Source organism: Pipistrellus hanaki (assembly GCF_964339955.1).
Source record: "Pipistrellus hanaki genome assembly, chromosome: 21".
Lineage (NCBI taxonomy): Eukaryota > Metazoa > Chordata > Mammalia > Chiroptera > Vespertilionidae > Pipistrellus > Pipistrellus hanaki.
The window spans coordinates 7,588,993-7,717,958 of record NC_140523.1 but is presented as its reverse complement, the minus strand read 5'-3'; the positions used below and the strand labels follow the sequence as shown (position 1 = coordinate 7,717,958).

The window sequence follows — 128,966 nt, the reverse complement described above, 5'->3', positions numbered from 1 at the left end:
CCCCTCCTCCTCCTCCTCCTCCCCCCTCCTCCTTCTTTTCTTCCCCCTCCTCTTCCCCCTCCTCCCCCTCTTCCCCTCCTCCTCCTCCTCCTCCTCCCCCTTCTCCTCCTCCTCCTCCTTCTCCTTCTCCTCTTCCCCCTCTTTCCCCTCCTCCCCCAGCTGCTCCGGACCCTGGGCCATGGGGAGCCACGCCCCGGCTCAGCGCCTGCATCTCTCTCTTTATTTATTTATTTATTTATTTATTATTGATTATGGTGTCACATCATTGTCCTCATCCCCCCCATTCCCATCCCAAACCCCTCCCCACGTACGCCCCCACCCCCACCCCGTTGTCCGTGGCCGCTGGCCAGGCCCACAGGCACGCACACAAGTCCTTTGGTTGATCTCTCCCCTGGCCCCCACCCTCCCCTGCCTTCCCGCTGAGGTTTGAGAGTCTGCTCGCGGCTTCCCTGTCTCCGGGTCTGCGTTCGTTCATCCATGTATGTTGTCCATTATTTCCTCTACATGCATGAGATCATGTGATACAAGGAATTCCCTTGTAAGGACAGAAACTGAGACACGCCATCATGGTTATGCTGGAGGCCAATGAGTCAGTCTGTAGTGAGTTCCCTTCTGGGCCAACAGTTCTTCTGAGTCCCCATTTCTTTTTTAAAATTTTATTTCTTTTTTTAATATATTTTAATTGATTTTTTAACAGAGAGGAAGAGAGAGGGATAGAGAGTTAGAAACATCGATGAGATAGAGGCAGAGGCGGTTGGGGCGGCCAGGCCAGCAGGGAGGTCAGTTAGGGGCCACCAGGCAGGCAGGGGAGGGCAGTTAGGGGGGGACCAGGCTGGCAGGGGAGGGCAATTAGAGGCGACCAGGCAGGCGGGGGAGGGCAGTTAGGGCCACCAGGCAGGCAGGGGAGGGCAGTTAGGGGCAACCAGTCCAGGACAGGAGGGCAGTTAGAGGCGACCAGTCCAGGAGGGGAGGGCAGACCAGGCCAGCAGGGAAGGGCCGTTAGGGGTGATGAGGCAGGCAGGTAGGGGAGGGCAGTTAGGGACGATCAGGCAGGCAGGGGAACAATTAGGGACGATCAGGCAGGCAGGGGAGGGCAGTTAGGGGTGATGAGGCAGGCCGGCAGGGGAGGGCAGTTAGGGGCGATCAGGCGGGCAGGGGAGCAGTTAGGAGCCAGCGGTCCCGGATTGTGAGAGGGATGTCTGAGAGCACGGGGTGTGGGCCATCCCCCGAGGGGTGCTGCAGCGGAGAGGGTGCAGACCAGGCTGAGGGACACCCCCTCCCGCGCACGAATGCCATGCCCTGGGCCTCCAGTGGATTCACAGTTCTTCACCCCTCTGGCCTCGTGCGCCCTCCTTCGGTGCCCCTCTCCCTCGGAAGCCAGAGCCGAAGCCGAGAGCTGGGCTGCGGGCCGGGGACCGGAGCCATCACCACGGAGTGAATCCCCAGGCGCACTGGGGTGTGGTTCTGACTGTGCTTCCTCGGGGCTCCGTCCTCAGGCCAGACGGGACCGGACGGAGAGGGAGGGTGGATGCTGGCCCAGGAGGGGCCTCGCCAGCCGGCAGCAGTGCATGGCAGAGGGAGGAGAAACACTGAGCTCCCCGGTCTCCCCAATTCGGAGGCTGCACTGGGCCCCGGAGCGCCCCCTTGTCCGGGGGCCCAGGACAGACAGGGGGCCTGGAGGGAGGAGGGACGCAGGGAACCCCCTCCAGGGAAGAACTGCTTAGAAACCTGCCGTTTTGGCCGAAACCGGTGTGGCTCAGTGGATAGAGCGTCGGCCTGCAGACTGAAAGGTCCCGGGTTCGATTCCGGTCAAGGGCATGGATGGGCGTGCAGGAGGCAGCTGATGGATGATTCTCTCTCATTGATGTTTCTAACTCTCTATCCCTCTCCCTTCCTCTCTGTAAACAATCAATAAAATATATATTTTAAATGCTTAAAAAAAAAGAAAGAAAGAAAGAAAGAAACCTGCCATTTTGGGGGGTGGGGGCGGGTTTAGCCCCCACCCAGGGCGGCCTGCGGCTCAGTGGGCAGGCAGCGTGGGAAGAAGGCCGGGCGGGCAGGCGGGGACCCTCTGCAGGGGGGAGAGGGGGGGTCCCCACCCGGCCAGGGGTGGGGGGCAGAGCGGGTGTGGTCTGGGAGTGTCGGGGTCCATCCCTCGGTCACCCCCAGGCAGGGAGAACCCCAGGTGGCAGCGTCAGCAGCGATTCTAGTAAGGGGAGCTGACAGGCCACACCCAGGAGCAGCCACACCCGGGACCAGCCCTGCAGACCCACCCCGCCCATACCCCCAGCCCAGCAGGCGATGGCGGAAGGCGGAAGGGAGACCCCCTGCCTCCGGGTCCAGGCCGGGTGCTTACTGCTTCTGAGCCTCCGAACCCACAGCCCCCACCAGCCTCCCCAGCCTCCCCCAGCCGCCCCCAGCCTCCTCCTGTATCCCCCATCCTCTCCCTGCCTCCCCCAGTCTCCCCCTGCCTCCCCATCCTCTCCCTGCCTCCCCCCGCCTCCTCCTGCCTCCCCCCCGCCTCCTCCTGAGGACACCAGGAGGCTCCTCTCCGCTGCCATGGCCTCTCCTCACCACCAGGGGGCAGTGGTGCCACGTGTCAGTGAGAGTAAACCCCTGAACCCCTGGGTATCAGGCGGGCCAGCGCCCTCCTGCTGATGACAGATGGGGAAACTGAGGCCAGGCTCCGGCTCCTCTCACCTCCCGTCCCCCTCCCGCTCCCACGTGGAACGCTGGGTTTCAGGGAATCTGGGGACGCCAGGGGCCCGTGCTGAGCTGAGGGCCTCGCAGACTCAGAGCCCTGGCGCCCCCCACAGGGCGGTCTGACATTAAACTGGGACGAGAAGCAGGGGTGGGGGGTCCCCTCCCAGGCCGGCGCCTCCCTGACAAGGTCGGCCTCTGCCCTCACGGAGCCCGTCCGTCTGTCTGCCTCTGGGGTCACACCCCTGGAGAGGTCGGGGTGCCCTGTGCCCCCCTTTTCCCGGGCCCCTGGGGGCACAGCCCGCGGTGCTGGGCGCCAGGACAGAGGCCACAGACCCCTCATGGCCACGTGCACGGTCCCTGCACCCGCCTGATTATGTGTCCGTCATTTCACTTTTCTTTTTTAATATATTTTATTGATTTTTTACAGAGATAAAGAGAGGGATAGAGTCAGAAACAGCGATGAGAGAGAAACATCCATCAGCTGCCTCCTGCACACCCCCCACTGGGGATGAGCCCGCAACCAAGGTCCATGCCCTTGACCAGAATCGAACCCGGGACCCTTCAGTCCGCAGGCCTACGCTCTATCCACTGAGCCACACCGGTTTCGGCATCATCTCACCTTTTATCCAATCCCAGGGGCCCCCTAGCTCCGCCTGCTCCCGCCTCCCTGGTCCGTCCCCCATGGACTTCCTGTCACCCGCCCGTGTCCCTCCTCTGAGGGCGACGTGTGAGCACAGAGGGAACCCCATTCTCCGGAGCCTCATCCCCACCCATGGGGGCCCTGCTTCCCGGCAACTGTCCACAGACACTCACAGAAACTCTATAGGTTTCCATGTTTTTTTTAAATAATTTTTTATTGATTTTTTTACCCAGGACCCTTCTGTCTGCAGGCCGACGCTCTACCCACTGAGCCACACCGGTTAGGGGCTCAACCAGAATTTTAGAAGCAAGTGGAGTCCAACTCCCTCCACTGGACTTCCACCTCCCTCTGTTCAGGCCCTAAGAGTGCCCCCACCCTCACCCCGAGAGTGCCCCCCGCCCCGGGAGCGCCCCCCCCGGGGGGGGCAGTCAGTCCTGAGAGCCGGCTCAGCACCAGGGAGCAGAGGGGGGACCCTGGGTGGGGGGTGGGGTTCACGCCTTCGCTCACACCAGGGAGGCAGCCAGCGGTCACCCTGATCCCATTTCACAGCTGAAGGCCCGGCCTGGGGAGGAATGGGGGGGCGGGGGGGGCACGGTGACTCAGCGCCAACAGGTTGAGGGGTGCGGCTGCTGCTGAGTCACCGCTGGGGGACCTGGGCCTGCACTGGCCTGGGCCGTCCCTCTGTCCTTCCCTCCGTCCTTCCCTCCCTCCCTCCATCCCTTCGAGGGGACAGCACCACGGGCCTCCCCGGCTCTCCCCCGTTGCTGGCCCTGGCCCGGGTCCGAGCCTGTGCTGGGGGGTCTCCACCCCCCAGACCCCGCTGCTGGAAGGGTCCCGTCCGGGGAGTGAGCGCTCGCAGCAGAGGAGGGGACGGGAGTGTGGGGGGGGGACTGAGGCTTCTGGTCGCTGGCAAGGGGCCTGGGACAGCAGGGGCCCCTCGGCGGTTCCCCCGCCACCCCCACGGGTCCCCCGACGGGTGCTGGCCGGGCACAGGGGTGCAGGCGGGTCGTGGTGGGAGGTCCCTGCCCGCCAGGGGCCTCCTCCAGCCGCTCTGCCCGGCCCCAGGGCGCACAGGGGCGGGTGGGGAGGGCTGGCTTCCCAGAGGGCACCGGGGGCAGGTGGGGTCCCGGGGGGCTCCCTTTGGGCAGGGCAGGGCACCGCGGGCAGAGGGCACCGGGGGCAGGTGGGGTCCCGGGGGGCTCCCATTGGGCAGGGCAGGGCACCGCGGGCAGAGGGCACCGGGGGCAGGTGGGGTCCCGGGGGCTCCCTTTGGGCAGGACAGGGCACCGCGGGCAGAGGGCACCGGGGGCAGGTGGGGTCCCGGGAGGTCTCGGGCAGGACAGGGCACCGCGGGCAGAGGGCACCGGGGGCAGGTGGCGCTGGGCGACGGGCTTACCCGCCTGCACCGCCCGTGGCTCCCCGGGGACTCCCCCAGGCCCTGCCGCCCCCAGGCTCCCACCAGACCCGCACCTGGCGCCGGCCTGCAAAGCAGGGGACCCCCCCCCCCCCACAGCACCCAGCTCTGCAGGCCTGGCGTGTCCGCAGGCTGTGGCGTGTCTAGAGGCTGTGACTGTGTGCTCACAGGGGATGACTGTGTGCTCACAGGGGCTGACTGTGTGCTCACAGGGGCTGAGTGCTCACAGGGGCTGACTGTATGCTCACAGGGGCTGACTGACTGTGTGCTCACGGGGCTGACTGTGTGCTCACAGGGCTGACTGCGTGTGCACAGGGGCTGACTGACTGTATACTCACAGGGGCTGACTGACTGTGTGCTCACAGGGCTGTGTGCTCCGGGGCTGACTGTGCTCATGAGGCTGACTGCATGTTCACAGGGGCTGACTGCGTGCTCACAGGGGCTGACTGACTATGTGCTCACAGGGGCTGACTGACTGTGTGCTCACAGGGGCTGACTGTGTGCTCACAGGGGCTGACTGACTGTGTGCTCACAGGGGCTGACTGACTGTGTGCTCACAGGGGCTGACTGTGTGCTCACAGGGGCTGACTGTGTGCTCACAGGGGCTGACAATCAGCTCCTGTGAGCACGCAGTCAGCCCCTGTGAGCACACAGCCCCAGGAGCACACAGTCATCCCTGGGAGCACACAGTCAGCCCTCCCTGCAGCACCTCTGCTCTCCAGCCCCAGGCCCTGGCATGGCAGGAGGAGAAAGATGGCCAGGATGCTGGCGCAGACACGGCCATGTGGAGTCAGCAGGCCTGGGTGTCGCCTCTGACCAAGGACGACTGAGCTCACCGAGACACCAAACGGGAGACTGGCGCCCGGCCCAGCGCCCACACCCTGGGCTGTGAGCATGGTGGCTGCTCCGTCCTCCCACTCTGCCGGGCGTCCCCGTGCCCCGGAGCCCGATGCTGACTCACGGGGCCGCCCGATGGCAGGGGACACCCCTCCCGGGAGCTCACTGTCCCAGGCCTGGCAGGGCTCCCCACCAGCCCCACCCCCACCCCGTGTGGGGAACCGTGGGCTGAGCGAGGGCCTGGGCCCCGTGACTCACTGCCTCCCGCCTCCCAGCCCCGGAGGCCCTTCCTCCGGGAGCGAGGCCGCCCCTCCCTGGACCGCCGGCCTCGCTGGAGAAACGGTGGTGGGCCCATTTGGCGGATTGGAAGACTGAGGCCGGCAGAGGCTGAGGAGCCTGCCGGGCACTGCACAGCCGACTTGGCCCTGGAAGGTGAAATAGAGAAGGGCTGGAGACCGGGATGGCAGGACAGGCTTTATTGAAGAGAAGAGTACCGCTGCCGGCTGCTTCCAGAGTGAGGGCTGGGGTCCATGTACTTTTAAACGGAGGAAAGAGAGGGGGCGGGGCTTAGGGCACTCAGCACACGCTGATTGGTGGTTTCATGGAAGGCCTATGATTAGGGACCTAGGGGCTTAGAAATTGGGGTTTAGGGTGTTTGGCAGGTGCTGATGGGTGGTTCAGTGCTCCGGAATGTCTGGATGCAGGTAGAGTTTACATCTGTCCATCAACTGGAGGAAGGGAGGATCTATCATTCCAGGCTTCTGGTAATATTAAAAAAAAAAAATAAATTTGAGAGCCGAAGCCGGTTTGGCTCAGTGGTAGAGCGTCGGTCTGTGGACTGAAGGGTCCCCGGTTCGGTTCTCTTCCTCTCTGTGAAAAAAATCAATAAAAATATATTTTTAAAAAAAGAGTATAAATACCAGTGGGCCTAACAGTGGGAGGAGCCATGGAGTAAGTGAGCCAAAAACAGGTAGTATTTTCCATGCTGGATGAGGGGTGCAGCAGCACGATTTCCCCAAGAGACTGGTGGTGACGTCTCGAAAGCGGTCCTGTTGAGTCACTTGGGACATAAAGGTGGTCCTGAGGCTGCCATCCCTGTCTCCGGCACTTTTTTTTTTTTAAACATATTTTATTGATTTTGTACATAGAGGAAGGGAGATAGATAGTTAGAAACATCGATGAGAGTCATCGATCAGCTGCCTCTTGCACGCCCCCTACTGGGGATGTGCCCGCAACCAAGGTACATGCCCTTGGCTGGAATCGAACCCGGGTCCCTTCAGTCCCCAAGCCGACCCTCTATCCACTGAGCCAAACCGGTTTCGGCTCCGACACTCTTTATTTCATCCTTCAGGCGCCACAGCAGACCCCTGGCCTCCGGGTGCAGCAGAGCCCGGGCCGGCAGGACGCTCGGGGTGGGCCTGGGCGCAGTTTCCCCATCTGTACAAGAGGGCGTCTCTGTGGTGCCACCCGGGCGAGGCGGAACTACATTTCCCAGAATGCTCTGCGCTGTGGACTTCCGGTAAAAGCGGTCCAGACCTAGTGGGAGCCCTGGGAGGCTGCCACAGGCCCTCGCTGCTCTGGGGGCTCAGCTCCCGTGTACCCCACCTTCCCGGCACCCCTTCAGCTGCTCCGACTCCTAGGTCTAGGCCGGGTCCGCCTCCTGGGGCTCGCCTGCACGTGCCCACCGGGCGGGAAAAGTGAGTGTCCCGCCCCGTGGACCCTCAGTCCTGGGGAGACAGCATCGTTGGCCCCTGGTCCCAGGACACGCTCAGCGTTTTTCCGTTCTCACTCTCCCCCACTTTCTTCCCGGCTCCCCTCCCCACGGCCTGCTCCGTGGAATTCGGAGCCCAGCACAGATGCGAGAGACAGCCTTACAGAGGCTGCTCAACCAGCCCCACGTGTCAAGGTCAACCCTCTGCAAGACAGACAGACAGACAGGGGAACAGACAGACGATGTATTCATAGTTAGATAATGGATAGACAGACAGATGATGGAGATAAATAGATAGATAGATAGATAGATAGATGAATAATAGAAGACTGAATGATTAAATAGAATGATGGTGGATGATAGATGGATGGATGGATGGATGGATGGATGGATGGATGATGGATGAATGATGATGGATGGATGGATGGATGATGGATGGGTGATGGATGGATAGATGGATGGATGGATGATGGATGGGTGATGAATGGATGATGGATAGATGGATGGATGATGGATAGATGGATGGATGGGTGATAGATGGATGATGGTTGATGGATAGATGGATGGATGGGTGATGGATTGATAGATGGATAGATGGATGGATGATGGATGATGGATGGATGGATGATGGATAGATGGATGGATAGGTGATACATGAATGATGGATGGGTGATGCATGGATGGATGATGGATGGAAGGATGGATGGATGATGGATGGATGACAGATTGAAGGATGGATGGATGATGGATAGATGGATGGATCGGTGATAGATGGATGATGGCGGATGGATGGATGGATGGGTGATGGAGAGATGGATGGATGGATGGAAGGATGGATGGATGATGGATAGATGGATGGATGGGTGATAGATGGATGATGGCGGATGGATGGATGGACGGGTGATGAATGGGTGATGGATAGATGGATGGGTAATGGATGGATGATGGATGGATGATGGATGATGGAGGATGGATGGATGCATATGGACAGACATCAGGGGGTAACTGTGTCTGCCTCCGAGTTCTGAGCGTTCCATGAGGTGTGCGTGTGCACAGTGCTTGGCGCAGAGGAAGTGGTCAGCACGCACTGCATGTTATTGTTGTTACACGGATCGCTCACGTGACCACACACCGAGAGCAGAACTCACCACGGGGCAGTGGTTCTCTGGCGGAGTGTGGGCCGGAGGGACACGGGGAGCCCGCTGGGGCGCAGGCCACGTTCTGTGTTGACGGCGTGGTAGTTGCACGCTGTGTGCATACACAAGCTTCACTGACCTGTACTCACCGACGTGCACGTTGCACTGCCACACGATACAATCTGATAGAATATCCACTCTCCCCATGTGACGGGAGAACAGGGAAACCTACCAAAACCCCTCTCCCCCAAGAGGCTGCCGCCTCCTGTGCTGTCTTTGAACCTCAGTCCCCACATCTGTGAAATGGGTACGCCCGGCCAGACGTCAGGGAACGGGGCCCATGACCCCTCACCCCCAAATCCTCTGGATCTCTGTTTCAAAAACAAACAAAGAAAAAGAGGCAGCTACAGAGAACACCTATTAAGAATCATGATGATGGCCCAGCCGGTGTGGCTCAGTGGTTGAGCGTGGACCTCTGAACCAGGAGGTCCAGGTTCGATCCCCGCTCAGGGCACATGCCCAGGTTGCGGGCTCGATACCCAGTGAGGGGGCGTGCAGGAGGCAGCCGATCCGTGATTCTCTCATCGTGAATGTTTCTCTCTCTCTCTCCCTTCCTCTCTGAAATCAATAAAAACATATTTCTTTTTAAAAAAATACTCATGCCAAACCGGTGTGGCTCAGAGGATAGAGCATCAGCCTGCGGACTGAAAGGTCCCAGGTTCGATTCCGGTCAAGGGCATGTACCTTGGTTGCCGGCACATCCCCAATAGGGGGTGTGCAAGAGGCAGCTGATGGATGTTTCTAACTCTCTATCCCTCTCTCTTCCTCTCTGTAAAGAATCAATAAAAAATTAAAAAAAAAAAAAATATATATATATATATATTTTATTGATGTTTCACAGAGAGGAAAGGAGAGGGATAGAGAGCTAGAAACATCGATGAGAGAGACACATCGACCAGCTGCCTCCTGCACACCCCCCACTGGGGATGTGCCTGCAACCAAGGTCCATGCCCTTGACCGGAATCGAACCTGGGATCTTTCAGTCCGCAGGCCGATTCTCTATCCACTGATGCAAACTGGTTTTGGCAATAAAATATATATTTTTTAAAAATACTCAGGATGCAAAGGTCAGGGCGCCCTTTGGGGTGCCTGCTTCCGGTATCTCCAGGGACAAGGACCTGGGGGTGTCCCCACAGAAACAGCTGGGAAGGCACGTCAGGGAGGCTGCGGGAGAGACCAGGGTGCCACGGGGACGGCCAGGGAAGTGTGTGCCCGGACCCGGCCTCCCCCGCCCCCGAGGACGGACAACAACGCCCACGACCTGAAGCCGAGGCCTGTCGGGCACCGCGGGCTGAGGGCACCGCCTGATAACGAGATAGACCGCTTGGCCAGATGGTGATGATCTCTGAACGCACAGTAACCCGGCCACTCCGTGTCTGTCCTATAGAATAAAAAGCTCATATGCACATGGTCCCCTTGACCAGGAGTCCGACCAGCAGGCAGGCCGGCCAACCGCCCGTGTCCCCTCCCCCTGGCCAGGCTGGCCTGACCCCACCCATGCACGAATTCATGCACCGGACCTCTAACATATACATACACACGCAGAGTGGCCAGGTTATTATGTTATTATGATCTCTGAATGCATAAAAATCTGGCTACGCTATATATATATATATATATATATATATATATATATATATATATATATATATATATATATATCTGAGACTGGTTTGGCTTAGTGGATAGAGCATCGGCCTGCAGACTGAAGTGTCCTGGGTTTGATTCCGGTCAAGGGCATTCATCTTGGTTGCAGGCACGTCCCCAGTAGGGGGTGTGCAAGAGGCGGCTGGATGATGATTCTCTCTCAATGTTTCTAACTCTCTATCCCTCTCTCTTCCTCTCTGTAAAGAATCAATAAAATATATTTAAAAAAATAATCTGGCCACTCAATATTTATTTATATATATATATATGGATATATGGGGATATATATATATATATATATATATATATATATATATATGGATATATGGATATATATGGATATTAAAGGCCCGGTGGATGAATTCGTGCATGGGTGGGGTCCAGCCAGCCTGGCCAGGGGGAGGGGACACGGGCGCTTGGCCGGCCTGCCTGCTGGTTGGACTCCTGGTCGAGGGGACCATTTGCATATTAGCCTTTTATTCTATAGGACAGACACCGAGTGGCCAGACGATCAGGCGTCCAGAGATCACCCTCACCTGGCCACTCAGTGTAGGACACAGCCCCTGAATGCGAGACACACATGTGTGAAGGGACTGGGTGTGTGTTTTTAATCATTTGCATGTTCGCCTTTTTTTTTTTTTTTTTTTTTTTTCCCTGTAACGAACCAAAAATAACTCCAGGAATGTTCGCAGGAGAGCTGCCTGGCTGTCAGAGCGGCGACGCTGTCCCCTCCGAGGGGAGGGCCGATGGTGCTCCGCATCCTGGCGTCCTGAACCCCAGCAAAGGGGGGGGGGCTCGCTGGGGGCCTGTCACTGTCCCCCATCTCCCCCCCCCCCCATGCCTGCCTCCGACTCTGATGAGCAGCGGAGAGCGGGCCTGAGGGCCGGACGCAGGGAGAGGGAGCCGAGCCGGGAGGGGGGAGAGAAAAAGTAAAAGCGCCATTAGACCCCGTTGCCGTGGCAACGGCACAGCGAAGCGATTTGGCGGTTAACTCCTGGGAGAAAAGGCAGGGCCCGAATTGGTGTGAAGTTACTGCCTCGATTTGGATGAGTAGGCACTTAACCTCTCCCTCCCCACCCCCGAGGCGGCATGGGGGCCTTCCCAGCCAGCTCTGAGGATGCCCTCGCTGCTGGAGGGGGTGCTGCGGGGGGGTACCCCCAAACAGCTCTTCCAACCACCCGGGGCAGCCCCTGGGGATGGCTGGCTGGAAGGCGGGGGGGCCTCCATGCTGAGCTCCAGGCCAGTCTCCCCAGCTGGACAGCCTATTCTTTTTAAAAATATATATATTTTTATTGATATTTTACAGAAGGAAGGGAGAGGGCTAGAGAATTAGAAACATTGATGAGAGAGAAACATCCATCAGCCGCCTCCTGCACGCCCCCCACTGGGGATGTGCCCGCAACCAAGGTACATGCCCTTGACCGGAATAGAACCCGGGACCCTTCCATTCACAGGCCAATGCTCTAGCCACTGAGCAACACTGGCCAGGGCTTTAAAATATTTTTTTTCTTGATTTTTTCTAGAGAGAATGGGAGAGAGAAATGTCAAAGAGAGAATCATGGATCGGCTGCCTCATGCACGCCCCACACTGGGGATGGAGGCCGCAACCCGGGCATGTGCCCTGAGTGGGAATCGAACCCAGGACCTCCAGGTTCCTAGGTGGATGCTCAGCCACGGAGCCACACCGGCGGGCCTAGGCCTGTTATGTTTATTCTGTACTTGCCCTTACGTGGTGGCGTGTTGGCAAAACTTCGCTTTAAAATGGTTCTTTTAAAAGATAAATCATGAGCTGAAACCGGTGTGGCTCAGTGGATAGAGAGTCAGTCTGCGGACCAAAGGTTCCCGGGTTCGATTCCGGTCAGGGGCATGTACATTGGTTTTGGGCACATCCCCAGTGGGGGGTGTGCAAGAGGCAGCTGGTTGATGTTTCTCTCTCATCGATGTTTCTAACTAACTATCCCTCTCCCTTCCTCTCTTTGAAAAAATCAATAAAATATATTAAAAGATAAATCATGAACTCCTTCCGAAGTGAGAGAAGGTCACATTCCTTAAAGAGACATCCTCAGGGAAAGACACCGATGCAGGCAGAGTTGGGTGGGGGGAGAGGAAGGAGGCACATTTGCAAGGAGCACCAGCAGTGTTGCCATGGCAGCGAGTTGGGCAGTTCTGATCTGCATGGAGGGGCGGTTGGAGGTTCCCCGTGTGGCTGTGTCCGTGTGGGCACCCCTTGCGGGCAGGAAATGGGGGTGTCAACGTGAGGTCTGAGCAGCCGTGAGCGGGAAATGAGAGCAACTCGGACACTCAGAAGGTCCCGCCTCCTGCCTCCCGCCCCCCTGAGCCGGAATGCAGGGGGGGGGGCACGGCCCTGCACCCATTTCACAGATGAGGAGGGGGAGGCTGTGAGAGTCAAGGTGAAGCAGCCGAGGTCACGAGGTTTGGGGGCAGAGTCAGGACAAGAAGGTGGGCTCTCCGCCAATAACGGTGTGGTTCAGTGGGTAGAGCGTCGGCTTGGGGACTGAAGGGGCCTGGGTTCGATTCCGGTCAAGGGCATGTGCATTGGTTGCGGACACATCCCCGGTGGGGGGTGTGCAGGAGGCAGCTGGTCGATGTTTCTCTCTCATTGATGTTTCTGGCTCTCTATCCCTCTCTCTTCCTCTCTGTGAAAAATCAATTATATATATATATATATATATATATATATATATATATATATATATATTTGAAATAAATAAAATAAGCTGAAACCGGTTTGCCTCAATGGATAGAGCCTTGGCTTGGGGACTGAAGGGGCCTGGGTTCGATTCCGGTCAAGGCATGTACCTTGGTTGCAGGCACATCCCCAGTGGGGGCCGTGCAAGAGGCAGCTGATGGATGTTTCTCTCTCATCGATGTTTCTAGCTCTCTATCTCCCTTCCTCTCTGTGAAAAATCAATAAAATATATATATTTTTAAAAATCAATAAAATATAGCCAAAACCGGTTTGGCTCAGTGGTAGAGCGTCCGTCTGCAGACTGAAGGGTCCCAGGTTCGATTCCGGTCAAGGGCGTGTGCATTGGTTGCGGGCACATCCCCAGTAGGGGGTGTGCGGGAGGCAGCTGATCGATGATTCTCTCTCATCGACGTTTCTAACTCTCTATCCCTCTCTCCTCCTCTCTGTAAAAAATCAATAAAATATATATTTTTAAAAAATCAATAAAATGAAAATGAGAGTATGTGAGCTGCAGTGCTGTGGCCGGGCTGGGGCTCCCCCTACAGGCTTGTCACCACCTGCGGGCGCCTGCTTCTCCCCCCAGCCTCGGACCCCCAGGCGCGAGCCGAGGTTTGCCGACCACTGGGCTGGGGCATCCTGGAAAGAGATTTATTACGAGGCTACCCGCCTTGTTCCCGTCGCTGGTAACAGGAAGTGCCCTCACCCGGCCCGGACGGCTCAGTGGTTGAACGCTGACCCATGAGCCAAGAGGTCACTGGTTCGATGCCTGGTCAGGGCACATGCCTGGGCTGCGGGCTCAGACCGCAGTGTGATCATCGTTGATGTTTCTATCTCTCTATCCCTCTCCCTTTCTCTCTCTCTCTCTAAAGATCAATAAAAAATAATATATTTTAAAAATAAATCCCCACCCTTTTAAAAAATATTTTTATTGATTTCAGAGAGGAAGGGAGAGAGAGAGAGGGGAAGAAAAAAAAAAAACAATGAGAGAGAATCATGGATCGGCTGCTTCCTGCACGCCCCCTACTGGGGACTTGCCTGCAACTCAGGCCTGTGCCCTTGACCAGGAATCGAACCTAGGACCTTTCAGTCCACAGGCCAACACTCTACCCACTGAGCCAAACCATCTAGGGCTGTGGTCGGGAAACTGCGGCTCTCGAGTCACATGCGGCTCTTTGGCCCCTTGAGTGTGGCTCTTCCACAAAATACAACGGCCTGGGCGAGTCTATTTGGAAGAAGTGGCATCAGATGAAGTTTACATTTACCTTTCAGTCCGCAGGCCGACGCTCTATTCACTGAGCCAAACCGGTTTTGGCAAGTCAAGATTTTTTTTTTTTTAAATATATTTTATTGATTTTGTACAGAGAGGAAGGGAGAGAGATAGAGAGTTAGAAACATCGATGAGAGAGAGTCATCGATCAGCTGCCCCTTGCACACCCCCTACTGGGGATATGCCCGCAACCAAGGTACATGCCCTTGACCGGAATCGAACCCGGGACCCTTCAGTCCCCAAGCCGACGCTCTATCCATTGAGCCAAACCGGTCTCGGCGGCAAGTCAAGATTTTTTTTTAAAAAAAGAAATATTCGGGACTGTCCCGCCAAAAGCGGAACGCCTGGTCACAGACTATGCCCGTGGCACGCGAGACCTGCGCGCGCGCGCGCGCGCGCGCGCGTGCGTGTTGTATAGGTGTGCGCATGCGCGTTTGCGCGTGCACGTGCGCGCTCGCCCTGCCGGGAAGAGGGGCCTCGGGTTCGGATTCGGGCTCGATCCTGGAAGAAGGTCTTCGCCAGGCCCCCTCCTATGCAGAGGACATGTGTGTGTGCGCGCACGCGAGCGAGAGCGTGCGTGTTGTGCACGTGTGTGCGGGCGTGCTTGCGCAAGCATGTGCGCGAACACGCTCCCAGGAAGAGGAGCCTGGATTCGGATTCGGGCTCGGTGCTGGAATATGGTCTACGCCAGGCCCCCCTCCCCATGCAGACCCCGGAGGGGAGCCGGCGCCCCCGTGTCCCGGCGCAGCGCGGCCTCTGCGGCAGACGGCGGAGCGGAGCGCGCCCCGGCCGCGGGCAGCCCTCCCGGGGCGGTGCGGCACGCACACGCCGCCGTGACGTCCTCGCATCAGCGCCCTGGAACTGTGTAGGCGAGGGCGAGCTAAAAATAAGAGCGGAAAATCTATCATTTAGGTATCGCTCTGCCAGCGCGGCTATTTGAAGGCTCCCATGGTCCCCAGCGCCGGCGGCGTTGGAAGCCCGCCCTCGGGCTCCGGGGGGCACTGGCAGAGAACGCCAGATCTCGGGGCGCTGGTCATGGTGGCAACATCCCCAAAATAAAGGCACGCCCCCCTCCCTCCCCTTCCCGTTCCCGTCTCGCCCCCCTGATCGGTCCTGTGCCGCAGGGGAAGCCAGAAGCCACCGGAGCGGCCGGATGCCGACCTGGATGTGACCAGCCCTGGATCCGCAAAGACTAATAGTGAAGGCACTTGCATGGCGCCTCCCAGCACCCTCCTCCGTCCCCCTGGGATCGGAGCCGCACACAGGAGGGGGCCTCTGGGGGGCAGGAGCAAAGGGTCAAGAGAGCGCGGGCTGCGGGATGGCGAGCCTTCGGGGGATGCCTGCCGCGAGGTTAACCAACATGGATCCGATCTGCTTGTGAAGCCCCGGAGGGGGGAGGGAGGCCGAGGGCGGGGTGCGCAGGCTTTGCGTTGGCGCGAGTGTGTCCGGGAGCGGGAGGAGGCGCCGAGGTACGGGCTGCGTGGCTCTGCGCCTCGCGGGCTGCGTGCGTGTGTCCCTGTCCCCGCGCCGCGGAGCCGGGCGCTTCGAGGGACCGCGCGTCACCTGACTCCGCCTGCCCCTCGGCTCCCCGCTCCCTCCGTCCGCCAGGTGCCAGGGGGCAGCAGGCTGGTGCGGCGCCCCGGGGCCCTGCGGAGCGGCATGGTACCCCTGGATCGCAGAGGCCGTGGAGCGGCGCCAGATCCCGGAGTGTAAGCATTTGGGGGGCGGGGGAGGGGCGCGCCAGAAGGAGCCAGCGAGCCAGCGAGGAGCGCCGGGGAGAGGCAGCGCGCCGCGGGCACGGACCAGGGGGGCTGCGCGCGCGGGGAAGATGTGATCGCCTGGGGGGGTCTGGCTGGTCCTCCGGAGCACCATGCAGAAAGGGATCCGGCTCAACGATGGCCACGTCGCGTCCCTGGGGCTGCTGGCGCGCAAGGACGGCTCGCGCAGGGGCTACCTGAGCAAGCGCAGCGCGGACAACGCAAAATGGCAAACCAAGTGGTTCGCGCTGCTGCACAACCTGCTCTTCTACTTCGAAAGCGACTCCAGCCCCAGGCCCTCCGGCCTCTACCTGCTGGAGGGCTGCGCCTGCGAGCGCGCGCCCTCGCCCAAGCCCGCGCTCGCCGCCAAGGAGCCGCCGGAGAAACAGGTGAGGCCGCACCTGCCCTGCCGGCGCGGGGGAGGAGGGGGAGGAGGAGGGAGGGATCGGGGCCTTCCACCGGGCCCCGCAGGACCCAAACTTTGGTCCCGGGGCGCAGAGCGGGCAGGGGGCGCGGCTGCACTTCACCCGCCACTTCTGGGGGAGGCAGGACGGAGGGATGGCGGCGCCGGGGAGCTGGGAAGGAGACGGGGTCCGGGGTCCGGGGGGGCATGACGGTGATGGGAAATGTGAACCCACATCCGGCCCAAAATGGTGCTCCCGGAGAGGAGCGCCCGCCTGTCTGCCCGGACCCGGAGGCGCGGTGGCGGGGAAGGGAACCGGGGACGCTCGGAGCGCCGCGTCCCTGCCTCCCCGCAGCGGCCGGGAGGAGCGGGGGCGCCTTCGCGGGCTCTGCCAAGTTCGGGGATGCAGCGCGCGGGGGCCGGTTGGGCGCCATCGCGTGGTGACGGGCTCCCCGCCGGTCCGGGTCCCCGCAGCACGGCCAAGGGGTCCAGGCACGGGGCTGCGGCGGAGGGGAGGCCGCGGGCTGGACGAGTGGGGGCGCCCTCCTCCCGGCCCCCCGCCCCCACCCCTGCGTCTCCACCTCCGCCGCCGCCAGTGGCCGCCACCGCCGCCGCAGTCCCGGCGCCAGGGCTGCGCTCACGCGTTCGCTGAGCTGCCAGGCGACGGGCCTGGCCTGGATCTGCGGGGCGGGCCGGTGGGGGTGGGGGTGGGGGTGCGGGCACCTGCAGGCGGGAGCGGGGACCCCCAGACGGGGGGAGAGCAGTTTAGGCGCCGGGCGCGCCCTCCTGCCGCCAGGATGGACCCCGACAAGACGGGCGGGAAGGGGCCTGAGGGGTCCCAGGAGCCCCGCCAGCTGGTCACTACCCAGGGAGCACCCCCAGCACACACACACAGGGCACCACTTGCCCAGGTCATGCCAGGTGTTGGGGCTGCCTCAGCGTTGCCAGCGACTCTCAGAAGCCCTGGCTCCATCCAGACCCGGGGTGGGGGCGGGGCGGGGGCTGAGCTGGCCGAGATAAAGCATTGCTGACTCTGCCTCTCCGCCCCTGCCCTCAACCTGGGGGGTGGGGGGGCTGGGGAATGGGGACAGGGATATTTTGGGGGGATGGGGGATGGGGACAGGGATATGTGAGGGGGGCTGGGGGATGGGGACAGGGATATGTGAGGGGGGCTGGGGGCTGGGGACAGGGATATGTGAGGGGGGCTGGGGGATGGGGACAGGGATATGTGAGGGGGGCTGGGGGCTGGGGACAGGGATATGTGAGGGGGGCTGGGGGATGGGGACAGGGATATTTTGGGGGGGTTGGGGGATGGGGCCGGTAGGGGCTCCCTGATGCCAGAGCAGAGCCAGAGCACTAGGGTCTAGAGGCCCCTAGAGGAGAGCCAGACCCAGGCCCGGCCTGAGACCCATGACCTGCCCCTCCCCCGGCCTCCGAGCCTTCCAGAACACAGCCACCCCTTGCCAGCCAAAGCCCCCCACCTCTGGGAGACACAGGTGGCCGGAGGCCCCAGCGGGAACCCACCTGGGGCCTCAGCCCCTGCTCAGAGCAGAGCTGGCCTCCCCGGGGGGCAGGGGGAGAGGGCGGAGAAAGCTAACTTCCTGTGGGGCTCAGCCTCTAGGAAGCCAGGGGCAGGCCTGAGCCTGCGGCTCAGCTCTGCCACTTCCTGGCTGTGTGACCTCAGGGAGCACACGAAACCTCTCTGAGACTCCGTGTGTGATCCCCAAAATGGGGGTCACCACACCTAGCATTCTGGGGGGAGGGGGTGTGAACACAATTAAACAACACGTATGAACATACACTCGTGACGCATCTGAGCTGGATCTAGATCCATCTCAGTTGGGTCTGAATTATATCCCCCTGGACAGGGAATAAAGGCCTAGCACAAAATGTAAACGCCGGAAGGTCCCTCAGACACCATACACCCCTCCTCCCATTTTTTAATATATGGTATCTGAGGGACCTTTCGGCAGGAAGTGGGTTGGGGATGGAGCACATAGTAGGTGCGCAGGAAGTGGGTCAGGGATGGAGCACGTAGTAGGTGCGCAGGAAGTGGGTCAGGGATGGAGCACGTAGTAGGTGCGCAGGAAGTGGAAGGGAGAGGGATAGATAGCTAGAAACGTCGATGAGAGAGCAACATCGACCAGGTGCCTCTTGCATACCCCCTACTGGGGATGTGCCCACAACCAAGGTACATGCCCTTGACTGGAATCGAATCCAGGACTTTTCAGTCCGAAGACCGATGCTCTATCAACTGAGCCAAACCGGTTTCGGCTGCATTTTACGTCTTAAGAGCCAACTGGGCTCAGAGGTCTGAGACTCCCAGGCCTCATGTAGCCAGACTGGCACCGCCAGGCTCTGGTGCCCACTGGCGGCTGCAAGGCCCCTCCCTGGCCTGGGCCCTGTTCCCTCAGTGCCGACCCCCCTCTCCTCTGCGCCCTACAGCCACATCCTGGAGGCAGAGGCCCCTGAACTTGAGAGTTTGGGTTCAGCTTCCCTACTGGTTGACCCTTGAGATCCCTTGCCTTGCCTTTGGCATGGAGTTACCCCAAACTGGCTTTTCTCACCCTCACTGCCAGCTCCCTGGAAAAAATCTTCCAGCCCCAGCTTCTAGCGGGGGGCAGAGGGGACCCCAGCACTCACCCCCAACCAGGAGGGGTCACCATGTGGACCCCAGGCTGCCCCTGATTCATGCTGGACAGAAGGGACAGGGACAGCTCCCTCACCAGAGCGTGGGCAGTGCTGTGGGTGGGGGTTCTGGAAGCTGGGGGACCCACAGTGCCTGCTGGGTGTGCACCCACTGGGTGCCTTTCCCTGAGGCAGGAAGTAGCTCAATTCCCTGGTGGATTCCGATCTACAACTGCCCTGAGGCTGTGTGTGAGTGTGCCTGGTTTACGGAGGGGGGTGGCAGTGGCTGAGATGTATGCTCTGGGTTTTACACACACACACACACACACACACATACACACACACACACACTCTAGAGGCCCAGTGCACGAATTCGTGCACCTGTGGGGTCCCTCAGCCTGGCCTGTGAGATCAGGCCGAAACCGGTTCTCCGACATCCCCTGAGGGGTCCCAGATTGCCAGAGGGCTCAGGCCAGGCCGAGAGACCCCACTGGTGCACAGTCAGGGCCGGGGAGGGAGGCTGGAGGCTGGCCAGCCAGGGAGGGACCAAGCGAGGGCTCCAGGGTGTGTCCAGCCCGCCTCGCCCAGTCCTAATCAGCCGGACCCCAGCAGCAAGCTAACATACTGGTCGGAGCATCTGCCCCCTGGTGGTCAGTACATGTCATAGTGAGCGATTGATCGGCCTTAGCATATCATTAGCATAGTATGCTTTGAGGGGTTGAATGGCTGACCGGATGACTGAACACGTAGCATATTACGCTTTTATTATACAGGATTTTTGTTGATTTCAGAGAAGAAGGGAGAGGGAGAGATAGAAACCTCAACGGTCGGCTGCCTCCTGCACGCCCCTTGATGGGAATCGAACCCGAGACACTTCAGTCCGCAGGCCAACAACACTCTATCCACTGAGCCACACCAGCTAGGGCCATTCTCTGGCTTTCTGACCCCCCCACATCCAGCCTCTAGGCCACAGAGGTAAAGGCCAACCCCAATGTAGGGGAAGAGGTTGAGCTATGAGCAACACAGCATGGAAACGCCAGCCCCGAAGGCCTGTGGCCCCCAGGACTAACCATATGGGGTGCCCCTCTCCCACCCCCTAAGGTTGCTTGAGATGAAATCAGATTGCATTGTGCAGCTTGGTTCATGTTACCTTAACATGGACAAGAAAGGCCAGGTCCCCGCCCCTCTGCTCCCCCTCCCCCCCGCCTAAACTCTCACACGGGTGTGACTACCATTGGGGGGCCACCTGGCCACACCTGCACTGGGCCCTGTGGGTCACGTGACCAGGAACCCTGAGCCTTGTGATCAAAGTGCTCCCAGGGAGGGGGGCCTAGGGGATCCCTCTCAGCAATGGTCATGTGCTGGGAGCTGTCCCTCCACCCAGCCGCCCATTCAGACGCTCGTATCCGTGGAGTACCCCTCCAAGCGCATAGGACCACCAGAGGCTCCCACAGCCCTTAGAAATGAAGCAAAGCCGGAAGTAGAGCCTAAGCGCCCCGCCCCCATGGGTCCTAGACCCCGCCCCACATGCCCGACCCCGCCCCTAATTGGTCTTGGCCCCGCCCACACACCTGATCCTGCCCCTACTTAGCCTTGGCCCCGCCCACACACCTGGTCCCGTTGCTACTTGGCCCTGGCCCCGCCCCCACTTGGCCCTAGCCCCGCCCACACACCTGGCCACACACACACACACACCTGATCCTGCCCCTACATGGCATTGGCCCCGCCCACACACCTAGCCCTGGCCCCGCCCACACATTTGGCCCGCCCCCTACTCGGCTCTGGTCCCGCCCACACCTGGTCCCGCCCCGTCCGGCCTAGGCCCCGCCCCCAGCCCACAGACTGACCAGGTTCCCGCTCTGCTGGCCTTCGCCTCAAGCCACCTCCCTGCTGCTCTAGGTACCTTCCTCCCTGCGCTCGCTCACCGGTGGGGGGTCCTCACGCGGATGCGGGTCGTCTGCAGGAGCTGGCACGCGTCCTAGACTGAGGCAACTCAGGGTCCTCGAGGGACCGAGGCCTGAGGGGGCACAGAGTCGCTCTGTGTGAGGGGGTCCGAGCAGTCCTTCCAGGAGGGGGGCTGTGTCTCGGCAGGACGCGCCCTAAGGGAGCGGGTGGGACCCTGGTCACAGCGCTGGTGGCGGTGGCGGCGAGCGCGCGTAGCAGGGCCTGGAGAGGTCTCGAGCCCCCTCTCACGAGGTGTCAGGGTCTCGCGAGATCCGAGTTGGGCAGTGTGAGGGCGGGAAAAGCTCATTCCCCTCTCTCCCTGGTCAGGTGAGCAGACTCGGTCACGTGAGCAGACTCACGCAGAGGCAGGTGCAGACCACGTGCTGCGGCCTGGCCTGTCAATCAGAGCATCCTGCTTCTGACTGCAGCGTGGACAAGGGGTCCAGGGGCACATTCTCTATTAGCTTTAAAGAGCCACCTCCCGCCCTGGCTGGTGTGGCCCAGTGGATAGAGCCCTGGCCTGCGGACTGAAGAGTCCGGGTTCGATTCCGGTCAAGGGCATGGACCTTGGTTGCGGTCACATCCCCAGTGCAGGGTGTACAAGAGGCAGCTGATGGATGTTTCTCTCTCATCGATGTTTCTGACTCTCTATCCCTCTCCCTTCCTCTCAGTAAAAAAATCCATAAAATATATTTTTTTTAAAAACAAAAAAAATTTAAGACATAAAAAGTAAAATAAAAAGTCACCTGCGCCCAAACTCTATGTGCCCTTCAGCCCTGTCTTGTTAGTAGAGCGCTTCAAAAACCAGACCCAACATCCCTGGTCCCGGGACACACAACTCATTGTCCCTGTTGGCCCATTTCTGAGATGGCAAAACTGAGGCCCAGAGATGTTCCCGTCCCTTGTTCACAGTTACAGAGCCCGCAGGTGAACCCCGGCTGCCTGACTGCTCCCTGCACGAGTTTGGTTTAATTATCTTTTTATTGATGTCAGAGAGGAAGGGAGAGGGAGGGAGAGAGAAACATTCATGATGGAGGAGAATCATGGATCAGCTGGCTCCTGCAACCCACCCCCTTACTGGGGATCGAGTCTGCAATCCAGGCTTGTGCCCTTGACCGGGAATCGAACCCGGGACCCTTCCGTCCGCAGGCCGATGCTCTACCCACTGAGCCACACCGGCCAGGGCCAACACCTGAGCTTTTGGCCACATAGAGACATGGGCTGGGGTAAGCAGTGTGAGTTTATCGTTCTCTGCCAAGATACCCAGAGGGGAGCAGGGAGAGAAACACGGCGAACAGGCGGGAAAACACGTCGCCGTGACTTCTGCCAGGTGGCCGCTGTGCCTGCTGGGGTCCCACGGGCGTTCGGGAACAGGCGCCGAGGCGTCCACGGCCCCCGGTCCTGATGCCCAGGCCCCGTGGGAGCCGGGAGCCGGTGCCCGCGCGCAAGCAGCCGAGAACAGAGCTCGGCCCCCAGTGTTTATGTGGGAGCCGTGCCCGCGGGCTGGGCAGGGGCCCAGAACGCTGCCAACGCCCAGGCTCCTCCGGGAGGGCCGCCGTCGTGCAGGGAGCAGCTGGGAGCCCTGGCCGCCCCCGCTGCCCGGCCCCCACTCAGAGCGGGCCCTGCACTCCCCGCCCCCCCCCCCAATGCACAGCCTCTGCTCCCCGCTCATCCTGCCGCCTCCTGCAAAGCTCCCTGGGCCTGTTTCCCCATCCGTGAGATGGGGGCCGTGAGCGGGCCTGCCTGCAGCCCTGTCCTGAGGAGTCACCAGTGGCTCTACCCACTGAGCAACACTGTCTCAGCACAATGCACACAGTAGGTCTTCTCGAGAAACGCCAGCTGGCAGGCACACAGTCAGCTTCCACCTTATGACCGGGTCCTCCTCAGGGAAGCGGCAGCTCATCTGGGCCTCTGGCAGGTGACTCACGCAGGCTGGTGCTCTATCCACTGAGCCACACTGGCCAGGGCAAAACATCTATACTTATAAAAGGGTAATATGCTAATTAGACCAGACATGCAAGGAGGACCCGCATGGATGACCCCTTAAACATAATATATATTAAACATAACATACACACACACACACACACACAATATATATATATATATATATATATATATATATATATATATATATATATATATATATATATATATATTTAAGGCCCTGGATATAAAGGGAGATTGGCACGTGGTGTGTGTGTGTTTGTTTTAAATATATATATATATTTTATTATTAAAATATATATTTTATAGATTTTTTCAGAGAGGAAGAGAGAGAAAGAGAGAGTTAGAAACATTTTTTTTGAGAGAGAGACATCGGTCAGCTGCCTCTTGCACACCCCCCACTGGGGATGTGCCTGCAACCAAGGTCCATGCCCTTGACCGGAATCGAATCTGAGATCTTTCAGTTTGCAGGCCGACGCTCTATCCACTGAGCCACACCGGTTTCGGCTTAAATATATTTTTTACTGACTTCTGACAGGAAGGGAAAGAGAGAGAGAAAAAAAAAACATCCATGATGAGAGAGAATCATGGATCGGCTGCCTCCCGCATGTATGCCCCTGACTGGGGGTCAAGCCCACAACCTGGGCACGTGCCCTGACCGGGAATCAAACCCGTGACCTCTTGCTTCCTGGGTAGAGACTCACCTGCTGAGATACACCTGGCTGGGCCTTTAAATATTTCTTATTGATGTCAGAGAGGAAGAGAGAGGGGGAGAGAGAAACATCAATGATGAGAGAGAATCATGGATCAGCTGCCTCCTGCATGCCCAGCACTGGGGATCGAGCCTACAACCCGGGCCTGTGCCAATCCAAGATTCTCTCTCATCCTGGATGTTTCTTTCTCCCTCTCCTTCTCCCTTCTTATGAAATCAATAAAAACATTTATTTTTTAATTGATTTTTTTATAGAGAGGAAGGGAGAAGGATAGAGAGTCAGAAACACCGATGAGAGAGAAACATCGATCAGCTGCCTCCTGCACCCCTCCCCCCCCCACTGGGGATGTGCCCGCAACCAAGGTACATGCCCTTGACTGGAATCGAACCCAGAACCCTTCAGTCCGCAGGCCGAAGCTCTATCCACTGGGCCACACCGGTTAGGGCAGTGAAAATATTTTTTTTAAAGACTCGATCTCACTAATCTGGCAAAGCGCAGGCAGAACCAATATTCCCTCTGAAGAGAGCGAGATAATTGTTTTCAACAAGGTGCCTCCGAGCAGCGTTTTCAATGTTTTCCGAATTGGAAAATCCAGCACAGACCTGGACATAAAAAGCCGCTCAAAATTAATTTTAGAAGCGCGAGCGAGTGGCATCTCCTGCTTCTGCACGCGGAAGCGGAGGGAAGGGCAGACTGCCAGAGCATTGGCAGGAGGGAGGGGGCGGCAGGCTGTGAGCGGGATGACAGAGGGGGCAGATGTGGGCGAGGGGCCAGCCCAGCGTGACATCGGGGGTCTGGGGCTGTCAGTACACATGAACTGAAGGAACGGGAGCCCGGTCAGAGCTGCTTAAGCGACAGCAAGGACTGGCGCTCGCGCTCTCTCTCTCTCTCTCTCTCTAAATATATTTTATTGATTTTTTTTACAGAGAGGAAGAGAGAGGGACAGAGAGTTAGAAACATCGATGAGAGAGAAACGTGCATCAGCTGCCTCTTGCACACCCGCCACTAGGGATGTGCCCGCAACCAAGGCACATGCCCTTGACCGGAATTGAACCTGGGACCTTTCAGTCTGCAGGCCGACACTCTATCCACTGAGCCACACCGGTTGCGGCTGGACTGGCTCTCTTGGAATCCGAGTCTCTGAGGCCTGGACAGCAAGCTGCTGCCCCTCCCCGCCCCCGCTCCAGCTCCCTGGCGCCCAGCCCTCTTCCCCCGCCTCCCACCCCAACCGAGTGCAGACCCCGAGCCTCCCCTGCCCACAGCCTCCTTCCCCTTTCACACCCCAAGGCCACGTCCGGGGCCTTGCCGGGCGGTGGGTGCCCGGGAAAGTGTGTCCTCCCGGCTCCTCTCTCTGCCGTCTCGCTGTGTGGCCTTAAGCAGGTGGCTCACCCTCTCTGAGCCTCAGACCGTCACGCCGGTTCCTGTTGGGGAAGGTGGGAATGCACCGACCCCGGGAGACGAGCGTGAGAGAGGGGGGAGCATCTGGGGACCCCTCTGCGGCCCTGTGTTCTCCCTGCTTCCGTCTCGAGGGGGAGGGGCGCCCAGCGGACCCCCCCAACTCAGCGGGGGACGTTTCATGCTGCAGCCCCAGTTATCTGTTTCCCAGGAAACAAGTGAGGGACAGTGACTGCAGCAACGCACACGCTTACACGTACACGCACGCACACGCACACGCACACGCACCCCGGCTGCCACTCAGACTGACCGTTAACAGGAATGCAGTGAATGTCAGCAGGAGCCACCTCGGCCTGCTGCTCCCTGCCGCCCGGACACCCAGGGGACACCCAGTAAGGGGGACCAGGATGGCCCTCTCTGACCCACAGCCCTGCCATGACCTCTTCCGGAAGGATGGGCGGGCTTGAGGGTCCCGCCCTGCCCCCCCACTGCCTGCCTGACTCCTCTGGTTTCTCCAGGGGCCCCCACAGGCTGCCCCCAGCACCTGGCCGGCCACCCCATCTGCCATTTCCCTCCCGGCTAAAAGGCTGGCCCCTTGGCCCCATTCTTTTTCTTTTCTTTTTTCTTTCTTTCTTTTTCTTTTCTTTTTTTTTTTTTTTTTTTTGGCAAGCCCTTATTTATTCATAAAAGCTGCCGTTCACCGGGGCCTCTCCTGTCTCGCAGCCACAGTGCCCTTGATTCAGATGCCAGCGTGGTGAGGGCCAGGCGGCAGCCAAGACGGGGAGACAAGCATTATTCCAGCCGGGTGTTCCATCTCCCTCTTTTTTTAATCTCAGAGGCCCACTCCATGCTGGCAATTCTATAGGACTGTCGTCCGAACGAACTGAAGGTAGAAATTAAAGTTGAGCTGACCCCTAAGCGGGGAGGGGAGTAGAAGGAGGGGCTTGTAAGAAGGAGGACTCTGTAGGACAGCCTACAGAGTTCCCCTTGCCTTCCTCTGACCTTGCTCATCACCGCTCCTCAGAGGTCACAATCACACCAGGGCAGAAACCATCTGAGCGGGAAGATTTGCATCTTTGAGCTCTGTGTTCTGTCCAGGGCAGGGGTCTTCAAACTACGGCCCGCGGGCCACATGCGGCCCGCAGAGGAGTCTGATCCGGCCCTCCAGGTTTTTTGGGCAGTGAGCGCAGCCGAGGTGTTACAGTAGGGATTAGTAGTTCATATAGTCCGGCCCTCCAGCTCTCTGAGGGACTGTGATCTGGCCCCCACTTTAAAAAGTTTGAGGACCCCTGCACTACAGATTCTGCGTCTCAGATCGCCTCCTGTTTTCCAGCTCACATTTGCATTCATCCGGGTCTCCCTCTCTTCCTGGTGCATTAAATTCCCTGGCTGCCGTCCCCGCCTTGCCTTCCATCCTGCCCACCCCCATCGCTCAGCGTCTGTGTGTGCAAATTAGCTTCCATCTTTGTTTGGTTAATTTGCATACCACTCCTGATTGGCTGGTGGGTGTGGCGGAGGAACGGTCAATTTTACATGTTTGTCTATTATTAGGTAAGACTAGAGAGGCCTGCTGCCTGGATTCATGCACCAGTGGGGTCCCTCAGCCTGGCTTGCAGAATCAGGCCCAAAAGGGCTGTCTGACATCCCCTGAGGAGTCCCAGATTGTGAGAGGGTGCAGGCCAGCCGAGGGTCCACACCAGTGCATGATCGGGGCTGGGGAGGGACACAGGAGTTGGCCAGCCAGGGAGGAACTGCAGGAGGGCTCTAGGGCGTGTCTGGCCTGTCTCCCTCATTCCCAATCAGCTGGACCCCAGCAGCAAGCTCACACATATCAGTTGAAGTGTCTGGCCCCTCGTGGTCAATGCATGTCATAGCAACTGGTCAACCAGTCGGCTGTCTGCCCCCTGGTGGTCAGCGCACGTCATAGCAAGTGGTTGAGCAGCCTTAGCATATCATTAGCATATTATGCTTTGATTGGTTGAACAGACCACCAGGCACTTAGCACATTAGGCTTTTATTATATAGGATGTTATTTATTTTAAAGTATCTTTTTATTGATCTTAGAGAGGATGGGAGAGGGAGAGAATCAATGATGAGAGAGAATCATGGATCGGCTGCCTCCTGCACGCCCCACACTGGGGACAAAGCCTGCTCCCCAGGCCCGCGTCCCCTCAGCCGCGGATAAGGAGCCCATGCCCAGCTGGGGTGGCAGCGAGTGCTCTGCCAACGGCTAGCGGGGCAGGCGCCGTGGCTCCGCGGACGCCCCGGTAACCAGGGATCTCGCCCTGTGCAGCACTATTTCACCGTGAACTTCAGCCACGAGAACCAGAAGGCCTTGGAGCTGCGGACCGAGGATGCCAAGGACTGTGACGAGTGGGTGGCGGCCATCGCTCACGCCAGGTGCGTCTCCCCCAGCCCCGGGGTCCGGGCACGGGCGGCTGAACCCTGAGCCTATGGGCCCGACCGGGCAAACTCACACCTTAGGACGAGGGAAGGAGGCAGTGGAGGAGAGGAGGGGCGATGGGAGCTTGACAGAGACAAGTTTGGGCATCAGAAGGTACGTGAGATTCGCCCTGGCCCGTGTAGCTCAGTGGATAGAGCATCGGCTTGGGGACTGATGGGTCCCAGGTTCGATTCCGGTCAAGGGCATGGAACTTGGTTGCAGGCTCCTCCCCACCTGGACCCTGGTCGGGGCATGTGCAGGAGGCAACCCATGGATGTGTCTCTCTCACATCAATGTTTCTCTCTGTCTCTCCCTCTCTCTTCCACTCTCTCTCTCTCTAAAAAAAAAAAAGAAGAAGAAGAAGAAGGTACATGAGGTTGGGCACTGGCCTGGTACCCCATCCTAAGCAGTCTTTATTTATTTACTTTTATTAATTTCAGGGAGATGAAGGGAGAGGGAGAGAGAAGCATCCATGAGGAGGGAGAATCATCCATCAGCTGCCTCCTGCACGCCCTCTATTGGGGATGTTCCTGCAACCAAGGTACATGCCCTTGACTGGGACTTGAACCCAGGACCCTTCGGTCTGCAGGCCGGCGCTCTATCCACTGAGCCACACCGGCCAGGGCCAGCAGGGTTGTTCTGAGAATCACGTGACATCGTGTATGCGAAGGGGCTCGGGAGATGACAGCGTTCTCATTCGTCACACATTCTGATCATCAGGATGGGAACAATTGGACTTCCCGCCCCTCTTCCCCCCCCCCCCCCAAAAAAAAAAAACAAACAGACATCAGTCTGGCCCTGGCCGGTGTGGGTCAGTGGATAGAGCGTTGGGCCTGTGGACCTAAGGGTCCCGGGTCCGATTCCGGTCAAGGTCACGTACCTCGGTTGCAGGCTCCTCCCCGGCCCAGGCCCTGGTCGGGGCGTGTGCAGAGGGCCAGCCCATCCATGTGTCTCTCTCACATCAATGTTTCTCTCTCTCTCTCTCTCTCTCTTTCTAAAACCAATGGCGAAATATCCTCGGGTGAGGATAAGGGAAAAAGAAAGAAAAGTATAAAAAAAATATGTCTCAGTTTGGCGGATGCTATGGTAGCGGAAGTCGAGGGTGTTTCTGGGACACCCCACCCAGTCAGGGCGGGGGGCGAGGGCAGGGCAGGTTCTGGGGACCCAGAGCTAAGCTAGGAAAGAGGACGGAGCTGGTCCAGGGAAGGGGGTTGCCGGGGGAGGGGGGGGGCTGTGCAGACGATGCTCCCGACAGAAGCCCTGTCTGTGCAAAGGCCCTGTGGTGCCTGGGGTGGGGCCGTGGGAGGAAGCAGAGGTCCGAGCGCAGGGAAGGGGCTGGGCGAGCATAGCAGCCTGGGGGGGGGGGGGCCAGCCCCGTGCCCGGGCGGCGGGACCCTCTCCCGAGGGCCGCGGAGGGAGCCCAGGGGCGGAGCGGGCCGTGCCTGACCGCCGCGGCCGCCTTTGCCCGCAGCTACCGGACGCTGGCCACGGAGCACGAGGCGCTGATGCAGAAGTACCTGCACCTGCTGCAGATCGTGGAGACCGAGAAGACGGTGGCCACGCAGCTGCGCAGGCAGATCGAGGACGGGGAGGTGGAGATCGAGCGGCTGAAGGCAGAGGTGACTGCCGGCCGGGATCGGGGAGGGGCCGGAAGGGCCATGGGACGGGGCGGCTCCACCGCAGCTCCGCCAGCCTCCACCCCCGAGACCAGGGATGCTGGCCGAATGGGAGGGTCCTTGGGGTCGGATGTGGATTCAGATCCCACTTCTGCCACCTACGCCTGCAACCTGGAGCGGACCCCTAACCTCTGGGTGCCCCCCCTTCTTTTTCTTTTAACTCATTCGTGTTTATTTCAGAGAGGAGGGGCGAGGGGGAGAGAGAGAAGCGTCCACGATGAGAGAGAATCCCGGACCGGCTGCCTCCTGCACGCCCCACGCTGGGGATCGAGCCCGCAACCCGGGCCTGTGCCCTGACCGGGAATGCAGCCGTGACCTTCTGGTTCGTAGGTCAGCGCTCCACCGCTGAGCCGCGCCCCCGGCCGGCACCTGTGCCTCCCCTTCTCATGGGCTTTCTTACATCTACCCCTCAGGGCTGCGAGGTTACGTCTGGGTAGATTCCGGTTCTGGGATGGCACCCCCATGGAGTAGGCCTTCCGCGTTACCAGCCTAAGACTCCGGGGATGGGCGCCGCTTGGATTTTGGGCCTGCCGGCACCCAATTGCAATGCCCTTGTCACCCCCACACACCCAGACCTGGGGAACCCACCCGGGCTCAGAGGTCCCCTCCTGGGGACTCCCTGCCCTGCCCCTCCCTGCCTGACACATAGTAGGTGCTCAATAAGGACGTTGGACACATGGCACTCAGTAAGGCCATTGGGCACATAGTAGGCGCTCAGTAAGGCCATTGGGCACATAGTAGGCGCTCAGTAGGGGCGCCGGGCACACAGTAGGCACTCAGTAGGGGCGCCGGGCACACAGTAGGCGCTCAGTAGGGGCGCCGGGCACACAGTAGGCGCTCAGTAGGGGCGCCGGGCCCACAGTAGGCGCTCAGTAGGGGCGCCGGGCACACAGTAGGCGCTCAGTAGGGGCGCCGGGCACACAGTAGGCGCTCAGTAGGGGCGCCGGGCACACAGGCGCTCAGTAGGGGTGCCGGGCACACAGTAGGTGCTCAGTAGGGGCGCCGGGCACACAGGAGGCGCTCAGTAGGGGCGCCGGGCACACAGTAGGTCTCAATAGGGGCATTGGGCACATAGTAGGTGCTCAATAAGGGTGTTGGGCACATAGTAGGTGCTCCGTAAGGGAGTCAGGCTCTGTGGTGGGCACTGGAGAAGCAGAGGTCTGACTGTGGGTCACAGAGCGCCTTTGGCACAAGCATGGAGCTCAGGGGACCCCGCTCCGGAAGTGAGTCATTTCGAGGCGACGTGGGTGTGGGCTGGTGCTGCTTCTGCCCTAAATCAGGGTTCCGGGGTCGGACGTGGGGGTTTGGAGGGCAGAGAAGGGGTGGGTGCAGGGGCGGTTGTGAGCGTGTGTGGCAGCGGAAGCCCATTTGTGGGAATTTTTAAAAATATATATATATATTATTGATTTTTTTTACCGAGAGGAAGGGAGAGGGATAGAGAGCCAGAAACATCGATCGGCTGCCTCCTGCACACCTCCTAGTGGGATGTGCCCATAACCCAGGCACACGCCCTGACCGGAATCGAACCTGGGACCTCCTACTCCACAGGCCGATGCTCTATCCACTGAGCCACACCAGTTAGGGCGGGAAATCCTTTTTTTTTTTTTTTAAGTTTTTATTGATTCCAGAGAGGGAGGGAGAGGGAGAGAAAGAGGAACATCCATAATGCGAGAGAATTAGCTGCCTCCCGCACAACCCGGGCCTGTGCCCTGACCGGGAATCGAACCGTGACCTCCTGGCTCCTCAACCACGGAGCCGCCCGGCCCGGTCCATTTGTGGGAATTTGGGGAGCAATGTTTCCAATAAAGTGCCTCACCTTCCGGGGCAGAGATTTTTTTTATTTTATTGATTTTTTTACAGAGAAAAAGCGACAGAGTTAGAAACATCGATGAGAGAGAATCATCAACCAGCTGCCTCTTGCACACCCCCTGCTGGGCTTGTGCCCGCAACCAAGGTACATGCCCTTGGCCGGAATCTAACCTGGGACCCTTCAGTCTGCAGGCCGACGCTCTATCCACTGAGCCACACTGGTTTCGGCCAGAGATTTTTTTTTTCAAGGAGACTGTGCAGGGCTGACTGTCCCAGCTCTAGGGCCACCCCCGCTCTCTGCCTCTCGCCCACACACACACCCCGCAGGGCGCAGGGCACCTGTCCGCTCTGGCCCGGCTCCGGGACCCGGAGGCACAGAGCCCGGGGCCCAGGACGTGGCCGCCAGGTGGCGGGAGGCACTGAGAAGCCGGGGAGTGGCAGGCGGCCCTGTAACCAAGACAAGGTCCTACCCGGTCAGAGCTGGGAGGGGGCCGCCACTGGGGGCCACAGGTCACCATCAGCACTGGAGGCCGGGCCCAGACCTGGCTCCCCCGGCTCAGACCCCCTGCCAGTTACCTCTCCCCCAGGAAGTCGGTGGATTAAAGGGTGCACATTAGGCCAGCGTGTCTCCGTAGTTAAACATTGACCTAGGAACCAGGAGGTCAGGGTTCGATTCCCGGTCAGGGCACATGGCCCGGGTTGCGGGCTCCATCCCCAGTGTGGGACGTGCAGGAGGCAGCCAATCCGTGATTCTCTCTTCATCATTGATGTTTCTCTCTCCCTCTCCCTTCCTCTTGAAATAGATAAAAAATATATATTTTAAAAAAGAAAGCCAGTCTTCGGGGTGGGAAGCAGGGGGGGACAAGTAGGCAATTGAGTCACCAGGTTCACACCATCCCTTCTGCTCAAATTCCTCCTGTGCCAGAGCCACTCGTCGGGCTCCTATCTGCCCTGCAAAACCTCTTCTGGAAAGCCCTTCCCATTTCCGCGGGGGCAGCCAGAGCCGGGCGCTCGCTGGTGAGCTGGCTGTGAGGTCAGCAGGGCAGCTCTCGATGCCAAGCGAGCAAACCAGGGTTCAAAGCCGGCCCACCCACCTCCGAGGGGTCTGCCAGGGCGAGAGCAAGGCTGGCATCCTGTGGCCCAGCCCCCCTCCCCTCCTTGCTCCCCGCTCTGCAGAGCTCTGCCCGCCCCCCTCATGCTTAACTACGGCTCCGGGGCCGCCTGCGTTGCTAAGCATGGAGTGGGGCGCCTGGCCTAATTGTACCTATTTTTCTCTGGTCCTGCTGTGTGGATGTCCTAGAATGCCTCTCCCTTAGGGACTGCACCGATTTTAAATACATTCGCACGCACGCACGCACGCACATATGTACATACACACACATACACACACAGGTCGCCCAATTAAAGGGAGAAGGATACCAGGTACAAATCCCAAACTTTGTGAAGAAAGCAGGCCAGCAGCCCAGCCAGCGTGGCGCAGTGGTTGAGTGTTGACCTCTGAACCAGGAGGTCAGGGTTCGATTCCCGGTCAGGGCATAGGCCCGGGTTGCGGGCTCCATCCCCAGTGTGGGGCGTGCAGGAGGCAGCCGGTCGATGATTCTCTCTCATCATGGATGTTTCTCTCTCCCGCTCCCTTCCTCTCTCTGAAATCAATAAAAACACATATTTTAAAAAATACATTTTATTGATTTTTTACAGAGAGGAAGAGAGAGGGATAGAGAGTTAGAAATATCGATGAGAAAGAATCATCGATCAGCTGCCTCCTGCACACCCCCCCACTGGGGATGTGCCCGCCACCAATGTGCATGCCCTTGAACAGAACTGAACCCGGGACCCTTCAGTCCGCAGGCCGACGCTCTATCCACTGAGCCAAACCGTTTTCGGCATAAAAATATTTTTTAATGTATTTTTATTGATCTCAGAGAGGAAGGGAGAGGGGAGAGAGAGGAACATCCATGAGAGAGAATCATGGATCGGCTGCCTCCTGCACCCCCCTTGAGTCCGCAGGCCAACGCTCTACCCACTGAGCCACACTGGCTAGGGGCCGTGGTTGGCAAACCATGGCTTGTGAGCCACATGGGGCTCTTTGACCCCTTGAGTGTGGCTCTTCCACAAAACACCAGGGCCTGGGCCAGTCTATTTTGAAGAAGTGGCGTTAGAAGACGTTTAAGTTTAAAAAAGTGTGGCTCTCCAAAGAAATGTCTATCGTTGTCCTATTGATATTTGGCTCTGTGGACGAATGAGTTTGCCGACTCCTGGGTCAGGGCAATAAAAACATATTTTTTTAAAAAACCGGCTAAGACGGCAAACTTTATGTTGCAGACATCTGACCCCCCCACCCCCCCCAAAAAAAAAAAAAAAAACCCCAGGCATTGCCTGGCCGGTTTGGCTCAATGGATAGAGTGTCGGCCTGTGGACTGAAAGGACCCGGGTTCGATTCTGGTCATGGGCTTGACCCCCAGTGGGGAGCATGCAGGAGACAGCCGATCCAGGATTCTCTCTCATCATGGATATTTCTCTTTCCCTCTCCTAAATCAATAAAATAATTTTTTAAAAAAATATTACATTAAGCCAAAACCGGTTTGGCTCAGTGGATAGAGTGTCGGTCTGCGGACTGAAAGGTCCCGGGTTCGATTCCGGTCAAGGGCATGTACCTTGGTTGCGGGCGCATCTCCGGTAGGGGGCGTGCAAGAGGCAGCTGATGAGTGTTTCTCTCTCATTGATGTTTCTAGCTCTCTGTCCCTCTCCCTTCCTCTGTGAAAAATCAATAAAATATATTTTTTAAAAATATTACATTAAAAACAGCAGCAGCAGCAGCAGCAGCAGCAGAAAACCCAAGCGTCAAGGCAGCCATGATAGAGGCACGGAGGCAGGTTCAGGCCCGGCTCACTCCCAGGGCACAGGGACAGGGACAGGGAGGCGAAGGGCATTGCCAAGGTCACTCAGAGCTGGAGCCCAGCGGCCTGGGACCCAGGGGGGCAGGTCCCCCAGACGCGGGCCCAGGCTGGTGTCTGGCTCAGCGACCACCCCACACACCCATGACCCTCGGGGCGGCTGACCCGTGTGTCTGTCTCAGATCGCGTCCCTGCTCAAGGACACGGAGCGGATCCAGTCCACCCAGACCGCCGCCGCCCCCAGCGACGAGGACAGCGACATCAAGAAGATTAAGAAGGTCCGCACCCCGCACCCCGCCCCGCCGGGAGTCCAGGGCGCCAGGAGGCTCAGAGGCACCCAGCGCCTCGCCCCGACCTTGCACTCCCCAGCCCTGGTCCCCGCCCCCCCCCAGGTCCCCGCCCCCCCTGGCCCCCGCTCATCCTTGTCCCCGCTCACCCTGGTCCCCCCTCACCCAGGACCCCGCTCACCCTAGTCCCCCCTCACCCTGGTCCCCCCTCACCCAGGACCCTGCTCACCCTGGTCCCCGCTCACCCAGGTCCCCGTTCACTGCGGTCCCTGCCCCCCCCCCCCGGTCCCCGCCCCCCCTGGTCTCCGCCCCCCCTGGTCCCCACTCGCCCTGGTCCCCTCTCATCCTGGTCCCCGTCCCCCCTGGTCCCTGTCCCCCCTGGTCCCCCCTCACCCAGGACCCTGCTCACCCTGGTCCCTGCCCCCCCTGGTCCCCGCTCACCCTGGTCCCTCCGTCCCCCCTAGTCCCCCTCAGAGGCACCCAGTGGTCCCCGCCCCCCTGGTCCCTCCGCCCCAGCGCCTGCCCTCCCTGCAGCCCTGGTCCCCGCGCCCATTGGCACGGGCAGGCAGCTCGGCAGTCCCGCCCTGGGGGTGGGGGGGCTCCCAGTCCGCCCCAGCCGGACCCCCCCCCCCCAGCACTGAGGCCCCGCCCCGCTCCCAGGTGCAGAGCTTCCTGCGCGGCTGGCTGTGCCGCCGCAAGTGGAAGACGGTCATCCAGGACTACATCCGGTCGCCGCACGCCGACAGCATGCGCAAGCGCAACCAGCTGGTGTTCAGCATGCTGGAGGCCGAGGCCGAGTACGTGCAGCAGCTGCACATCCTGGTCAACAACTTCCTGCGGCCGCTGCGCATGGCCGCCAGCTCCAAGCGGCCGCCCATCACGCACGACGACGTCAGCAGCATCTTCCTCAACAGGTGGGCGCCCCGCCCCCCGCAGGGGCGCCCCATGGGGGGACCGCACCCGCACCCGCGCCAGGCCCCCCGGGACCCCGGCCTGCAGCCGGTCCGCCCGTGGAGAGGTGGGTGCAGAGGAGGAAACCGAGGCCCAGGAGGAAGGCCGGTGCCCAGGTCACATGGAGGAAGCCACACCCCCCACCCCACCCCCAAACCACGTGTTTTGGGGGGGCAGGAGGGCAAAGGGTCCGGCCCTCACAATGTGCCTCTAAGGCACATGTGTCAAACACAAGGCCCGCGGGCCAAATCCAGCCCGCCAGGCCTTGCAATGTGGCCCGCACCGCGCTGTCATCACTGCACTCCGCTGTCAGTTTATGACATTGTCAGTTTATGACTGTTCAGTAAACCATTCGGCCCGCGATTTAGGCTGGATTTTAGATTTTGGCCCCTTCTCTGATTGAGTTCGACACCCCTACTCTAAGGGCTGGTTCTGAGCACAGCCCCCCCGCCGCCCCCCATGAGGGGACACGGGTTGATGTTTGGGGACTTTTTAAAAATATATATATTTTATTGATTTTTTTTTTTTACAGAGAGGAAGGGAGAGGGATAGAGAGTCAGAAACATCGATGAGAGAGAATCATCCATCAGCTGCCTCCTGCACATCCCCTACTGGGGATGTGCCCACAACCAAGGTCTATGCCCTTGACCGGAATCAAACCCGGGACCTTTCAGTTCGCAGGCCGACGCTCTGTCCACTGAGCCACACCGGTTTTGGCATGGGGACTTTTTAAAAATAAATATTTTTTATTGGTTTCACAGAGAGGGAGAGAGAGAAACATCAGCATGGATCGGCTGCCTCCTGCACGCCCCACACTGGGGATCGAGCCCGCCACCCGGGCCTGTGCCCTGACCTGGTTCCTAGGCCCACACTCAACCGCTGAGCCACACGGCCGGGCCCCTCTGTGGCTGCAGCCACCACACCTGATGTCCTTCCTGTGTCCTTCCTGTCCGGTCCCCACGGGCCTGTGATGGGGCTGTGGGCAGGGACACGTCATGGAGGCAGGCGCACAACACAGGGGCTGCCCGCCCACGGACCCGGGACCCCCCCAGCTCCCGGGAAAGGCCAGGCTGTGAGCATGTGAGACCTTGTGGGCCAGCGGGTCTCCCTCAAAACTGACCCCTGGCTGGGCCCCTCAGGCCAACAGAGGTCATTACAATGGTCAAGGGTTTGGGTGCAGTCTCTGATCTGGGCACAGACAAGAACCCACCAACGAATGCATCCATTGGGGGGACAACAAATCAATGTTTCTCTCTCCCCCAAATCAGTCCATTAAAACGAAAAAACTGCCCTGGCCAGTGTTGCTCAGTGGCTAGAGCGTCGGCCTGCAGACGCAAGGGCCCCAGGTTTCCATTCCGGTCAAGGGCACGTTTCTTGATGGCAGGCTCTTCCCTGGCCCCCGGGCCCTGGTTGGGGCGCATGCAGGAGGCAACCTATTGTTTTGTTTCTCTCCCATCGATGTTTCTCTCTGTCTCTCCCTCTCCCTCCCACACTCCCTCAAAATCAATGGGGAAATGTCCTCGCGGGAGGATGAACCACAAAACCTCGCCCTGACCTGCTGGTAACAACCGGGTTCGACCCCGGTTCTATCCTGGGGTGGTCCCAGCCGCTATTCTGCCTCAGCCCCTCGGGGGGCTTCCTTCCCGGGCGGGTGACCCCAATGCTCTGGTGTCACCTCTGGAGATTCCTAGCCCTTTTTCATCGGGGGCCCCCCCGTATTCCTTCCGCTCTGCCCCCCCCACCCACAAACTACAGTCCGTGGGACCCAGGGGGTTTTCCCAGCAGGTCTCCCTGAGAAAGGGGTTTGCTGCTGGAGTCTCCCTGGGACCCCCAAGCCGTGTACACCTCGGGGGGGGGAGGGGGGGCACCCCAAGGCAGAGCTCCCCCTTTCCCTTCCAGCGAGACCATCATGTTCCTGCACCAGATCTTCTACCAGGGCCTGAAGGCACGGATCTCCAACTGGCCCACGCTGGTCCTGGGTGAGTCCCGCCCCCCACCTGCAGGGCCCCCCCTCCAGGCCAGGGCACGTCCTGGGGACACCAAGCGACCCCTGAGGGAGCCCGGGAGGACAGACATGGATGGAGCTGCTACTGGAGGAGGTGACATAGCCTTCGTTCTTTAGTTCTTTATCCGCTTCTCCCATCCAGCTAAATAAAGAGCGAATATGCAAATGGCCCTCACTCCCTCACGCCTTCATGCCATAAGGGCTCTGGGGAGAGAGGGATGGGGACCAGCCAGGCACAAATAAGCTCTGGAGAGAGGAATGGGGGCCAGGCAGGCACAAATGAGCTCTGGAGAGAGGAATGGGGACCAGCCAGGCACAAATGAGCTCTGGAGAGAGGAATGGGGCCAGCCAGGCACAAATGAGCTCTGGAGAGAGAGGAATGGGACCAGCCAGGCACAAATGAGCTCTGGAGAGAGGAATGGGACCATCCAGGCACAAATGAGCTCTGGAGAGAGGGATGGGGACCTGTCAGGCACAAATGAGCTCTGGAGAGAGGAATGGGGACCAGCCAGGCACACATGAGCTCTGGAGAGAGGAATGGGGACCATCCAGGCACAAATGAGCTCTGGAGAGAGAGGAATGGGGACCATCCAGGCACAAATGAGCTCTGGAGAGAGAGGAATGGGGACCAGCCAGGCACAAATGAGCTGTGGCCCGGGAGAGGGACAAGCCGCCTACCCACGGGCCCCTGCGGGTGCGGCTGACCTAAGGGAGGGAATCCTGGGTCCCGGGTGCGGAGAGAGGCCAAGGCAGTTAGGGACAATCAGGCCAGCAGGGGAGCAGTTAGGGGCAATCAGGCTGGCAGGCAGAGGGGTTAGGGGCCATCAGGCAGGCGAGCAGTTAGGAGCCAGCGGTCCCGGAGTGTGAGAGGCAGTCAGACATCCCGCAAGGGGTCCTGGATTGGAGAGGGTGCAGGCCGCGCTGAGGGACCCCCCTCCCATGCATGAATTCCATGCACCGGGCCTCTAGTTTATAAATAATGTCCGTGTACCCATGGGCGAAAACTCGGGAATCCTCAAAACAGGAGGAGACGTTTAAAAAGGCCCCCTGCCGCTCTGCCTCCCCGGGACCCCGCTGTAAACACGGGGTTTGCCCCCAGCATGGCTGTTTTCTCCCGGTTTGTGTGCTTGCGAACACACTGCATGTAGATTTCGGGTCTCGCCGCGGGTGTTTGTAACGGGTCTGCGTGCTGCTGGAGGAGGGGGGGCTCAGCACAGCACCCCCTGGCTCCTAACTGCTCGCCCGCCTGCCTGCCTACCCCTGTCCTCCAGGGCACGTGTCAGACTTGACAGGGCCCGGCTCTCAAAACCCGGTGTGGCTCAGTGGTTAGAGCATCGGCCCGTGCACTGAAGGGCCTCGGGTTCGATTCCGGTCACGGGGATGTGCCTCTGTGGTCAGGGCGGGTACGGGAGGCAACTAGTCGATGTGTCTCTCTCTCTGTGTCTGTCTCCTTCCCTTCCACGGTCTCTTAAGTATCATCCTTCGGGGGAGGATTAACAAAATATACCTGAGGTTCTGATGGGACCCCACGTCCCCTCCCAAGGCAGGGGCTCTCTGGGGAGGGCCTGGCACCTGTCTGTCTCCGCCGGGAGGCGCCCTGCTGCCCTCCCATCCCCTGCCGACCCCGCCGACCCCGCTGACCCCATTGACCCTGCCGACCCCATTGACCCTGCCGACCCCGCCGACCCCGCTGACCCCGTGGACTCTGCCAACCCCATTGACCCCGCCCACCAGCCCTGCTGACCCTGCCAACCCCGCTGACCCCACTGACCCTGCCGACCCCATTGACCCCGCTGACCCCGCCGACCCCGCTGACCCCGTGGACTCTGCCGACCCCATTCACCCTGCCGACCCCGCTGACCCCGCCGACCCCGCTGACCCCGTGGATTCTGCCGACCCCATTGACCCTGCCGACCCCGCTGACCCCGCCGACCCCATTGACCCCGCTGACCCCGTGGACTCTGCCAACCCCACTGACCCCGCCCACCAGCCCTGCTGACCCCGCCGACCCCATTGACCCGCTGACCCCGCGGCCCCCGCCCGCAGCCGACCTGTTCGACATCCTGCTGCCGATGCTGAACATCTACCAGGAGTTCGTGCGCAACCACCAGTACAGCCTGCAGATCCTGGCGCACTGCAAGCAGAACCGCGACTTCGACAAGCTGCTCAAGCACTACGAGGCCCAGCCCGACTGCGAGGAGCGCACGCTGGAGACCTTCCTCACCTACCCCATGTTCCAGGTGCGTCCGCCCCCCCCCATCCCCGTGCCCCTCCCCTCCCCTCCCCCGCCCAGACCTTCCTCACCTCCCCCATGTTCCAGGTGCGTCCGCCCCCCCCACCTCCCCCTCACCCTGCCCCCCAGCCCCGGTCCCCGTGCTCCTCACCTACCCCATGTTCCAGGTGCGTCCGCCCCCCCCCATCCCCGTGCCCCTCCCCTCCCCTCCCCCGCCCAGACCTTCCTCACCTCCCCCATGTTCCAGGTGCGTCCGCCCTCCCCCACCTCCCCCTCACCCTGACCCCCAACCCCGGTCCCCGTGCTCCTCACCTACCCCATGTTCCAGGTGCGTCCACCCCCCCCACCTCCCCCTCACCCTGCCCCCCAACCCCGGTCCCTGTGCTCCTCACTTACCCCATGTTCCAGGTGCGTCCACCCCCCCCCATCCCCGTGCCCCTCCCCTCCCCTCCCCCGCCCAGACCTTCCTCACTTACCCCATGTTCCAGGTGCGTCCACCCCCCCCACCCCCCTCCCCTCCCCTCCCCTCCCCCGCCCAGACCTTCCTCACCTCCCCCATGTTCCAGGTCCCAGAGCGTCCTCACCGCCCCCCTTACTCTCCCCCGCCCCAGTGCGTCCCCACCTCCCCCCGTCCCAGGTGGGCCCCGGCCTCCGCCACGAGGGAGCCAGCCCGCCATGCCGGGCTCCTGAGGGCCCCGCAGCCACAGGGAGAGGCCGGCCCGCCGTGCCTGCCGGGGCTGGAGAAGGGGGGCCGGGGCTGCCCCGCAGGCAGGCGCAGGGGGAAGGGGCTCTGCTCCTCCTGGTCCCCAGGCCCTGCCCCTGCACGGGTCCTCCTCGGAGCCGAGGGCGCCCTCCCCAAAGCCGCTCTGTCCCTCCCCTCCCCGCCCTCCCCATCCCGCCCCCAGATCCCCAGGTACATCCTGACGCTGCACGAGCTGCTGGCGCACACGCCCTACGAGCACGTGGAGCGCAACAGCCTGGACTACGCCAAGTCCAAGCTGGAGGAGCTGTCCCGGTGAGCGCCGCCCCGGTGCCCCTGCCCCCGCCCGGTGCCCCTCCTCCGCCCGGTGCCCCTCCTCCGCCCGGTGCCCCTCCTCCGCCCGGTGCCCCTGCCCCCGCCCGGTGCCCCTGCCCCCGCCCGGTGCCCCTCCTCCGCCCGGTGCCCCTCCTCCGCCCGGTGCCCCTCCTCCCGCCGGTGCCTCTCCTCCGCCCGGTGCCCCTCCTCCGCCCGGTGCCCCTCCTCCGCCCGGTGCCCCTCCTCCCGCCGGTGCCTCTCCTCCGCCCGGTGCCCCTGCCCCCGCCCGGTGCCCCTCCCCCGCCCGGTGCCCCTCCTCCGCCCGGTGCCCCTCCCCCGCCCGGTGCCCCTCCTCCGCCCGGTGCCCCTCCTCCGCCCGGTGCCCCTCCTCCGCCCGGTGCCCCTGCCCCGCCCGGTGCCCCTCCTCCGCCCGGTGCCCCTCCCCCGCCCGGTGCCCCTCCTCCGCCCGGTGCCCCTCCTCCCGCCGGTGCCCCTCCTCCCGCCCGGTGCCCCTCCCCCCGCCCGGTGCCCCTCCTCCGCCCGGTGCCCCTCCCCCGCCCGGTGCCCCTCCTCCGCCCGGTGCCCCTCCTCCGCCCGGTGCCCCTGCCCCCGCCCGGTGCCCCTCCTCCGCCCGGTGCCCCTCCCCCGCCCGGTGCCCCTCCTCCGCCCGGTGCCCCTCCTCCGCCCGGTGCCCCTCCCCCGCCCGGTGCCCCTCCTCCCGCCGGTGCCCCTCCCCCGCCCGGTGCCTCTCCCCCGCCCGGTGCCCCTCCTCCGCCCGGTGCCCCTCCCCCCGCCCGGTGCCTCTCCTCCGCCCGGTGCCCCTCCTCCGCCCGGTGCCCCTGCCCCCGCCCGGTGCCCCTCCCCCGCCCGGTGCCCCTCCTCCGCCCGGTGCCCCTCCCCCCGCCCGGTGCCCCTCCTCCGCCCGGTGCCCCTCCCCCGCCCGGTGCCCCTCCTCCCGGTGCCCCTCCCCCGCCCGGTGCCCCTCCTCCCGGTGCCCCTCCTCCGCCCGGTGCCCCTCCTCCGCCCGGTGCCCCTCCTCCGCCCGGTGCCCCTCCTCCGCCCGGTGCCCCTCCCGGACAGGGCGGCTCACGTCCCCCCAGCAGCCTGGACTACGCCAAGTCCAAGCTGGAGGAGCCGTCCCGGTGAGCGCCGCCCCCGGTGCCCCCCAAGGCCCCCTCAGCTCCTGGCGCCGGGCCTCCTGCGGGGCAGAGGGGCCGGAGCCAGGGAGGGCGCTGCCCGCACCGCTGGAGGGGAGGGGCGGGGTCTGGTTCCGGGGTCTCTGATGGGCCAGTCAGGCTGGGGTGAGCCGACCAGAAGAGTGGGGGAGGGTGTGCAGGGAGGAGGGGCCACGGACTGGGTACCCATCCCACACACACTTCCAACGGGGGCTCCTGGCCCTGAGGACACCTGACCCAGGGCACCGGGCTCAGGGCAGGCACAGGGTGAGTACAGGGTGGGCACAGGGTAGACACAGAGTGGGAACAGGTGCAGACACAGGGTGGGTACAGGGTGGGCACAGCGCGGGCACAGGTGCAGACATGGCAGACAGGAGTACAGGGTGAGTAAGGGAGGGCACAGGGCAGACACAGGGCGGGCACAGTTGCAGACACAGCAGACAGGAGTACAGGGAGGGCACAGGGCAGACACAGGGTGGGCACAGGTGCGGGCACAGGGCGGACACAGGTGCAGGCATGGCAGACAGGAGTACAGGGTGAGTATAGGGAGGGCACAGGGCGGGCACAGGTGCAGGCATGGCAGACAGGAGTACAGGGCGGGCACAGTTGCAGACACAGCAGACAGGAGTACAGGGAGGGCACAGGGCAGACACAGGGTGGGCACAGGTGTGGGCACAGGGCGGACACAGGTGCAGGCAGCACCAAGCTGCCCAAGAAATGTGGCCGAAGACACTGACCCTGTCCCCCGGGTCCCAGCGTGCAGCCCACTGGGGCTAAGGTGACCCGCCTCCCTCCCTAATGTGCCAGGACCGCCCTGGCCGGGTGGCTCAGTGGATAGAGCCCCAGCCCTCAGGCTGAAGGGTCCCGGGCTCTGTATCTCGGATTAGGAACCAGCTGTGCCGAGCGCCCCTCCCACACTGCCTGTCCCTGCAGTTCACAGAGGTCAGACTCAGCTGAGCTATAGCTGATCGCCAGGCCCCCATCATAATCCGGTTTAGCCCTAACCAGTGTGGCTCAGGGGACAGACAGAGCGTCGGCCTGCGGACGGAAGGGTCCCGGGTTCGATTCCGGTCAAGGGCATGTACCTTGGTTGCGGGCACATCCCCAGTGGGGAGATGTGCAGGAGGCAGCTGATCGATGTTTCTCATCGATGTCCCTATCCCTCTCCCTTCCTCTCTGTAAAAAAATCAGTAAAATATATCTTTTAAAAATAATCCGATTTAGAGCCAGTATTTTAAAAACCAACATATAAGAGGGTTCCTGGAGGAAAGAAAAAAAAAAGTACAAAGGCCCTGAGAAGGCATTGGCAGGAGCCTTGAAACCTATCAAGTGTGCCACAAACTTGTGAATTTGTGAGTTCACACTCATGAAGGCGCATTTCCCCCCAGAGTGAGTGAGTGTCGTCACCCTGTGGACAGAAGCAGTATTGCAGGGGATTTTTTTTTTTTTTTATATTTATTTTTCTCTTCTCTAGAAATAGTTTTTTCTGTGGGTGGACAGAGCTGGTGGTCATTGAGCTAATGATGTCTCCTGTAGAGCCGGTCTTTCTCCCCATGATGCTGTCTGTGCCTCCCCCGTTTCAGGCATATGTATGTATATGTATGTATTGGCTCAGGAAGGAAGGGAGAGGGAGAGAGAAACATCCGTGATGAGAGAGAATCATGGACCGGCTGCCTCCTGCACTGTGGGTGGAGCCCTTGACCGGGAATCGAACCCGGCCTCCTGGCTCAGAGGCCGGTGCTCAGTCACCGAGCCATGCCAGCCAGGCACGCTTCAGACTGTTAAATGCCAGCGGCCTGGCCTTAGCCGTCACCTCCGTCTCCTTTTCTCTGACCCGCGATCGCCCGCCTCCTGGGCTCCTTCCTGCTCCCGACCCCTTTGGGGGGGCCCCGCTGAGAACTGGGGGGGCCAGGCTTTCTCCGCAGGCCTGGCCGGGCCCGGCCCCCCTCCCTCCGGCATGGCCGCGTCCGACCGCGCGGCTCTCGCCCGCCCCCAGGATCATGCACGACGAGGTGAGCGAGACGGAGAACATCCGCAAGAACCTGGCCATCGAGCGCATGATCATCGAGGGCTGCGAGATCCTGCTGGACACCAGCCAGACCTTCGTGCGGCAGGGTGCGCGGGGCCCAGGGGGGGCGGGGTGCATGGTCCCTCCTGCCGGAGTGACCGGGGTCCCCGCTGGACACCAGCCAGACCTTCGTGCGGCAGGGTGCGCGGGGCCGGGGGGCGGGGTGCATGGTCCCTCCGGCTGCTGAGGCTGCCTCTCCTGCCAGCATGACCGCGGGTCCCCGGGGGGCTGGGGGAGTGTTGGGGTCCCCATGGCTGGGGGGACAGTGACAGCGGGGGAGGGGCTGGGGGGAGTGACAGGAGGTTCCCATGGCTGGGGGGGACAGTGACAGCGGGGGAGGGGCTGGGGGAGTGACGGGGGTTCCCAGGGCTGGGTGGGGAGTAATGGGGGGGTCCCCATGGCTGGGGGGCACAGAGAGAGCGGGGCAGGGCTGCTGCCAGGACTGGGGTCACTCGGATCCTAAGCTCAGTCCCATGTTTGACTCCCACGGTGCTCAGAGGCCAGGGCCATCCCAGAGACGGAGTCAGCCAGGGTCAGTTAGGGGTCAGCCAGAGGTCAATCAGGAGTCACCCTAGAGATGGGGTCAAAGATCAGGGGTCACCCTGGAGACTGGATCAGCCAGAGGTCAGCCAGGAGTCAACCTGGAAACAGGGTCGGTCAGGGGTCATCCACAAGTCAGGTGTCAAGGGTCAACCTGGAGATGAGGTCAGCCAGAGGTCAACCTGGAGATGAGGTCTGTGGGGTCAGCCAGGGGTCGGTCAGAGGTCAGGGGTCAGGGATCAACCTGGAGATGAGTCAGCCAGGGATCTCACCAGAAACAGGGTCATTCAGGGGCCAGCCAGGGGTCAGGGGTCACCCTGGAGAGGGGTCAGTCAGGGGTCACCCCAGAGACAGGATCATTCAGGGGCCAGCCGGGGGTCAGCCGGCCTCTCTCCTCTGCCCGCAGGGTCCCTCATCCAGGTGCCCATGGGTGAGAAGGGCAAGATCCCGCGGGGCCGCCTGGGCTCCCTGTCCCTGCGGAAGGAGGGCGAGCGGCAGTGCTTCCTGTTCTCCAAGCATCTCATCATCTGCACGCGCGGCTCTGGCGGGAAGCTGCACCTCACCAAGGTGGGCGGGGCCGGGGGCTGCCCCTGACCCTGGGGGCGGGGCTGACCAAGGTGGGCGGGGCCGGGGCTGACCCTGGGGGCGGGGCTGACCGAGGTGGGCGGGGCCGGGAGCTGCCCCTCAGCCTGCTGGGCGGGGCTCCGGGGGAAGCTGGCTCGGGTGGGCGGGGCGGGGGCGGGGGCAGGGCTCTCAGCATCACTGCCAGGACCTCGCACACGGCACACGGCCCCGAGCCTTCGTGTGCGGATCTCCACAACTGGGGGTGAGAACCCCTCCATCGGAAAACCCCGGATCCTCGATCCCCAGCGGGGGCGTGCGGGGGGGCAGCTGACGCATGATCGTCGCTCGTGGATGTTTCTGAGAGACAGGAACAGCAGTGGATGGAATCCATAGGAATGAATGTTTCAGTGCCGCTCAGAGCGTCACGCCCCCGGCCCCCGGGCCGCTCTCTTGCAGAACGGGGTGGTGTCGCTCATTGAGTGCACCCTGCTGGAGGACCCCGAGAGCACGGAGGAGGAAGGTAGGTGCGGGGCTGCCCGTGCACTTACACAAACATGCACGCACACACGTACAAACAGATATGCACACATACACGTACACACATGTATACACAGGTGTACGCCCAGAGATATACACGTACACACGTGCGCACACAGATATACGTACTGAACATGTACTGTCAAAAGGAAATTTTAAAAAACAACAAATATACACACCGAGATATACACGTGTACGCAGAGATATACATGTACACTCGTGTGCATGCAAATATGCACAGAGATATACACACGTGCTCACACAAGTATACACACATGTACACACAGAGATGTTCATGTGCGCGCGCACGCACACGCACACTCACCCAAGGCTGGGCCCGGGCGTGGGCCCAGGGGGAGGAGGGGCCAGCCCCTTCCCCGGCCCCGGAAGCAGCCAGAGGCCTGTGCCCCGGACGCCCTCCTCCCTGCAGGCAGAGCATTAGGGTCCCGGCCCCGACCCCCCACCTTCCCCCCACACACACACACACACACACACGCACCCTGCCACGCTCACTGGGCGGCTGACGGCTGTTCTGCACCCGGAAGCCAAAGGGCCCGGCCAGGAGGAGCACCTGGACTTCAAGATCGGGGTGGAGCCCAAGGAGGCCCCGCCCTTCACCATCATCCTGGTGGCCTCGTCCCGGCAGGAGAAGGCCGCCTGGACCAGCGACATCAGCCAGGTGAGCCCCTCCACCCCGACCCCTCCACCCCCTCTGACCCCTCCATCCCTGGCCCCCTCACCCCTGACCCCCTCACCCCTGACCCCCTCACCCCTGACCCCTGACCCCCTCACCCCTGGCCCCCTCACCCCTGACCCCTCACCCCTGGGCCCTTCACCCCTGACCCCCTCCATCCCTGACCCCTCCACCCCCGCTGACCCCTCCATCCCTGACCCCTCCACCCCCGCTGACCCCCCCACCCCTGGCTCCCTCACCCCTGACCCCCCCACCCCTGACCCCTCCACCCCTGACCCCCCCACCCCTGATCCCCCCACCCCTGACCTCTCCACCCCTGACCCCCCTACCCCTGATCCCCCCACCCCTGACCTCTCCACCCCTGACCCCTCCACCCCTGACCCCTCCACCCAACCCCTCCACCCCCGCTGACCCTTCCACCCCCACTGACCCCTCCACCCCTGACCCCCCCACCCCTGATCCCCCCACCCCTGACCTCTCCACCCCTGACCCCCCTACCCCTGATCCCCCCACCCCTGACCTCTCCACCCCTGACCCCTCCACCCCTGACCCCTCCACCCAACCCCTCCACCCCCGCTGACCCTTCCACCCCCACTGACCCCCTCACCCCTGACCTCTCCACCCCTGACCCCTCCACCCCTGACCCCTCCACCCAACCCCTCCACCCCCGCTGACCCTTCCACCCCCACTGACCCCCTCACCCCTGACCTCTCCACCCCTGACCCCTCCACCCCCACTGACCCCTCCACCCCTGGGCCCTCCACCCCCGCTGACCCCCTCACCCCTGACCCCTCCACCCCTGGGCCCTCCACCCTGCCTCTGCCCGGACGGACGGACGGACGGACGGGCGGACGGAGGGCGCCCTGGGGCGGGGGGAGGGCCGGTGCCCGGCTCTCGGGGGTGGGCGGGCTCTGACGTGCCCTGTGCTTCCAGTGTGTGGACAACATCCGCTGCAACGGCCTCATGATGAACGCCTTCGAGGAGAACTCCAAGGTCACGGTGCCTCAGATGATCAAGTGAGCGCCGCCGCGGGGTCCCGGGGTCCCGGGGTCACGGCGCGCCCGGCTCCCGTCCCCGGGGTGCTTGCTGTCTGTGCGGAGTTTACATCTGTTTGGGTTTGTGAGAGAAAGCGGGAGGCGGGGGAGAGAGAAACATCGATGTGTTGTCCACTGACCGATGGATGCGTGCGCCGCTCCATTCTGTACGCGCCCCAGGCGGGCAGGGCTCGTCCACGTCTGTCTGGAAGACGGCTGTGGCTCCGTGGGGTTTGCATGAGGCTGTTTAAAATGTGACTTTAAAGCACATGTGTCAAACACAAGGCCCGCGGGCCAAATCCAGCCCGCCAGGCCTTGCAATGTGGCCCGCACCGCGCTGTCATCACTGCACTCCGCTGTCAGTTTATGACATTGTCAGTTTATGACTGTTCAGTAAACCATTCGGCCCACAATTTAGGCTGGATTTTAGATTTTGGCCCCTTCTCTGATTGAGTTCGACACCCCTACTTTAAAGCAACAAACAGTCTGTCCAATGACAGCGGGAAGGGGAGGGAGATGTGGGGGAGAGAAGAGATCAACCGAAGGACTTGTCTGCATGCATATAAGCACAACCAATGGATGCAAAACTCCGGGGAGGGAGGGCATGTATGGGAGTGGGGGGGATTGGTAAGATATGTACACAGATAATATCTTAATAAAAAAATGAGCCGAAACCGGTTTAGCTCAGTGGATAGAGCGTCGGTCTGCGGACTGAAAGGTCCCAAGTTCGATTCCAGTCAGAGGCATGTGCCTTGGTTGCGGGCACATCCCCAGTGGGGGGTGTGCAGGAGGCAGCTGGTCGATGTGTCTCTCTCATCGATGTTTCTAGCTCTCTATCCCTCTCCCTCTGTGAAAAATCAATAAAATATATTTTTTTAAAAAACTTAAAAAATAAATAAAAATAAATAAAATGTAACATTAGAGCCCAGATGGCATGGCTCAGTGGTTGAGCGTCAACCTATGAACCAGGTGATCAGGGTTCGATTCCCTGACAGGACACAGGCCCGGGCTGTGGGTTCCATTCCCAGGGTCGGGCGTGCAGGAGGCAGCTGATCTATGATTCTCTCTCATCGTTTTTTTAAGTTTACATCTATTCTAATAAAAGGATAACATGCTAATTAGACCAGGACCTTCTGGACAAAGCCACGATGGCAGGGCCGAGGCAGAGGCTGTTCGGGGCAGTCAGGCCAGGAGGGGAGGGCAGTTGGGGGCGATCAGGCCTACAAGGGGGGACAGTTGGGGGCAAGCAGGCCAGCAGGCAGGGTGGTTAGGGGCGATCAGGCAGGCAGGTAGATGATCAGTTAGGAGCCAGCAATGGCGAGAGGGATGTTCAACTGCCAGTTTAGGCCAGATCCCCTAAACGGGCAGTTGGACATCCTCTGAGGGGTCCCAGATTGGAGAGGGTGCAGAGAGGGAGAAGAGAGAGAGAGAGAGAAACATCCATGATGAGAGAGAATCACGAATCGGCTGCCTCCTGCGCGCCCCACACTGGGGATCGAGCCCGCAACCTGGGCCTGTGCCCTGACCGGAATCAAACCCGGGACCCTTCCGTCTGCAGGCTGCCGTTCTATCCACTGAACCACACCGGCCAGGCCTCATTCATCACTGATGTTTCTATCCCTTCCTCTCCCTTCTTCTCTGAAATCAATACAAACGTTTTTTAAAAAGCAATAACAACGGCCGGTTTCTAAGAATATTACTGTTTCTAAGAATATTACTGCCATAAATAAATAAAAAGTTGCAACCCCTTCTTCCTTGGTGTCCTTCCCCCAGAGTTTTTCTTTAAAAAAAAATATATATATATATATATATATATATATATATATATATATATATACATATAATTGATTTTTTATAGAGAGGAAGGGAGAGGGATAGAGAGTTAGAAACATCGATGAGAGAGAGACATTGATCAGCTGCCTCCTGCACACACACACACACCCCTCCCCCCCACTGGGGATGTGCCCGCAACCAAGGTACATGCCATTGACCGGAATCGAACCTGGGACCTTTCAGTCCTCAGGCCGATGCTCTATCCACTGAGCCACACCAGTTTTGGCCCAAAGTTTTTCTTGTTCCACGAGCAGCCAGTCCTTCATCAGCCCATCTGTCTGTCTGTCCGCCCCATCTGTCTGTCCGCCCCGGCTGTCTGTCCGCCCCCCGTCTGTCTGTCCATCCCATCTGCCTGTCCTCCCCGTCTGCCTGACCGCCCCGTCTGCCTGTCTGCCCCGTCTGTCTGTCCTCCCCGCCTGTCTGTCCGCCCCGTCTGTCTGTCCTCCCCGCCTGTCTGTCCGCTCCGGCTGCCTGTCCGCCCCGTCTGTCTATCCCGTCTGTCTGTCAGCCCAGTCTGTCTGTCCGCCCAGCCTGTCTGTCCGCCCCGTCTATCTGTCCGCCCTGTCTGTCCATCCCATCTGTCTGTCCATCCCGGCTGTCGGTGCCTCAGGAGACGGCGATGGGTGGGCCGGGACCCCGGGGCGAGCCCGGTGTGACCAGCGCCCCCCGCAGGTCGGACGCCTCGCTGTACTGCGACGACGTGGACATCCGCTTCAGCAAGACCATGAACTCGTGCAAGGTGCTGCAGATCCGCTACGCCAGCGTGGGCCGGCTGCTGGAGCGGCTCACCGACCTGCGCTTCCTGAGCATCGACTTCCTCAACACCTTCCTGCACTCCTACCGCGTCTTCACCTCCGCCGCCGTGGTGCTGGACAAGCTCATCGCCATCTACCGGCGCCCCATCAGCGCCATCCCCGCCAGGTGGGCGCCGGGCCGGGACCGAGGGGGGGGGCGGGGGCGGGGCCTGATCCCTCCTCCCTCCGGCTCCTGGCTCTGTCCGCCCCGTCTCACCGCTCAGCCCCCCTTTGAGGGCCAGCCTGCCACACCTTCCCCATTTAAGAAAGAAAGCACAGGCTAAACCGGTGTTGCTCAGTGGATAGAGCGTCAGTCTGCAGACTGAAGGGTCCCGGGTTCGATTCCGGTCAAGGGCACGTACCTTGGTTGCGGGCACAACCCCAGTAGGGGGTGTGCAAGAGGCAGCTGGTCGATGTTTCTCTCTCATTGATGTTTCTAACTCTCTATCCTTCTCCCTTCCTCTCTGTAAAAACCAATAAAATATATATCTTTTAAGAAAGAAAGAAAGAAAGAAAGAAAGAAAGAAAGAAAGCCCAGCCCCGGCCAGCCTGGCTCCGTGGCTGAGCGTCCACCTAGGAACCAGGAGGTCAGGGTTCGATTCCCGGTCAGGGCACACGCCCTGGTTGCCGGCTCTATCTCCAGTGTGGGGCGTGCAGGAGGCAGCCGATCCATGATGCTCTCTCCTCTTTGATGTCTCTCTCTCTCCCTCTCCCTTCCTCTCTGAGATCAATACAAACAGTTAAAGGAAGAAAAAGGGAGGGACGGAGGGAAGGAGACTGGGAACGCACTCCCGCTCTGAGCCCGCATCCTGCTCCGGGCACAGCCGGGCCGCTCAGCAAGGCTGGGGGGTGGCAGGTAGTCGGGGGGCAGGCCTGAGCCCGTGATGTGCCCCGGAGGTCCGGATAGGAGCCTGTGGCTGGGCCCTGGTCTTGCTGAGCCCACTGGTGCCAAGCGTCTGAGGCTGGGGACAGCGTGGGCGCTGTGCTCCCCATCGGGCTCCCGGCTGTCGGAGGGGGGCAGGCCTCCTGCACGACCCACTGTCCAGGCCCTGGGGAGGCCAGGCTGGTCCCGGGTGCAGCCGGAGGCACGAGGAGGACCAGGGCCCTGCCCCCGTGCGCCTGCGCTCCCCGCCAGCACCCCCTGTCCAAGCGCTCGGGCCTCCCGGGCCGCTCTGACCTGGGCATCAGCCCCCCGGGGGCCCCGGGGCCACGCCGACCCCCCCTCCCCCGCCCCCGCAGGTCGCTGGAGCTCCTGTTCGCCAGCACCGGCCAGAACAACAAGCTGCTGTACGGGGACCCCCCCAAGTCCCCCCGCGCCGCCCGCAAGTTCTCGTCGCCGCCCCCGCTGTCGCTCACCAAGCCCGCCGCCTCGCCCAGCCGCCGGCGCAAGCTGTCCCTCAACATCCCCATCCTCGCGGGCGGCGCCCCCGGCTTCGCCGCCGTGGCGCCCCTCGGCAAGGCCGCGCTGGACACCGGCAAGCTGTGCGTGGCCGGCGGCTTCGGCGGCAAGGCCGGCGCCGAGGCCGAGGCGGCCGAGAGGCCCGAGGAGCCCCCGGGCGCTGGCAGGCAGGGTGAGCGGCCGGGGACCCGCCTCGGGGGAGGGGTACAGGCGGGGGGGGGGGGGGGGGGGGGTCTGAGTCCTGGGGTGTCCCCTCCACAGGGGCACAGGCACCAGCAGACCTAGTCCCGCCCCCCAGACTGGGTGTGTGTGTGTGCACGTGTGTGCGCATGTTTACATGTACATGTGCCCGTGTGCACACATATGTGTGTACTTGTGTGTGTGTACTCGTGTGTGTGTGCATGCACGTGTGTGTGGTGGTGTGTGTGCGTGCATGTGTCTGTGTGGTTTGTGTGTGAGCATGTGTTCGTGTTTGCATGTGTGCTTGCTCGTGTTTGTGCATGTTTGTGCTCATATGTGTGCTGTGTGCGCATGAGTATTCATGATTACTATGTCCAAATGCTTGTGTGTGTTTGTGTATGTGATTATATGTGTTCAAGTGTGCTTGGGTGCGAATATTCATGATTATGTATGTTCAAGTGTGCTTGTGTATGAGTATTCGTGATTATATATGTTCAAATGTGTGTTTGTGTATTAGTATTCATGACTATATATGTTCACGTGTGTTTGTGTGCATGTGTGTGTGCGCACACGTGTTGGGCTCCGTGTTCTAAGGAGAAGACCTGGCGTCCAGTGCAGCTCCCTCGCTCCGTAGCCGAGGAAACGGGGGGCGGGAGCCGTGCACCGTCCGCTCCCCGGAGTGTGTGCCCCCGGGTCTCCCTGCGATGGGAGCCCGGCCGGTGCTGACACGTCACACACACACCCCGCTCCCAGTGCGGCGTGGACCAGCCGGGGCGCCCCGGGCCTGCCAGACCCCCAGCCCCGCCCGCCGGCCCCGCCTCAGACTCCACTCGCCCTCCCCCACGGCGAACCCCGCGCACTCTGTCTCACCCGCACCCGCACCCGCAGGCCCGAACCCCAAGGCCGGGGACCGCCCCGGGGACGTGAGGCCGTCCCCGCCCCTCCCGGGCTCCGGCGTCTCCGTGCGGGAGGAGTCGGACCCGGAGCAGAGCCAGAGCGAGGAGGCCGACCCCGAGACGTCGCCCACCAAGTCCCCGACGACGCCCAAGCCCGTCAGGAGCAAAACCCCCTCAGGTACCGCCCACCGAGGGCGTGCGGCCCGGGCAGGGACGGGGTGGCCCAGCCCAGGAGAGGGGGGCAGCGGGCCAGTGGGTGGCCATGGGGGCGCTGGGGGGGCCTGCTCTCACACCGGCATCATCCCTGGCCCCACCCCGGGCCACTCCTGGGAGCCCCATGAGGGGCCTGTTACTCGCATTTTTCTTTTTTTTTTTAATTTCATAGGGAAGAAAGGAGGAGGGAGAGAGAGAGAGAGAGAAACATCCATGATGAGAGAGAATCACGGATCGGCTGCCTCCTGCACGCCCCACACTGGGGGCGGAGCCCGCAACCCGGGCCTGTGCCCTGATGGGGAATCCAACCGGGACCCCCTGGTTCACAGGTCAACGCTTAACCATTGATCCACACGGGCCGGGCCTAACAGTCACTATTGATAGCATCTGCAGACTCCCAATACCTCCTTTCACCTTCACGACCCTCCTTGAAGGGGGTCCTACCCCCACTATCCAGAGCTTGCCTCCTGAGACCAGAGAGGTTTAGCTCTGTATCCCGCCACGCCCGGCCTGTGCCCGGGGAGATGGAGAAGGCGGAGGGGGTGGCGCTGGGGTGGGCCGGGGTGCGGGTTAGAGGGTGCAGAGCACACGCCCTGGGACCCTGGCCTTCCTTCCTCCCCAGAATTCCCCCTCTTTTCCTACAACAACGGCGTGGTCATGCGGTCCTGTCGCGAGCTGGACAACAGCCGCAGCGGCCTGTCGGCGGCCTCCGCCTTCGCCATCGCCACCTCGGGCGCCAACGAGGGCACCCCCAACAAGGAGAAGTACCGGCGGCTGTCCCTGGCCGCCACAGGTGCGGGGATGGGCTCACGGGGCCCCTTCCCACCGCCGCCCGCCCTCCTCCTGCGCGGCCTGTGCCCAGCGGAGGCCCGCCACCCAGGGCGCCCGCCCACCCCTCCCGCCGCGCCCCTGGGAGGCCCCGGTGGGCAGGGGTGTCAGCCGTCCCATCGGCCCAGCCCGCCAGGCCCGGGGCAGGAGGCGAGGCGCGTGGGAGGCCGGCTCCGTGTCCCCGTGACCCCCGCCCTCTGCCGCCAGGCTTCCCCCCGGACCAGAGGAACGGGGACAAGGAGTTCGTGATCCGCAGAGCGGCTACCAACCGGGTGCTGAACGTGCTGCGGCACTGGGTGTCCAAGCATGCGCAGGTGGGCGGGGCCGGGCATCGAGTGTCCAGGCATGCGCGGGTGGGCGGGGCCTGGCCCTGGGTGTCCAAGCATGCGCGGTGGGCTGGGCCGGACAGATGGGCGGGGCCTGGTACTGGGTGTCCAGGCATGCGCAGGTGGGCGGGGCCGGGACAGATGGGCGGGGCCAGGTATTGAGTGTCCAGGCATGCGCGGTGGGCGGGGCCTGGCCCTGGGTGTCCAAGCATGCGCAGATGGGAGGGGACGGACAGATGGGCGGGGTCCAAGCACGCGCAGGTGGGCGGGGCCAGGATAGGTGGGCGGGCGGGGCAGGTGGCCATGTGCCTTTCTTTTTTTTATTTTTTATTTATTTATTATTATTTTTTAAAATATATTTTATTGATTTTGTACAGAGAGGAAGGGAGAGAGATAGAGAGTTAGAAACATCGATGAGAGAGAGTCATCAATCAGCTGCCTCTTGCACACCCCCTACCGGGGATGCGCCCGCAACCAAGGTACATGCCCTTGACCGGAATCGAACCCGGGTCCCTTCAGTCCCCAAGCCGACGCTCTATCCATTGAGCCAAACCGGTCCCGGCTGCCTTTCTTTTTTTTAAAAAGAAACATACATTTTATTGATTTTTGCAGAGAGGAAGGGAGAGGGGTAGAGTTAGAAACATCGATAAGAGAGAAACATCCATCAGCTGCCTACTGCCCGCCCCCCATTGGGGATGGGCCCCTTGACCGGAATCGAACCTGGGACCCTTCAGTCCAAAGGCCGGCGCTCTATCCACTGAGCCACACCGGCTAAGGCGCCATGTGCCTTTCCTGGGGAGGTCTGCGGGCGCCGCTGGGTCCCCGCCAGGACCCCTGAGAAGGGAGTGAGGCGGCGCCTCCGCCCGCGTCGGACTGGAAACCACCGCATCCCCGGGCCTGAGCCGGACCCCGCGGGCTGCTGGGACGGGATGCCCACAGCCCGGCGCCTCTCTCCCAGGACTTCGAGACCAACAAGGAGCTCAAGAGCAAAGTGGTGGGCTTCCTGGAGGAGGTGACGCGCAACCCCGAGCTGCTGACCCAGGAGCGGAAGGCGGCCGCCAACATCGTGCGGTGGGGCCCGGGGCCGGAAGAGCCGGGAGGCTGGGGGGGGGCTGACTGACACCCAGGGGTGGCCAGCAGCCGGGGCGTCACCCCTGGAGCAGTGAGCCAGGCTGGAGAGCCCAGGAGAGTGGGTGCCTGGAGGCGAGGCGGGTGCAGGCAGGTCATCTCCGCATCTGGCCCCCCAGGACGCTGACGCAGGAGGACCCCGGCGACAACCAGATCACGCTGGAGGAGATCACGCAGCAGGTGAGCGGGGCCCGCTGCCCCCCAGCACCTCCCTGCAGGGGAGCGGCCGCCCTGGGCCCGCCTGTGGGACCCCCGTGGCCTCAGAGCACCTTCTTGCTGTGAGGGCTCCCCAACCCTGCGAAAGGGGGACCAGGCTGAACCCCACACCTCCCCGCCCCCGCCTCTGCTCCCAGGCTCACCCTCCTTCCTAGGCCCCAGCAGAGGGAGCCCTGACCGGTGTGGCTCAGTGGATAGAGCGCCGGTCTTCGGACTGAAGGGTCCTGGGTTAGAGTCCAGTCAAAGGCACAGGCCTGAGTTGCAGTCTCCATCCCCAGTGTGGGGCGTGCAGGGGCAGCTGATCCCTGATTCTCATCCTGATACTTCTCTCTCTCTCCCCCCTTCTCCCTTCCTCTCTGAAGTCAATAAAGATACTTAAAAAAAAAAAAAAAAAAAAAAAGAATACAGATTATATTGCCAAGACCGGTTTGGCTCAGTGGATAGAGTGTCAGCCTGCGGACTGAAGGGTCCCGGGTTCGATTCCGGTCAAGGGCATGTACCATGATTGCGGGCACATTCCCAGTGGGGGGCGTGCAGGAGGCAGCTGATGGATGTTTCTAACTCTCTATCCCTCTCTCTTCCTCTCTGTAAAAAAAAAAATCCATAAAACATATTTAAAATAAAAAAAAGAATACAGATTATAAAAGAAGGCGGGGAGAGGAGGGGGCCGCCTTCTCCCAGCCAGGCCTCCCCCCACCCCCACCCTGAGCTTGGCCCCAACAGGCCAGCCCTCCTGGGCCTCCTCTCCCATCAGGTCTGCCAGGCGGGGCCTTCGGGGTCACACCCGGCCGTCCAGCGGCCCCCCAGTCTGTGGAGAACCCCCGGGGCTAAGGGGGGCTCCCCACGCTAACGGCCCCGCCCCCTCAGGCCGTGGGCGTGAAGGCGGAGCCCTTTGAGAACCACTCGGCCATGGAGATCGCCGAGCAGCTGACCCTGCTGGACCACCTGGTCTTTAAGAAGATCCCTTACGAGTGAGTGGGTGGGTGGGTGGGTGGGTGCCGGCTTCCCCCCCGCCCCCCCCCAAATGACAGCCTCAGCAGCCAAGGGCCGCCTGACCGCCCCCCTCCCCCGTCCCGGGGGCCCCGTCTCCCGCAGGGAGTTTTTCGGACAAGGCTGGATGAAGCTGGAGAAGAACGAGAGGACCCCGTACATCATGAAAACCACGAAGCATTTCAACGACGTGAGTGTGGGCGGCGGCCCCGGATCCGCGGGGGGCTGGGGGAGAGCGGACACCCCCCTCCCCCCGGGGCCCTTCGTTCCACAGGCCGGCGCTCTATCCACTGAGCCACACCGGCCAGGGCTCATTGTGCCCTCTCATCCTTGCTCCTCTGAGCAGCTTCCCAGCGAGACCGCCCGCGTGAGGGAAGGAGGTTTGAAGGGACAGGGGTGAGGGACCCTTGCTCTTTTTCTTTTTCTTTTTTTAAAATATATTTTATTGATTTTGTACAGAGAGGAAGAGAGAGAGAGAGAGAGAAACATCGATGAGAGAGAGTCATCGATCAGCTGCCTCTTGCATACCCCCCACCGGGGATATGCCCGCAACCAAGGCACATGCCCTTGACCGGAATTGAACCCGGGACCTTTCAGTCCCCAAGCCGACGCTCTATCCACTGAGCCATACCGGTCCCGGCTCTTTTTTTTTTTTTTTTTTTTTTAATACATTTTTGTTGATGTCAGAGAGGAAGGGAGAGGGAGAGGGAAACATCCATCATGGATGGGCCGCCTCCTGCACGCCCCACGCTGGGGATCCAGCCCGCCACCCCCGCATGTGCCCTGACCGGGAATCGAACCGAGACCTCCTGGTTCCTAGGTGGACGGACGCTCAGCCACTGGGCCACCCTGACCGGGCATCTATTATGATTTTCAGTACAGGGAGGGGAGCTTAGGCAAAGAGGGGCGTCACAGTATATTAAAAGGCGGGTTCCTGCCGAAACCAGTTTGGCTCAGTAGATAGAGCACATATGTCAAACACAAGGCCCGCGGGCCAAATCCAGCCTGCCAGGCCTTGCAATGTGGCCCGTACCGCGCTGTCATCACTGCACTCCACTGTCAGTTTATGACATTGTCAGTTTATGACTGTTCAGTAAACCACTCAGCCCGCGATTTAGGCTGGATTTTAGATTTTGGCCCCTTCTCTGATTGAGTTCGACACCCCTAAGATAGAGCATCAGCCTGGGGACTGAAGGGTCCCGGGTTCGATTCCGGTCAAGGGCATGGTGAGAGAGAATCATGGATCGGCTGCCTCCTGCACACCCCACATCTCCGGTAGGGGGTGTGCAGGAGGCAGCTGGTTGATGTCTCTCTCACACCGATGTTTCTAGCTCTCTATCTCTCTCCCTTCCTCTCTGTAAAAAATCAATAAAATATATTTTAAAAAATACAAAAAAAAAGGTTGGTTCCTTACAGTCAAGTTAGCTGCAGCGGCAGCAAGGACAGTTACAAAACCCAGGATGTCAGTGGGTAAACATTCTAAGACACGCTTCTTACTCATTTAACAGGTGATTTGCAAGGGTCCTTTTTAATAAAATTAAATGTATTTTTATTGATGTCATGTGCCCTTGACCGGAATCGAACCCGGGACCCTTCATTCCGTAGGCCGGCGCTCTATCCACTGAGCCACACCGGCCGGGGCTCATTGTGCCCTCTCATTGGTCTTCCTTGTCCTGAGGAAAACTTCTGTCTGCCCGTGGGCGGGGTGTCAGTGTCCCTGAGCGTTCCCTCGGGGGTGTTCAGACACTCACTCCTCTCCTCCTCCTCCCGTCTCTCCCCGGGCTTCAAGATCAGCAACCTGATCGCCTCGGAGATCATCCGGAGCGAGGACATCGGCGGCCGCGTGAGCGCCATCGAGAAGTGGGTGGCGGTGGCGGACATCTGCCGCTGCCTGCACAACTACAACGCCGTGCTGCAGATCACCTCCTCCATGAACCGCAGCGCTGTCTTCCGGCTCAAGAAGACCTGGCTCAAGGTCTCCAAGCAGGTGCGGGCGCTGGGCTGGGCTGGGCTGAGGCTGGGAGCTGGGGCTGGGGGCTGGGGCTCAGGAGCGTGGGCGCTGGGGATGTGGGCATGGAGTGGGGCACAGGGCGTGGGGGTGTGGGGGTGCAGGCCGCGGGCTGGCAGCCTCTGCTCCTTGCAGACCAAAGGACTGATCGACAAGCTGCAGAAGCTCGTGTCCTCGGACGGCAGGTTCAAGAACCTGCGGGAGGCGCTGAAGAAGTGAGTGTGGGTCCCCCCGCCACCGCCCTCTGTGGGACTGCGCCCCGCGGGACCCCCCCCCAATCCGGCTGAGCAGGAGTCCGTGTGTCTGTGTCTGTCTGTCTGTCTGTCTGCCTCCCCACAGACCCCGCACCAGGACAGGGCAGCCTTGTCCCCCGTCCTCTGCCCGGGAGACCTCAGTCCGGGGCCCAGGGGGACCCCCAGAGTCCTTGATTCTAAAATGCACGGTTTTGGGGATTTTTTTTTTTAACATTTCAGTATTTCTGACACTGAGAGACATCTTACAGGTGATGCCTGTGTTGAACAGGAGCGTGTTTTTACTTCCTGTGCTTGGAATCGGGCCTCAAAACAAAAGCACTTCCCTGGCCGGTGTTGCCCAGTGGTTAGAGCATCGGCCCGCAGGTTTGATTCCTAGTCAAAGGCAGGTACTTCAGTTGCGGATTCTTTAAAATTATTTATTCATTTAGTTAATCCTCACCTGAGGATGTTTTTCCATTGATATCTTTTTTAGAGAGAGAGAGTGGAAGGGAGGGAAAGAGAGAGAGAAACATTGATGTGAGAGAGACATATCCATTGGCTGCCTCCCCCATGCACCTGGCTGGGGATGGAAGCCTGCAACCGAGATGTGTGCCCTTGACCAGCATCGAACCTGAGACCCCCGGGTCCGCAGGCCGATGCTCTATCCACTGAACCATGCTGGCCAAGGCTGGGTGGCAGGTTTGAACCCCAGTCCTGGCCGGGATGCGGGAGAGGCAGCCAGTCGATGCATCTCTCCCACATCGATGTTTCTCTCCCCAGATCAACGGGGAAATAGCCTGGGCTGAGGGTTTTTAAAAAGTACCTTCCCAGCCAAAACCAGTTTGGCTCAGTGGACAGAGCGTCGGCCTGCAGACTGAAAGGTCCCGGGTTCCGTTCCGGTCAAGGGCATGGACCTTGGTTGCGGGCACATCCCCAGGAGGAGATGTGCAAGGGGCAGCTGATGGATGTTTCTCTCTCATCGATGTTTCTAACGCTCTATCCCTCTCCCTTCCTCTCTTTAAAAAATCAATAAAAATTAAAAATTAAAATAAAAAATAAAAAACTAAATTTTAAAAAAAGTGCCTTCCCAGACAGTGCATCTTAGAATCAAATCAATGCCCTTCGACCCTCAGCTGCCCCTCGGTCTGCAGGGTCCCCTCCTAGCTCCTGCAGCTCCCCCGCCAACCCCGTGTCCCTGAGGCGCTGTCAGCCTGGGGGGTCCCCAGAGCAGGAAGGTCCCTGTTGGGGGCGGGGCCTGTGCCTCCTGGTCCCGCCCACCAGAGGCCAGAGGCCCCGCCCACCAGAGGCCAGCGCCCCTGCATGGAGTGACCCCCACCCTGAGTGACCCCTGCCCAGAGTGACCTCCACCCTCAGTGACCCCGCCCTGAGTGACCCCGCTCCCAGGGACCCCCCTGGGTCCCCGGGCCAAGAAGAGACAAGTGCAGCCCCTGGTTGCCCCTGGTTACCCCTGGTTACCATGGAGACCAGGACGCCTCCCGGCTCTCCAGGGCCCGCGGGTGCCTGCTGATGGGATGGGGAGCCCCGCTCCGGGATCAGCACCCCTCGGGCTGTCAGCTCACGGTGGCCCTGAGCCCCCCACCCCCGGCTCTCCTGTCCGTCCGTCCGTCCGTCCCCGTGTCCTCGCGTCTGGTCTGTCCGCCGCTCCGTGTCCATGGCCTGACCATCCCGCTCTGTTTGTGTCCTCAGACCGCGTTGTGTCCCCCGCCCGGGCTCCCGGAGCCCCGTGGACTGTGCTTGTGGGGAGCCCCCCTCCGTGCATTCACCACCCGCGCGTCCGTCCGCCCGTCCGCCCGCCCCCGGCGCCTCCATCCGCCTCCTTCACATGGCTTCTCGGCCGCCTCCGTCTCCGCCTCCGCGGCCCGCGGGCCCCCATTCTGTCCGCGTCCCCCCCTCCCGTTCCTCCCCAGGGGCCCCGGGCCGTGTCCCTGCCAGCGGGGCCCACCGGCACGTGGGGTGGGCGCCCCGCCCTGCAGAGGGGGTGAGGTTGGGGCCACTGAGGGGGCCCCCCCATTTCCGGGGCAGCGGGCAGAGGGCGGGAGGGGGCAGTCTGCCTGAGTCCAAGGCCCACTCCTTGTCCCCGCCCCTTTTCCAGCCAAGCCTGCACCCGAGTCTCCCTCCCTCCCTCCAGCCTCTCCTATTTTTAAAAAAATACATTTTACTGATTTTTTACAGAGAGGAAGAGAGAGGGATAGAAAGTTAGAAACATCAATGAGAGAGAATCAGCTGCCTCTTGCACACCCCCTACTCGGGATGTGCCCGCAACCAAGGTCCATGCCCTTGACCGGAATCGAACCCGGGACCCTTCAGTCCGCAGGCCGGCGCTCTATCCACTGAGCCACACCGGTTAGGACTCTTCTATTTTTTTAATTTTATTTTTATTGATGTCAGAGAGGAAGGGAGAGAGAGAGAAACATCCCTGATGAGAGGGAATCACCGATCGGCTGCCTCCTGCCCGCCCCACGCTGGGGATGGAGCCCGCCCCTGGGGCCTGAGCCCCGACCTCCTGGTTCCTAGGTCGATGCTCAATCACGGAGCCCTGGTGGCTGGCCGGCAGTCCTGCCCCTTTTCTAGAAACAATATTTTTATTTCGATCCGGTCCACGCGGACGGCATTGACCTCAGCGCCCCCGAAGGGTCAGGAGCTGGGGGTTCGAGACGCTCTGCTGTCCCCGCTCCCCAAACCCCGAGGCTGCTCCTTCCCCACGCCCGGGTCCGAGCCGGCCGAGCCCAGCTCCCCTTTAAGAGGGCCCGTGTGTAAGCGGACACGTCTGTCCCTGCCGTTTGCCCCCAAGCTGCGACCCGCCCTGCGTGCCCTACCTGGGCATGTACCTCACGGACCTGGCCTTCATCGAGGAGGGGACCCCCAACTACACGGAGGACGGCCTGGTCAACTTCTCCAAGATGCGGATGGTGCGTGCCCCGCCCCGCCCCGGCCGCTCCCGGACCCCGGACCGGGCAGCCTCCCGCCCGCAGACCGCACACCGGGGCCCGGGGGGGACATGGCAGCCCCGGGGGGCGCCCTCCGTCCGGGGCAGAGCGGGACCAGAGCCCCGTCTGTCTGGTTCCGGCCACACCTTCCTCTCACCCCGTCCACCCCAGGCATGAACCGCGGGGTCACAGGCCGGACAGCCACTCAGGCGGCGCCTCCCGGGGCCAGGGGACCCCAGAGCGGGGTGAGGGGCGCCTGGCTGCTCGCTGCCCCTCCTCCCTGCACCCTGCACCCTGGGCCCCGCCCGCATGGGGCTCCCCTCCTTCCTAGAGGGGCCTCTGGGAGCTGCACACAGTAGGCCCTCCTCCCTGCACCCTGGGCCCCGCCCCATGGGCTCCCCTCCTTCCTAGAGGGGCCTCTGGGAGCTGTACACAGTAGGCCCTCCTCCCTGCACCCTGGGCCCCGCCCGCATGGGGCTCCCCTCCTGGGCCTCTGGGAGCTGCACACAGTAGGCCCTCCTCCCTGCACCCTGGGCCCCGCCCCATGGGCTCCCCTCCTTCCTAGAGGGGCCTCTGGGAGCTGTACACAGTAGGCCCTCCTCCCTGCACCCTGGGCCCCGCCTGCATGGGGCTCCCCTCCTGGGCCTCTGGGAGCTGCACACAGTAGGCCCTCCTCCCTGCACCCTGGGCCCCGCCCCATGGGCTCCCCTCCTTCCCAGAGGGGCCTCTGGGAGCCGCACACAGTAGGCCCTCCTCCCTGCACCCTGGGCCCCGCCCCATGGGCTCCCCTCCTTCCTAGAGGGGCCTCTGGGAGCCGCACACAGTAGGCCCTCAGGATGGGAGGGACCCTGCCTGAGGCCGGGGCTGTGGCTGCCCTCTGCCCCGCGGAGCAGGGTGTCGTCGGCCCTGCGGAGTGGGGTGCCCCGCAGAGTTCTGCCCCGAGGAGTGGGGGTGCCCTCTGCCCCGCCGAGCACGAAAGGGGGTGTCCGTCTGCCCCGCGGGGTGGGGTCCCTCTGCCCCGCGGGGTAGGGTGCTCTGGGGTGGCTCTGAGAGGGGGCCTGTCCCTCTAGAACCCCCTCCTCCCGCAGATCTCCCACATCATCCGAGAGATCCGCCAGTTCCAGCAGACCGCCTACAAGATAGAGCACCAGGCGAAGGTAGGGTCTCTCTCCGCTTTCCTCTTTCTTGTGGGCTTTCAGTGTTTTCTTACCGACTTCAGAGAGGAAGGGAGGAGAGAGCGAGACGTCCACGAGGAGAGAGAACCATGGACCGGCTGCCTCCCGCACGCCCCCCACTGGGGACGGAGCCCGCCACCCGGGCCTGTGCCCCGACCGGGAATCGAACCCTGACCTCCTGGTTCCGAGGCCGACGCTCAACCACTGAGCCACACCGGCTGGGCTTAAAAATCCTTGCGGCACCCGGCTGAACATCGCCGGCCTAACCATTGGGCCACTCTCCCTCGCTCTGCATTCGCTGAGCGCCTACTGTGCGCAGGGCCCTGCGTTGGGCCTGGGCCCTCGCCTTTACTCCCTCCCCCCCGCACCCTCCGCTCAGGTCACCCAGTACCTGCTGGACCAGACCTTCGTGATGGACGAGGAGCGCCTGTACGAGTCCTCTCTGCGCATCGAGCCCAAGCTCCCCACCTGAGGCCGCCCGGCCCCCCGGCCCCCGCCCTTGCTCCCCAGGGGCCCCGGCCGAGCTGTACATACCCGTCCGTCCTGGATTCTCCTCCTCGTGTGCTCCTCCGAGAACACAGACCGGCCCGCCTCAGTTCCCGCCCGGTGACCGCACCAGCCCCCCTGCCCCCGCCCCCGCCGCCCGCGTCCACCACGGGCTTCTGCCCTCCCTCCCCCGCCGGGCCAGGCCGGGCTGGGCGGGCGGCCACCACCTCCCAGCATGTCCCATGTAGTGGCTACAATGGGGCGGGGCGGGGCGGGGGAGCTGGGACGGGGCCCATATCCCGAAGCCCAGCCATCGACTGACCTCCCCGTGGACGGCCAGAGCCGCAGGCCTGGGGACCCCTCGCTCCCCGTCTCCCCGGCCACCACCCAGCACCCCGTCCTCCTTCGCGCTGGGAATCACACCGGACGGACAGATGGACGGACAGCGGGCACGAGGCCCCGAAACCCGAGGAAAACGCAGTCCCATCGCCAGGTGGACGTCTGCTGACCGATCGCTGCCCCAGGTCACTGCGAGCCGGGAACACGCACACACACACACACGCACACGCACATGCACACGCACATATACACTCATGCACACATACGCACGCACGCACACCCACCCACATACGCACACACGCGTGCACACACAGCCACACGCACACGCACATGCACCCACACACACATGCACACGCACATATACACTCATGCACACATACGCACGCACCCACACCCACATACGCACGCACGCATGCACACACAGCCACATGCACACACACACATGCACACACATGCCACTTCTCCTCCGTCAGAGCCTCATGCCCCCCGCCCCCAGCTTCGTGAGCTGCTCCAGTCCGTCTCTGCCTCGTCACAGTAGCTCCCGCCGCCGCCGTGGTTAGACCTCGTCCCCGTGTGTGTGTGTGTGTGTGTGTGTGTGTGTGTCCCTGCACACAGTGTCCTCCCCAAGGCCCCTCGCAGGAGCACGGCCCCCTGCCGGCCCTGTGAGCACAGCTCTGTTTTCTACATGGGACACGGGGGGTGGGGGGTGGGGGGCAGGCCCGTGGCGGCCCCAGGCCTCGCCTGCCGCCGTGAGCAATACCCACCGGTCTGAGGACCCTGCGCCCGGTCCCACACTCCCCCCACGTCCGGCTCGTTTGGAGAAAAAAAAGCAAAAAGCAAAAAAAAACCACAGAAAACGAACTTTCCGTTTTGTAACGATCAATGTTTCCTGATTACCTCTTGCTAAATAAATCTATTCTATCTCAGGGTGAACCGTGCGTTTGGGTGGCGTCCTTCGTTCCCGCGGGGGACGTGGGGGGCACATGGTCCCTATCGGGCGGGGACGTGGGGGGCTTGGGACCAGACCCCAAGGGATGAGGACACAGTCCCTGCTTTGTGGGGACTCCCACAGTTTAACGGCTGAAAACAATTTCTATCCCGATCGGCGTGGTTCTGTGGTTGAGCATTGACCTATGAACCACAGGCCAGGGTTATGGGCTTGATCCCCAGTGAAGGGCGTGTAGGAGGCAGCCGATCTGTGATCCTCTCTCCCTCTCCCTTGCTCTCTGAGATCAATAAAAATATCCCACCCACAATATCTGCACTAATAATAGGGAAACATGCAAATGGACCGTCCCTCCGCTACACTCGCCAGCCAATCGGAGCGAGTATGCAAATGAACCCAACAAAGATGGAGGCCCGTTTGCATGCACAGGCGTGGCGGAAAGACTGCAGGCAGCGTAGCAGGAAGCCAAGCGCTGCAGAAGGGATCGAGGCTGTGGAGAAGCACGGGGGGTGGTAGAGAAGGGAGAGAAGCTGGCGGAGGCAGACTGGGCGGCCAAGATCGCCTCTTCCTCCGAAGCCCTATTTCTGTAGGAATCTCCCTGCAACGGGCCTCTAGTTAATAATAACATACTAGCCAAAACCGGTGTGGCTCAGTGGATAGAGCGTCGGCCTGCGGACTGAAAGGTCCCAGGTTCAATCCCGGTCAAGGGCATGGACCTTGGTTGCGGGCACATTTCCAGTGGGAGGTGTGCAGGAGGCAGCTGGTCGATGTTTCTCTCTCATCGATGTTTCTAACTCTCTGTTACTCTCCCTTCCTCTCTGTAAAAAATCAATAAAATATAAAAATAATAATAATAATAACATACTGCCGAGACCGGTTTGGCTCAATGGATAGAGCGTCGGCTTGGGGACCAAAGGGTCCCGGGTTCGATTCCGGTCAAGGGCATGTACCTTGGTTGCGGGCATATCCCCAGTAGGGGGTGTGCAAGAGGCAGCTGATCGATGACTCTCTCTCATCGGTGTTTCTAACTCTCTATCTCTCTCCCTTCCTCTCTGTACAAAATCAATAAAATATATTAAAAAAAAAAAATAATAACATACTAAGGCAATGGGGGGGGGGTAATTCCTTACCCAAGGATATGTTTTTATTGATTTTAGAGAGAGAGGAGGAGAGAGAGAGAGAGAGAGCGAGAGAGAGAGAGAGAGAGAAACATTGATGTGAGAGAAACATTGATCAACTGATCAATGGATCAGCTGCCTTCCCTATGCACCCCAACCAGAAATCGAACCTGTGACCTGGGTACCTGCCCTGATTGGAAGTCAAACCTGCGGGTGACCCGTTGGTATATGGGATGACGGATTTTTCGCCTGTTTTTGTTGTTGTTTTTTTAAATCCTCACCCAGGGATATGTTTCCATTGATTTTTAGAAAGAGTGGAAGGGAGGGGGGGGGGGAGAGAGAGAGAGAAACATCGATGTGAGAGAGACACATCGATGGGTTGCCTCCTGCATTGTGCCCTGAACAGGAGCAGGGCCAGAGAGGAGCCTGCCACCGAGGTCCATGCCCTTGACCAGAATAGAACCCGGGATCCTTCAGTCCGTGGGTCGATGCGCTATCCACTGAGACACACTGGCAGGGCCTCGACCTGTGCTTCCCAATCCTGGTCTCTTTCCCAAAGGTGCCCTGCGAGGCCTCGATGCCGTGGGGGCGGGAGGCCAGGTGGTCGCTGTCACAGGAACATGAGGTGCCACCCGGGCCCTGTGTGTGGTGTCCACAGCTCACCACACACAGCCACATGCACCTACATGCATGCACACACACGCATGCACCCTACCCCAGGCCTGACTCCTGACCGCTGAGGGCTGCTGCCCGGCGAGGGGGGACGCCCACAAAGCAAGGAGCCCCCGTTCCAGCTCCAGCCCTCACCGCCCTGGAGGCTCCAGGCCCTCGCCGCCCACAGCCCAGAAGCCACCCCCACGTGGGTGCCCTTCCGCTGACCTGGGCACCTCCACCCGCCCCGCCCCGCCCCGCCCGGGGGTGCCAGCTGGAACCCCGGAGGTCACCATGCCGCCACCTCCACGGGGTCACCGGGTCCCTGCGAGTCACCCACCCGCTCACCCCCGACCTCGGCCACCGCCCTGCACGGCAGTTCTCAAACTTCCTGGCCAACGGCACCCCTCGGCACCCTTCTGGATTATCAAGATCCCCACGCGAAAGCCCACACACACGGTGGCAATACCGCTGCCTTCATGACACGCGTTCCAAAGTGAACCCGGGGAAACTTGAAAGATCATGATGGCCAGGCTGCTGGCTCTGCAGTTGAGCGTCGACCTAGGAACCAGGAGGTCAGGGTTCGATTCCCGGTCAGGGCACAGGCCCGGGTGGCGGGCTCCATCCCCAGTGTGGGGGCGTACAGGAGGCAGCCGGTCCATGATTCTCTCTCATCATTGATGTTTCTCTCTCTCTTGCTCCCTCTCTCTTCCTCTCTAAAATCAGTAAATATATATATATATATATATTCTTTTTTTTTTCTTTTTTAAAGTCCCCCCCAAAAAAGCTGATCAGTGGTTACAGACTCAGAGTGAGGGGTACTCTTTTGGGGTGAATTTTTTAAAATATATTTTATTGATTTTTTACAGAGGAAGAGAGAGGGATAGAGAGTTAGAAACATGGATGACAGAGAGGTACATCGATCAGCTGCCTCCTGCACACCCCTCACCTGGGGATGTGCCCGCAACCAAGGTACATGTCCTTGACTGGAATCAAACCCAGGACCTTTCAGTCCCGAGGCCAACGCTCTATCCGCTGAGCCAAACCGGTTTCGGCTGGGCTGAATATTTTTTTAATCTAAAGAGAGAGCGTGGCCCTAACCCCTTTGGCTCAGTGGATAGAGTGTCAGTCTGTGGACTGAAAGGTCCCGGGTTCGATTCCGGTCAAGGGCATGGACCTTGGTTTCGGGCACATCCCCAGTGGGGGGCGTGCAGGAGGCGGCTGATAGATGTTTCTCTCTCATCGATGTCTCTAAGTCTCTCTCCCTCTCCCTTCCTCTCTGTAAAAAATCAATAAGATGCATATTTTAAAAATAAAGAGAAGGGGCGGTTGCACAACACTGTGAGGGCACTCAGCGCCCCAGAAGGAGACACTTTAAAATGCTCGATTGCAGGTTATGGGAACTGAACCCCAAGGAAAACAAACAGGCCAGGAGCTGACGGCAGCCCTCGGCCCCTGGGAGTGACCTCGTGACCGGACGCCAGTCCGGCCAGCTGACGGGAGAGGTCTGCCCGGCACACCCCAGATTGCTCAATGGTGTGCTCTGCGATTGCATCAGCCAGATGGAAACAAACAGCAATAGCCCAGCCGGGTGGGGCTCAGGGGCGGAGCCCTGACCTACGTATGAACCGGGAGGTCAGGGTTCGATTCCCGGTCAGGGCACGTGCCCCGGCTGTGGGCTCCATCCCCAGGGTGGGGCGTGCAGGAGGCAGCCGGTCGACCGATGATTCTCTCTCATCATGGATTCATTGATGTTTCTCTCTCTCTCCCTCCCTCTGCAATTGATTTCAGAGAGGAAAGGAGAGTTAGAAACATCGATGAGAGAGAAACATCTACCAGCTGCCTCCTGCACACCTCCTACTGGGGATGTGCCCCCATCCAAGGTCCATGCCCTTGACTGGAATCGAACCCAGGACCCTTCAGTCCACAGGCTAACGCTATAACCACTGAGCAACACCAGTTAGGGCCCAAGGTTTTTTTTGTTTTGTTTTGTTTTGTTTTTCTTTTATTTATATTTTATTGATTTTTTACGGAGAGGGATAGAGAGTCAGAAACATCGATGAGAGAGAAACATCGACCAGCTGCCTCCTGCATGCCTCTTACTGGGGATGTGCCCGCAACCAAGGTACATGCCCTTGACCGGAATCGAACCTGGGACCTCTGGGGATGTGCCCGCAACCAAGGTACATGCCCTTGACCGGAATCGAACCTGGGACCTCTGAGTCTGCAGGCCGATGCTCTATCCACTGAGCCACACCGGTTAGGGCCCGAGTTGTTGTTTTGTTTTTGTTGTTGTTGTTTTTAATATATAATAGATTTTTTTAAATGAAGAAATAAACATTCCTGAAGAAAATACTAAGCAATTTTATTTTCTTTCCTTCTATTTATTATAATCGATTTTTTATTGATTTTGGAGAGGAAGGGAGAGAGAGAGGTGGAAACATCAATGATGAGAGTCATGGATCAGCTGCCTCCTGCACACCCCCCACTGGGGATGGAGCCCGCCACCCGGCATGTGTCCTGACCAGGAATCGAACCCGGACCTTCTGGTTCCTAGGTGGATGCTCAACCACTGAGCCACACAGGCTGGACTAAAAAAAATATTTTTTTAAAGGGGAGAGGGGGTGTGCTGGTCAGAAAAGTGTCTCTAACTGGGCCTGGGGGGTGGGGCAGGGGAACAGGGGATCCTGGCTGAGGGGAGGGGCGGGGAGGGAGGCGGGACTGGTGAGTGACAGCTCCGCTCAGGGGGCGGTGGGAGGGGCCTGTGGAGTCGCCCGCAGGTGCCAGGCCGGGCACTGGATGGCGCAATCGCCGGGCTCCTCCGGCCCGGCCTGATTCCACTCCTCCGCGGCCCTTATCGGCCTTATCATCGGCACAGGTGTGCTCCCCGCAATTAGGACCCACACGCCTGACTCATGACCCAGAAACACTCAGGCTCCTTCCCACTGCGGGCAGGGAGGCGGGAGGGACAGGGGGCATGGGCTGGGGCAGGGGCAGGGGGCTGGGGGACAGGGGCAGAGGGTAGAGGGCAGGAGCAGGGGCAGGGGGTAGGGGGCAGGGGCAGGGGGCAGGGGCAGGGGGCTGGGGGACAGGGGCAGGGGGCTGGGGCAGGGGCGGGGGGCTGGGGGACAGGGGCAGGGGGCATGGGCAGGGGTTAGGGGCAGGGGACAGGGGGCTGGGGGCAGGGACAGGGGCAGGGGCAGGGGGCAGGCGGCAATGGGGAGGGGGCAGAGCGTAAGTGGCAAGGGGAGGGGGCATGGGCAGGGACAGGGGCTGTGCTCACTGTCCCTCTGTTGCCTGCCCCCCTCCCTCCGTTGCCCGCCCCCCAGGGCACGTCAGGAGGTGAGCGCAGGCCGCCCCCCCCCCCCCCCGGCCCCCAGCTGTCACCTTCGGACTGGGAATGAGTGACAGTCACACGCCGGCAGGCCGATCCCCACCCGGATCCCCACCCGGGCCAGGGGGGAGGCCAGATACAGGAAACACGACTTTCCTTTCTTTTTCTTAAACACCTTTCTATCACTTCACAGAGGAAGGGAGCGGGGGAGAGAGACATCCATGCTGAGAGAGGATCATGGGTCGGCCGCCTCCTGCACGCCCCCCACTGGGGATGGAGCCCGCCACCGGGGCCCGTGCCCTGACCGGGAATCGAACCGGACCTCCTGGCTCATAGATGGGTGCTCAAACACTGAGCCACGCAGGAAACACGATTTTCAAAGTATTTAGCCGCGGCCACACCCACATGGGTGCGGCTCAGCCTCACGCCCGCCGCAGGGGGGGCACGTGGGGCCGTGCGCGAGGCGCAGCTGGGAAGCTCAGGAAGAGGATGTGCCCGTGGCGGCGGGGAGAGGAGGGCGGGAGGGAAGGGATGGGCGGAGCTGAGTGCGGGACCGGGGCTCGCCAGCAGCTGATGAGGAAAGGGGGGGCATTTCCAGTGGGACCGGGATGTGTCATAGAAGGTCTCCAGCGACAGCCTTATGCACCTCCTGCGTCCACTCCTTCCTCACTCTACACACTCTCTGGTTACTCACCTCTACATGCATCTATCCATCCACCCATCCATCCACCCATCCTTCTATCCATCCACCCATCCACCCATCCATCCATCCATCCACCCATCCACCCATCCACCCATCCATCCATCCATCCATCCATCCATCCATCCACCCATCCACCCATCCATCCATCCATCCATCCACCCATCCATCCATCCATCCATCCACCCATCCATCCATCCATCCATCCATCCACCCATCCACCCATCCATCCATCCATCCATCCATCCATCCATCCACTCTTCTATCTCTTCATTCCTCTACTCACCCAGGCCCGCCCTCACTTTTCCGCGCCCGGAGCAGAGCCCGGAGCCCCGCCCTCCCGCCCGGCCCCGCCCCCGCCAGGCCCCGCCCTCCCGCAGGCCCCCCTCCACAGGCCCCGCCCCCGCGCTCGGCCCGCGGGGACCCGCGCGCTCGGGGCAGAACCCGAGCCGCGCCCTCCCGCTAGGCCCCGCCCTCCCGCTAGGCCCCACTCTCCCGCCAGGCCCCGCCTTCCCAATGCCCCGCCCCCGTCAGGCCCCGCCCCCGCGCTCGGCCGGCGGGGACCTGGTCGCCCGCGGAGCAGAGCCGGAGCCCCGCCCTCCCGCCAGGCCCCGCCCCCGTAAGGCCCCGCCCCCGCACTCGGCCCGCGGGGACCCGGGCGCGCGCGGGGCAGAGCCGGAGCCGCCGCCGCCGCCGCGATGAGGTCCGCGCTGCCGCTGCTCCTCGCCGGCGCCTGGCTGCTGGGCGCCCTGAGCGCCGGCGCCGCCGGCCTGTACCTGGGCTTCTCAGGTGCGTGGGGGGCGCCTGCGGGGCAGCGGGGTGCGGGGGGCCGGTGGGGGGCCGGGCCCGGAGGAGGGTGAGCGCGCCCCGAGCCGCGGCGGGCGGGCGCCCAGGGTCCCCCCAGCCCCGCGGGGTGCAGAGGCGGGGGAGCCCCGGGAGCCCCAGCCCCGCGCCCTCCACCCCGATCTGGGGGTCCAGGGGGCGGGGGGCCCCGATCTGCCCCGCGGGGCCTCCCGGCCGCTCCGGGGATCCCCAGCCGCGCCCGGCCCGGGGCAGGAGGGCGGGACCGGCCTCAGCCCGGAGCGCGGAGGACGGAGTGCGGAGGCCCTGGGGTCCGGGTGAGCCCAGCGCCCCTGTGAGCTGCTCCCCCCATCCCGGCCCCTGCTCCCCTCCAACTGCCCCCCTGCGGGGCCTCAGGCCACCCCCCATCCCACCCCACAGGCCCCCGCCCCTCCCAGGGCAGGAGGAGGTCTCTGAGGCTGGGATCTGCCCCCTCACCCCCATTTATACAAGAAAAACCCCGCCAAAGCCGGTATGTCTCAGTGGGTAGAGCGTCGGCCTGCGGACTGAAGGGTCCCGGGTTCGATTCCGGTCAAGGGCACAGGCCCTGATGGTGGGCTCGATCCCTAAGGGTGTGCAGGAGGCAGCCGATCCATGATTCTCTCTCATCATTGATGTTTCTAGCTCTCTTTCCTTCTCCCTTTCTCTCTGAAATCAATAAAGAAATATATATATATATACGATATATATATACACGATATATATATATATATATATTTTTTTTTTTTTAATTTTTTTTTAAGAAAAACCCAATCTTGCAAACCCGGACCCAGCAGCCCCTCCACCCCCAGAGCTGTGCCTGGCCCTGGTGGTGAGGGGGGCCGGGACCCTTCTAACTCCAGGGCTGGGCTGCGCAGGCCTCTCCTATGGGAGGCCGGATGGAGGGTAAATATTGGGGTCTCCGTGGCAGCCCCTTAACTGCCCGAGGCCCTGCCTCCGCGGGCCAACCCTGTGGGCGCTGGAACCCGAGTTCCCCAATGATTCCCGGGGAATTCCCCCCCAAACAATCAAAACTGTAACCACAGGCCCGGCCAGTGTGGCTCAGTGGGTAGCGCCCAATCCATCCCAGGTTCGATTCCGGCCGGGGCACGCACCTCGGTGGCAGGCTCCATCCCTAGCCCCAGGCAGGGGGCGTGCAGGAGGCAGCCAATGGATGTATCATCGATGTTTCTGTCTCTCCCTCTCCATCTCTGCAAGAAATCAATAAAATATATATATATTTTTTACAGAGAGGAAGAGAGAGGGATAGAGAGTTAGAAACATCGATGAGAGAGAAACATCCATCAGCTGCCTCTTGCACACCCCAACTGGGGATGTGCCCGCAACCAAAGTACATGCCCTTGACCGGAATCGAACCCGGGACCTTCCAGTCCGCAGGTTGATGCTCTATCCACTGAGCAACACCGGTTTCGGCAATAAAATATATTTTTTTTAAAAAGTGGCTCATGCAGGAAGCAACCAATGGATGTGTCTCTCTCACATCGATGTTTCTCTCTCTCTCTCTTCCCCACTCCCTTCCACTTTCTCTTTAAATCAACGGGAAAATATCCTGCGGAGAGGATTTTAAAAAAAGACCTGGAAAAATGGGATAAAATCAGGAAGCAGGCCTGTTTGGTGACCCCTGATCTAGACCGTCCCAGGCAGCCCCCCCCCCCCAACTCTCCCAGACCCTTCTTCCCCGAGTCTCAGTCCGTGGCGATGGGTGTAGCTGGGCTTGGGGTTCCCCTGGCTTCCCCCACGGACCCCCTGTGTCCCCGGTTTTCACACCCACGTGTTGATTTAAAAAAAATATTTTTATTGATGTCAGAGAGGAAGGGAGAGAGGGAGAGAGAGAGAAACATCCGTGATGAGAGAGAATCATGGACCGGCTGCCTCCTGCACGCCCCCCCGCTGGGGATGGAGCCCACAACCCGAGCCTGTGCCCTTGACCGGAATCGAACCCGGGACCTCCCAGTCCACAGGCCAGAGCTCTATCCACTGAGCCACACCAGCCAGGGCTCCACATGTTGCTTTAAACGCCCCCTCCCTCAGCAGCCAGCAAACGCCGGCAGGTGGTCCCCCAATTCCACCTGCCCCCAACGCTGCTCCCCAACCTTCTTAGGCCCCCAGCTGCCCGCACCCCGGTCTGCAGACCTCCCTCTGACACCCGCCTCGGGGCAGGCGTTGGGGGGGCCGTGCATGTCCCCCCAGGTTTCCAGGACGGGTCTGTGACCCCCAGAGCGAGATCTAGACTCTGTACAGCACAGGTCTTCAAACTGGGGGTGAAGGGGGGCATAAGGGAATTCCAGGGGTTCCGCACAGACTGGGGGTCCCTTGCCAGGCCCCTGACCTCGGGCTCTCGGCAAATCCGGGCTGGGTCCGTGCTCCCAGGAAGGAAGCCGGTTTCCCGGAGCCAGAGCCTCGGGGTGTCAGCTGATGGGGTCCCGGGAGCGGCTGAGTGTCCATGTGACTCGGGCGGGGCAGGAATGCCCGGGGTTGAGCAACGCAGAGCTAAACACAGCCCTCCCCGTCGGAGGGGGCGGCTGGGACGGAATTCGCCTACATCGAGTGGCCAGAGGATGATCTCTGGACACACACTCATCCGGCCACTCCGTGTCTGTCCTATAGAATAAAAGGCTCATGTGCAAATGTCCCCTGGACCGGGAGTTCGACCAGCAGGCAGGTCGGCCAACCGCCCACGTCCCCTCCCCCTGGCCAGGCTGGCCGGACCCCACCCATGCACGGATTCATGCACCGGGCTTCACATACATATACACACACTGAGTGACCAGATTATTATTATTATTTTTTAATATATTGATTTTTACAGAGAGGAAGGGAGAGGGATAGAGAGTTAGAAACATCGATGAGAGAGAAACAGCCATCAGCCGCCTCCTGCACCCCCCCCACTGGGGATGTGCCCGCAACCAAGGTGCATGCCCTTGACCGGAATCGAACCTGGGACCCTTCAGTCCGCAGGCCGACAGTCTATCCACTGAGCCACACCGGTTAGGGCCCAGAGCAAATCTATACCATTCCGAGCCTCATGGGTCACGGGGGGGCAGAGGGGGGGGTGGGAGGGAGGTAAACAGGACGGAAATACACACATTTTGTCCTGTGGCCCAGGACGAGGTGAGGCGGGAGATCGGATACAAACAGACGGTCCCTTGGAGCGATGTTCAGGGGCGGGTGTGGGTGCAGATGGGGTTCAGGAGGAAGAGAAACTGTGTAAGACAGCTGACGCTGCCAGGAAGGGGCTGCCCGTGTGACTGGGGCTGGGTGTAAAGTCACCAGGACTTGCTCTGACCTGTGTGGCTCAGTGGGTAGCGCGTCAGTCTACAGACTGAAGGGTCCCAGGTTCGATTCCGGTCAAGGGCATGGACCTTGGTTGCGGGCACATCCCCAGTGGGGGGTTTGCAGGAGGCAGCTGATCGATGATTCTCTCTCATCGATGTTTCTCTCTATCCCTCTCTCTTCTTCTCTGTAAAAAATCAATAAAATATATATTTAAAAATAAAATAAAATATATATTTAAAATAATAAAATAAAAATGAAATGAATGCTTAGAGCCTTGGCTAGTGTGGCTCAGTGGATAGAGCATCGGCCTGTGGACCCAAGGGTCCCAGGTTCGACTCCGGTCAAGGGCATGTATGTCGGTTGGCTTGTGGGCACATCCCCAGGCCTGGGCCCTGGCCGCCTGGAGCGTGTGTAGGAGGGAACCAGCCAGCATGTGTCTCTCACATCACTTTTTCTCTCCGTCTCTCCCGCTCACTTCCTCTCTCTCTAAAAATAAGTGGGGGGAAAATACCCTGGTGTGAGGATTAAAAAGAAGTGAATTTTTAGAGAACTTACACATAAGGGAGTGAGGAGTGGGGGGGGGGGGTAGACAGGGAGGGGCCCACAGGCAATGGGCAGGCCCATGTTTGGAAATAGGGTTTATTTTATTTTTTAAAATATGTTTTTATTGATGTCAGAGAGGAAGAGCGAGGGGGAGAGAGAAATTGAAACATCAACGACGAGAGAGAATCGTGGATTGTGGCTGCCCCCTCGCACCCCCAACTGGGGATTGAGCCCGCAGCCTGGGCATGTGCACTGACTGGAGTCGAACCCGGGACCCTTCAGTCGGCAGGCCGACACTCTATCCACTGAGCCACACCGGCCAGGGCTGTAAAGAGGGTTTAGTGGGAACACACCCAGTGGCCTGGCCAGGGCCAATCCTGCAAAGGCTAAGACATGTACTCTCCATCCTTTTCACTGCACATGGTTGGGAGTATATAGATTTTTTTTTAAATATACACGGAGTGGCCGGATCATAATGATCTCTAAACACCTAATAACCTGGCCACTCTGTGTCTGTGTATATATATATTTTAGAGGCCCGGTGCATGCATTCGTGCATGGGTGGGGTCCGGCCAGCCTGGCCAGGGGGAGGGGACATGGGCGGTTGGCCGGCCTGCCTGCTGGTCGGACTCCTGGTCGAGGTGACCATTTGCATATGAGCCTTTTATTCTATAGGACAGACACCGAGTGGCCAGGTTACTATGCGTTCAGAGATCATCATCCTCTGGCCACTCAGTAGGTATTTTTATAGATTTCAGGAAGGGAGGGAGATAGAAACATCCACGATGAGAGGGAATCATGGATCGGCTGCCTCCTGCACACCCCCCACTGGGGATGGAGCCGGCAACCCGGGCCTGTGCCCTGACCAGGAATCGAACCCGGACCTCCTGGTTCCTAGGTCGACGCTCAGCCACTGAGCCACACCGGCTGGGATGACATATATAGATTTTTTTTTTCTTATATATTTTATTGATTTTTCACAGAGAGGAAGGAAGAGGGAAGAGAGTTAGAAACATCGACGAGAGAGAATCATCCATCAGCTGCCTCTTGCACACCTCCTACCGGGGATGTGCCAGCAACCAAGGTCCATGCCCTTGACCGGAATCAAACCCAGGACCTTTGAATCCGTAGGCCGATGCTCGATCCTCTGAGCCAGACCGGTTTCGGCACGTATATAGATTTTTAAAATTAACTTCTTGTTGAGCGTCTCCTGCAGAGAAGGACACGGATCGTTAAGCCTAACTCCTCTCTCTCTCTCTGCAGAGATGGTTCACTTCAAGTCCTGGATGCTGCAGGTCGGTACCCACTTCTGCTTTCTGAGGTTTCTCCCGCCTCGGCTTCCTGTTCTCTGGCCAGGCCCGGCCATCTGGGCGGCAGAGGGTGGGGGGAGGGGGCGGGGGACTAGGAGGGGGGAGGGGGTTTTCAGCTGTGGCCTCTGGGTCTTTCTGTCTGCGGGAAGGGTACAGCTGAGTCACCAGGAGGGACGACGAGGGTCGGCAACCAGCCTTGCAAGCCTCAGGGTTCATTCTACATTTTGGGGGTTTTGGGGTTTTTTTGTAAATAGGTTTTATTGACTTTTTAAAAAAATATATTTTATTGATTTTTCACAGAGAGGAAGAGAGAGGGATAGAGAGTTAGAAACATCGATGAGAATCATCGATCAGCTGCCTCTTGCACAAACCCCTACTGGGGATGTGCCCGCAACCAAGGTCCATGCCCTTGACCCGGATCGAACCTGGGACCTTTCAGTCCGCAGGCCGACGCTCTACCACTGAGCCACACCGGTTACGGCAGTTTTATTGATTTTTTTTTACAGAGAGGAAGGGAGAAGGATAGAGAGTCAGAAACATCGATGAGAGAGAAACATCCATCAGCTGCCTCCTGCACACCTCCTACCGGGGATGTGCCCGCAACCAAGGTACATGCCCTTGACCGGAATCGAACCTGTGACCCTTGAGTCCGCAGGCTGACGCTCTATCCACTGAGCCACACCGGTTTTGGCTGGGTTGTTTTTTTAATATTTTTTTACTAGTGGCCCGGTGCATGAAGTTCGTGCACAGGGGGAGGGAACGGGGTGTCTCTCAGCCCGGCCTGCACCCCCTCCAATCTGGGGCCCCTCAGGGGATAACCAGCAGTCGGACATCCCTCTCACAATCCAGGACTCCTGCACCCGACTTCTCCAACGCCCACAGGCCTGGAGCAGCTGGGGGGCAGGGCTGCTGCCATCTTTTCAGGCTGATTTGCATGCCTCACTCTAATTGGCTGTTGAGCGTAGCGGCGTGATGGTTGATTTGCATGTTTCTCTTTTATTAGTGTAGATTGATTTCAGGGAGGAAGGGAGAGAGAGAGAGAGAGAGAGACATCCATGATGAGAGGATCATGGATCAGCTGCCTCCTGCACGCCCCCCACTGGGGATGGAGCCCGCCACCCAGGCCTGTGCCCTGACCGGGAATTGAACCCTGACCTCCTGGTTCCTAGGTCGAGGCTCAACTGCCGAGCCATGCCAGCCGGGCACTTTGCCATATGCCTGACTGGCACTAGTGGGGGTGCCCAGGGCTGGCGGCTCGGGGCCCCTGGGGTGGTGGGGGGCATTGGGTGGCCTCCTGGGCCCCATCCTGGCCCAAGGCCCTGGGGCTGGGCTTGCCCTGTGATGCCCTGCTGTTGGCGTCTGAGACCCCGGACGGCAGACACCGCTGCTGGGGTCGGGCCTGAGAATGGCCGGCAGCAGAGATGCCCTCCGCCCACCGAGCTCTTCCGGGAGCCGCCTGGGTCCAGGGCTGAGCCGCCCAGTCCCCGGGGCTGAGCCCTGAGCCGCCCGGACCCGGGCCCGGGCTGAGCCTGCGGCGCCCTCTCTCAGCACCGGAAGGCCTACAGCACGATGGAGTACCAGCACCGGCTGCAGACCTTCGCCAACAACAGGAGGAGGATCGCCGCCCACAACGCCAAGAACCACACGTTCAAAAGTACGGGGTGTGGGGGCCGGGGGGGGGGGGGCGTCCGGGGGCGGGGGGCACCCGTCCGGGGCCCGCTCCCTCCTATCAGTATCTCTGTACGATGTTTTCCTTTCAGAGCACCCTCCCCCGAGGACATTCCCCCATCGGTGTGGAGGGAGCGTGGGAGGGAGGGGGAGACAGAGAGGAACATCGATGGGAGAGAGACACAGCGATGGGCTGCCCCCTGCACGGGCCCCCTGACCAGGGCCCGGGCCAGGGAGGAGCCTGTAACCAGGGAACGTGCCCTGGACCGGAATCGAACCCGGGGCCCTTTGGTTCCCGTGGCCGATGCTCCATCCACTGAGCCACACCGGCCAGGGTCTCCAGGAGGATTATGAGGGCACAGCCAGGCTTGACCTCTGGCACTGAGCTGACCTCGGGCACTGAGCTGACCCTGGGCACTGAGCTGACCTCGGGCACTGACCTGACCCCGGGTCTCTCGGGTTGACATTAACAAAGTGACGTGGCCATGGGCCCAGGGCACACCGGGCCCTGTTCTCTGCTTCTCTCTCGGACCCACAGCTCCGTCTCTGTTTCACGTGTGGCCTGTTTCTCTCCTCTGTGCAGTGGGAATAAACCCGTTTTCGGACATGACCTTCGCGGAGTTCAAGCACAAGTACCTGTGGTCGGAGCCTCAGGTGGGCACCTGCGCAGCGGCCGAGCCCGCGTCCCTTCGCTGCCACCTCGGGAAACCCCACGCCCCCCTCAGCCCCCACTGGCCCGGCCGCTGCTGGGGGGGCCCCAGAGGCAAGCTCCCCCAGCCCCTCAGCCCAGCCCGGCTGCCGGGTAACCTGCAGACAGATGCTGGGCTAAAAAGATGATATTTTATTTATTTTATTATTTTTAAAAATATATTTTATTGATTTTTTGCAGAGAGGAAGGGAGAGGGATAGAGAGTTAGAAACATGGATGAGAGAGAATCATCGATCAGCTGCCTCTTGCACACCCCCCTCCCCCCACTGGGGATGTGCCCGCAACCAAGGTCCATGCCCTTGACCGGAATCGAACCCGGATCCTGCAGACCACAGGCCGATGCTCTAACAATTGAGCCACACCGGTTTCAGCAAGGATGATATTTTATTTATTTTTTTAAATGTATTTTATTGATTTTTTACAGAGAGGAAGGGAGAGGGATAGAGAGTTAGAAACATGGATGAGAGAGAATCATTGATCAGCTGCCTCTTGCACACCCCCCACTGGGAATGTGCCCAAAACCAAGGTACATGCCCTTGGCCGGAATCGAACCCGGGACCTTTCAGTCTGCAGGCCGAGGCTCTATGCACTGAGCCAAACCGGTTTCGGCTGGGGGAGCTTTTTAAAAAAAAAAAAAAGTTATTTTTTTTTTTGATCTCTGAGAGAGAGAGAAACATCCATGATACGAGAGAATCACGGACCGGCTGCCTCCTGCACGCCCCCGACGGGGGATCGATGGGTAGATCTGGGATAGGGGCCACACGCAAACAAAAGAGACGAGCCGAGAAATAATAATTTGGGCCAGAACCGGTGTGGCTCAGTAGATAGAGCGTCAGCCTGAGGACGGAAGGGTCCCAGGCTCGATTCCGGTCAAGGGCATGGGCCTTGGTTGCGGGCACATCCCCAGTGGGGGGCGTGCAGGAGGCAGCTGGTCGATGAGTCTCTCTCTCATCGATGTTTTTGACTCTCTCCTCCTTCCTCTCTGTAAAAAATCAATAAAATGCAGAGCCCTGATCTTTGCCTGGGCTCAAGGGTCAGCAGCCTTCTGGGCTCCGTGCCCACACCTCTCACCTCTCACCTCTCTGCTGGCGGCTTCCCACACATGGAGCCCGCCCCCTGGGCATGGGTCCCGACCGGGCATCGAACCCTAGCCTCCTGGTTCCTACGCCCTCGCTCAACCGCTGAGCCACACCGGGCGGGCGGGGGGGCGGGGGTTTCCTTTGAAGGACCTGTAGTTCTGTGGAGAAGGTGGTGTTTGCCCTGACCGGTGTGGCTCAGTGGATAGAGCATCGGCCTGCGGACGGAAGGGTCCCGGGTTCGATTCCGGTCAAGGGCATGGACCTTGGTTGCGGGCACATCCCCAGTGGGGGGCGTGCAGGAGGCAGCTGATGGATGTTTCTCTCTCATTGATGTTTCTGTCTCTCCCTCTCCCTCTCTGTAAGAAAATCAATACAATATATTTAAAATAAATAAAAAACTTTAAAAAAGGTTGGCCTTTGTTGTTGCAGAACTGCTCGGCCACAAAGAGCAACTACCTGCGGGGCCGGGGCCCCTACCCGAGCTCGGTGGACTGGAGGAAAAAAGGATCCTTCGTCTCCAAAGTGAAAAACCAGGTGCGCCCGTCCCACCCCCTCCCCCTCCCCCTCCGGCGCCCACGCCCAGCCCCGCGGGGACCGGGCCCCAGGCCTTATCACCCCTGTGCAGCCCGTGAGGCAAGCACCGTCTGTCTGTCCGTTAAACAGGTGATGAAACCGGGGTGCAGAGGGCGCAGGGCGGGGGGCGGGGACCATGGGGGCGGGGGCAGGGGCACAGCAGAGGCTGCTGGGACGGCAGGACGGGGCGGGACAGGTGGGGGCGGGTGTCTGTGTGTGTGGCGGGGGGGAAGGGGGTGAGGGGTATCTAGGAGGCAGACAGGCCAGCTGGGCCTGGGCAGCCTGAGCTAGGGGGTGGGGCGTTGATGGGGGTGGTTTGTTTTACAAATATATCTTTTTTTTTTTTTTTTTTTTAAATATATATTTTTAGCCGAAATCGGTTTGGCTCAGCGGTAGAGCGTCGGTCTGTGAACTGAAAGGTCCCGGGTTCGATTCCGGTCAAGGGCATGTACGTTGGCAGCTGGTCGATGATTCTCTCTCATCGACGTTGCTAGCTCTCTATCCCTCTCTCCTCCTCTCTGTAAAAAATCAATAAAATATATTTTATTTTATTTTATTTTTTATTATTTTAAAAAAATATATATTTTATTGATTTTTATACAGAGAGGAAGGGAGAGGGATAGAGAGCTAGAAACATCAATGAGAGAGAAACATCGACCAGCTGCCTCTTGCACACCCCCCACTGGGGATGTGCCCGCAACCAAGGTACCTGCCCTTGACTGGAATCGAACCCGGGACCTTTCAGTCCACAGGCCGACGCTCTATCCACTGAGCCAAACCGGTCCCGGCCAATAAAATATATTTTAAAAAAACATTCAAATAAAATATATATTTTATTGATTTTTTAGAGAGAGGAAGGGAGAGGGAGAGAGAATTAGAAACATCAATGAGAGAGAACCATCCATCAGCTGCCTCCTGTACGCCCCCCCACCGGGGATGTGCCCGCAACTAAGGCACATGCCCTTGACCGGAATCGAACCCGGGACCTTTCTGTCCACAGGCAGACGCTCTATCCACTGCGCCACACCGGTTTCGGCAGCTTTTTTTTTTTTTTTTTTTTTTTAATATATCTTATTGATTTTTTACAGAGAGGGAGAAGGAGAGAGAGTTAGAAACATCGATGAGGAGAGAGGATCACGGATCAGCTGCCTCCTGCACACACCCCCACTGGGGATGGAGCCCACCACCCGGGCCTGTGCCCTGAGCGGGAATCGAACCCTGACCTCCTGGTTCCTAGGTGGACGCTTAACCGCGGAGCCACGAGGGCCGGTGGGGCCTGGGGAGCGGTTAGGGCTGGGACTGCGGGTGGAATGCGGTGGGAGGAGGGAAGGTGAGAGAGAGGTTTAGACAGAGAGCTGGGGCCACGGGGAGGGAGGGGCGGGGCCTCGGGGAGGGAGGAGGCGGGGCCACGAGGAGGGAGGAGGCGGGGCCACGGGAGGGCGGGGCCTCGGGAGGGAGGGGCGGGGCCACGAGGATGGAGGAGGCGGGGCCACGGGGAGGGAGGAGGCGGGGCCTCGGGGACAGAGGAGGCGGGGCCTCGGGGAGGGAGGGGCGGGGCCATGGGGAAGGAGGGGCCGGGGAGGGTCAGAGGGGCCGAGGGGCGGCCTCACTCCGTGCTCAGTCACGGACCCCGCCCCCTCCAGGGCGGCTGCGGCAGCTGCTGGACCTTCTCCACCACGGGGGCCCTGGAGTCCGCCATCGCCATCAAGACGGGCAAGATGCTCTTGCTGGTAAGCGGCTGGCACAGAGCGGGCAGGAGGGCTCCACCCCACGGCCGTGCCAGCCCCCTCCCGGCCGGGCACCGGGCCAGGGGAGAGGGGAGCAGCCCCCGCCCGGGCCGTGTGCCACCTCGGTCCGTGACCCGGCCCCCCACCCCAGCCGGCTGTGGGGTTGGCACGGGGCGGCCCCCGCCTTCGGGGACGGGCTGTCTGCAGACCCAGAGCCGGTGGGTATGGCTCCGCGGGCGGTCAGCGCCCGGGGCCCGGCCCACCGCGCTCACCGGTGTCCTGTCCGTCCCCCTTACCCGTAGTCGGAGCAGCAGCTGGTGGACTGCGCCCAGAACTTCAACAACCACGGCTGCAAGGGGTACGGCCCGCGCCCCGAGGGGCCAGCCGGGGCCCCGGGCGGGGAGGGAGGGCTGCCTGGCTCGCCCTGTGCCCGGGACCCGCCGGGCCCCCTCGAGTGACCATCCTGCCTCTCACAGGGGCCTCCCCAGCCAGGCCTTCGAGTACATCCACTACAACAAGGGCATCATGGGCGAGGACACCTACCCCTACACCGGCCAGGTAACCCCACACGGCCCTCCCCACCCCGCACGGCCCTCCCCACCCCTCCTCAGTCCCGGGCCGCCCCTCCCCCGGAACCCAGCTCTCTCTGCCTCCCCCGGGCCACGCCTCCTCCTCTCTTATTATTATTATTTTTAAAAATATATATTTTATTAATTTTTTACAGAGAGGAAGAGAGAGGGATAGAGAGCTAGAAATGAATGTCAATGAGAGAGAAACATCGACCAGCTGCCTCTTGCACACCTCCTACTGGGGATATGCCCGCAACCAACGTACATGCCCTTGACCTGAATCGAACCCGGGACCTTTCAGCCCGCAAACCGAGGCTCTACCGCTGAGCCAAACCGGTTTCGGCTCTTATTATTATTTTTTTAAAATATATTTTTAATTGATTTCAGAGGTGGAAGAGAGAGGGATAAAGAGATAGAGAGAGAATCATTGATCCACTGCCTCCTGCATGCCCCCTAGTGGGGATCAAGCCTACAACCCAGGCACGTGCCCTTGGCCAGAATCGAACCCGGGACCCTTCAGTCCGCAGGCCGACGCTCTATCCACTGAGCCACACGGGAAGAGGGCTCCTCCTCCTCTTTTATTTTTTGACTTAGAGGCCCGGTGCATGAATTCCTGCCCCAGTGGGGTCCCGCCAGCTGGCCTGTGGGATCGGGCCGAAACCAGCACTCTGACATCCCCCGAGGGGTCCCGGATTGGGAGAGGGCGCAGGCCAGCCCGAGGGGCCCCTCGGGTGCACCATTGGGACCAGGGAGGGACGCGGGAGGGCTCCAGGGCGCGTCTGGCCCGTCTCACTCAGTCCCTATCGGCCGGACCCCAGCAGCAAGCTAACCTACCGCGTCTGCCCCCTGGTGGTCAGTGCACGTCATAGCGAGCCATTGAGCAGCCTTAGCGCAGCGTTAGCACATTACGCTTTGATTGGGTGAATGGACGGCATAGTAGGCTTTTATTCTATAGGATTATGTTTTGATTTCAGTAAGGAAGGGAGAGGGAGAGAGAGAAATCTCAGTGATGAGAGAGAGTCATGGATCAGCTGCCTCCTGCACACCCCGACTGGGGACCTAGCCCAAACCCCGGGTGTGTGCCCTGACTGGGAGTCGAACCCTGACCTCCTGGGTCATAGGTCAGTGCTTAGCCATGGAGCCCCAGCAGCCAGGCAGGGTCCTGCCTCTCCCCACCTGGCCTCCTCCCTCCTCTGTGGCTGCTGCTTGTGACGTGGCTCCCCCCACCCCGTGCCCTGGGCTCCATCTCCCCGGGTCCGGGGTCCGGGTGGTGCCCCCGCCTTTACCCCCCCAGCTCCCACCAAGTCTCCTGCCGCTGGCCTGTGAGCCCCTGGGAAACCCACGTCCCCCAGGCCCCTCGCCAGCCCCAGGCCCGGCCCACGTGCTGTCCACTCCTCCGTGTGGCCAGGCTGCGTGGGGGAGGCCCTGACCTGTGACCCCTGCCCTTTGCCCCCCGCAGGACGGCAAGTGCAAGTTCCAGCCCGAGAAGGCCATCGCCTTCGTCAAGGACGTGGCCAACATCACCCTGGTGAGTCCCTTAAACCACGGGGCCCGGGCCCGGCGAGGAGCGGGCAGGGCAGACGCTCTGCCTGGGCCCACCGGTCTGCACCCCCAGCTTCCTCCGTCTTCTTTCCTTTTTAATACATTTTTTAATTGATTTTTTACAGAGAGGAAGGGAAAGGGAGAGAGAGTTAGAAACATCGATGAGAGAGAAACATCGATCAGCTGCCTCCTGCACGCCCCCTACTGGGGATGTGCCCGCAACCAAGGTCCATGCCCTTGACCGGAATCGAACCCGGAACCCTTTGGTCCACAGGGTGATGCTCTATCCACTGAGCCACACCGGTTAGGGCTCAATAAAAGATATATTTTAAGAGATAAAAATAAAACAAGGTGGGGGACGTGGAGGCCTGTGGAGTCCCGGTCTGGCCCTGCCCGGGCCCGGGGTGAGTTCGATGTGGACCCCGTGGAGCCGGCTCGCGGGTGGCTGGATGGCCTCCCGGGATGTGACCGGCATCCGCACGGCCCTGAGAGAAAAGGTTCCCACCCCATCCCTCCCGCCTCGGGCACGTCTGCATGGTCCTGCCCGACCGACCGACCGACCAACCGACAGACCGACCGGGGGTCCAAGAGCCGGCGCTTGGAGTGGGGCGGGGAGGGGACCCCTGTCCACCCCTGCGCCCCGTCCGCCCACAGAACGACGAGGAGGCCATGGTGGAGGCGGTGGCGCTGTACAACCCCGTGAGCTTCGCCTTCGAGGTGACCAGCGACTTCATGATGTACCGGAAGGGCATCTACTCCAGGTGAGACCGCCCACCCTGCTGCCCCTGCCCCACCGCCCCGGCCCTGCTGCCCCTGCCCCACCGCCCCGGCCCTGCTGCCCCTGCACCTTCCTAGGCGGGCAGGGCGGGCGCAGGGCCAGGCAGGGCTGGGGGCGGGGCCAGACAGGGAGGGGCGGGGCCTATTAGGGTGAGGGCGGGGCGGGGCCAGGTAGGAAGGGGGCAGGGCCTGGTAGGGTGAGGGCAAGGTCAGGCAGGGAGGGGGCGGGGCTGGCATGGCGAGGGCGGGGTCAGGCAGGGCGAGGGCGGGGCCAGGTAGGGCGGGGGCGGGTTAGGTAAGGCAGGGGCGGGGTCAGGCAGGGTGAGGGCGAGGCCTGGCAGGGAGGGGCGGGGTCAGGAAGGGCGGGGCCGGTAGGGCGAGGGCGGGGCCGGCAGGGCGAGGGCGGGGCCAGGCGGGGCGGGGCCAGCACCTCACGATTCCCTCCCGCAGCGCCCCTTTGCTTGCTGATAGCTGAGAGCAGGGTCCCAGGGCAGAGAGGGTGGGGGTGGAGGGTGGGGGTGAGGGTGGGGGGTCGGGCCCAGGCCACAGGCCAGAGGAGCCGCCTGAGTTTCCAAAACCCGGGTTCAAAACTCTGAAGGTGCGGAACAGGGGAGAGAGAGCTGCTGCTCCGACGGCACCGAGCTGGGGGCTCCCCACGGGCTCCCGCCGATGCCCCGCTCCTGAGCCAGCCCGGAAGCTCCCCCAGCCTCCCCCCCAACACACACACACACCCCAAGATGCTGGCGCCCCAGCCCCAGGGCTTGTTCCTCAGCCTCTCCCCTTCCACCAGCTGTTTGCTGGGAGGGGCCCTCCTGCTGCCTCCAGCTGGACGGCGGCCTGGGGAGACCTGGGGGCTTAAGGAGCTCAGACCTGAGCTGCTCCCTCCCTGGGTGGCCGCCCCGCCCACCAGGCCTGCCCTGGAAGCCGCCTCCTCCCTGAGGCTGGTCCCTTCTCCAAGCTCATCTCCCATCAAACCGTCCCCCTCCCCCGGCATCCCGCCCAGGGCCCGCCCCAGCCGCACACAAGGGCCTTGTTCCCTTCCCGACCCACCCACCCATCCCCTCCGAGTCAGATCCCCTCCTCGGGGCTCCCTCAGTCTCCACAGTCGTGGCCGTGTGTGTGGAAGCAGCTGGACGGAAGTTGGGGGGCGGGGGGCGCAAGGAGTGAGAGCAGAGGTCTGCGTGCTGCTGGGGTGCGGGGACTCCCCCAGGCCTGGCGCTGCCAGGAACGCCAGCTGAACTAACACAGAGCCCACAGTCTGTCCTCAGAACCTCCTGCCATGTTTTAATTGACTTCAGAGAGGAAGGGAGAGGGAGAGAGGGAGGAACATCCATGATGAGAGAATCATGGACTGGCTGCCTCCTGCACGCCCCACACTGGGGATTGAGCCCACAACCCGGGCATGCGCTCTTGGCCGGGAATCGAACCCGGGACCCTGCAGGCCGCAGGCGGACGCTCTCCCCACTGAGCCACACCGGCCCTTTCTTGATGGAGCTCGGTTCTGGGAAGCCTGCTGTTTGCTGGGAAATCCAGCGCGACAAAGCCCTTGCAAGCAGGGCTCTGGGCTTGGCAGGACCTGCCAGGGAGCCCTTAGGCCTCATTCCCACAGCTGGGCGGGGCCAGACAGGGAGGGGCGGGGCCAGACAGGGAGGGGCGGGGCCAGGCAGGGTCATAGAGTGGGTGGGGGCGTGGCCAGGCAGGATCAGGCAGTGGGGGCGGGGCCGGGTGGGTGAGGGCGGAGTCAAGCAGGGAGGGGCGAGGCCTGATAGGATGGGGGTGGGGCGAGGGCGGGGTTAAGCAGATAGGGGCGTGGTCAGTACCTCGCAGCTCCCTCGCCTGCGCCCCTTTGCCCGCACGCACAGCGGAGAGCAGGATCTTTGCACCCCACCCTGAGAGGAGGAGCCGACTCACCGCCAGGCCCCCCTTCTGGAGCGTGTCCCCCCTCCTCCGCCCGCATTGTCAGCCCGTTTCCCCGTTTCCCAGCACTTCCTGCCATAAAACCCCGGACAAGGTCAACCACGCGGTGCTGGCTGTGGGCTACGGAGAAGAAAACGGGAAACCCTACTGGATCGTCAAGAACTCCTGGGGCCCCCAGTGGGGGATGAACGGGTAGGCGCAGGCCCCTGTGCTGGGGGGCAGGGGGTGCGGGGAGGGGTGTCTGCTCAGGCCGGGAGCTTTGGGGGGAGGGGGCCCCTCGCCTGGCCCTGTGCTGGGCCGAGATCTGGACAATTCGGTCCAGGTCCAGGCAGCAAGTCTGTCCCCGATGGTGGCCGACAGCGCCCCCTTGTGGGAGAAAAGGGCTAGAACCAGTGGCCTAGGCATGAACACCGAGTGGCCAGATGATGATCTCTGAACGCATGATCACTGGCCACTCAGTATACATCCTATAGAATAAAAGGCTAATATGCACATGGTCCCCTCGACCGGGAGTTCGACCAGCAGGCTAGCCGGACCCCACCCATGCACGAATTCAAGCTCCTGGCCTCTGATACACACATACACTGAGTGGCCAGGTTATTATGCATCCTGAGATCATAATAAACTGGCCACTCAGTGTATGTTAAGGTTTTTATTGATATTAGAGCAATGGTTTCCAACCTTTCTAATGCTGTGACCCTTTATTTTTTTTTAATATATTTTATTGATTTTTCACAGAGAGGAAGGGAGAGGGATAGAGAGCTAGAAACGTTGATGAGAAACATTGACTCAGCTGCCCCCTGCACACCCCCCACAGGGGATGTGCCTGAAACCCATGTACATGCCCTTGACCGGAATCGAACCTGGGACCCCTCAGTCCACAAGCCGACGCTCTATCCACTGAGCCACACAGATTTCGGCTGCTACGACCCTTTAATACAGCTCACCATGTTGTGGTGGCCCCTCAGCCATAAAATTATTTTCAGCAGCGGTTCTCAAGCTGTGGGCTGCAACATGAGGAACTGTATTAAAGGGTCACGGCATTAGAAAGGTTGAGAACCACCGTGTGAGAGAGGGACGGGGGGGAGAGAAATATCCATGAGGAGAGAGAATCCTGGACCGGCTGCCTTCTGCACGCCCCCCATGGGGACCAAGCCCGTAACCCGGGCATATGCCCTGGACGGGGAATCGAACCCGGACCTCCTGGTTCCTGGGTCAACGCTCAGCCGCTGAGCCACACCGGCCGGGCCCCTGAGGTGACTTTGTCCACATCCTTACTTTGGGGGGGGCCCTGGTGGTAATGGAATAACTACGGGGGGAGGGGCGGCTACGGAGGGCTCTCCAGGGATTCTGGGAGGAGTGGTGGAGGCCACCGGGTCAGGTCAGTGATGTCCTGGAGGCGAACAAGCCCAGGGCCGCCGTGTTAGCATCAATGCGGGGTTCACCCGTGGAGCCGGGCCTCGGGGGCCGCAGACACCCGCAGAGGCCTCAGCCCGCGCTCCCGCCCGCAGGTACTTCCTCATCGAGCGCGGGAAGAACATGTGCGGGCTGGCGGCCTGCGCCTCCTACCCCATCCCGCAGGTGTGAGCCCCGGAGACCGCCGGGCCCGGGCCCAGGAGGCCCCGCTCCAGCCGGGGAGCCCGTGGGGGGCCCCCAGCCCTCGCTCTGCATCCTCACCCCCACTGGAGGAGGAGGAGGAGGAGGAGGAGTTCCAGCCAGCAGCCCGCCTGCCTCCCGCCAACGCGGACACCAGCCGTGCCTTACTTAGCCCGGATCGAACGGGCTGCAGGGATGTTCTCTCTCCGAGGCCTTGTGCACCCAGTAGGGCGTGCGGGGCCTTCCCCCAATAAACGCTCAGCGAGATCCTCCTGGCCGGGCCTGCGTCAGTCCGGGGCCAATGGGGACCCCGCGGGCCTGCCTGGGGCCACCGGCCTCCGAGGGGGGGGAGGGAGGAAGGGGGCGCGATGGGCTGCCCAGGTGTCTGGGTGATCATGGGGAGAGCATTTCAGGACACGGGTGCCTGGGGCCCCCGTTACACCCTCTGTGCAGACACTGCGATGTCATTTTTTAGATTATTTTACTAGAGGCCCAGTGCACAAATTCCTGCACAGGTAGGGTCCGGCTGGCCCCGCCTCCATGGGGACCCCACTGGGGGAGGGGCCGGGGGAGGGCTCTAGGGCATGTCCGGCCTGTTTGGCTCAGTCCTGACCCCAGCAGCAAGCTAACCTAGCCGTCATAGGGATCGGCTGAGTGGCCTTAGCATCTCATTAGCATATTATGCTCTGATTGGTTGAATAGACGACTGGACACTTAGCATATTAGGTTTTTATTATACATTTTATTGATTTCATTTTTTAAAAATATATATATTTTATTGATTTTGTACAGAGAGGAAGGGAGAGAGAGAGCAAGTTAGAAACATCAATGAGAGAGAGTCATCGATCAGCTGCCTCTTGCACACCCCCTACTGGGTGTGTGCCCGCAACCAAGGTACATGCCCTTGACCGGAATCGAACCCGGGACCCTTCAGTCCCCAAGCCGACGCTCTATCCACTGAGCCAAACCGGTTTCGGCAATTATACATTTTATTGATTTCAGTGAGGAAGGGGGAGAGAGACATCTATGATGACAAAGAATCACGGATCGGCTGCCTCCTGCAGGCCCCCCACTGGGGATCGAGCCTGTAACCCAGGCCTGTGCCCTTAGATGGACACTCTACCCACTGAGCCACACCAGCTAGGGCCAGACCCTGTCTGTGTCTTCAATCCGGGGGTGACGTGGGATAAAGCCCAGCCCAGGAGCCGCTGCAGCCCGCCAGGGGGCCCCGGACCCCACAGCACACCCTCCAGCGCATTTAGTTTATTCCACAGAACCGCCACCAGGCCCAACCCCGCAGATTCCCTCCACACTCCTCCACAGACTGAGCCACCGCGCACCGCGTACGGGGGCCCTGGCGGCGGGAGCGCAGGCGTGTTTCTCTGTCACACACGCTCATCACACCCACGAGACCCTCCCTCCGGGCTCCCCTCTCACAGCGAATCCCCAGGTTCTCTAATGCAGCAGCGCCCAGCTGGTCCCACCGCAGGCAGGAAGTTCAATGTTTTCTTTCTTTTTTGAAAATATGCTTTGGCCGAAGCCGGTGTGGCTCAGTGGGTAGAGCATCGGTCTGCGGACTGAAAGGTCCCAGGTTCGATTCCAGTCAAGGGCATGTACATTGGTTGAGGGCACATCCCCAGTGGGGGGTGTGCAAGAGGCAGCTGGTCGATGTTTCTCTCTCATCGATGTTTCTAGCGCTCTATCTCTCTCCCTTCCTCTCTGTAAAAAATCAATAAAAATATATATTTTTTTTAAAATATGCTTTGATTTCTTACAGAGAGGAGGGGAGAGAAATAGAAACATCGATGAGAGAGAATCATCCATCAGCTGCCTCCTGCACGCCCCCATCCCACTGGGAATGTGCTCGCAACCAAGGTCCATGCCCTTGACTGGAATCAAACCTGGGACCTTTCAGTCCACAGGCTGATGCTCTAGCCACTGAGCCACACCCAGGGCTCAAGTTTAGTTTCAGACCACCCAGTGGGGTGACATCAGGTCTGCGTGTTTGCGAGGCTGCCCCGCAGGCCTCCCCTGGGCTGTCAGGTCAGCAGAGGGCCTCTTGTGTCCACACCCGGATCACGTCAGGCCCCGAGTCCCAGGCCAGCCCTCCATCTGGCTCTGGGGGGCTCCCCGCTTTGGGGGTACCCGCAGGGAGGTCAGAGCTCGTGCCGAGCACAGGCAGGTCAAGGACAAAGCCCCTCCCGGAGCGGAACCACATCCCAGCTCAGCCACCCGCCCGCCCTCCCTGTCTGTCTGTCCCTCCAGGCAGAAGCCACCTCCATCTGTTCTTCTGAAACCAACCACTGAGCCCTCGGCTCCTTCCTCCTTTCACTTCCTCTTTGGCTGTTCTTGTTCCCAATCTTCTCCATGTCCAAACACAAGCAAAACACACTCCCCCAGCAATGTCTCCCCCTCTCCCTCCTCCCCACGGCTCTCCCTCCTCCCCACACTCTCCCTCCTCCCCACGGGCCACCCGCCTACGGCGGGCAGAGGGCTCATCGCCAGGAGCAGGACGGCCGGACGCTCATGCCTCCCTCTGCAGGGTTCCCATGTGGCCGCTGCCCTCGGCCCGGCCCCAGCCCGACCCCAGGGAACAGCCGGGGCTGAACCCGAATGAGAAGTGCTGGGATCCCTGGGAATGGGAGATTGGCCTGCTCTGTGAGGGCGCGATGGCCAATTTGCATTTCACTCTTTTATTACACAGGATGGCTTAGTGTGCAAACACCAATTTGCCATGCGCAGCCCGTCTCTCAAAGAGATGCTTGGAATTCGTTCATCACCCTGTCTCACGTGCCTCGCCGTTCTTATGTGCTCACTGAACATTCTACGTGCAAATGCTCTGAAGGAATAACGACCCACTGTAGGCCTCAGGGAGGGAGAACCGTGAGGGGTCCTAATTCCTGGGTGGGCCCTCGGCCTCACGCCCTGTAGCCCCAGTGAGACTGTCAAAAGTGCCAGCCTCCCAAAACCGGGGTGGCTCAGTGGATAGAGCATCGGCCTGCAGACTGAAAGGTCGCAGGTTCAATTCCAGTCAAGAGCATGTACCTTGGTTGTGGGCACATCCCCAGTCAGAGTTGTGCAAGAGGCAGCTGATGGATGATTCTCTCTCATATGATGTTTCTAACTCTCTATCCCTCTCCTTTCCTCTCTGTAAAAAATCAATAAAATATATATTTTTTAAAAAGTGCCAGCCTGCCTGCCAGGCGCAGTGACCGAGGCGAACACCGGCGATACAGGCAGCACCGAACACGGGTCCCCGTCCCTGGACCATCTTCCCGCAGATCTGGGCCCAGAGGTCCTCCCCGCCCCCTCGCACGTCTCCACCGCCTCAGGCACCTCATGGGACTCTGCACCGTTTCCCAGAACCCTCAGTGGGAGGCGGGATGGAACCGCCAAGGGGCCGTCCCTCCCCTGGGTGCCTCTGGGAAGCCCACCTTGCTCCCTCCCTCACGTTCACAATCCTTTTCTCCGTAAACACGTCAGAGACTTTATACACAATATCCCTGTTTTCTAGGGAGAAACTTGGGGGTGGGGTGTTTCATTTCTCATTTAGTCTCTCCTTTTTGTGCTCATCTACATATTTACAAGAAAGTAAAAATATCCTGGTCAGGTACGGCTCTGTGGATAGAGCGTCGTCCTGCGGACTGAAGGGTCCCAGGGTCCCAGGTTCGAAGGGCATGGACCTTGGTTGCGGGCACATCCCCAGTGGGGGGTGTGCAGGAGGCAGCTGATGGATGTTTCTCTCTCATCGATGTTTCTGGCTCTCTATCCCTCTTTGCTCCTCTCTGTGAAAAATCAATAAAATATATTAAAAAAAAAAAAGAGTAGGCCTTCCTCTCCCCAGCTGCTGGCACCTCACCAGCTTCCCTGTGCCCGCTGGCAGGCAGCCGGAGCCCGGGCTTCCCTCGCAGCCCTGGCTTCGTCTGCAAGGTCACTTGGAAGGATGCCAGGTCTGATTAGCATGATTATGCTTTTATTATTAGAGTATATTACCTCCCGCACCAACACCTGCACACCGCCTGTCGCCCCACCCTGTACGGCAAGGAAAACGGTGAGAACACATCGCTGGCGAACAGCCCTGAGCAGCAGTAACGAGATGGGGGTGAGCCGCCGAGAGATGGTCAGTCCCCGGCAAGGCACCCCCCTGTCCTTCCAAGTCCAATCCTTTCGTGTGATTGGACCACCGGCTCGAGGAGGCGGGACCCTACAAATTCTACATCACAGGACTCGACCCGTGCTGGTTAGTTTAACAAATACCAGAAAGTGCAAATATTAGCAGACCCAGGTTTTTTAAAAAATGTATATTAGAATAAAATGGCTCAAACAGTTATAACTGTGCGTGTGGATGGATGTCAGACGTCCTGATCACGTGACAGTCTGTACTCAGTATCAGGTCACGGTGTCCCCTGACACTAGTATGTCAGACGGGTTTCCATGTGAATCTCATTCAGTGTTTTGGTAAGTAACACAAGGACCATCTTAACCTGCATTTAACCCCAGTTGTTATTACCGCACAAGTTACTCTGGAGTCCTGGGAAGAATTACTACTCAGCCCAGGCTGGTGTGGCTCAGCAGTGGGTGCACCTGCCCGGGTTGTGGGCTTGGTCCCCAGTAGGGGGCGTGCAGGAGCAGCCAATCAATGTTCCTCTCCCTTCCTCTCTGAAACCAATAAAAATACATTAAAAAAAAAAAAAAAAAAAAAGAATTACTAGTCAGCCCTGGGTGGTGTGGCTCAGCTGGTTGATCGTTGTCCCTTGCACCAAAAGGTTGCCAGTTCGAGCCCTGCTCAGGGCACATGCCCGGGTTGTAGACTCCATCCCTGGTAGGGGGCGTGCAGGAGGCAGCTGGTGGATGTCCGTTCTCACAGGGAGCAATCTCTCCCTCCCTCCCTCCCTCTTAAAAAAAAACAAATAAATAATTACTAAATTTAAAAATACTAAAAAAGCAGACTACGTCCAGGGGAGCCACTGCTTTCTGGGGGCGCCCCTGCCAGGGTCCTGCTCCGACACTACATGTAAGTGCTCGTGTGGGGTCTTAGTGGACTATGAAAGAACACCCTAAACCAACAATGATTGACGGCAAGCTGTCACACAGGTGAAAAACCCCCAATGCCCTAAGTCAGCGGTCAGCAAACTGCGGCTCCTGAGCCACATGCGGCTCTTTGGCCCCTGGAGTGCGGCTCTTCCACAAAATACCACGTGCGGGCGAGCACGTACAGTGCGATTGAAACTTCGTGGCCCATGCGCAGAAGTCGGTTTTCACCTCTCAAAAGAAACTCCAATTGCCTAAACCGGTGTGGCTCAGTGGATAGAGCGTCGGCCTGCGGACTGAAAGGTCCCAGGTTTGATTCCGGTCAAGGGCATGGACCTTGGTTGCAGGCACATCCCCCGGTGGGGGGTGTGCAGGAGGCAGCTGTTCGATGTTTCTCTCTCATCCATGTTTCTAACTCTCTATCCCTCTCCCTTCCTCTCTGTAAAAAATCAATGAAATATATTTTTAAAAAAAAGAAGAAAAGAAATTACAATTGTTGTACTGTTGACATTTGCTCTGTTGGCTAATGAGTTTGCTGACCTCTGCTCTGAGTGAGTGACAGTTCAGGAAAAACGCAGCCACGTGAACCTCTAACTCCGTAGCCCCCGAGGCCAAACCGAACAGAGCCCACCGCCTGAGACCACTCACCGCGCGGGGAACACGCAGACTCGGAGGCCGTGTAACGCACCCACACAAACACGCGCTTTGAAATTTAAAGAAAAGATTTATTGGAGATCTGAAAGACAATTCCTAAAAGATCGGCGTTTCCAGAAAACCGCGGCTACGCGAGGCGTTGCGTCTATGGTGGGAGAACGTGCATGAGACACAAATACAAAACCGGGAGCAAGCCGCCGTCCTCGGCCGTCGGGGCCCGGGGCCGGGGCCGGGCCGGGGCCTGCGGAGAAGCTCGTTACGTCAGCACCGTAAAAAAAAGGAGCACGGACGGAGGGCGGGCGCTATGTACACGAGAACCTTTGGCACTAGGGGTCAGCGTCTGTCAGAGCATCACACGTCTTAGAAAAGTGCGTAGTGTCAAAGGAGGGCCACCAGCGTGAAAGCAGCTTCGGCGCTAGGCATAGGAGACCAGAGAGCGGGTCTCTGTTGTCCGTCCGCACACTGGCAGCGACTTCCAAATGAAAGAGAGAGAAGGAAAAGGAAAAAGGAGCTGGAACCCCTTTTATTTCTCTGTTAAAATCCAACAGAAAACAACATGGACTCTGATACACTAACGTTTCCGAGGACGGCGTCTGTACAGGACGGGACGGGGGGCGGCCGGACCCGCGGGCTCACACGGCCTTCCGGTGGTACTCGGGGGGGGCCACCTCGTAGTCGCTGGCGCTGAACAAAGTCGCCGAGTTCTTCGCCAGGTACCTGCAAACACGTCACTCATTCCAAACCCGCGTCACGGAACTGGGGCCGCGGCACGAAATTCGTGCACGCGTGTGTGTCCGTGTCCCTCAGCCCAGCCTGCACCCTCTCCAACAGACATCCCTCTCACAATCCAGGACTGCTAGCTTCCAACCACTCACCTGCCTGCCCCTAACCGCTTCTGCCGGCCAGCCTGATCGACACCTAACCAATCCCATGCCAGCCTAACTGCGCCCCTGCCGGCCTGATTGCCCCTAAGAGCCCTCCCCTCCCAACATGGTCACCCCAAACTGTCCTCCCCTGCAGGCCTCGTCGCCCCGAACTGCTGTCCCCTGTCAGCCTGATTGCCCTAACTGCCCTCCCCTGCAGGCCTGGTCACCCCTAACTGCCCTCCCCTGCTAGCCATCTTGTGTCCACATGTGGGCTGCCATCTTATGAGTTGGAGTGAGGTCAATTTGCACACTAGGCTTTTACTATATAGGATATGGTGTTAAGGAAATTCAAATACAGGAACGTATGAAATAGCAATAGAAAATGTCACCCTTTCTTCCCAGTACCACACCATGAAATAATCCATTGTCAAGTAGAACTGGATTTTCCCCTGATGTTTGTCAAGATTGAAAATGTCGTCGAAACCGGCTCAGTGGATAGAGCGTCAGCCTGCGGACTAAAGGGTCCCAGGTTCGATTCCGGTCATGTACCTTGGTTGTGGGCACATTCCCAGTAGGGGGTGTGCAAGAGGCAGCTGATCGATGATTCTCTCTCATTGATGTTTCCAACTCTCTATCCCTCTTCCTCTCTGTAAAAAATTAAAGGGCACATGCCTGGGTTTCGGGCTCGGTCTGCAGTGGGGGGCATGCAGGCAGCAGCCGATCCATTATTCTCATCATGGATGTTTCTCTCTCTCCCCCTCTACCCTCCTGTCTGAAACCAATGAAAATCTAGTAAAAAAAAAAAAAAAAAAAAATTGAAAATGTTTCTCTACAAACGAGGGGAGTCCCAGCGCCCTCTCCATTACAACCTGCTTGGAAGTCGTGGTGCTTTCCAGTATTCCTATAGGATAAGCTTCCAAAGGCATGACTCAGGGGATGCACGTGTGGAAATGGAACATGCACCGCCAAACGCCCCAAAGCCTGTACAATGGGACAGTCCTCCCCGGGTCTTCAGTCTTCTTACTGAGCTCATTGGCAAGGATGCTTTACTGTCCTCTGCTGACCGTCCTATCACTTCCCCGTCTGGATTCCCAGGTGTCCTCCCTGCTCTGCCCGTCTCCTCCTCACTGCACTCCCCTTTGTATACTCAGGTGCCAGCATCCATCACCCATCACCTTTCAGAGCAGAGTCTCCTCACGTAGAATTCTAAGTATGTGTAGTCAAATTTATCCACCATTCCCCCTATTGTGTTGTAAAGGCCATTCTCACCATAAAAATCATTAAATACTGCGCTACTTTTCCCCTCGCTGGCCTAATAGTTCAAGTGTTTGATTCGCCAGTTTTCACACGTGACAGCGCGGATCCGACTGTCTCCTCCAGACCGCCAGCCGCTGCCAGCCCTCCCCGGAACGGCCACCTGCGCCCTGAGGCCCCCACATCCACCCCTGCACCCGCTTCAAGGTGCGACACTGAGCCGGTCCCGGTCGTTGTGTGTGTGTGTGTGTGTGTGTGTCCCCGCGCACACACACACACACACACACACACACACACTCTCAGAAGCGCGCCCGCCGGGACTCACTTGAGGAAGTCGTGCAGGTAATTCAGTAACAGGGCCAAGCTCTTCTCGTCCAGCGGCGTGTAGGCCAGCATGGCGCCGATGCGGACTGGCAGACAGAACAACTCGTCAGTCACACCCAGGGGCACGAGGCGCATATGTTATTCATGGGGGCAAACACACCCGTCATCAACTCCTTTCAGAGATGTAACAAACTTAGATAATAACATCAGGCTCAAGGTCAAAGGGAAGGCAGTGTTTTAGAACGCTATGTGGTGTCACTGCTGATGTCACTGATAAGAGAAGAGAAGAGAAGAGAAGAGAAGAGAAGAGAAGAGAAGAGAAGGGAAGAGAAGGGAAGAGGAGGGAAGAGAAGAGGAGGGAAGAGAAGAGGAGGGAAGAGAAGAGGAGGGAAGAGAGAAGGACCAGCTGGTGTGGCCCGGTGGAGGGTGTTAGCCCGGTAACCAGGTCTCGGTTCGATCCCGTCAGGCCACACGCCTGGCTGTGGGCTCCATGGGGAAGGGGGTGTGTAGGAGGCAGCTGACTAAGGGTGTTTCTATCCCTCTATAAAAGCCTTTTTTAACGAAAGGCGCGGGGGGAGTGGCACCGGATTACCGAACAGCCTCAGCAGGTGCGGCGCGCCGTACACGTGGGACATGGGCGCGTCGGGGTGGTCCGCCAGGATCTCGGCGTACTGCGGCCGCTCGAACTTGTAGAGCAGCTGCGTGCCCAGCATGACGTTGAAGTACTCCTTGATGCCGGCCACCACCTCGTTCACCGCGTACTCCCTGCACAGGAGCACAAACAGCTGACACCCGAACAGCCACTGATTCAATCAACATGCCTGCCGGGGACTAAGTAAAAGATTACATAACAAGATGAGGGTAAGGGTAAAAAAATATAAATAGATAAATAAGATGAAATCTTTACTAAACAGTTTTAAAAAGGGATCTAGCAAGAGCCCAAAAAACCACCCTATCCGGTGTGGCTCAGTGGATAGAGCGTCGGCCTGCAGACTGCAGGGTCCCAGATTCGATTCCGGTCAAGGGCATGTACCTTGGTTGTGGGCACATCCCCAGTGGGGGGTTTGCAGGAGGCAGCTGATGGATGATTCTCTCTCATCGATGTTTCTAACTCTCTATCCCTCATTCTCTCTGTAATAAATCAATAAAATATATATATATTTTTAAAAACAACTCCACAAATAAAGCCCTCAGACTAAAAATGGTTTTTTATACTTTTTACCTAAAGTTTTACTATCTGCTCTGTAACAAAAAGCTTGCCAGCCAGACCCTCTGTCCAGCCAGTAAAAGTCTATTTTGCTGGTGTTTGGTGGCATTTTCTTTAAATATACATTTCTCTGTTTGGAAATAAGACTGCTTGGAAACATGAAAGAAGTCTCTTTGGATCTAGTTCAGACAGGAGTATGCGCCTACTTGTTATCCGTGTTCCCGCGAGACTTCTTGTAATTTGCGTAATCCTCCAGGATGGAATCCACATTCTTCTTTGCAGGAAGATAAAAGAGCTGGAAAACAAGAAATGCACTTAAATACGGGCAGTCCCCCGTTACGTTGGGTACATCGTTTCGTGGTGACATCGCTATCCCTATTTATAAAAAAAGTTCTGTCGCTCCACCATATGTACATATGTACTTTGTGTTATTATTTATTTACCACAAGGTCAGAAATTACTTTAGTTTAAACTTTTTTACTGTTTCACTTCATCACTGCTGTGTCTGTGCTCACGTGAGTGACGCAGGCGCTTACGTAGGTGGGTTCTGACTCACGGCGAAAATCGTGTTACTATGTTACGCAGTAGGATCAGATCTCCGATGTAACCCGAGGACCTACTGTACAAGCTTTATCAGTTTTACATTAGAATTATACTGGCAAAGCTTTAATAATAAAAAATATATATCCCTCAAGAGCTGGCCGGGTTGGCTCAGTGGACAGTGTCAGGCTGTGGACTGAAGGGTCGCAGGTTTGACCAACAGTCAGGGCACAGGCCCGGGTTGCAGGCTTAATCCCCAGTAGGGGGTGAGCAGGAGGCAGCCGACCAATGATTCTCTCATCACTGACGTTTCTCCCTCTCCTTCTCCCTTCCTCGCTGAAGTCAATAAAAATGTGTTTTAAAAAGATCACTCAATAATGTTTACTACAAAATAGGTAAAAGCACTGTCCATCACTTAAAACACGGCTCATGCCAAAACCAGTTTGGCTCAGTGGATAGAGCGTCGGCTTGCAGACCAAAAGGTCCCGGGTTCGATTCCGGTCAAGGGCAAGTGCCTTGGTTGCGGGCACATCCCCAGTGAGGGGTGTGCAGGAGGCAACTGATCGTTCTCTCTCATCAATTTCTAACTCTATCCCTCTTCCTTCCTCTCTGTGGACAATCAATAAAATGTACTTTAAAATAATAAATAAATAAATAAATAAAATAAATAAACTCTTCTGTATGGAATTTTATCTTCAAACACGCTCTGAGTCACAGCATGCACAGGGATGCCTCCGCCGTGCAGTCCACACGCCTTCACCCCGGAAGCGGTCTGGGAGAGCATGCGCACATCGCGGCCGTTACCTGCTTCTGGCGGGTGATCAGGTCCCAGTCGTCCACCAGCCACGGCTTCAGCTCCTCGGGAATCTTCACTTTGACCTCCACTCTGTTCATGAACGTCTCCTCCTGCGGGGAAGGCGGGCGCTGTGAGCGGACTGTCTGCCCGGGAGGCACTGGGCGTGCACCTTTCCGGGCTCAGGGCCGCCTCACTGTCTCTTCAAAGTCCGAATGAGAAGACAGAGCGGCCGCTGAGAAACGGAATCTCCTCTGGACAGAAAACAGTTAATTCGGGGGTTTTTCACGTGAAGGCAACTCCTCAGTGAGTGCCTTACCTTCAGGAAGTGACCGCTCTGTGCTCACCGCGGAGCTGTTGGTAAGTTTCCCTATTCGTGGACATTCAATGTGCAGCCCGCACACACTCACTCAGAGGTACAACACACAATGAGGAGTACTGACCACCAGGAAGCATCAATGGCTCCTCATGGGGCCTTGTTTCCAGAACATGCCATGCGTAAGACCACCACTGCCACGTGACCCCAGCATCAGAAAGGTAAGCTATGGCTGGGACCAGTTTGGCTCAATGGATAGAGCGTCGGCCTGCGGACTGGAAGGTCCCGGATTCGATTCCGGTCAAGGGCATGGACCCTGGTTGTGGGCACATCCCCGAGGGGTGTGTGTGTGTGTGTGTGTGTGTGTGTGCAAGAGGCAGCTGATGGATGATTCTCTCTCATTGATGTTTTTAACTCTCTATCCCTCTCTCTTCCTCTCGGTAAAAAATCAATAAAATAAATAAAAATAAAAAAATCGTGTGCAGAAACCCAACACTCACCAACATCGGATGAGCTGGGGGCGGGAGGGTATCTAACAAAGACACACCTAGAATTACACACATGCACACGCCCTCTGTCCCACCAGGAGTGTCGCCATGGCAGTGAGCCCGCTGTCAGGGCTCTGGGACGAGTCCTGACGCTCCCTGTGCCGCCACGGGCGCTGCTATGGTGAAGGACACTCACGTTTTCCACAGTCGGATCCACTCGCGCCCTCTTCTTGCGAGGAGGCTGAGGGGTCTCGCTGGTGCTGCCACCGTCTCCATTCCCAGGGGCTGAAACATGGAAGGAGAGAGATTTTTCAACGATTAAATGACAATTTCCTAAGAAAAAGCTCTCAGAACACACCTTCTTTTCACTTTTCCCTGACAGAGGTGTTACTTGAATCTACGTTAAAAAATCACATTCTGCCGTAGCTGGTGTGGCTCAGTGGATAGAGCATCAATCTGCAGACTCAAGGGTCCCGGGTTTAATTCTGGTCACGGGCATATGCCTGGGTTGCGGGCTCAATTCCAAATGGGGGGAGGAGGGCATGCAAGAGGCAGCCAATCAATGATTCTCATCATTGATGTTTCTCTCTCTCCTCCCTCTCGCTTCCTCTAAAAAAAGAATCACATTCCCACCACAAATGTAAGCTGCATGAACATCTATAACACTGCCCTCTACAGCTATCTTCAGGGAGTCCGTGAGAATGAAGACGATGGAAGGAACTGCTCGGGCTTCTCCCTGGAAAACGAGGGTCAGGTCCACAGTGCTGCTCTGAGCCGCATCTGAGCCACTCTGGGGCCATCAGTAAACAGGAGCTCACTCCAAGGAAAGCTCCCGCCAGCGGCTGAGCATCGACCTTTGACCCGGGAGGTCACAACTGTGACCCCAGGCATGGGTCAAGGCACATGGCCCGCAGGGTTGGGGCTCGACTCCCCAGCAGCAGGCCTACAGGAGGCAGCCGGTCAATGATTCTCTCACCACCGATGTTTCCATCTGTCCCTCCCTCCCTTTTTCTGAAATCAGTAAAACATTAGAATAATAAGCAAATGGCTAACAGGTTTGGCTCAGTGGATAGAGCCTCGGCCGGAGAACTGAAGGGTCCCGGGTTCGATTCTGGTCAAGAGCATGTACATTGGTTGCAGGCATATCCCCAGTGGGGGGCGTACAGGAGGCAACTGATGGATGTTTCTCTCTCATCGATATTTCTGACTCTCTATCCCTCTCCCTTTCTCTCTGTTATAAATCAACAAAACATTTTAAAAATGATAAGTAAATGACTTTTTAAAAACCTAACTTAAATTTAAACCAACTTAAAATTCAATATTATAGCCGAGACAGGTTTGGCTCAATGGATAGAGCGTCGGCTTGGGGACTGAAGGGTCCCGGGTTCGATTCCGGTCAAGGGCATGTACCTTGGTTGCGGGCATATCCCCAGTAGGGGGTGTGCAAGAGGCAGCTGATTGATGACTCTCTCTCATCGATGTTTCTAACTATCTCTCTCCCTTCCTCTCTGTACAAAATCAATAAAATATTAAAAATAAATAAAATAAAATTCAATATTATAAAAGTAAAATAATTTTAACAAAATATGCTTACTTTTCTGTTTGTTCTTCTTTGTTTTCCTGAAAAGAGAAGGGAGAAGGACATATAATTATTGCTAGTAAAGCTGCCTCCGTTCCAACTCCTTTAATCAGGGTGCGTTCCCAGGGAAACGCGGCCTGAATGATAAAAGCAGGCCAGGAGTTTCCTGCTCGGACACAGGACTCTTATGGGTAGCTGGTTCAATTCCCCTCCTCCTCCCCTTCCATACCGAGGTTTCTCTCTCTGCCTCCTCCCCTTCTGCTCTTTCTAAAAGTCCACAGAAAAGAATATTCTCAGGTGAGAATTAAAAAAAAGAGAAAGAAGAAAGTTACCCTCTTGCAGCTTCTATTACCCATAAGCCCTAGCACAGGGTGAGGGCACGCCAGGCCGCGGGCACGGGGACACGGGGAGCCTGGCTTACACTTCCACGCTCTTCTGCTGCAGTCCCGCCGCCTTCTTCCCAGGGGCCGCCCCTCTCATCTTGCCCTCTGCATACTGCTCCCTGCAAAGCAAGCGCAATGACGGCGTCGTAAAACGAGTCCTTAGGTGGGAAAATAACTCGAGACCTAAGAATTTGCTCTCTGTACCTAGCAAAGTTAAAAGTAAATGTAGAAGGTGATTATAATAGACTAGAGGCCCAATGCATGAAGATCCGTGCAAGAATGGGCCTGCCTTCCCCTGGCTGCTGGCACTGCCTTCACTCCAGCCAGAGCGCCTTTCTGCCTTCCCACGCTGTCCAGAGGCCCGGAGTGGCCGGGGCGGTGGGGCACACCTGTCCTGGGCTGCGCAATGCTTGTATGCAAATTAACCTGCCATCTTTGCTCGGTTATTTTGCATACTCACTCCTGATTGGCTGGTGGGCGTCACAAAGGTACAGTCAATTTGCATCTTACTCTTTTATTAGTGTAGATTACTCTCATGATCGAAAATTCCACTTGTTTTGGAATTCACTAATCCCAATGTTTTACTTGATCTCTTTATTTCCAATTTTGACCTACATTTCAGCTTTGAAATGAAACAAGACCGCCCAGTCTTTGGGTTCCTTTTCTCAGGGTGCTTCTACAGCTGCAGGTTAATAACGGGGCGCCCCCAATGCTTAATCACCTCCCACACAGCTGCGCCTTCCTGAGCCGACAAGGGAGATGACAGTGTTTGCCAACTACAGGAATTTCCAGCGACACCCGCGTTCCCGCCTCCTCCAGGGACTGATTCGGGAACTCACAGCTGTGCTGCCCGCGTTCCCAGGAGGCCTCTGGCTGCGTGAGGCCACAGCCGTCCCTCAGCAGCTGGCAAGCGCCAGGAATCACTGGGAAGCCAGGCCACTAGCGTGATGCCCTGTTCACTGCACCCCCAAACATGAACCCAAAGCCCTATCCCCGTGTCCTCAGGGGCCCCGCACTTACTGATTGGCCTTCTGCAGCTCCCGCTGCTTCTGCAGGTTGGTGTCCACGTACTTGAGCACCCTGCTCTCGGGGACCCACTCATCCCAGCTGCAGAGAGAAAAGCAACGTCATCCAAGCAGCGTCACCTCCACGCAGACTGTCCAGTCACTCTTTAGAAATCCCCGAGGCCAGACTGGGGATGAACGAGGACTCAAGCGGAAGTCACCCTTCTGTGAGGGAAGGAACTTCCCGATCTCAAAAGCAACATTCCCACTCTAACTGCCAGAGTGCAGAGCAAATTATTCAATCGCTTCTCAAAACAGCATACGCGTCTGGCATGTACCAAGAGCCTGGCATTAACAGAGCCTGGCATGTACCAATAGCCTGGCATGTACCAATAGCCTGGCATGTAGCGGAGCCTGGCATGTCACAGCGTGTTGAGTGCGCCTGGGCCCCATGGCACTCAGATTAGGAAGCCCAGCACAGAGCGACCTCAGGAACCAGGTGGCGTGTCCCTAACAGTTATCTCACAGAATGAAGACACCTTAAAGAACTGTAATTAAAAATAAAAAGCAGCTTTTTTAAAGAAAACCAAGTGGCTCCTAGCTGTAATAGCAGTTACAGAATTCTGTGCCTTCATCCCATCACCTTAAAATGAGGATAACAGTACCCATGTCACAGCAGGTAAAACACATCGGAGTTTAACACACAAAAACATAAACACTCGAGGTATGTGAGCAACATACTAGGAGACATACAATACTCATGACCACTAGATGGACCCGGCTGACGCTGGGAATGAAGCACACATACAATGGCTTCTCAGACCACACCCTCTGAACCTTCCCTCACAAAGGAACGGACTGGCTTCCATAGCGGGACTGGAAAGAGGGCTTTCTCACATCTACACGCAGCCCCGCCCACTCTGTGAAACAGCTGGCTGCTAAGGCGTGCTGGCGGCTAGAAAAAAGCTCCTTGCCCTGACCCATGTGGCTCAGTGGATAGAGCGTCGGCCTGCAGACTCAAGAGTCCCAGGTTCGATTCCAGTCAAGGGCGTGTACCTTGGTTGCGGGCACATCCCCAGTAGGTGGTGTGTAGGAGGCGGCTAATCAATGTTTCTCTCCCTATCCCTCTCCCTTCCTCTCTTTAAAAAAATCAATATATATATATATATATATATATATTTTTTTTAAACACGCTCCTTCAAAATAGGGTTTCTGCCCTGGCTGGTGGGCTCAGTGGTTAGAGCATTGTTCCACGCACCAAAGGGTCCTGGGTTGATCCCTGGTCTGGGTGTGTGTGTGAGGCAACAGATAGATGCCTGTCTGTCTGTCTGTCTCTCCCTCCCCCCCCCCCCCCTCCTCGCTCTCGAATCTAAGAAAAACGCATCCTCAGATGATAATGGTCTAAAAAACAAGGCATGATGCCTGGCCCAACCGGGAACAGGAGGGCCACCTCCCGGCTCCCAGCGGCCGCTCAGCCACGGGCCACGCCGCACCCGGGCCTGCCGGGTGCTGTCCCGGGCGGGGAGCAGCGCCCCCTAGGGGCTCGCTGGCCGGCCGGGGCCTCTTTCCTCCTCTGAGGGAGCTCCCTCCGACACCGGGCGTGTCCTCGGTCAGCCAGTGGCTGCCCCTGACCTCGGGGAGGGACGCCGGAGGACCAGGACTGCCACCACCCTCCGCGATGCCGGAAGAAGGTGAAAACATGCATTTACCTAGAGGTGAGGAGGGGGTGGTGTACTGAGGGAGCTCCTTCAGCAACAGGAAAAGGGGCTACAATATCCTCACGTGTCTTCCACGCGTGTTCAGAGCGCCTGGGCCGCCCCGCACCTCTGATGCAGAAGCACAGCACAGAGTCTCAGTAACCAGCGCACAACGAGCCGACACTACAGATTCAGGCACAACCTAACTGGGTCCGGAGTCCCGGGGGGCTTGGGAACGCAGGGGCCTCACCCGGCGTGCTCTGAGCCACCTCTGCACTGACTGCGGTCTAAGGAGATCCCAGTTTGGACTGAGCTTTGGCTGCATGATTTTCTAAACGTAAGATGCCCACAAACCATTTGGGAAATGAGGGTTTGATTTACATCTACTACAGCTGCTCTGATTAGCTCTCCATTCAAGGGAACCGGCCCACTTTTACTCCCCACACAGCTCATTGAGAACCCTGCAATCCCCTCCTCCTTCTGACAATGAGCGCCTCCCTGATTCCCCAAGGGACGGCCGGATCCCTGGTCAGGGCACATGCCAGAGTCAACCAGTGCATGCACCAATAAGAGGAAGCAGCTGAAACCGGTGTGGCTCAGTGGATAGAGCGTCAGCCTGCAGACTGAAGGGTCCCAGGTTCAATTCCGGTCAGGGGCATGTACCCCGGTTGCGGGCATTTCCCCAGTAGGGGGTGTGCAAGAGGCAGCTGATGGATGACTCTCTCTCATCGATGTTTCTCACTCTCTATCCCTCTCCCTTCCTTTCTGTAAAGAAATCAATAAAATATATTTTTAAAAATAAGGGGAGGCACACATGAGTGTTTCTCTCTCTCCTACCTAAAGTTAACCAGTTTTTTTAATTTAAAAAATTTAATTAAAAAAGCACTTTGATCTAAAGAACAGTCACTCGGCGTGTCTCTGTCTGCCAGGAGCTGAGGCCCTCGCTGACCACGGGGTAAGGAAGGGCGTGCTTGGCTCTGAGAAACGTGACGGCCGCTTATGGGGCCGTAGCTCGCGGGCAAATACTCAAACTGCGGGCGTGGATTACGTGCAGGAAAGCGAAGGGGTTCGCTGAAGGCGGCTCGGAGGAGCCCGCACAGCCAGGGAGGCTGGGGGCACTGAGCACCCCCCTCGGACGGGCTTCCTGAAGGCTCCCCAAATACGAAGGATGAGCGTTTTCAGACTCACACCTATTTACCTACATAGCAAACACCACAAAGCACACCTCGGTATGTTACGGTTCCTCGGTATATGTACAAAGCTATTAATAAAGCTCTAATATTTATCGCCGCTTTTCTTCAATTTCAAAGAACCACTTAATATTTGATGTAAAATTAGCTCAAAACTGGACTATTAACATTACAAAGGAAAAAGCGTTCTTAATGTATTCTGAAGCAGTGAAATGAGAAACTGTAGGAATTTAGTACTTTCCCAATTTCTTAAACTAGAATCACCACTTACAGCCCGTTCTCTAGGCTGTACACACCCACACACAGTCTTATGGAAACACGTACCCTGTTTCCCCAAAAATAAGACAGTGTCTTTTATTAATTTTTTCTCCCAAAGTTGCGCTAGGTCTTATTTTCGGGGAAACACGGTATTACGAAAGAGTGAAGCTCAGAGGCTACGCTCCCTGCCTGTTATCAGGAGTCTCTCCATGACCGTTAACTGGGGATTTCCTCCGGTGCCAGAACGGCCTCGGATCCCACCTTCCTACGGCTACACCAGTGGAGAAAGGCTCGGGTCTGTTTTTTGTTTTGCTGTGTTTTCTCTTTTTGGCGGAAAAAGCATTTGTGGAAAACGTTCCTCATGATCTGACCCCCTGGGAGGGAACTGTGGGAACAAGACCACAGCCCGGCATCAAGAGCGCCGACCAATCAGGGGCAGGGCCAGGGAGAGCAGGGACCACACACACCGGGCACACAGATGAACTGCCATTGCTAACCAACAGTCACTGAAAACCTCCCGCGATAAAAACCACGAGCACCCCAAGGAGTAAACCATCAGGCGAGGTATTTGTGGGCCCGGGTGCACGGGCTGATGCTGAAGAGGGACACCAGCTGGAGTGCTGGGTGTTCAATCTACCCACTGTCCACTCCCAGCACAGGCCAACGCACCCCCTTTAAAAAGATGCTCTCATCCTGGCCGGTGTGGCTCAGTGGATAGTGTCAGCCTGCGGACTGAAGGGTCCCGGGTTTGATTCCAGCTAAGGGCACATGCCCAGGCTGTGGGCTCCATCCCCAGAGTGGGGCCTGCAGGAGGCAGCCCATGATTCTCTCCATCTCTCTCCCCGTCTCCCTTCCTCCCTGAAATCAATAAAAATCTTCTATCTTAAAAAACAACACTAACTTGCCAAGGTGGAGAGTTAAGTTCTGTAATGAAATGCCTGTGTCTGTAGTGAGCCATGTGGGAACACTGAAATACATGAAATCACACCTGTCAACCTAAGTTCATCATTACTTGGAGGTCAGACAATCCTATCCCTTCCCCTTTTCTAGGTAGAAAAATCCAACTCACTTTGACTATAACTACTCGACATAACATACATAATGACTGAGTTTGTGCTAAGAGCAAAAAAATAAAAATAAATACATATATCTCAAACTATCCTAAAATATTCCAGAACGGGAAGAGAGGTAGGAGAGGGGAGGGTTGCAGGGTGGCGGGATTGAGCAAAAAAGAAAAAAGAGACAGCATGGACAGCAGTGTGGTGATTGCAGGGGGTCAGAGGGGGGGAGAGGGCAGAGTGGGTAAAAGGCGATTGGGAGAAATTAAATAAGTGTAAAATAAAGTGTACCGAAACCCAAAAAAGGTTAGCTGGTTGACCAATGATGGTCAGAGACATTATACTAAAACACAAGAATTACTACTCCAAAAAATTTAAAATAAAATGGCTGGCTCTAACTGGTGTGGCTCAGTGGATAGAACGTCGGCCTGCGGACTGAAGGGTCCCAGGTTGGATTCCGGTCAAGGGCATGGACCTTGGTTGCGGGCACATCCCCAGTAGGGGGCGTGCAGGAGGCAGCTGATGGATGTTTCTCATCCATGTTTCTCTCTATTTCTCTCCCTTCCTCTCTGTAAAAAATCAATAAAATACATTAATAAAATAAAAAAAATGGCCGCACCCTAATTTCTATCCTATTTCCATCCTACTCAAATGGCTCACCCTTGTTGTAAACTATGTCATGTTAAAACTGTACAATTAAGAAGCATGTTTGTGCCAGTCTATGGTACTCGTTACTTTAAAAATTATAAGAAGATTGTTTTTAAAGACCTAATACTCACTTTTTATTCCAACCGCTGTAATGTATAAAGTATTTCACTTGTTTGTCCTTTATGGCAACCTTCACACACTGAAAGAAAAAAGAAAAAATGTCACTCAGAGATATTAAAGAGATGATTTTAAAATATCCAATCTTCCCAAGATTCTTTCTACACTTAAACCCTGAGGTGGCCAAAATGAACCCCCACAATGTGACCCTCCACAAGGGCATGATGGAAACTTTGTGAGCAGCAAGAATTCTAAAACTGCAGAAATGTCACCAGTTGCTGGAGTCAGTCGAGCCAAGCAGAGAGCCATAAGCACGAGGGGGCCCCTCCCCCTGAAGGCAAGGGCTGGACAAGCTCCCCAAAAACGGCTCGTGAGTGGTAGTCTCCACTTTCTCAAAGTCTAAATAGCCAGAAACTGTAATTTCAATAAGTTTCCCTAGCTTATGGAAAGGCTATAGAATATTTAGGCCCTGGCTGGTGTGGCTCAATGGATAGAGCGCTGGGCCAGCAGATCGAAGGGTTCCAGCTTCGATTCCAACCAAGGGCACATGCCCAGGTTATGGGCTTGACCCCGTGTGGGGCGTGCAGGAGGCAGCCGTCCCACGATTCTCTTTCATCATTGATGTTTCTAGCTCCCTCTCAATTCCTCTCTGAAATCAATAAAAATACATTAATTTTTTTTTTTTTTAATATTTGGGTGCACACAGGAGGTTGCTTACTATGACAAGTGGTAACCATGTGGTTTTAGATTGTTTATTTTTTTATTGATTTCAGAGAGAAGGGAGGAGAGAGAGAAACATCAGTGATGAGAGAACCGTGGACCGGCTGCCTTTTGCGTGTCCTTCCCCAGGGGTTGAGCCCACAACGCAGGTGTGTGCCCGGACCGGGAATCAAACCGTGACCTCCCGTTTCACAGACTGACACTCGACCACTGAGCCCCCCCAGCAGGCCTGGATTCTAATTTAAAACTCTTTACAAGGAGGAACCAGAAATGTGAGCTGTTCCCTGCCATGACCGGTGTGGCTGGGAGCTCCATCCCCAGCAGGGGGCGTGCATGAGGCAGCAGCGGATGGATGCTTCTATCCCTTCCCCTTGCCTCCTTCTCAAAAATAATCAAGGAAAGTATTAAACATATATAGCTTGCTGTTTTGTATACCCTGACTCATTTTCTTAAAAAACAAAACAAAACACACAATTGTTTAAAAGAGTCACATCCTACTATTTGTCCTAAAGAAGTTAACAGAAAGTACTAGAAATGGTTTTGACTCTGGAATGCATTATCCCATTCACCTTTGCCTAATTGTAAAATCGTGTTTTTTTTTAATCACCGCAGCACACACAGGTGGAGGAAAGAGAGCCCCCTGAGGATTCAAACTTTGCCATAAAAACAACAAATACAAGTTAAACGTACTCATTTCTAATGTCAGCTCAGTGCATTTCATTAGCTCAGTGCATACTTAGCATATTGCATATAAAATTGACCTTGGGGGAAAAATATATTAATAAAAATAAAATTGACCTTGAACCCTAGACTGTCTTGCTCAGTGGGAAGACCATCTGCTTGCAGACGGAAGGGTCCCAGGTTCAGTTCTGGTCAAGTTCATGTGGGAGGCAACCAATCAGTATGTCTCTCTCACATCAATGTTTTCCTCTCTCCCCCTCCTTTTCACCTTTTAAAAAAATATATATTTTATTGATTTTTCACAGAGAGGAAGAGAGAGGGATAGAGAAACATCGATGAGAGAGACTCATCAATCAGCTGCCTCTTGCACACCCCCTACTGGGGATGTCCCGCAACCAAGCTCTATCCACTGAGCCAAACCAGTCCTGGCTCCACTCTTTCTTAAAAAATCAATGGAAAAATATCCTCAGATGAGGAATTAAAAAGAAAATTGAGCCTTAACCGGTGTGGCTGAGTAGAGAGAGCGTCGGCCTGCGGACTAAAGGGTCCCGGGTTCGATTCCGGTCAAGGGCATGGACCTTGGTTGCGGGCACATCCCCAGTGGATGACATGCAGGAGGCATCTGATGAATGTTTCTCTCCCATCGATGTTTCTATCTCTCCCTTTCTCTCTGTAAAAAATCAATGATATATTAAAAAAAAAAAAAATAGACTTGATCTTGGTAGTGCTTTCTCACAAGTCTTGAATTACAGATGCTCTTGCTCCTCCCATCAATAACCAGTTTCTCTGCTCACATGCTCCTTCCGGCTCCTGGGAGAAGGGGGCGGCCCCCCAGGAAGCAGGACACCCCCCAGGAGGGCGGACTCCGCACGCCCGGGGAAAAGGCCCCTGGGCCCTCACCAGCGTCCCCGGGTCCTCCTGCGGGAAACGGCTCCCTACCTTGGCTTCGTAGAGAAGGGGCCCGTGGAAGCACAGCACCCGCTCGCCTGGAAGGGAAGAGCAGGGGTTAGGGTCACGCCTCCTCACGCAGGGCTCACCGAGCCCATAAACCCAGGGACGTGGGCGGCCGCGCGGGATCCCCACTGCAGACCAAACTTGCCTATTTCGTAGTTTAGCTCAATGCTAACACTGAGTGCCCTACAACCACACACCTCCGTGTCTGCTGTAACAACAGGCACACGTATCAGAGTGCCATCTGGTTAAACCACCCGCCGCCTCTCACCTGCAGGCACACACAGCCTGCGCTTCCTGCTGGAGGTGGCTGTTTTCAACATCGAACATGTATGTATCAGGTGTAAAACCACATGCTCTCACTGTAGCTCCGCCTCCAGACTTTGTATTATAATTAAAGCCAGTGAAACAATGCACATTAAATGAAATGCCGTGCGTATCAGAAATGGCTGGGGGTTTGTCTCTGAAGAGGCCCGTGTTCATGACTTCAGTGTGCTCATCACCCGTGTTCTGGGCACGGGGCTGCTTCAATGAACCCAGAACACACAAAAGCGTCCCGATTCCTGGAGCTCACAGGCCGTGAACCTGCCGTCAAGACTCGCAGGACTGAGGAACACAGAGGGCCGGGAGGCCAGTCCCGCAGGCAGGCGGCTCCGTCAGCGTTTCATCACGTGATTGTGGTAGGAACAGAGTCTCCCGTGGTTTACACAGACCCCTGGAGGCAAGTCCCGCACACTCAGCCCCTGTAGGTCTGAAATCATTGAAATAGCCATCCACTCAGTTCTGAAGAGGCCGGAGCAGTCTCCCTTATAAACACATCGCTGCTGCTTTTCCAAGTCTTCAAAACCTCCAACCTGAAATATCACAGCAAACCTGACTGTTCCTTTCCCACACCTTCACCCGGGTCCCCCTGCACCTGCCTGTTAGGCCGTCAGGCTGCTGGGGAGCCGGGACAGTAAGCGGATGGTTTTACAGGCCCAGGTTCATGTTAACGATCTTCATGAACAGTGAGAGGGACGGAGGCGCTGCTGCCAAGGTTAAGGCAAAGGCCCAAGCGGAGGGACACTCCTCTTTCACAGGAGCAATGGCCGTCACTAAAGCACCGGGTAAGCATGTAAAGGTAGACGTGCAAATTACAGACCATGATGCCTACATGTCACGTGATGAAACGTGACCTGATTCTGCACAGGATTCCCAACTGACAGATCTCCCGGAGCAGTGTTTGAAATGAGTGACCAGAGACTCACCAGAGAACGTACCAGACCCTCTCCAAGGAGACTCAGTGGCTTTACCGATTACCTTTGCCACAGGACTCCTGAGGGGTCCCCCCTGAGGACACGTCCTGGGGCTGGGGGCCCCTCAGAGCTCCCGGTGCAGACAGGAGAAGGAGAGGCCACAGTCTCCGGCGGCCGGGGTCACTGAATGCGCCCGAACCAAACCCGAGAGAAGTCAGGACAGCGAAGCAGAGCGCCGAGTGCAGGAGAACCAGGATAGGAGGGGGGGGAGGGGAGAGGTAGGGAGGGAGGGGGGGAGGAGGGAGGGAGGGAGGGGGTTCAGGTCCATCTCAGAAGATGCTACAGAGCCATGGAGCAGGCACTGAGTGCCCGTCTGGGGCTGAGAGACCTGGGCAGAGCCATCGCTGGGCACAGTGGGCCAGGAGCCCAGGCACAGGTAAGGCACAGAGCCAAGCAGCAGCAGCACCAAAAAGACCTGACCTGCATCTCAGTTTCTCTCCAGGGGGCCTAAAGGCACCCTAAAGGCCTCACCCCCCATCCTCTCGGCTACAGCTGCCCAAGCCAGCTGCACCGAGGGTAAAGCCCTCTGACCCCATTCTGGCTGCAGGGCCCTCGTCGTTTGTTGAAAACCAAGGGAAGCCGGCTGAGGAGCGGAGCCAACCACTGCACCGGGTATGACTGCAACCCTTTCTCCGCTTGTATCCTTTACGGCAGGTCCCCCAAAGTGTGGAGTGCGTGCCCCCAGGGGTGCGGGAAGAGTCTGGTGGGGGCACGCGTGGCACCGGAGTTTGGTGGGGATATGCACTGCCCCGTGCTTAGCTGCGCCTCATTCTACGTCCTCATGAGTACGGGGGTCCTCAGCGATACGAAAATTATAGAAGGGTACACACGTGTCAGAAGTTTGGGAAACACTGCTGTCTGGTATCAATGCTCGCCGCTGAACGACCCACAGGACCGCGAACCCCTGCTCCCTCCAGGACGCACTCCCAGGCCGGCATCAGCCCCGTCCCGTCCCGGCCAGGCAAGGCCCCCCCGGAAACGGACCCCAGTTTTCTTTACACGAAGGCCAATCCGATGCAAAACACTGTGCTTAACAACTGCTCATATAACACGTGCTGTCCCACTAGGAAGTGAGAAAAATACTCTCCAGTTTAAAAGAATTGCAAAAAAGACTATTTCCGGCCATTCGAATTGGCAGCATTACATAAGGTCAGTCCTCGGGCAGTGTTTTATTACACCGTTAGGATACTCCTCTTCCTTACAAGGTATTCTCTGAACTCGTCACATAAACAACTGTAATTTCTTATTATACTTATGCAACCCAGCTTGGACCAAGAGCAGAAAACACGTGGGAGTGATGGGAGGACAGAGACTCGAGCTTCCAAAGCCCTGCTTAACGGTACCGGTTCCCCTTTCCTCTAACTCCCCACGCAGCCTCGCTGTGGCGGCTCAGACCTGCACAGGGGAGTGTCTCGGGTTCGAGTTCAGGTCAAGGGCAATACCTGGGTTGCAGAGTCCATCCCCGCCCCTGGTGGGGTACTACGGAAGGCAGCCAGTGTTTCTCTCACATGGATGTCTGTCTGTCTGTCTCTCTCCTTCCTCCCTTCCCCCCATTCCCCCCCAAAAAAGGAAAAAATATCCTCACTCTTTGGGTGAGGATTTAAGAAATAAAACACCGGCCGAAACCAATTTGGTTCAATGGATAGAGCGTCGGCCTGCGGACTGAAAGGTCCCGGGTTCGATTCCGGTCATGGGCATGTACCTTGGTTGCGGGCATATCCCCAGTAGGGGGTGTGCAAGAGGCAGCTGGTCAATGTTTCTCTCTCGACGTTTTTAGCTATCTCTCTCCCTTCCTCTCTGAAAAAATCAATAAAATATATTAAAAAAAAAGAAAAAAGAAAAAAGAAAAAAAAGATAAAACACCACTCTAGCAGCACAGGGATTCTCCTTTGTCATCCACACCCCTCACCCTACATCCCTCTACACTGAGTGGCAAGATAGTGATGATCTCTGAACGCATAGTAATCGGGCCACTCAGTGCAACTCCTATAGAATAAAAGGCTCATATGCAAATGGTCCCCTCGACCAGGAGTTCGACCAGCAGGCAGGCCGGCCAACCGCCATGTCCCCATCCCCTGGCCAGGCTGGCCGGACCCCACCCATGCACGAGTTCATGCACCGGGGCCTCTAATGTGTGTACACACACACACACACACACACACTCTCACACAGTGGCCAGATTATGGGTTCAGAGATCATCATAACCTGGCCACTCAGTGTAGTTTGGAATTTAATGCTTTCTCCTGAAGGCCGTGCCTCCTGTGGGAGGGATTTTGTCACCACCTGACAGTCTGCGGAAGCCCATAAGCCTCTCCCTAGAATGTTTCACAAAAACGTACCGCACACAGTATTACCGAGGAACCCACCTACACTGACAGGTTAGCAAAACGGCACGCTATCTATGGCATTGACGCAGTTGACACAGAACATTCTGGTCATGAGGAGCACATATCTCCAACAGCTTTAATTCGAAGAATAGGAAAACATACCGCTAATACTACTTAATACTACTGGGTTGTTGTGAAGGGGGGTGGGTGGGAGGTGCACATTCCGAATTGAAATACCAAAGTGAATTTCAGTTAGGTAATATTTTCCTGGTCCAAGTTTTTGAATCTTCTGAATCACATGCACTGACTCAGATTAAGAACCCCTGCTCTAAAACACCAAGAAAAATAAACCCACGGGAGGGAGGCCAATCATAAAAACAGACAAAAAGAAAAAAACAAACAACTGGCCAGTTTGGCTCAGTGGATAGAGCGGCCAAGAGGCTGCAGGGTCCCGGGGTGTTTTTTAAAAATATATATTTTATTGATTTTTCACAGAGATGAAGAGAGAGGGATAGAGAGTTAGAAACATCGATGAGAATCATCGATCAGATGCCTCTTGCACACCCCCTACTGGGGATGTGCCCGCAACCGAGGTACATGCCCTTGACCGGAATCGAACCCGGGACCCTTCACTCCGCAGGCCGACGCTCTATCCACTGAGCCAAACCGGTCCGGCTAGGGGTCCCGGGTTTTGATTTCGGTCAAGGACACATGCCCGGGTTGCGGGCCCATCACCAGTAGGGGGCGCGCAGGAGGCAGCTAGCGATCGTTCTCTCTCTCACATCAATGTTTCTAACTATCCCTCTCCCTTCCTGTCTGTCAATAAAAAGTTTTTCTTAAAAAAAAAAAAAAAATTTTCTTTTTAAATGGCCCTTAACCCCGCGCCCGGCAGGTATAACTCAGCGGCTGATCATCCACCCAGGAGCCACCAGTTGGATTTTCGGTCGGGCACAGGCCCGCGTCCTGGGCCGATCGCCAGTAGAGGGCGCACAGGAGGTGGGCGCTCCGGGATGTTCCTCCTCATTCATGTTTCTCAGTCCCTTTCCCTTCCCCCTCCCTAAAAAAATAAATACATGTATTTTTTAAATATATATTTACTGATTTCAGAGAGGAAGGGAGAGGGAGAGATAAACATGATGAGAGAGAATCACTGAGTGGCTGCCTCCTGCGCGCTCCACACTGGGGATCGAGCCTGCACCCTGGGCACCTGCCCCCTGCCGGAATCGAACCAGGGACCTTTTAGTCCGCAGGCGGACGCTCTATCCACTGCGCCATACCAGCCAGGACAAAAACATGTATTTTTTAATTTCCCTTAAAAACTTCTTCAATGTCAGTTTTACAACACACTTAGGTTTGGGACATAGGATCCTATAAGCAATCCTAAAGAACACTCTAGTCTGAAAATCCCGGCTAGAAACAAATTCCTCTGGACCTCCATGGTAAGCAAGAACCCACATGCCCAACAACAGGAAATTTTATTTTATTTTTATTTTTTTAATATATTTTATTGACTTTTTACAAAGAGGAAGGGAGAGGGATAGTTAGAAACATCCATGAGAAACACCGACCAGCTGCCTCTCGCACGCCCCCTACTGGGGATGTGCCCGCCACCAAGGTACATGCCCTTGCCCGGAATCGAACCCGGGACCCTTCAGTCCGCAGACCAACGCTCTACCCACTGAGCAACACCGGTTTCGGCAACAAGGGAATTTTAAAGCGTTTTACTGCCATTTTAGCCCACGACCAGGCCTCCCCTTCTTTACTGTGAAATCAAAGCACTGTCTTGCCCTGGGGAGGAGGAGGAGGGGGCGGCCAGGTTGCACCCTCGGCCCAAAGCCCTGCCCATCGAACGCCAATGAATACTCCTGGCCGGTGTGGCTCGCTGGCTACAGCGTCGGCCAGCAGACTGAAAGGTCCCGGGTTCGATTCCGCCCAGGGGAACATGCCTGGAGAGCGGGCTCGGTCCCCAGTAGGGGGCGTGCAGGAGGCAGCAGACCCATGAGTCTCCTCTGATCATGGGTGTTTTTCTCCCTCTCCCTCTAAAATCAATTTTTAAAAATGTGGGTTTTTTTCAAGTTACAAAATATAAATAAATAAATAAATAAAGGCCAATGAATAAACACACACTCCCTGGGCCCAGGAGGTGTGTGTGGTTGAGCATTCATCCAGGCATCAAAGGACCCGGGTTCGAGTCCAGCTCAGGGCACATGCCCGGGTACTGGGCTCCGCCGCCACTAGGGGGCGTGCAGGAGGCAGCCGATCCATGATTCTCTCTCATCATGGATGCTTTTCTCTCTCCCTTCATGTATTGTCAACAAATAAATATATTTTTAAAATATTATTTTATTGGTTTTTTACCGAGAGGAAGGGAGGGGAGGAGGATAGAGAGTTAGAAACACCGATGAGAGAGAAACATCCATCAGCTGCCTCCTGCACACCGCCCCCCATTGGGGATGTGCCCGGAACCAAGGTACACGCCCTTGACCGGAATCGAACCCGGGACCCTTCAGTCCGCAGACCGGCGCTCTATCCACTGAGCCACACCGGCCTCTTCTAAATATATATATATATTTTTAAGTTTTTTTTAAAAAACAATAAATACACACACACTCCCGGGCCCCGCCGGTGTGGCTCAGCGGTTCGGCGTTCATCCGGGAACCCGCTGGTCGCCGGTTCGAATCCCAGCTCCGGGCGCAGGCCCGGGGGCGGAGCGCTCGGCCGCCGCCAGCAGGGGGCGCGCTGGAGGCGGCCCCTCCAGGATCCCCTCCCCACCACCCCCTTCCGCTTCCTCCAAGAGAAAAGTCCACAAAACACACACTTTTAAAAAACAAAGTAAAAGGTTCGAAAAAAATAAAAAATAAAGTAAAACGAACTCCCTGGGCTTCCCAGTCACTGCTCCTCAGAGGCCTCCGCCGGGGAGCCCGCCCGCCCCGTTACCCGGAGGCGCCGTGCCCGCTGCCCCGGGCGGAGAGCGGGCCCCGCGGGCAGCACAAAGCGGCGCCCGCCCCGCGGGAGGGGAGGGGGCGCGGGAGGCGCGGCCGCCATCTTGCGGCGGCCATTTCGCGGCGCCGCTCTCCCGCCCGCGCGCCCCGCCCGCCCCGAGGGCCCCGCATCTCCCTCCCCCCGCCGCCCCCACCCACGTCGGCGCCCCGAGCCCCGGCCGTTGCCCGCGCCCCGCGCCCCGCGCCCCTCCCGCCGCTCCCGCCTCCGCGCCGCCATGGCGCCCGGCCGCCCCCCGCCGGCTCCCCCGCCGCCGCCTCCCACACCGCAGCCGCCGGGAGAGGCCCGCACCCCCGGGCCCCGGCCTCCCCGCCCGCCCCGCGCCGCAATGCGCCTCCGCACAAAGCGCCGCCGTTACCCCGTTACCCGCCGCCGCCGCCGCGGGGGCCCGCACTCACCCTCCTGGAACTTAGGCTTCGGGTCCTGCTTCGGCGCCATTTATGAGGGATTCGCCGCCGCCGCCGCCGCCGCCGCCTCCTTCTCCCACCACCACCCCGACGACCGCCCCCCACTCGCCACCCCACCCAGCTGCGCGTCAGACGCCGACGGCAGCGCCCGCTCTACATCCCGGGCGGCGCGATTTGCCGGCGCCCGAACACCTCACAGCAGCCGCCAGTGCGCAGCCGCGTTGCCAGGCGCCCCGCCCACGGACGCGCGCGCGCTCGCGCTCTGCGCCCCGCCGCCGCCACGCACGCGCGGGGCATGCTGGGAACTGTAGTTCCGGCGGCCGCTCCTCACTCGCTCTTCCATTCCCTGATTATGGGCGGTGTCGGGGGTGCGCGAGGGGGGAGGTTTGTGGGGCGATAGGGAGCGGGAAAGGCCCAGTGTGTGCAGGCCGCGGGCCCCCAGGAGGGGGCGGCTTGCAAGGAAAGGGCGTGGGCAGCGCTAGGCCCCCCCAAGGCCTGGACTGAACCCACCATGATGGACCCAGGCTCCCTGCTAGTCCACGTGGCCTGCGGATCCCAGGGGTTCGAGCCGGTCTGCAGGCGTGAGCTCGGCCTTGGAGCCCCTAGAGTGGGGTGCGCCACCCCGCTCCTCAGCCTTCGTCACCAATCTCTTGGGATGTACACAAAACGCGCCACGTGGGTGCATGGCCTCACGTTGCTCTCCTGTTTGCAAAAGTCCCTCTTTGGCTCAGCTGCGAAATGGATGCACAGTGAGAATTGCACAGAAAGGCAGTGTTAACATGTAAAAACAACAACGTGGAAACCTGTAAAGAGTTTTGTGCTGAAACCGGTTCGGCTGAGTGGCTAGAGCGTCGGCCTGCGGACTGAAGGGTCCAGGTTCGATTCCGGTCAAGGGCGTGTGCATCGATGATTCTATTCTCTCTCATTGATGTTTCTAACTCTCTGTCTCTCTTCCTCTCTGTAAAAAATCAATAAAATACATTTTTAATAAAGAATTTTGTGAGTTTATTGGAGCCAAACTGTCGACATATGCCAGGAAGCAGAATCTCAAAGAACTGAGGTAATCCTCCGGTTACATCTGTATTTCTTTATTTTTTTTATTATTATTATTTTAAATATATTTTATTGATTTTTTACAGAGAGGAAGAGAGAGGATAGAGAGTTAGAAACATCAATGAGAGAAGAATCATCAATCAGCTGCCTCTTGCACACTCCCTACTGGGGACGTGCCCGCAACCAAGGTCCATGCCCTTGACCAGAATCCAACCCCGGACCCTTTAGTCCTCAGGCTGATGCTCTATCCACTGAGCGACACCAGCTTCGGCTACATCTGTGTTCATACATTGCAATCAAAGAAGGGACATAGATGGGTTCCATGAAATCCATTGGTGATAGATTAAGGAGATGGATAAGCTGAGGGGAGGGGCCCCTGGGATTGGATAGAAGGTGACATGACGGACACACACTCAGGCGGGTGCAGGGACCGTGCACGTGGCCATGAGAGGTCTGTGGCCTCTGTCCTGGCGCCCAGCACCGCGGGCTGTGCCCCCAGGGGCCCGGGAAAAGGGGGGCACAGGGCACCCCGACCTCTCCAGGGGGTGTGACCCCGGAGGCAGACAGACGGACGGGCTCCGTGAGGGCAGAGGCCGACCTTGTCAGGGAGGCGCCGGCCTGGGAGGGGACCCCCCACCCCTGCTTCTCATCCCAGTTTAATGTCAGACCGTCCTGTGGGGGGCGCCAGGGCTCTGAGTCTGCGAGGCTGTCACCCAGGCCTCCCCCGGGCTGTCAGGTCAGCACTGGCCCTGGCGTCCCCAGCGGAGACCCTAATAACACAGCAAACTTCCTAAACCTGACACCTCGCTTAGGGAAGGCCTGCGTGGCGGCCTCACACACTCGGAGATTGGACATATATCTACGTAGGAGGGTCCGAGATTAAAACTTTCTGCCGAAACCGGTGTGGCCCAGTGGATAGAGCGTCGGCCTGCAGACTGAAAGGTCCCAGGTTCGATTCCGGTCAAGGGCATGGACCTTGGTTGCAGGCACATCCCCGGTGGGGGGTGTGCAAGAGGCAGCTGATCAATGTTTCTCTCTCATCCATGTTTCTAACTCTCTATCCTTCTCCCTTCCTCTTTGTAAGAAATCAATAAAATATATTTTTAAAAACACACACAACTTTCTAACCTCAAACAACTAAAAATGGAACTCCCATTGGACCCAGTGATCCCACTCCGAGAACTATATCCCAAGAAACCAGACACACCCACCAGAGAGGACATATGCACCCCCATGTTCATAGCAGCACCATTCACGACAGATAAGATTTGGAAACAGCCGAAGCCGGTTTGGCTCAGTGGATAGAGCGTCGGTCTGGGACTGAAAGGTCCCGGGTTCGATTCCAGGCAAGGGCATGGACCTTGGTCGTGGGCACATCTCCGGTGGGGGGTGTGCAGGAGGCAGCTGGTCAATGTTTCTCTCGTTCTAGCTCTCTATCTCTCTCCCTCTCTGTAAAATATCAATGAAATATTTTTTTTTAAAGAAAGATAAATATCACATTTTCTCACTCATTTATGGAATATAATGAACAACATACACTGGTGAACAAAAGCAGATCCAGTGCCGAAACCGGTGTGGCTCAGTGGATAGAGTGTCGGCCTGCGGACTGAAAGGTCCCGGGTTCGATTCCGGTCAAGGACATGTGCCTTGGTTGCGGACACATCCCCAGTGGGGGTTGTGCAGGAGGCAGCTGGTCGATGTTTCTTTCTCATTGATGTTTCTAACTATCCCTCTCTCTCTCTGTAAAAAATCAATAAAATATATTTGTGTTTGTGGTAGAGCTTCGGTCTACGGACTGAAGGGTCCCAGAGGGTCCCGGGTTCGATTCCGGTCAAGGGCATGTTCTTTGGTTGCGGGCACTTCCCTAGTAGAGGGTGTGCAAGAGGCAGCTGGTTGATGACTCTCTCATCGATGTTTCTAACTCTCTATCCCTCTCCCTTCCTCTCTGTAAAAAATCAACAAAGTATATTTTTTCAAAAATCAATAAATAATATGTTTTTAAAAACCAATAAAATATATATTTAAAAAAAAAAGAATCTGCTCCATTCCTCCCCCATCTCTCCCTCCCCAGTGCCTCCCCCTCCCCCTCTCTCCTCTTCCTTCCCTCCTCCCCTCTTCAGCCTCTGGGACTTTCCTGGCCATCTCCATGGTTTCCTTGTAAAAGCACAACCCCATCTCTGCCTCCGTCTTCACACCGAGTTCTCCTGTGTGTGTTTCTGTCCCCGAATCTCCCTTCTCATGGAGACACCAGTCTACGCAGGCATGACCAGACACCTTAAAGAGTTACGTTACAGCAACCTTATTGCCACGTAAGGCCACAGCCCAGCCTGGGTGGCTCAGTGGTGGAGCCTCGACCTAGGAACCAGGAGGTCACGTTCCATTCCGGGTCAGGCCAGAGGCCCGGGTGGCGGGCTCTGGCCTCAGCGGGGGGGGGGGGGGGGGGGGGGGGGGGATTGCTGGAGGCAGCTGATCCGTGATTCTCTCTTATCATGGCTGTTTCTCTGTCTCTCTTTCTCTCCCTTCCTCTCTGTCAAAATAAATCAATAAAATATATGCCGAGCCGGGACCGGTTTGGCTCAATGGATAGAGCGTCGGCTTGGGGACTGAAGGGTCCCGGGTTCAATTCCGGTCAAGGGCATGTACCTTGGTTGCGGGCAGATCCCCAGTGGGGGGTGTGCAAGAGGCAGCTGATCGATGACTCTCTCTCATCGATGTTTCTAACTCTCTATCTCTCCCCCTTCCTCTCTGTGCAAAATCAATAAAACATATTAAAAAAAATAAATAAATAAAATAAAATAAAATAAAATAAAATAAAATAAAATATATGCCGAGACCGGTTTGGCTCAATGGATAGAGCGTCGGCTTGGGGACTGAAGGGACAGGGCATGGACCTTGGTTGCGGGCACATCCCCAGTAGGGGGTGTGCAAGAGGCAGCTGATCGATGACTCTCTCTCATCGATGTTTCTAACTCTCTATCTCTCTCACTTCCTCTCTGTACAAAATCAATAAAATATATTAAAATAAATAAATAAATAAACAATAAAGAATTTATTTAAAATATATATATATTTAAAAACACATATACACTGAGTGGCCAGATTATTACAATCTCTGAACACATCTGGTCACTCAGAGTGTGTGTGTGTGTGTGTGTGTGTACATGTATATATTAGAGGCCCAGTGCATGAATTTGTGCACGGATGGGGTCTGGCCAGCCTGGCCAGGGGGAGGGGACATGGGCGGTTGGCTGGCCTGCCTACTGGTCAGACTCATGGTCGAGGGGACAGTTTGCATATTAGCCTTTTATTCTATAGGATATATGTCGAGTGGCCAGATTATTATGGGTTCAGAGATCATCATCATCTGGCCACTCAGTGTATATATATTTTTTATTGATTTTGGAGAGGAAGGGAGAAGGAGAGTGAGTTAGAAACATCGATGAGAGAGAAACATCCATCAGCTGCCTCCTGCATACCTCCTACTGGAGATGTGCCAGCAACCAAGGCACATGCCCTTGACCAGAATCAAATCTGGGACCTTTCACCGCAGGCCGATGCTCTATCCACTGAGCCACACCAGTTAGGGTTTTATATATATATATATATATATATATATATATATATATATATATACCTTGGTTTCAGCCACATCCCCGGTGGGGGGTGTGCAGGAGGCAGCTGATCGGTGTTTCTCTCTAATCAATGTTTCTAACTCTCTATCCCTCTCTCTTTCTCTCTGTAAAAAAAATCAATAAAAAATATATTTAAAAAATTATACTTTATTGATTTTTTACAGAGAGGAAGGGAGAGGAATAGAGAGTTAGAAACGTCGATGAGAGAGAAACATTGACCAGCTGCCTCCTGCACCCCCACCACCACCGGGGATGTGCCCGCAACCAAGGTACATGCCCTTGACCGGAATCGAACCTGGGACCCTTCAGTCCTCCAACTCTCTATCCACTGAGCCACACCGGTTAGGCTGAAAGCTTCATTTCCGATGCTAAAAATTTCCGTGTGTCCCTTCCCAAGTCCGAAATTGTGTCATGAAGTGACATTAATCATATATGGTCATTGTGGGGGACATGAGAGAATTGCTGGGAATGATGGGAAAAATGTAATCCCAGCCAGTGTGGTTTAGCGATTGTCAACCTAGGAACCAACTCGTTTGATTGCCATGGGTTCGATTCCCGGTCAAGGCACAGGCCTGGGTTGCAGGCTTGAGCCCTACTGTGGGGCGTGCAGGAGGCAGCCGATCAATGATCAATGATTCTCTCTCATCATTGATGTTTCTCTCTCTCCTTCTCCATTCCTCTCTGAAATCAATCAGAAATATATATTTTTTTAAAAAAGAAAAGGAAAGAAATGAATGCCCTAATCGGTGTGGCTCAATGGATAGAGCATCGACTTGGGACTCAAAGGTCCCAGGTTCGATTCCGGTCAAGGGCATGTACATTGGTTGTGGGTACGTCCCCAGTGGGGGGTGTGCAAGAGGCAGCTGGTCGATGATTCTCTCTCCTTGATGTTTCTAACTCTCTATCCCTTTCTCTTCCTCTCTGTAAAAAATTAATAAAAATATATATTAAAAAAATAAAAAATAAAAATAAAAACATCCCAGAATACTCACTAGCCCTTCCCACAGGCATGGAAAGGAATTTATACATAAAAGTAAAATAAAGGAATTCACAGATATGCACTTAATCCGCATCCTACACCCTTGAGGCACAGATGATCTAGCTTCAAAGGAATCTTGAACTTGGCATGACCTTCAGCTTAAAAAACACCAGCTGGAACAGCAGGGACCTCCGCCATGTTTGCGAAGCCCACAGTGTCAGGAGAGGGCCTGCCTCTGACCTCTGGCTTCCTCACCCGTATTTTTCTTGTTCGTTTATTTTTTTAAATTTTTTTATTTTTTATTTTTTGTATATGTAAAGGTTTATTTCTGCACTGTCAATTATATTCCATTAATCTATATGTCTATTCTTGTTCACGTTTATTTTTTATTTTTTATTTTTTCGTAACCAATATTTTTCTATATCAGATAGCCTTTACATATTCATTTAAATTTCATTCATTAATTAATTTGTTTGATTAAACCTTTGCGTATTTCTATTTATTTATGTATTTATTTAAGCCTTTGCGTATTTCTTTCTATTTAATTCATTAGTTTGTTTGCTTTAACCTTTGCGTATTTCTTTGTTTTTATTTTTTTTAAATATATTTTATTGATTTTTTTTTTTACAGAGAGGAAGGGAGAGGGATAGAGAGTTAGGAACATCAATGAGAGAGAAACATCCATCAGCTGCCTCCTGCACACCCCCCACTAGCAACCAAGGTCCGTGCCCTTGGCGGGAATCGAACCTTGGATCCTTCAGTCCGCAGGCCGACACTCTATCCACTGAGCCACACCCGTTTCAGCTGCCTTTGTGTATTTCTATGGATTTATTTTGCTATTTATTTATTTATTTATTTATTTAAACCTCTGTGTATTTCTATTTAATTAATGTTTGTTTGTTTTATTTTAACCTTTGCGTATTTCTATGCATGTTTTTATTTGTTTATTTAAGTCTCTGCGTATTTCCTTCTATTTAATTCATTAGTTTGTTTTACCTTTTGCGTATTTCTATGTATTTATCTTTTTATATATTTATTTGCTCAAACCTTTGCGTATACCTGTGTATTTAGTTTTATGCATGCCTGTATTTATTTATTTTACCCTTCGCGCCTTTCTACGGTGAGCCGCTCTCCGTTCCCTGAGTGCCCTCTCCACCAGTTGCTTCCGCCTTCATCGTGTTTTGTTTTGTTTTTCAATGCCTTGAATGGCTGGAAAGAAAAGAAGAAGAAGCCCCGGATGAGGTCTGAGATCGAACTGGGGAAGGAAAAGAAAAAGAGTAAGAAAAGTTTCTCACCGCCCAACGTGGGGCTCGAACCCACGACCCTGGGATTAAGAGTCCCATGCTCTACCGACTGAGCTAGCCGGGCAGATGGCAGCTTCCCGTCCCTCTCGGTCTCTTCAAAGGATAGCGGCTCACGTCCTCAGCCGGACTCCTTCCGGTCTTAGTTTTCCTTTGTTGTAGAGTGTGTTTTTTTCATCTTTTTTTTTTTTTTTTTTGGGGGGGGGTCAAGTTTTCATTTTACTTTTTTGACCTCTCAGTCTTAAGCCCTGGTTTTATTTTTATATTTTATTATTTATTTTTGATTAATTGATTGATTGAGGTGTTACATGTGTGTCCTTAGGTCCCCATTTCCCCCCACCCTCCCTTATGCCCTGTTTTTAATTAGTTTTTCTATATTTTATTTTATTTATTTTTAATTTGTTTATTGATGAAGGTGTTACATTTGTTTTTTTCATATTTTATTTTATTTATTTTTAAATGAATTTATTGATTGAGGTGTTACATGTGTGTCCTTAGGTCCCCATTTCCCCCCACCCTCCCTTATGCCCTGTTTTTAATTAGTTTTTTTTCATATTTTATTTTATTTATTTTTAATTTATTTATTAAAAATTGATCGAGGTGTCACATGTGTGTCCTTAGCACCCCATTCCCCTCCCCACCCCCTTATGCCCCGTTTTTTAATTTGTTTTAATATTTTTTTGTTTATTGATTGATTAAGGTGTTACATTTTTTCATATTTTATTTTATTTATTTTTAATTTATTTATTGACTAAGGTGTTACATTTGTTTTTTTCATATTTTATTTTATTTATTTTTAAATGAATTTATTGATTGAGGTGTTACATGTGTGTCCTTAGTTCCCCCATTCCCCTCCCCACCCCCCCCTTATGCCCTGTTTTTTAATTAGTTTTTTTTTCATATTTTATTTTATTTATTTTTAATTTATTTATTAAAATTGATTGAGGTGTCACATGTGTGTCCTTAGCACCCCATTCCCCTCCCCACCCCCTTATGCCCGTTTTTTAATTTGTTTTTTTTTCATATTTTATTTGTTTATTGATTGATTAATGTGTTACATTTTTTCATATTTTATTTTATTTATTTTTAATTTATTGATTGATTGAGGTGTTACATGTCTGTCCTTAGCCCCCCATTCCCCTCCCCACCCCCTTATGCCCCGGTTTGCCCGCACAAACATTTTCCTCCACCCCCAGGCGCCCCCTTGCGGTCAGAGAGCGAACTGAACGGTGGGTGCAGGCGGTCCCGGACCCCAGGACGCAATGCGGGGGGGCGAGGGTAGGAGAAGGGGATCCCGGGTCCCTGATCAGGAAAGCCCGCCCTCGGGACCCAGAACCCCGGGACGCGGCCCCGCTGGCCCTCCTGCCCCGGGATTTTGAGGTTCCTGGGGTTACGCCCCTGGGGGGGTGGGGGTCCACTCAGCCATCCCCGCAATAGAAGAAGATTAAAAGCCGCAGAGAGCAGCCCTGCCCAGCTTGGCTCGGAGGACAGGGCGTCAGTTTGCGGAATGAAGGGTCCCGGGTTCGATACCAGTCGAGGGCACGTCCTGGGTTGCAGGGTCACTCCCCAGTGGGGGGCGTGCTGGAGGCAGCTAAGCCAGTCAGTGATCTTCTCTCATCACTGATGTTTCATCTCTCTCTCCCTTCCTCTCTGGACTCAGTAAGTAAATGTGTTGGTGGGGTATTTTTTTTTTAAATATCTATATTTTATTGATTTTTTATAGAGAGGAAGGGAGAAGGATAGAGAGTTAGAAACATCGATGAGAGAGAATCATCGATCAGCTGCCTCTTGCACACCCCCTACTGGGGATGTGCCTGCAACCAAGGTCCATGCCCTTGACCGGAATTGAACCTGGGACCTATATATTTTATTGATTATTCACAGAGAGGAAGGGAGAGGGATAAACATCGATCAGCTGCCTCCTGCACACCCCCCACTGGGGATTGAACCTGCAACCCAGGTACATGCCCTTGACTGGAATCGAACCCAGTCCTAAGGCCAAGGCTCTAACCATTTAGCCACACCGGTTTTGGCTAAATGTGTTTGTTTTGTTTTTTTAAAAAAAGGGAAAAGCAGGCTTTGGCATCCAGGGTCTCCCACAAAACTGAGCGGAAAGACCTGGACCCTGCAGACTGCTAGCTACCGTGTTTCCCCAAAAATAAGACATCCCCTGAAAATAAGACCTAGCGCAACTTTGGGAGAAAAAATTAATATAAGACACTGTCTTATTTTCCGGGAAAAGGGTAGCACCTCAGCGGGGTGCGGGGTGGGGTGGGGTGGGGGGTGGTGAGGGACAGTCTCTCTCCGGGAACCCGAAAAATGCCAGCTTTATTCTCATTTTCTCCAATATGATTTTTGGTGCCCAATTCCCCTCCCCCCCAAAGAGTCCCAGTGGATGGGGGAGGGATCTACTATGCATGGGGGGTGGAGAATGAAAACAAAAAACAGGGAGGATTAGGAAAAAGCAGACTTTTTATTATTATTATTTTTTAAGATTTGTTGTTTGGCTCAGTGGATGGAGCATCGGCCTGCGGACTGAAGGGTCCCGGGTTCAATTAAGCTCAAGGGCACATGCTGGGGTGTGGGCTCAGTCCAATGTGCAGGAGGCAGCCGATCAATAATACCCTCTCATCATTGATGTTTCTCTCTCTTCCTCTCCCGTTTTCTCTGAAATCAATAAAAATATCTTTTAGCCGAAACCGGTTTGGCTCAGGGGGTAGAGCGTCGGTCTGCGGACTGAAAGGTCCCGGGTTCGATTCTGGTCAAGGGCATGGACCTGGGTTGCAGGCACATCCCCAGTGGGGGGTGTGCAGGAGGCAGCTGATCCATGTTTCTCATCCATGTTTCTAGCTCTCTCTTCTCCTCCCTTCCTCTCTGTAAAAAAATCAATAAAATATATTTTAAAAAACGTGTGGGGAGCAATCAAAGTGTATAATAGGGGGACCCTGCTGCCATCACCCGAGAAGAAATGTTAATCTGAGCCCGGCCTGCATGGTTGAGCAATGACCTATGAACCAGGAGGTCACGGTTCGATTTCACATCAGGGCACATGCCTGGGGTGTGAGCTTGGATATTTCTCTCTCTCCCTCCTCTTTCCTCCCTGAAATCAATGAAAATATGTTTATTAAAAATTTTATCTGCCGGAACCGGTGTGGCTCAGTGGATAGAGCGTCGGCCTGCGGACTGAAAGGTCCCGGGTTCGATTCCGGTCAAGGGCAAGTACCTTGGCTGCGGGCACGTCCCCAGTGGGGGGCATGCAAGAGGCAGCTGATGGATGATTCTCTCTCATCCGTGTTTCTAACTCTCTATCCCTTTCTCTTCCTCTCTGTAAAATATCAATAAAATATATTTTACAAAATTATATCTGATGCCCTGGCCAGTGTGGCTCAGTGGATAGAGCGTCAGCCTGTGGACTGAAGGGTCCCAGGTTCGATTCTGGTCAAGGACACATGCCTGGGTTGTGGACTCCATCGCTGGGGGGGGGCGTGCAGGGGGCAGCCGATGGATGATTCTCTCTCCTCATGGATGTTTCTCTCTCTCTCTCCCTCTCCCTTCCCCTCTGACATCAGTAAAAGTATATTTAAATTTTTTTTAATCTGAGTTTTGCTAGTGGTCTATTCATGATCAGCAAGACAGTACGTCTTCGGGGGTATTCTCTGAGTGACGGGCGGCCCATGGTAATTATGTATTCTTTCCAAAAACAAGTTTCCCAGGAAACGAAGAGGGACGAGGGGACAGAGAAAGGATGCCACTAGGAAGCAATGGCAGAATTTCAGGAAGTGAAACATTTTGCAGGACAGCTGGCCCAGGCTCATACACAACTGTGATCTTTTTTTTTTTTTTTAATATATTTTATTCATTTTTCACAGAGAGGAAGGGAGAGGGATAGAGAGCTAGAAACGTCGATGAGAGAAGAACATCGACCAGCTGTCTCCTGCACACCCCCCACCGGGAATGTGCCCGCAACCAATGTACTTGCCCTTGACCGGAATCGAACCCGGGACCTTTCAGTCCGCAGACCGACGCTCTACCACTGAGGCACACCGGTTTCGGCTCTTTCTTTCTTTCTTTTTTTTTTTTTTAATATATGTTTTTTATTTATTTTTTGCAACGAGGAAGAGAGAGGAAGAGAGAAGCTAGAAACATGGATGAGAGAGAAACATCGACCAGCTGCCTCCTGCACACCCCCTACCAGGGATGTGCCTGCCACCAAGGTCCATGCCCTTGACTGGAATGGAACCTGGGACCTTTCAGTCTGCAGGCCGACGCTCTATCCACTGAGTCAAACCGGTTTCGGCCACAACTGTTATCTTTGTTTTCTTACAATTAGTATCATTCTAGAAATGACTTCTGTGCCCTAACCAATGTGAGTCAGTGGACAGAGCATCTGGTGCATGAATTTGTGCATGGGTGGGGTCCAGCCAGCCTGGCCGGGGGGAGGGGACATGGGCGGTTGGCCGGCCTGCCTGCTGGCCGAACTCCCTATCCAGGGGACCATTTGCATATTAGCCTTTTATTCTATAGGACAGACACGTGTTTGAGCCCTGGGGCCATTTATTCCCAGTGGATTGGCTTCCCCAGCCTCATAGGGACCCCCTCTCCCCGCCTCGCGCATGCCCTCAGGGACATGCTGTGGCTGCGGGGGGGTCACGTAGCTCGTGTCCTGGGGCGGGCGGCCTCCCCTTCATCTCCCTGTGACCGTCCTCACCCCCAGGCCACACTCACTCAGGGGCCAGCTGGGCCCGAGGGGGTTCCTCTGTGGGAAGCCCTCAGCTTTGACCCTGGTGATGTCACCCCTGCGTCTCCCTGCACAGAACCTGCTGCAGGTCCCAGACTCACCTGGCGCGGTTCTCCTTTCCTGCGGGGAGGGAAGGTCTCAGCCCAGCCTGTGTGGTTCAGCGGTTAGGGGTCAACCCAGGAACCAAGAGGTCACAGGTCAGAGGTCACAGGTTTGATTCCTGGTCAGGGCTACATTCCCAGGTGGCAGGCTTGATCCCCAGTGACCTCCTGGTTCATAGGTCAATGCTCAACCACTGAGCCATGGTCTCTTTCCTCTCTCTCTCTTTTTAATAAGTTTTATTATTTTTTTATTATTATTTTTAAAAAAATATATTTTATTGATTTTTCACAGAGAGGAAGAAAAAGGGATAGAGAGCCAGAAACATCAACCAACGGTCTATCCACTGAGCCAAACCAGTTTCGGCTAAAAAAAAAAAAAATATATATATATATATATATATATATATATATATATATAATATATTTTATTGATATTTTACAGAGAGAAAAGGAGAGAGATAGAGAGCTAGAAATGTCGATGAGAGAGAAACATCGACCAGCTGCCTCCTGCACGCCCCCCACTGGGGATGTGCCCGCAACCAAGGTCCATGCCCTTGACCGGAATCGAACCTGGGACCTCTCAGTCCACAGACCGATGCTCTACCACTGAGCCAAACCGGTTTCAGCTAAAAATATATTTTTTAAAAATATATTTTTTTAAAAAATCTTG

General features: G+C 57.7%; 3 protein-coding genes and 1 long non-coding RNA gene across 5 annotated transcripts; 2 read left to right on the top strand and 2 right to left on the bottom strand.

Annotated features, from left to right (window-relative positions):
- The first annotated feature begins 15,564 nt into the window (after positions 1–15,564).
- RASGRF1 (Ras protein specific guanine nucleotide releasing factor 1) lies at positions 15,565–62,681 on the top strand. The gene is made up of 27 exons (XM_084869034.1): positions 15,565–16,271; positions 27,206–27,312; positions 28,827–28,974; positions 33,917–34,012; positions 34,682–34,935; positions 36,872–36,951; positions 39,024–39,217; positions 40,116–40,225; positions 43,397–43,515; positions 44,415–44,575; positions 45,029–45,092; positions 45,655–45,788; positions 46,737–46,819; positions 49,343–49,591; positions 50,704–51,035; positions 51,932–52,117; positions 52,775–52,945; positions 53,188–53,294; positions 54,265–54,377; positions 54,554–54,614; positions 55,518–55,621; positions 55,746–55,830; positions 57,430–57,627; positions 57,784–57,863; positions 60,694–60,811; positions 61,918–61,986; positions 62,384–62,681. Exons 1-27 carry the CDS (start codon positions 15,996–15,998, stop codon positions 62,474–62,476), a joined length of 3,792 nt encoding a protein of 1,263 aa, XP_084725160.1. The 5' UTR covers positions 15,565–15,995; the 3' UTR covers positions 62,477–62,681.
- Positions 62,682–70,209: 7,528 nt separating this feature from the next.
- Positions 70,210–87,971, top strand: CTSH (cathepsin H). Its single transcript, XM_084869266.1, has 12 exons — positions 70,210–70,367; positions 75,501–75,532; positions 77,096–77,201; positions 77,799–77,869; positions 79,433–79,537; positions 81,220–81,306; positions 81,606–81,661; positions 81,780–81,861; positions 83,332–83,400; positions 84,069–84,175; positions 86,175–86,300; positions 87,620–87,971. The coding sequence occupies exons 1-12, from the start codon at positions 70,277–70,279 to the stop codon at positions 87,693–87,695; spliced, it is 1,008 nt and encodes a 335-aa protein (XP_084725392.1). The 5' UTR covers positions 70,210–70,276; the 3' UTR covers positions 87,696–87,971.
- Positions 87,972–88,683: 712 nt separating this feature from the next.
- LOC311614490 lies at positions 88,684–89,409 on the bottom strand. Its single transcript, XR_014793677.1, has 2 exons — positions 88,982–89,409; positions 88,684–88,951 (listed from the first exon to the last, which is right to left on the bottom strand). It is a non-coding gene; the product is annotated as an uncharacterized lncRNA (long non-coding RNA).
- Positions 89,410–93,439: 4,030 nt separating this feature from the next.
- MORF4L1 (mortality factor 4 like 1) lies at positions 93,440–116,726 on the bottom strand. Of its 2 annotated transcripts, XM_084869260.1 has the most exons (13): positions 116,484–116,726; positions 109,452–109,498; positions 107,126–107,193; positions 103,853–103,969; positions 102,160–102,246; positions 101,178–101,258; positions 100,772–100,797; positions 99,374–99,462; positions 98,385–98,486; positions 97,247–97,335; positions 96,426–96,598; positions 95,835–95,919; positions 93,440–94,106 (listed from the first exon to the last, which is right to left on the bottom strand). In XM_084869260.1, the coding sequence occupies exons 1-13, from the start codon at positions 116,521–116,523 to the stop codon at positions 94,022–94,024; spliced, it is 1,089 nt and encodes a 362-aa protein (XP_084725386.1). In that variant the 5' UTR covers positions 116,524–116,726; the 3' UTR covers positions 93,440–94,021. The 2 variants fall into 2 exon arrangements, with proteins under 2 accessions (XP_084725386.1, XP_084725387.1); XM_084869261.1 differs by lacking the exon at positions 103,853–103,969 and having other exon boundaries at positions 116,484–116,725.
- Between the last annotated feature and the right edge of the window lie 12,240 nt (positions 116,727–128,966).

Bases quoted from the DNA above. Each gene is read 5' to 3' on its own strand.
- RASGRF1 (XM_084869034.1), top strand. From the start codon at position 15,996: ATGCAGAAAGGGATCCGGCTCAACGATGGCCACGTCGCGTCCCTGGGG. The intron at 27,313-28,826 runs GTGCGTCTCCCC...CTTTGCCCGCAG, and splicing joins GCGGCCATCGCTCACGCCAG to CTACCGGACGCTGGCCACGG. The intron at 53,295-54,264 runs GTGGGCGGGGCC...CCTCTCTCCCAG, and splicing joins GGGTGTCCAAGCATGCGCAG to GACTTCGAGACCAACAAGGA.
- CTSH (XM_084869266.1), top strand. From the start codon at position 70,277: ATGAGGTCCGCGCTGCCGCTGCTCCTCGCCGGCGCCTGGCTGCTGGGC. The intron at 79,538-81,219 runs GTGCGCCCGTCC...CGCCCCCTCCAG, and splicing joins TCTCCAAAGTGAAAAACCAG to GGCGGCTGCGGCAGCTGCTG. The intron at 83,401-84,068 runs GTGAGTCCCTTA...GTCCGCCCACAG, and splicing joins ACGTGGCCAACATCACCCTG to AACGACGAGGAGGCCATGGT.
- MORF4L1 (XM_084869260.1), bottom strand. From the start codon at position 116,523: ATGGCGCCGAAGCAGGACCCGAAGCCTAAGTTCCAGGAGG. The intron at 100,798-101,177 runs GTAAGCCAGGCT...TTCTCTTTTCAG, and splicing joins CAGCAGAAGAGCGTGGAAGT to GAAAACAAAGAAGAACAAAC. The intron at 94,107-95,834 runs GTGAGTCCCGGC...ACGTGTTTGCAG, and splicing joins TACCTGCACGACTTCCTCAA to GTACCTGGCGAAGAACTCGG.